The 122807-nt window shown below is 57.5% G+C and overlaps 6 protein-coding genes and 1 non-coding gene across 11 annotated transcripts; 3 read left to right on the top strand and 4 right to left on the bottom strand.

The window, feature by feature from the left end:
* The first annotated feature begins 1820 nt into the window (after window positions 1–1820).
* Window positions 1821–13370, top strand: ERCC2 (ERCC excision repair 2, TFIIH core complex helicase subunit). The gene is made up of 23 exons (XM_004607736.2): window positions 1821–1866; window positions 2181–2280; window positions 4022–4099; window positions 4177–4239; window positions 4373–4486; window positions 5200–5316; window positions 5401–5517; window positions 5924–6047; window positions 6128–6224; window positions 6326–6459; window positions 6564–6732; window positions 7123–7241; window positions 9156–9225; window positions 9302–9371; window positions 9469–9570; window positions 10411–10474; window positions 10854–10975; window positions 11677–11769; window positions 11858–11930; window positions 12013–12083; window positions 12181–12324; window positions 12429–12572; window positions 12662–13370. The coding sequence occupies exons 1-23, from the start codon at window positions 1862–1864 to the stop codon at window positions 12752–12754; spliced, it is 2283 nt and encodes a 760-aa protein (XP_004607793.1). The 5' UTR covers window positions 1821–1861; the 3' UTR covers window positions 12755–13370.
* KLC3 (kinesin light chain 3) lies at window positions 12890–22412 on the bottom strand. 4 transcript variants are annotated; one of them, XM_004607738.3, is made up of 13 exons: window positions 22285–22412; window positions 16499–16734; window positions 15986–16216; window positions 15158–15227; window positions 14743–14962; window positions 14522–14609; window positions 14331–14432; window positions 13969–14142; window positions 13574–13664; window positions 13455–13495; window positions 13261–13367; window positions 13107–13170; window positions 12890–13016 (listed from the first exon to the last, which is right to left on the bottom strand). In XM_004607738.3, the coding sequence occupies exons 2-13, from the start codon at window positions 16724–16726 to the stop codon at window positions 12945–12947; spliced, it is 1488 nt and encodes a 495-aa protein (XP_004607795.1). In that variant the 5' UTR covers window positions 16727–16734; window positions 22285–22412; the 3' UTR covers window positions 12890–12944. The 4 variants fall into 4 exon arrangements, with proteins under 4 accessions (XP_004607795.1, XP_055002133.1, XP_055002131.1 ...); XM_055146158.1 differs by having other exon boundaries at window positions 15158–15224; XM_055146156.1 differs by having other exon boundaries at window positions 13455–13664.
* A 7867-nt stretch (window positions 22413–30279) lies between these two features.
* CKM (creatine kinase, M-type) lies at window positions 30280–41132 on the top strand. Its single transcript, XM_004607739.2, has 8 exons — window positions 30280–30332; window positions 32981–33181; window positions 34390–34544; window positions 35255–35387; window positions 36894–37065; window positions 38882–39005; window positions 39826–40015; window positions 40637–41132. The coding sequence occupies exons 2-8, from the start codon at window positions 32989–32991 to the stop codon at window positions 40813–40815; spliced, it is 1146 nt and encodes a 381-aa protein (XP_004607796.1). The 5' UTR covers window positions 30280–30332; window positions 32981–32988; the 3' UTR covers window positions 40816–41132.
* A 1637-nt stretch (window positions 41133–42769) lies between these two features.
* On the bottom strand, window positions 42770–72083 carry MARK4 (microtubule affinity regulating kinase 4). Of its 2 annotated transcripts, XM_055145708.1 has the most exons (18): window positions 71802–72083; window positions 67673–67873; window positions 64317–64370; window positions 64178–64226; window positions 63481–63546; window positions 63176–63246; window positions 62698–62754; window positions 60804–61040; window positions 57535–57654; window positions 57070–57169; window positions 54956–55065; window positions 54683–54842; window positions 52213–52430; window positions 49234–49337; window positions 47777–48055; window positions 47499–47578; window positions 46104–46148; window positions 43879–44085 (listed from the first exon to the last, which is right to left on the bottom strand). In XM_055145708.1, exons 1-18 carry the CDS (start codon window positions 71850–71852, stop codon window positions 44021–44023), a joined length of 2067 nt encoding a protein of 688 aa, XP_055001683.1. In that variant the 5' UTR covers window positions 71853–72083; the 3' UTR covers window positions 43879–44020. The 2 variants fall into 2 exon arrangements, with proteins under 2 accessions (XP_055001682.1, XP_055001683.1); XM_055145707.1 differs by lacking the exon at window positions 47499–47578 and having other exon boundaries at window positions 42770–44085.
* Window positions 64853–65016, bottom strand: LOC129406876 (U1 spliceosomal RNA). The gene has a single exon (XR_008631303.1). It is a non-coding gene; the product is annotated as a U1 spliceosomal RNA (small nuclear RNA).
* A 7278-nt stretch (window positions 72084–79361) lies between the features above and the next one.
* EXOC3L2 (exocyst complex component 3 like 2) lies at window positions 79362–104894 on the top strand. The gene is made up of 12 exons (XM_055146093.1): window positions 79362–79411; window positions 85464–86002; window positions 88628–89261; window positions 91925–92036; window positions 93961–94062; window positions 94161–94261; window positions 94375–94485; window positions 96653–96788; window positions 99443–99565; window positions 100107–100262; window positions 101063–101184; window positions 104280–104894. Exons 2-12 carry the CDS (start codon window positions 85480–85482, stop codon window positions 104566–104568), a joined length of 2409 nt encoding a protein of 802 aa, XP_055002068.1. The 5' UTR covers window positions 79362–79411; window positions 85464–85479; the 3' UTR covers window positions 104569–104894.
* Window positions 104895–114292: 9398 nt separating this feature from the next.
* On the bottom strand, window positions 114293–114693 carry LOC101541168 (NADH dehydrogenase [ubiquinone] iron-sulfur protein 6, mitochondrial-like). Its single transcript, XM_055146453.1, has 2 exons — window positions 114672–114693; window positions 114293–114627 (listed from the first exon to the last, which is right to left on the bottom strand). The coding sequence occupies exons 1-2, from the start codon at window positions 114691–114693 to the stop codon at window positions 114326–114328; spliced, it is 324 nt and encodes a 107-aa protein (XP_055002428.1). The 3' UTR covers window positions 114293–114325.
* Window positions 114694–122807: the final 8114 nt, after the last annotated feature.

The following is a 122807-nucleotide window of genomic DNA, read 5'->3' as shown; positions in this document are numbered from 1 at the left end:
TTTCCCACCTTTCCCAGAGACCATGCAACCTTGCAGGAACCACCAGAGGACGCTTTCCCATCTTCGAAGTAGGGTCCAACTAATTCAAGTGTGTTTTGAACTTGAACAAGGGAGATGGTTTCAGTTCTGCATGTGGGAGCCCTAGGTTAGATCCCTGGTACCACATGGTCACCTGAGCACAGGCAGGAATGACCACTGAGCACAGAGTCAGGAGTAGTTCCTGGCTACTAAGCATGACTTAAATAGACAAGGGGCTGGAGCGATAGTATAGTGGATAGGGCATTTACCTTGCACACGTAACTTCTGAGCATCACTGGGTATGACCCACAAACAAAAAATCAATAAAACAGAGACAAAGCAAAAAAAAATCACCAAAAGTTTTGCTTTGTTCTGTTTTTGAGCCACAGCCAGCAGTGCTCGGGTCTCTTAGTCTTTGCTCTGTGCTTAGGGATCGCTCCTGGAGGTACTAGGGGAACAATATGGGGTGCTGGGGAATCAAACCAGGTTGACCAAATGCAAGGCAAGGACCTTACCCACTGTACTATCTATTTGGCCCTTCAACTTGGAAACTAGCAAAAGCAACACTTCAGTCCTTTGCGCTATCCCCTTAGCTCAATACATAAAAATTTTAACTCAGGGGGCTGGAGTGATAGCACAGCGGGTAGGGCGTTTGCCTTGCACGCGGCCGACCCGGGTTCGAATCCCAGCATCCCATATGGTCCCCCGAGCACCGCCAGGAGTATTTCCTGAGTGCATGAGCCAGGAGTGACCCCTGTGCATCGCCGGGTGTGACCCAAAAAGCAAAAAAAAAAAAAAAAAAATTTATCTCAGGAATTTTATTTTATTTTATTTTTGGGAGGCTTTTTGGACCACATCCAGGGGTTGCTAAAGATTACTCCTGGCTCTACTCAGAAATCACTCCAGCAGGAATGAGTTCAAGGTACTAAATGGAGTGGGCTCCGAGGGGCAGGGTCAATGGAGGTTGCTGAGTAGGGTTAAACCTAGATGAGCCACATGCAGTAAAGTGTACACTGTATTATCTCTCTGCCCCTATTTCATTTCTTGCATTATTATTTTTATTATTTTGTTGTTGTTCGGTTGAGGGATCGAACCGGGGTCAAAGAAAGCATTTTCCTTCCTTCCTTCCTTCCTTCCTTCCTTCCTTCCTTCCTTCCTTCCTTCCTTCCTTCCTTCCTTCCTTCCTTCCTTCCTTCCTTCCTTCCTTCCTTCCTTCCTTCCTTCCTTCCTTCCTTCCTTCCTTCCTTCCTTCCTTCCTTCCTTCCTTCCTTCCTTCCATGTTTTTGTTTTTTTTTTTTTGGTCACACCCGGCGATGCACAGGGCTTACTCTGGCTCTGCACTCAGGAATTACCCCTGGCGGTGCTCAGGGGACCATATGGGATGCTGGGAATCGAACCCGGGTCGGTCACGTGCAAGGCAAACGCCCTACCCTCTGTGCTATCACTCCAGCCCCTAACTGCATGCATTTTCCTAAGTGCGTATTCTCTGTTGTAGTGAAACTATTCCTAACTGGCCCTCAATTCCCGGACATTTTCCCCTTAACTTTATGAAGGAGGAAGACGGACTCCTAATGAATGAGATCGATTCTCTCGGTTCTCCTCCAAAGTTTTGTTCCTGGTACTCGGCCATCTTCAGCGTCTTGGTCACCGCCTCTCTCCGGGGAGCCCGCCCTCGCATTCTTGTGCGCACGCGCGCTACCCCGCCTGACCCCGCCCTTCCGAGTGACGTCCGTGAGCAACCAATGGCTTCGCGTCCATGCTACGCAGGCTCCCACCTCGCGCCAGCTCTCCTACTGAATATTCATGAGGAGGCGTGCCGCCGCCGCACGCAGAGGCCGTCGCCATGAAGTGAGCGGGCTACCCGGGGCCGCTGCTGGCCAGCGGGCGGACGGGGCTATCAAAGATGGGGTGGGAGGCCAAGGCCGTGCTTGGGACCCGAGCCAGGCTGCGGGGGCCCGAAGAGGTCGGGAGGAAGCGTAGCGGCAGGGAAGTTTGGGCTGGACAGCGGGGAGATGCCGTGAGGACCTGGAGGCTCCGGGGAAGGCTGGGGGCGACGCGGGCGGACTTGCGGGCCGAAACCGGCCCCGGCCCGATGACCCCGGCGTGGGGGCGGAGGGGGGCGGCTGAGGACACGGGGACTGACCCTGAGCCCCCGCCGCCAGGCTCAACGTGGACGGGCTGCTGGTTTACTTCCCGTACGACTACATCTACCCCGAGCAGTTCTCCTACATGCTGGAGCTGAAGCGCACGCTGGACGCCAAGGTGGGCGCCCCCTCGACCCGCATCCCGCTGCCCCCACCTGCCTGGGGCTGCCCCGCCCAGTTCAGAAACGCTCAGGTTTCCTCCCTGCCGCCGCTAAGTTTGAGCTGAGCTGCCCTGGGTTTTGGGAACAGGGGGGTTGGTTGTGGAGTTGGGACCCCGGATGCACAGCGGAGCGCCTCTGGGATACAACACTTAGACCCCCGTTCCCGTTCCCGCAGAGCGGTGAAGAGGGGGGCTGCTGGCTGCCAGACTCAGTGAGGGCCAGGGGGCGAGGTTACCCCCCCATTCCCCCACACAGCGAACTTTGCGCAATTTTTTTTTCTTTTTTGGTCACACCTGGCGTTGCACAGGGGTGACTCCTGGCTCTGCACTCAGGAATTACTCCTACCGTGCTCAGGAGACCATATGGGATGCTGGGAATCGAACCCGGGTCTGCCGCGTGCAAGGCAAACGCCCTACCCGCTGTGCTATCGCTCCAGCCCCTTGAGCAATTTTTAGAAACATTGCCGGTTGGCATACGAGTTGAATGGGGGTGCTGTTGGCATCTAGTTGGCATTTCTGCTGCTGCAACACTTAGACCCCCGTTCCCGTTCCTGCAGAGCAGTGAGGAAGGGGCTGCTGGCTGCCAGACTCAGTGAGGGCCAGGGGTGAGGTTACCCCCATCCCCCACACAGCAAACTTTGAGCAATTTTTAGAAACATTCCCGGTTGGCATAGGAGCTGAGTAAGGGTGCTGTTGGCATCTAGTTGGCAGTTATGCTGCTGAACATTTTATTTATTTTATTTATTTATTTTTTTTTTGCTTTTTGGGTCACACCTGGCGATGCACAGGGGTTAGTCCTGGCTCTGCACTCAGGAATTACCCCTGGCCGTGCTCAGGGGACCATGTGGGATGCTGGGATTTGAACCCGGGTCGGTCGCGTGCAAGGCAAACGCCCTACCCACTGTGCTATCTCTCCAGCCCCTGCTGCTGAACATTTTATAATGCACAGGGTGCTTCACCCCACTGTCAAATATTTCTGGCCCGAAGTGTCAGAAAGAGTTTGATCCAGGCAGGATAAATGTTGTGAACTTGACTACATTTTCCTGTGTGTGGTGTGTGTATGTGTATGTGTGTGTGTGAGAAACCTTGTGTACAGATGCTAGAACCAGGGTCCCTCCCCCCTCCCAGTATGTAGAACATGCATACCAGCTCTCCTAATCATCCCTCAAACTCTTTTGCTAGTTTCTTTTGCGAAGTTAAAAGGATAAGGGCTTGGGCAGTTGAGGATAGTGGATCGGTAGGGCACTTGCCTTGCCAACGGTTGATCCTGGTTTGATCCCCAGTACCCGAGATAGTCCCCAGAGTACAGAGCCAGGAGTCAGTTCTGAGCACCACCGGGTATGGCCCACAGCAAACAACCAAGGGCTTGCTAGGTATCAGGTTCTGTGCTCACTATAATTGCTTTGTTAAGCGCCTTGACCTTTGCTGGGAAGAGGGATTAGGCCCATTTCAGACTTGAGGACGCCAGGAGGGATGGAGCCTTGGCTAAGGCCACAGCAGTTACTGAAGCACTTACTGGAAACCATTCAACAAAGAAGGGGTTTGGGTGGAAGGGGGATTCAAACACAAGACCCCTGGAGCCCAGAATAAACGACTGTGTTGTCCCGCTATTCCATCTTGGGGGTGCGGGGGTGCACCACCAAGATCTGTGCCCCTGGGGGTCTGAGAGTCTGTGTCTCATCTTGCCTGTACCACATAGGGCCATGGAGTCCTGGAGATGCCCTCGGGCACAGGGAAGACTGTGTCTCTGCTGGCCCTGATCATGGCTTACCAGAGGGTGAGTGGCGGGCCTGGCCAGGCCGGGAGGAGGCCGGGCTGGGGGAGGAAGAATACCGAGCCCATTGTTGGCTGCAGGCATATCCGCTGGAGGTGACGAAGCTCATCTACTGCTCAAGAACTGTGCCCGAGATCGAGAAGGTGAGCCGGGCCCCATCCGCGAGCTGCTCTCTTTTCCCCGGAATTCGTCCCTCCTGTGCTTGCCATTATTGCGTGGGGGATCTTGGGGACCTTGGCCGGGCTCTGGGCCCAACTCGACTCCTCCTGGGAACAGGTGATTGAAGAACTGCGCAAGTTGATCAACTTTTATGAGAAGCAGGAGGGCGAGAAGCTGCCATTTTTAGGGCTGGCGCTGAGCTCCCGCAAGAACCTGTGTATCCATCCTGAGGTGAGCTCCGTCCCCCTGGGGCCCCAGCCCCAAGCGTGGAGGAGCTCCTTCCTCCAGCCCGAGTCCAGGGGTCCTGAGGGTCTGGTCTGCAGGGGCCATGCAGAGTTCCCGTCTTCTCTCTCACATGCTGGCTCTATTCTTCACCCAGGCAGGGACACATCTTCCAGGGAGTCTGGGGAAGGTTCAAAAGACCATTCCTCCAGAGAGGCCAGGGATGTAGTCCCTGACAGCGCCTGGGAGTGTCTCAGGGACCAAATGGTGCTGGGGATCAAACCTGATCCTCATTTACTTATTTATTTTGGTTTTGGGGTCACATCCAGTGGTTCTCAGGACTTACTCTTGGCTCTGTGCTCAGGGATCACTCCTAAGGCTCGGGAGACCCTCTGGGATGCTGGAGGTGGCACCTGGGCTGGCCACCTGCAAGGCAAGCGCCCTGCCTGCCGTACTCTCACTCAGGCCCTGATCCCACATTTAAAGCATTTGCTTAGTCTGATGAGCTCTCTGGCCAGTCCAGGGCCCACTCTTGGCTCTTGCAGTTAATCCCTGTTCCAGAATGAAGCCGACTGAGGTTCCCACGATCCAGATGTCCCAGTCTCCCCCAGGTGGGGCAGGAAGGTTCGCCTTCACCAAGTGTGGCTCAGGGCTCGGGGCGCCTGGTTCAGCCTGTCTGGGTGCTGAGATGTCCCTGAGATGTCCCGCGCCTTTTTCTGTAGGTGACCCCCCTCCGCTTCGGGAAGGATGTGGACGGGAAGTGCCACAGCCTCACAGCGTCCTACGTGCGTGCGCAGTACCAGCAGGACTCCAGCCTGCCCCACTGCCGCTTCTTCGAGGTGCCCGCGGAGCAAGTGGGTGGAGAGAGGGCAGATGCACTCGCGCCCACCCCCTCTGACCCTGTGCTCCCCCTTCCCACCCAGGAGTTTGATGCCCATGGGCGTCAGGTGCCCCTTCCCGCTGGCATCTACAACCTAGATGACTTGAAGGCCCTGGGGCAGCGCAACGGCTGGTGCCCGTATTTCCTTGCCCGCTACTCGGTGAGGAACTGGTGGTGGGTGGCAGGCACTACGTGGTTACTGTCTGTCCAGCTCCCCTGTTCACTCGCCTCTTCTGTTGGGTCGCACTTATATCCGTTCATCTTATTGGTCCCCACTTTTATCTGTTTGTCTTTCCTATTGGTCCATATTTGTATCCATCTCTTATTGGTCCACACTTGTATCCATATGCATCTCAAGTGGTCCGTGTTTGTATCCAACCGTCTTTCCTATTGGCTGCGCCTGGTGTGTCTTCGCTGATTGACGTCTGTGCCTTATCCCAGGCCGAGGTGCCTTGCCCCTAGTCTGTCCACCCACCTGTGTCCGTCTCGCCTCACCTTTGTGGACACACAAGAAGTGAGGTGGGCCCGGACAGACCAGCGTGGGTCACACTGCCCTGTCCGCCCAGATCCTGCATGCCAACGTGGTGGTGTACAGTTACCATTACCTCCTGGACCCCAAGATTGCAGACCTAGTGTCCAAGGAGCTGGCCCGCAAGGCTGTGGTGGTCTTCGATGAGGCTCACAACATCGGTGAGGAGGGGGCCAAGATGGGGGGGAAGGTGGTGCCAGCCCCATTGGCAGCCCGACCGAGTCTTCCCCCTTTCCCGCAGATAACGTCTGCATCGACTCCATGAGCGTCAACATCACCCGCCGGACCCTCGACCGCTGCCAGGGCAACCTGGAGACGCTGCAGAAGACGGTGCTCAGGTGCGGACGAGGGCGGCGGTGCCCCCTGGCCAGACTGGCCCCCGGGAAACCCTGCATGCGGCCGGAGTCCCTGCGCTCTTCCCAACCCCGCGTCCCCGCAGGATCAAGGAGACGGATGAGAAGCGGCTGCGGGAGGAGTACCGGCGTCTGGTGGAGGGGCTGCGGGAGGCCAGCGTGGCCCGCGAGACCGACGCCCACCTGGCCAACCCCGTGCTGCCCGACGAGGTGCTGCAGGGTGAGCCCCGCCGCCTTGCCCTGCCCCTGGCGCCCAGCGGCTCGCCTGCCGCCGCCCCCCTGATGCTCATGGCCCACTCCCTCGCCCCCGTGCTCTCTCGGCAGAAGCCGTGCCCGGCTCCATCCGCACGGCCGAGCACTTCCTGGGCTTCCTGCGGCGCCTGCTGGAGTTTGTCAAGTGGCGGCTGCGCGTGCAGCACGTGGTGCAGGAGAGCCCGCCCGCCTTCCTGAGCAGCCTGGCGCAGCGCGTGTGCATCCAGCGCAAGCCCCTCAGGTGCGCCCGCCGGGGAGGCGCCGGCATTCCGGGCGTGAGCGAGCGATGGACAGGGCATTGGCGCCGAGCCTGGGGCATGCACCTCCAGATCAGAGATTTGGGGGGCGGGGGCTCTCCTTTCCGGCAGTGCTTACGGCCCGTGGGATGCTGGGGACGTCTCGCCCAGAGTTTCTGCCTGCAGAGTACATGCTGGGGTCCTTCGGTCTGTCTCCTGGGTCCTGGTCAGAACTGCAGCGAGGGCCAGGGGCGGCCGAGAGAGACCGGCCCAGGGCGCTTCGGTACCCCAGCTGACAAGACAGAGGCGACTGCTGCAGTCAGGTGGAGCTCGGGTGCTAACGGGCCATCCCCAGACTCCTTCCCCTCAACCCCCCCATCTCTCCGACCCTCCAGATTCTGTGCCGAGCGCCTCCGCTCCCTGCTGCACACGCTGGAGATCGCCGACCTGGCCGACTTCTCCCCACTCACTCTCCTCGCCAACTTCGCCACCCTGGTCAGCACTTACGCCAAGGGTGAGCTGGCCCGGGCCGGGCCGCGGGAGACTCCATGCAGGTGTCCAGGGGTGGTGTGCGGGCCAGGGAACCCCCAGGCCCTGTGGGCGGCCCTGGAGTTTGGGTGGTGGGGAGCCCTTGATGGGTCCACGTGAGCGCAGGAGGCTCAGGTTCGCCTTTTGGGGGGCCCATCTGTTGCTTCCACTTGTTCTGGGGGTGTGATCAGGAGTCTAGGGCCCAGGAGACCCAAGAGGTGTGGGGTTAGGAGGTTGGCCTGGGGTTCGAGGGGTGAAGAATGAGGCTCAGATTTCCAACTTGCCCAGAAGAGGGGAGATGTCCTGGAGGGTTTAATTTTTGTTGTTCTAAGTGGGCGGTGCCCCCCTCCACAGTGCTCAGGGGTTCTGGGGGCCCTGAGTCCCAGCTCTGTGGGCCTGGCAATGCAGAGCTGTGCAGGGCCAGCAGGGCTCCACCCAGGGTGCTCCTGGGACCATGGAGCTGGGGTGGAACCCCGCCTCCCGCCTGTGAGCCAGTCCCCTGCAACCTATCAGCATTTCCTTCTTCCCTCCTTCCTCAGCTCGAAGCTGGCCCAGGGCCTAGGCCGGTCCCTGGGGATCGCTTTTCTATCCAGGAAACCAGGTCAGGCTGGGCCCAAGCTGCAGGACAACAAAATCCTGCCCTCTGTCTCCTCCCATCTCCCCCCCACCCCCTCCCCACCCCCTGGCCTAGGCCTTGGCGCTGCAAGGGCGGCTAGAAACACCTTTCTTCCTCCATCGCTCTGGTCCACCTTGTCCTCCCTCTGCTGTCCTGGGGTGTCCCTCGCACCCCCTCCGCCACCCCAGTCGCTCTCAGAACACCCTTCACAACTTCCTCCTCCTGGTCCTTCAGTTCTTGGAGCCCTGCCACCTCCTCCAGGCAGCCCCTTCTGACTCCCCGGCTGGGCTCCCCTATCCTATCCCAGTGTTCCCATCACTGAATTGTGATGGCCAAGTGAGAGCTGTCTTAGTGCCCACCATGCCTACTGCATGGGACCCGCCCCTGAGGATGTATGACTTTTTTTTTTTTTCCACTAAGTGGAACTGAGCGGGGTCGTGGGTTTGCACATATTCCCGGCTCTGGTCTCTGGGACTGTCTGTTTTCAGCGGAAGAGAAGTAGCGAACTCCGGGGCTGCAGGGGCAGCACAGTGCGAAGGCGCTTGCCCTGTATCAGCTCACCTGGGTTTGGGTTCGATCCCTGGCACCCCATATATGGTCCTCTGAGCCCCATCAGGAGCAGGGGTAGAAAGGATCAATTTGGAGAGGGGGGGAAGGAGAGGGGCAGGAGGATGGGGCGTGGGGAGAAGAGGCTTTCCTGAGACATATCTGCCCACGCAGAAACTTACGGGCCCAGTGGGGGCCAAGTGTTGGTTCTGGGGGCTCCAGGAGGGTCTCTGAGGAGCCCTGATGACCAAATGGAGCTGCCTAAAGAATGGTCCAGGCAGTGGGGCCAGCCAGCGGGGCGGGAGGCAGACAATAGGCCCTCAAGCAGGGAGATGGGCTGGGGGTGGTGAGATCTCCCAGAACCCCTGAACTCTCTGAGGAGTTATGGGGAGCTTCAGAGCAAAAGAGGGATGTAGTCTGGCTTGGGGGTCTCACATTGGGGTGGAGGGTGAATAAGGGAGGGGTCTTTGAGGGGAGCTGGCCTCTGGCGTGGATTCAGGCTCAGAAAGGGGGTGGCAAGAGGCTTGAGGCATGGGCGTGGGGATCCCCATAGTAGGATGAGGAGAGTGGGGGGACTCTGGGCTTGAGGGTCCAGCCCTGGGGAGCCCCAGGCAGCGTGCGTGCTGTGGTGGTGGGGGCGTATCAGGTGGCCACTGCTCTGGTTTCAGGCTGGGGAGCCAGTGATCAATGAATTGTGTTAAAGGGGAGGGTTCTGGGGTGTTCCTGCCCCCCCTGCAGGTTTCACCATCATTATCGAGCCCTTTGACGACAGGACCCCCACCATCGCCAACCCGGTCCTGCACTTCAGGTGAGGCCAGGTGTCCACACACACGCCCAGGGTCCCGCGCCCTGCCTGGCGCCCACCCTCCCCTCTGCTCCCACAGCTGCATGGACGCCTCACTGGCCATCAAGCCCGTGTTTGAACGTTTCCAGTCTGTCATCATCACTTCCGGGGTGAGTCTCCCACCGTCCCCTCGGGGCTCCCCTCCCCCGCAGGGCGCCTGGTGCCCGCCGGCCCCTGCTGAGGCCTTGTCCGCTGTCCCTGCTACAGACGCTGTCCCCCCTGGACATTTACCCCAAGATCCTGGACTTCCATCCCGTCACCATGGCGACCTTCACCATGACTCTGGCCCGGGTCTGCCTCTGCCCAATGGTGCGTGTGCAGGGCCGTTGGGTGGGGCTGGGGGTGTCCCCACCCCATCTCGGGTGCTTGTGGGCTGCGAGCCCCACAAACTTGGCTCAAGGCTTCATCCTCCTCCTGGTCTCTCCTCTGTAAACTGGGTTAGTTTTCTGTCTCTTGAGGGCAGCTGAGGGGCTTTCGGGAGGTGGTCGTCCCCCCACCTTGCTGTACCCTGACCCAGCCTCAGGCCTGTCATTCTGGTTGGGGTTGCTCCGCCTTCTCTGGAGTGGACCCCGCGCACGTGCCATCCCAGCCCCTCTGCAGCCGGACAGGCCATGTGCTTTAGAAGAGAAGCTTTGGGAGCTGGAGTAAAGGCTTTGCATGTGGGAGCCCCGGACCCCCTTCCCGAGCCACATGGCTGTGCCCCACCCATTTCCACCCCCCCCCCCAATATTTTGAATATTTTCAGACTTCAGGGACACTGTGGCCACGAAAGAGTCGATTTGTGACAAACTCGGGCCACTGAGGCAGGTCTGAGCAGGGCAGGTGGGCTGCCATAGTGGTTTTGGCCAAACTGGAACATCTGGGTCTCGTGTGGCCTCAGGAACGGCCAGGACTCCTGGGCCATCCCACACCCCGGTGTGAGGAGGTCACAGGTGGCGAGACGCAGTTTTCTGGGACTCTGGTGAGGCCCTGGTCAGTTTCTGCTCCTGTGGCAGTGTGGCCCAGGCCACTCACTGGCCCTGAGCCACGGGTCACAGGGTGGCGAGGGGCCCTTCCCAGATGCCATCTGTAAAAGCCGGGGGGAGGGGGCCCCAGGCCTCAGGGATGGCTTCGGCCTTTCCGGTGGGTGATCTCTTGGGCTTTCTACAGATCATTGGCCGAGGCAACGACCAGGTGGCCATCAGCTCCAAGTTTGAGACCCGCGAGGACATAGGTATGCTGTCCAGGGCGTGGGGGCAGGTGGTTCCTGGAGGGAGGTGGTTAGCCCGTCCCAAGTAACAACAGGGCATGGGCCCCAAAGTAACAGGGAGGGTGCCAGGGGCTGCCATGGCCCTAACCTGGGGCACAGTGTTGCCGGGATTGGGGGTCTCCCTGCTAATTATGCATGGGCGTCTGACTACAGCCTTGGCTGGTCATGGGACTGGCCTGCCACAGGGGCCGGGGAGGCCCATGGTCCCCCCACCAGGACCAGAAGTCAAATGGAGGCTGTGCGGGAGCAACCTTAGGGATGCCCTTAGTGGGGAATTTAGGAAGTACCTGAGGATGGAGACAAGTGAGACAGGAAGTCCTGACCCCACCCCCACCCCGCCCAGCCGTGATCCGGAACTACGGGAACCTTCTGCTGGAGATGTCGGCCGTGGTCCCCGACGGCATCGTGGCCTTCTTCACCAGCTACCAGTACATGGAGAGCACTGTGGCCTCCTGGTACGAGCAGGTAGGCTGCGCACCGGGCCCCTCCCCTCCCCTCCGCATACATTCAAGGCTTCCACACCTCTGGGAGTGGGGGACCCCACCTTCTGGGTTTCTGGTTCCCTTGCTGTTCTTTTGGGGGCCCCCCTTGTGCACATGGGCTTGGTGTGGGGACTCGGGGCAGCAGGGCTGATGAGCTAATAGAACGTTCTGGAAAGCTGCTGAATACTTTGTTGGAGGTGTGTGTGAGGTCATGGGGCTTTCTGGAAGGGGCTCCAGCTGGTGACTGGGTGGGCGGCTACGGCCCAGTTTCCTGAGTGCCCTCAACCCATGCAGGGAAGTTGTGCGGTGCGGGGGGGGGGGGGAGTGTATCAGAGCAGTCACCGGAGAGGGGTGAGCCAGGCTAACCCCAGGGCCGAAGATGGGGGCGAGCTGAGGTCTGCATGTTGCCATAGGAAGACCAGCCACCATGGGCGTGTTCTGAGGAGAGCGCCCCCTGCCGGTGCTCCCCTGCTCCCGCACCTGGGCGTGGTCAGCGCCCGCGGCTTTTCCACCAATCACTTCCCTTCTGGGCTCTGGTTCGTGTTGCCCGAGAGGGCGGGACTGATCAGCTCCACGCCCCTCCCTCTTGTCTTTGCTGGGCTGGGGAGATCTAAGGCCAAGTTGGGGTGACACGGGTGGCCGTGTCACTAACACTGCTTCTTGTCCCCCACCCCCACTCCCCAGGGCATTCTTGAAAACATCCAGAGGAACAAGCTGCTTTTCATCGAGACCCAGGATGGGGCAGAGACCAGCGTGGCGCTGGAGAAGTACCAGGAGGTAAGCGCATGTGGGGGTGCAGGGGCAGCGGGGTTGGGGGAGGGCGCGGCCCCGCGGCTGATGATGCGATGTCTTGGGCCCCCTCCAGGCCTGCGAGAATGGCCGTGGGGCCATCCTGCTCTCCGTGGCCCGTGGCAAAGTATCTGAGGGCATAGACTTTGGTGAGCTGCCAGCTGCCCCCTTCCCCACCAGCATCGCGGCCTGCCCCCCCTCCCCTCCCTCACCCGCCTTCTCTGCCCACAGTGCACCACTACGGGCGGGCTGTCATCATGTTTGGCGTCCCCTACGTCTACACCCAAAGCCGCATTCTCAAGGTGGGCGGTGGGGGACGGGGTCACTGGGCGCAGAGAGGTGGGGAAAAGTGGGGGGGCGTGGCTGGGCTCCCCCCAACACACACACGGGCCTCTCCAGGCACGGCTGGAGTACTTGCGGGACCAGTTTCAGATCCGTGAGAATGACTTCCTAACCTTCGACGCCATGCGCCACGCAGCCCAGTGTGTGGGCCGGGCCATCCGGGGCAAGACCGACTACGGCCTCATGGTCTTTGCCGATAAAGTGAGGGGCTTGGCAGGGGTGGGGGGGAGACCCTGCCCGTTCCCCACTCCCGAGCCTGGGCAGGGGGGCCCTGACACCCTCCCCCCATGCTCTCCTGCTCCCAGCGGTTTGCCCGGGCGGACAAGCGAGGGAAGCTGCCCCGCTGGATCCAGGAGCACCTCACCGATGCCAACCTCAACCTGACGGTGGACGAGGGCGTGCAGGTGGCCAAGTACTTCCTGCGGCAGATGGCGCAGCCCTTCCACCGGGTACGCACCCCCTCCGTTTTGTGGCTGCGGGAGGGTCTCCGCCACCCCCTGGCCAGGCGTCCCCCCAAACATGGCCATGTCCTCGGCAGGAGGACCAGCTGGGCCTGTCCCTGCTCAGCCTGGAGCAGCTGCAGTCGGAGGAGACACTCCGCAGGGTGGAGCAGATCGCCCAGCAGTTGTAGCTCCCCCCAGCGGCGGGACCTCGAAGACCACCCAGCACACGCTCCCGGCTGCCCACTGACACCTTTAATTGGTCTTTTGTGGCGGGAAGGGGCAGGGTGGGAGGGCTTCCCCAGGAAGTGGGGAGGGAGGCAGAAGGCCCGGGGCGTCCCTCCCCCTCTTCCCACGGCCCAGCGTGTGGTCCTGCGCACTTCAGCGGGGGCCCAGGTCCTGGGTGCTGGCGCTGAGGGCCCGAGAGGCTTCGCTCAGGTGGCCACTGGAGAACTGGGGACCGCGAGAGGGTCAGCTGCCGGCTCGGCCCGCCCCCCTCCCCCCTCCCACCCCAGCGGCCAAACCTGCCCAGGGGCACCTCACCTGGGCGCCAGCAGCCTGCGGGGCATCCGTGTTCAGCACGCCCAGTGACATGGCGCGCTTCATCCTGCAATGCAGGGGGAGACCTGGGTGTGTGACTCCTGCAAGTCCCAGGGGTCCCTGGCACCGCCCCCCCCACCCGAAACGGGGCACTTACCCGCCGGCCCCTGCGGCCACCTCGCCACGCAGCCGCGACACCAGCTTCTCGCTCCCGCGCCGGATGGACTCTCGGAACTTTGAGAAGGAGCTGCTCCGCCGCAGGGGCTGGGGGGACATCAGTCAGCCCCCCACCCGCGTACCCCGGCCTTCGGCTCCCCCCCCCCCGGACCCCCCAATCCCGCCCTGCCTCACCTGCTGCTCTGTGACACCAGCTGTGCCTGTTGCGGGGGCCCCTGGGGAACAACAGAAAGGGTGGTGGTGGGGGGGACACATACAGAAGCTTGTGGGGGCGGGGCGGGGGCGGGGCTCACCCAGGGGGGCGGGCAGGTCCTCCCGGCGCAGGATTTCCTTGTACAGCGCCTCAGCCTCCTGGTACTTGTTCTGTTTCAGGTAGGCGGACGCCTGCAGAAGTGGGGGGTGGGGAATGGTGACCTCGCGCCCGACCCCCGCCTGGGCCCCCATCCCCAACACCACCTCTGTGCCTCTCCCATCTCCTCGTCTGCAGGAATGGGGACGCTGGCCCCTCTCAAATCACGCTGTAGGGAGAGGCCCGGATGGGGGAGACTGAGGGCCCCCCAATAAATATCTAAGTGTGTCTCTGGTGTCACCGGCTCAGCTTCTGCTCTTCTCCAGCTCCTGTACTTCACGCCCTTGGGCGGGGCCTGGTGGGGGCCCCCGCGCTCGGGGTGGGGGGCTGCGCCCTCACCAGGTTGTTCTTGGTCTTGGCCACGTTGGGGTCGTGGGGCCCGCCCAGGGCCTCGTAGATGCTCAGCGCGCGTGCGTAGTGCTGTTCCACCGCCTCGAACTTGCCCTGGTTCTGGCACAGCAGCGCCAGGTTGTTCAGCTGCTTGGCCACGTCCGGGTGCTCGGCGCCCAAGACCTGGGGGGGGGCACGAAACGCCAGTGTGCTCGGGGCGGGGGGCTCTGCGGGCCGGGCGGCCAGAACTGTGGGAGGGGAGGGCCACGACCAAAGCGGGGACGGCGATCCAAGACCCACCCTGACCTGGTCAGGCGGAGGGGTTGGGGGAGGGGCGTGGGGCACCCACAAAACGGGACGCGGAGGTGCACCTTTTCCCGGATCTCCAGGGCACGCTGGCACAGGGGCTCAGCCTCGCGGTAGCGCCCCCGCTTCCCATAGAGCACGGCCAGGTTGTTGAGGGTGGCGGCCACCTGCGGGGGATGGGTGGGGGGGTTCGTGTCAGATGGTGGCTGACCGCCCTCAGCACCCCTTGCCTGTCCCAGGGCCCACCGCAACTCACGGCGGGGTGCTCGGGGCCCAGTGTCTGCTCCCGGATCTGCAGGGCATCGTGGAGCAGGTCTGTGGCTTCTTTGTATTTGTTCTGGTCCCTGCAGGAAGGCCGGACGGGGGCAGGGACCTGGTTGGCTGGGCCTGGCCTGGGGGGCTCCACCCCCTTGGCACACCTCCCGAAGCCAGAGCCCCCAGACCGCTGCGCCCCTGCCGCCGCCCGCGGGCCCTCACCGGTACACCAGCGCCAGGATGTTGAGCATGGTGGCCACGTCCGGGTGGTTGTGGCCCGAGCTCCGTTCCAGGTCCTCGAGGGCCTGGCGGCAGAGTGGCACGGCCACCTCGTAGCGGCCCTGGCCTGCGTACTGGATGACCAGGTTGTGCAGTGTGCGCAGGCGCGCAGGGATCTCGTAGCCTCCCTGCTGGGCCGCCGCTGCCCCTGCCGCCTCGGGACCTGCAGGGTCACCGGTCACTGCAACCCCGTCCGTGAAGGCGCACACACTGGGAGGGGGGCTCGGCTCCACCACCCCCGCCCTCTCCTCCCCACACCCCTATTTCTCCTTCCCCACCCCACGCCCTACGTTTTCTCTCCTCTCTCCCCACCCCCCTCAGCACCCCTACGTCTCCTCCCCACTCCTTGAACCCCTACCTCTCCTCTCCTCCTCCTCATTGGGGAACAGGGAGGCCAGGCTGTCTCGGCGAGGCGGGGACTCAGGCTGCTGCGGAGCACGGGAGAGGCCGGGGGTCACTTGTTTGAGGGGTGGTGGGGGTCTTGAAGAGGGCCTAGGGGCTCACAGGACTTGGGTGGGAGGGGGGTCTACACAAGATCAGGGCCTCCGAAGGGTCTCTGGTCTTGGACCTCACTTCTTAAACTGTAAGTGACCCAGAGGGGCTCCCACGATTGGGTGTGAGAGGCACAGAAACTGGCCGGGGTCAACGGTTCCTGAGCACTGGCTGGAATGACAGCACAGCGGGGAGAGCACTTGCCTTAAATGCATTCGACCCGGGTTCGACCTGGGTTCAACCCCCCAGCACCCTCTATGGGTCCCTGAGTCCTGCCAGGAGTGATCCCTGAGTGCAGAGCCAGGAGTAAGCCCTGAGCACAGCTGGGTGTGACTCCCCCCACCCCGCTCCGCCCCGCCCCTCCAAAAAAAAGGTTCCTGAGCGTGTAATGACCAGAAAGTCATTCAGAATCAGTCACGCGCAAATCCACAGTTTCCGCCAGTGCCAGCCTGTCTTGCACTTCTCAGGTGAAAAAGGGTTTCAGGGAACCTTTTCCAGGGAAAGATGTTTTCTACTGGGAGTGGGAGGGGGGGGTGTTGGGGCCACACCCGGTAGTGCTCAGGGGTCACCTCTGGCAGTACTGGGGACTCTGGCCTGGCGCCAGGGAAAGATCTGGGATCAGCTGTGTGCACAGAGCCTGAATCCTTGCTGAAGCAGCCCTGGCCGGGGAGTGGGCACCCCCCAGCCCGCACACCTGGCTCTCGGCGGGCGGGTCATACTGCCGCAGCTGGCCCAGGAACTCCAGGTGGTTCTTCTCCTCCTCCAGCTGCGCCACAGCCTCCTCGCTGGCCTGCAGCCGCCGCTGCGTTTCCTCCAGCTCCTCCCTCAGCCACGCGTTCTCCTGGGCCAGCCGCCGGGCCTGCGCCCGCAGCCGCTGCTTCTCAGCCTCCAGCGCGCCCATGTGGGCCGAGAGGGCCAGCAGCACCTGTGGCGCCGGGCGGACAGGTCACTGCCACCCCCAGGGCCGCACAGCAAGCTAGAGCACCCACCCCACCCCCGTTCTCTCTAGGGCCGCCCCCATTCTTGAGGCGCCCGAGGTTGGCCCTGGGGATGCTGAGGCGCCCAGGGACTGCTCTGTTCCCACACAGGCAGCCGGGGAGTCCCCAAGTCCCCCCAAGCATGGCCGGGGCTGCCCGGACACCCCGTCTCTGCCCGACGGGCTCCCTCCCGGGGTCCCCGCTCCCCGAGGCGGGCGGCTCCCTCCTACCTGGGCTTCACCCAGCCCCAGCTCGATGGCCTCCAGCGAGTGGCTCAGCACCTGCTGCTTCTCCTCCAGCAGCTCGGCGCCCGCCAGCGCGCCCGCCAGGTGCCCGGCCAGGCCGTGGTGCTCGGCCCGCAGTGCCTCCAGGCCCTGGACCACCTGCCGGGTCTGGCGCACCAGCTCCTCGGGGCTCAGGCGCTCGGGGCCCCCAGGGGCCGCCACCTGCACAGACATGGCTGCTCCTGGTGGGGGGGAGGGTGGCGGCAGGGTGTCAGGATCATGACAGGAAATGCCCAGGCCCATGCCGAGCGGCAGGAGCCCCTCCTCCTCCCAGCTGTGCCCGCCACCGCCGCAGCTGGAGAGGAGACGGGGGAAGCCAGCACCCCCACCCTGCCCATCCCCTGCGTGGCTGGCTGCTCCGGTCCCGTTGGCTCAACGGACCCCACAGGAGGCAACAGCGGCCCCAAGCAGCTCACCTGGCCCGTCCGCAGCAGCCCAGGACCCCTGGTTCCCTGACCTAGAACCTGGGTGAGCTGAGGCTGGAGGGCGGGGCGTGTGGGGGTGGCAGCTCTGAGCTCACTCCAGTGCTGGGTGTTTTCCTGGGAACCAGTCGGACCACTGAGGGGCGGGGCCGGAGCAGGGGGCAAGGGGCTGTGGGCCTGGAGGCAGACGCATCCTCCCTGGGTTGGGGGGAGCTCTGGTGGGTGCAGGGGGGCTGCCATAGATCCGTCCCAGGGCTGACAGATGACAGACAAGAGCCCCCAGGGAAATGGGGCCCCGCCCTCTGCTGCAACCAGGCCGGCCAGCGCAGGGCGAGTGGGGACACGTGAGGCAGGTGTGGTCCGTGGGTGCCACACAGGCTACAAGACAACAGAGGGTCTCAGGCCCGGATGGGAAGTGGGTGGGGAGGGCCTCGGAGCCGTGGCTTCAGGTGACAGGGCGATGATACTGAAGACACAATGTCTTTTTTTTTTTTCTTTTTGGGTCACACCTGGCAATGCACAGGGGTTACTCCTGGCTCTGCACTCAGGAATTACTCCTGACAGTGCTTGGGGGACAATGTGGGATGCTGGGAATTGAACCTGGGTCGGCCACATGCAAGGCAAATGCCCTACCCGCCGTGCTATTGCTCCAGCCCCCAACTGTCACTTGTCACTGTCATCCCGTTGCTCATCAATTTGTTCAAACGGGCACCAGTAATGTCTCCATTGTGAAACTTGTTACTGTTTTTGGCATATTGAATACGCCACAGGTAGCTTGCCAGGCTCTGCCGTGCAGGCGAGATACTCTCGGTAGCTTGCTGGACTCTCCGAGAGGGGCAGAGGAACCGAACCCAGGTCGGCCGCGTGCAAGGCAAATGCCCTACCTGCTGTGCTATCGCTCCAGTCCATAGATTACATACTCAGGAATAATACAGACAGACTGTTACAGTCTGTGTGTATTAAAAATACAAACACACACACAATGCAACTCGGGCTAGAGTGATAGTACAATATATAGGGCATTTGCCTTGCACGTGGCAGACCCAGGTTTGATCCCCAGCATCCCATATGGTCCCCTAAGCCCTGCCAGGAATAATTTCTGAGTACAGAGCCAAGAGTTACCTCTGAGCATCACTGGGTGTGGCCAAAAAAAAACTGAAAACAAAAAATCCTGAGCACAGAGCCAGGAGTTACCTGAGCATTGCCAGGTGTGGTCCCCAAACAAAATAAAAACAAACCAACTCTAGGGCTGGAGAGAGAGTCGAGGGGTAAAGGCACTGATCTTGCATGCAGCCAACCCTAGATGGAATGACCCTCACCACAGAGGATCCCCCCAGAACCACTAGGGAGTGACCCCTGAGCACTGCCAGATGTGGCCCCAACCCTGGCCCCTCACATACAACTCAAGGGTCAGGTGGGATGACTTAAGTGGCCGGGCACATGTCTAGCCTGTGTGTGTCCAGGTTCCATCTCTGGCACCACATTTCTCCTAGCGCCACCAGGTGTGACCATGATAGTCCCCCTGCACTGATGGAGGGGACCCCTATTTTCAAAAGTAGAGAACCCAGGGGCTGGAGCGATAGCACAGCGGGTAGGGCATTTGCCTTGCACGCGGCCAACCTGGGTTTGAATCCCAGCATCCCATATGGTCCCCTAAGCACTGCCAGGAGTAATTCCTGAGTGTAGAACCAGGAGTAACCCCTGTGCATCACTGGTGTGACCCAAAAAGAAAAAAAAAAAAGTAGAGAACCCAGGGACCAGAATGACAGTACAGCAGGAGGGCATTTACCTTGCCCAAGGCTGACCCAGGTTTGATCCCTGGTATCTCCGGTGTCCCTGCATCACACACAGGCACTCACCTCTCGGGCTGCACCCCACCTCCCGGGACCTTTGGCTCTGGAAGGGCAAAGCCTGGCACGGCGATGATGCCAGGCCCCTGGGCTGCCTGCAGAAATGAGTCCTGTCCACATATATTCAAGCAGGCCAATAGTCATGTGTGCCCAGGTCTCCTGCAAACTCCCAGCCCCCAGGATTCTCACGGACCCCCCTCAAAATCAGCCAACCCCCAGCTGGACCAGCTGGATCATCCCCGACATTCGCAGCAGCTTAGACACGGACACACAGTGTCCAGCACAGACAGGCAAATAGCTCTGAACTCAGGTGTATCTGCTGGGGTGTGGGGAGGTGGGTGGGAGGGGGCTGAGAGGGGAAGGGTCCAAGGCCCACACAGCTTGGCATTCCCTGGTGCCCACACCCATCCCTCAGACCCGTGTACAGCAGAATCGGTTCATGGACAGAGATTGTTCGAGGGTTAAGGCGCTTGCCTTGCCTGTGGCTGACACCAGTTTGACCCCCAGCACCACACATGGTCCCCTGAGCACCAGCGGGGGTGATTCCTGTGCAAAGAGCCAGAAATAGCCCCTGAGCGCTGCCAGGGATGACCTAAACCTGCCTCCCCGCTTAGAAATGCCTCATGCAGGGATAGAGTGACAGGACAGTGGCTAGGGCGTTTGCCTTGCACATGGCCGACCCGATTTGATTCCCAGCATTCCATATGGTCCCCTGAGCACCGCCAGGAGTAGTTCCTGAGTGCAAAGCCAGGAGTAACCCCTGTGCATCGCCAGGTGTGACCCCCCCCAAATAAAAGAGAGAAATGCCTCATGCTCAGAGACGCCCACGTGTTGTTATAAATCACTGAATTTGAGAGAGCATGGCTCATGTCTGGTCCCTCCATATACATGCTATTGTTTAGGGCCAGGAAAGTGGTGGCTCAGTGGCAGAGCACACGTGGGCATGTCTGAGGGCCTGGACTCGCTCCATGACATCACAAAAGAGACAAGTTCAAATGAGCCGGTAGCCTCTTGTGACCCCTCATGTGGTTGAGTCACTGAATGAGGGCGTGTGGGCTCGAACAATCTGTACCCCCCATAAAGCTTCTGAATGGGACAATGACCAAATATCAACACTGCATTCTGAGGTGTCTGTGGCAGCATGCACCCCGATCCACAGTTTTTGGGCGAAAAGGGGTGACAAGAGGAAATAGTTTCAGAATCCCCACTCGGGTTACGAAGGGTGTGAGCACATTATGTCGAAAACACAAGGTGTGTGTGCCTTCATCAAAACAAGACCCCAAGGGCCGGAGCGATAGTACAGCGGGGAGGGCGTTTGCCTTGCATGTAGCCCACCAGGTTTGATACTCGGCATCCCTTATGGTCCCCTGAACACGGCCAGTAATTCCTGAGTGCAGAGCCAGGAGTAATCCCTAAACATTGCTGGGGGATGGCCAAAAAAAACTTAAAAAACAAAAACTACTGACAGCATGGGTGGGGGCGGGTAAGGTGCTTGCCTTACTCCAATACATCCTGCCCAGATTCCAACCCCAGCACTGCATGGTCCCCTGAGCACCACCAGAGGTCGCTCCTGAGTACAGAGCCAGAAACAGCCCCTGAGCACTGCCAGTTATGGCCCAGACATCCCCAAGACCAAAAGAAAAAAACTTTATAGCCAAAGGATGCCAACCCATCTCCAAGCCTTCCTCAGGGCTGTCCTGGTGGGGACCGGGAATTACCCAACAATGTTCATCTGCCAAGCGCCGTGCACCCCCAGCCCAGTGCAGGCAGGAGTGAGCGTGAGAGGCCCCCAGCTCCACCGCTCATGAATCAGTCTCTCCCGCTGTGTCACTCTCAACATCTCCCGCCTCACAGTCAAGCTGTACCATCCCCCAGGCCCCTCAGCCTCCCCATCAGGCACGCACCTGACGTGGCCTCGCGCCCCTCCCCCACAGGAGCAGTGACTCCTTCAGTGCTCAGGCCATTTCCCCAACACACACAAGCGGCCCTCGGCGATGCACAGGGATTACTCCTGGCGGTGCTTGGGGGACCATATGAGATGCTGGGAACTAAACTCAGGTCAGCCGTGTGCAAAGCAAACGCCCTACAAGCTGTGCTATCGCTGTAGCCCCAAGCCTCGAACATTCATATATTCATATATTCTCTCTCCCTCCCTCCCTCCCTCTCTCTCTCTCTCTCTCTCTCTCTCTCTGTCTCTCTCTGTCTGTCTGTCCGTCTGTCTGTCTGTCTCTCTCTCTCATCCCATATGGTCTCCTGAGCCCTACCAGGACTGATCCCTCAGTGCAGAGCCAGGAGTAAGCCCTGAGCATCTCTGTGTGGCCCCCAAACAGTATCAATGAATCACTGTATCACTGTCATCCCCTTGTTCATTGATTTGCTCAAGTGGGCACCAGTAACGTCTCCATTGTGAGACTTGTTGTTACTGGTTTTGGCATATCGAACACGCCACGGGTAGCTTGCCAGGTTCTGCCGTGTGGGTGGGATATTCTCGGTAACTTGCCGGGCTCTCTGAAAGAGCCCCCAAACAGATAAACAAAAAAATTAGACTGCGGCTAGAGTGATAGTACAGTGGGTAAGGTATTTGCCAGCACGTGGTCAGCCCAGGTTCAATCCCTGGCACCCGATATGGTCCCCCAGCATGCCAGGAGTAATTCCTGAGTGCAGAGCCAGCGCACACACACCTATCAGGCTAACACACCCTGAGCATCGCTGGGTGTGGCCCCCAAACAAAAAATATTCTCTGTCTCTCTCTTTCTCTCTGTCTGTCTGTCTGTCTGTCTCTCTCTCTCCACACACACACACCTGAAATGTCTCCATCATACACACCTGAGCTGCATCATACACGCCTGAGCTGCATCCACGGCTTCACAGACACCTGCGGCCCAGAAGTACGCACACACCTACCAGGCTACATACATATGCACACGCGCCGGCCTGACCGTCCCTGCATGCTCCCACAGCGGCTCGATTGCAATCACACGCACCCCTGGGCTTCGTGCATCAGCACACACGCACCTGAGCTGTCATGCTCCATCTTACGCACCCCCGAGCTCCCGGGCATCACCCCTCTGAATGCCCCCAGCACCCCATCTCACACACATACATACACAGGCCGGCAGAAGGTCGCCCTGGTGGCCAGTCGACCCCACAACACAAACTACCCCGAGCCCGCGGGCGCGCTCCTGGCGTCCCAGCTGGGCCGTCACAAGGGCCCCGGCCTGAGGCCCCGCCCTGTCCCCGCTCCTGTTTACCTGCGCACGGGGAGGGGGCGCGGTCCCTGCGGGGCCTCCAGACTCTGGGGAGCCCCAGAGTGGAGAGGGGGGCTGCCCAGGGACCTCCCGGCCCGTCTCCATCCTCCCGGTCGGCGGGTCCAGGGGTGGTCAGGGCCCAGCCCTCATCCCCTGCCCCCTCCCCACCGTCGCGGTCCCCAGGGTTCCCGCGCCGCGCTTCCGGTGCCCACCTGGTCTCCGCCGGCTCCCGGGACCGCTCGGCTGCGCCGCGCCCCGCCGAGTCCGCTCGCAGCTCGCGTGCCCCGAAGTTCCCGGCTGCGCCCAGCGGGCGGCTCCTCCGAGGGCGGCGCGGCCGGGACCCCGCCCCGCAGGTGCGACCCCGCCCCGCAGGTGAGGCCCCGCCCACGCGCAGGTGAAGCCCCGCCCCACAGCCGGACGCCCTGGAAAGTCCAGCCCCGCGGCTGTACCTAGCGGGGCACCTTGAAGGCACGTTGAATCCCAGGACGATTCCAGCGCCCTTGAGACGTGAAACGGGGGGCCGCGGTGCAGCCCGACGTGATTAGTCGGAATCTGGGAGACTGGATAGGTCCCTTTTTTTTGGGGGGGGGTGTCTCCCAAGCTGAGCTCCAGGAGCTCAAAGCCCCTCCTACCACCCTCTGGCCCTCCGGGCTGGACATTTTACTGCTCGGGTGCAGCGGTGCTGAGTGCCTGCTCCAGGGTCACACCTGGCGGGGCGGTGTCACGCCTCAGGTCCTTGTGCATGCGCACTTGAGTGCCACACCATCTCCCCACTGAAAGGCCTCCTCCTGATTCCACCCTCCCACCAACGCACGGCTCATTTCCCTGCTTGATTTTGTTCACGAGTGCTCAGGGAGCCAGGAAGATCACCCCAAAGGCTAAGTGCATGTTTTGCTGGTGGGAGAACCAGGTTCGATCCCTGACTCCGAATGGTGGCGCCCCCAGCCCCCTCGGGCACCAGCGACAGGGACCCTGAACACTGAGCAGGCTGGGTGCCGCCCTCAAATAGAAGATTTTCAGGGGCCTGAGTGATAGTACAGAGGGGAGGGCGCTTGCCTTGCACTCGGCTGATCCAGGTTCTATCCCCAGCACCCCATGTGATCCTCCCCAGCCTGCCAGGAATCGTACCTGAGCACAGAACCAGGAGTAACCCCTGAGCACAGCTGGATGTAGCCCCCAAACAAAATCAAATAACAAAAAGAACTTTTAAAATAGGGAAACCTTTTAGGTCCTAATAAACATTAGGTCACATAGTTATGCTGTAATCACTTTTTTAACAAAACATTTTCTAACTTTGTGGGGCTACACTCAAAGGTGCTTGGGGCTTGCTCTTGGTTCTGTACTCAGGGATCACTCCTGATGGGGTTCAGGGGATACATATGGTGTAGAGATTGAACCCCCCATTGTCCACGTGCAAGGGAAGCGCCATCCCTGCCTCCTGCTCCCGCCTTTTATCTCATTGAAGAGCAGAACATAGGGCTCTGGGTTCAACTTTAATTCCAAATGTGACAATGAAAACGGTTAGGGTTGCAGTTTAATATACTATTAAAAACTTTGGAATTTGCGCGTTCATATTATACACAAACATCAACTCTTGTTCATACAGGAATCATTTGGCAAATTTTTGTTCCTGGGTGAATAGTGCCCCCTGCAGGACCTAGAAAGGTGGTTCAGCCGCAGAGCTTTGGCCACGTCTGTAACAAGACCTGAGTTTGGTTTCCAGACACCACAAGAAGAAAAACGTAGAGCCACTCCCCCCTTTGCAGGGCCGTAATTCCAGGACCCCCAGTGAATGCCTGCCATCACACAGTATTGAACCTCTAAGTGTTATTTTCCCTATATCCACATTTATGAGAAAGTTCAGTTGACACATTTGTCACAGTGATGAATAATAAATACTAATCAAATAATACAATGATAATACCTGCTTTAATAAAAGTTATGTGGATGTGGTTTCTTTCAAAAGTATTGAACGGCTGGAACAATAGTACAGTGGGTCAGGCATTTGCCTTATATGCAGCTGGCCCGGGTTCGATCCCTGGCATTCCATATGGTCCCTCGAGCACCGCCAGGAGTAATTCCTGAGTGCATGAGCCAGGAATAACCCCTGTGCATCGTCGGGTGTGACCCAAAAAGAAAAAAAAATCTGGAGTAAGCCCTAAACACCTCTGGGTGTGGCCCAAAAACAAAACGCAAGAATTTGCATGTCTATATTATACACGGATAGTGAATGTGATATTTTCAGACAGTGGTTGAATGTGGGAAACAAACCTCAGAAAGAGAAGCCCTGCTCCAGGACTATTCATTAGATGAGATGATGTTGGCCTCCTTTTGTGTTTGTGGGGGAAACACACCCAGCGGGGGGTTATATACAATGCTCAGGATTGAACCCAGGTTGGCCCTGGTGCTGGGAATGTGCCTTAACCCCCATGCTATCTCTATCTCTCCTGCCCACTGGTGTCTTTTTCTCTTTTTTTTGGGGGGGGAGGCGGGGTGAGGGTGGTCATACCTGGCAGTGATGAGGGCCGACTCCTGGCTCTGTGCTCAGGAATAATTCCTGACAAGACTCAGGAGAACATATGAGGGTCCCAAGGACCGAATCTGGGTCAGCCACAAGCAAGGCAAATGTCAAAACTGCTCTGACCCCATCAGCACTGTAACTTAATTATTTCCATTTTTAAATTTTTTTCTGCAGCTGTAACTTTAAGCACGAGAAAAATATGCTTCCCAATAAAGATCAGTTGAGTGGTGGAAGGAATGGACCAAGACCTAGAAAACGGTTGTTTCCTAGCTACTAGCATCTGAGAACTTGGTTCAACCTTCAGCTTTTCCAGTTTTTCTCTACGTGTCTACGCGACGTTTCCCAGCAGAGGGCGCTGCTGATCCGTGGAGCTGGGCCCAGGCTCCCGTTAGCTAAGCCCTTTCTCGGGGCGGCGCCCCCTGTTAGCACTCGGTTTCCCTCTCTGAGGCCCCGTATGATGCTGGCTCCTCCTAGACAAACAAGGGTGGCCCCTCGGGCTGGATCAGATGCCATTTTTTTTTTTGGTTTTTGGGTCACACCCGGTGATGCACAGGAGTTACTCCTGGCTCATGCACTCAGGAATTACCCCTGACGGTGCGTGGGGCACCATATGGGATGCTGGGAATCGAACCCCGGTCGGCTGCGTGCAAGGCAAATGCCCTACCCACTGTGCTACCGCTCCAACCCCAGGATCAGATGCCTTTTCCAGGGTCCTGGACTGCCACATCCCAGCCCTTCTCCCTCCAGTTAGCACAGCCTGGAGGACAAGTCTGTCTCCCACCCTGGACTGTCCAGCCCAGGAGGACCAGAAGAGTCCACCAGGGCTGTCTCAGTCACTGCTGTGTCCCCCAGGGGCCCCCTGTGCCCATCAGACATGGAGGAGGAGGCACTATGGAAAATTGGATGTCGATGGAAAACACAACTCAAACTGACACTATTGTTTTGTTTTGCTTTGGGGTCACATCTGGCGATTCTCAGGGGTTACTCCTGCCTTTGAACTCAGGAATCACTCCTGGCAGTGCTCAGAAGATCATATGGGATGTCAGGGATTGAATCCCCACCCGGTGGGTCACATGCAAAGCAATCTCCCAGCCCATTGTATCATGGCTCCAGCCCCCTAACCCCATTGTTTTGGCCTCTGGAGACTGAAGAAGGTCATACAGGGACCAGTGTCTTGTGGCCCAGGTGCAAATGTCAGCTCTGTGCTTTGCTGTGTGACATCCAAGCCAGGTACTAACCTCTCTGAACCTCAAGGTTCTGTTCTGTAGATCAGGACTCACAGGGTAATTTACTCTGCAAGGCTGTAGTGTTGTGGGATTGAATGAATTCTATAAAGGTTTAGAATCAGGCCAGGGTGACAGTATCGTGGGGAGGGTGTTTACTTTACAATTGGCTGACCGGGATTTGAGCCAGCATCCCATAGCATTCTCCAAACACTGCTAGGAAGGAGTAATTCCTGAGTACAAAGCCAGAAGCATAGCCAGGTTTGACCAAAACAGACCACAAAAAAAAAAAAAGGCTTAAAACCTGGAGCACAGGGAGCACAGGGTGAACCCACTGTGTGTTTGGGGAGGGTTGGGAGGGGTTGAGAGCCAGGTAGGGCCAGGTGGGTAGTAACTCAAGTTCCAATTTATTTATTTATTTTTTGCTTTTTGGGTCACACCCGGCGATGCACAGGGGTTACTCCTGGCTCTGCACTCAGGAATTACCCCTGGCCGTGCTCAGGGGACCATATGGGATGCTGGGATTCGAACCTGGGTCGGCCGCATGCAAGGCAAACGCCCTACCCGCTGTGCTATCTCTCCAGCCCCTCCAATTTATTTTTTTGTGTGTGTGTTTTTTTTTTTTTTTTTTTTGCTTTTTGGGTCACACCCGGTGATGCACAGGGGTTACTCCTGGCTTTGCACTCAGGAATTACTCCTGGTGGTGCTCAGGGGACCATATGGGATGCTGGGGATCGAACCCGGGTCGGCCGCGTGCAAGGCAAATGCCCTACCCACTGTGCTATCGCTCCAGCCCCTCAAATCCCAGTTTTGGACGAGGGATGACGGTCAGTGGTCAGATGCCAGCCTCGCATGTCTGAACCTTGGGTTCTATTCCTAAGCATGAAAAATATTAAGGCGGTGGGGTGGGATGCTTTTTTTTTTTAACTTAGTTTTTGTGTTGGGGGCCACACCTGCCTATGCTCAGGGCTTCTGGCTCTGCAGTCAGGAATCACTCCTGGCTGTGCTTGGGGGACCATATCCGGTGTAGGGGATTGAACCCGGATTGACCACGTGCAAGACAAACACCCTCCCAGCTGTACTATCTCTCCGGCCTGGGTTTGCTTTTAATTCTGTTTGGCCACCAAGGATGAGAGAGGCTCCCAACAACAAGACCCAAAACGCTGGACTGTGTCATGGGCCACTCACTAGGTGAGTGATGTGGTCCCGTTTTGCTGCCACCCTTGTGGGCTCCCATGTCTCAGGGAGTTATTAAACTGGGAATGCCCCTTCCTTGCCCCAGTCCCCAGGCCCTCTGAGTCTTCCTCTCTTGCTTCCACAATCCATCTCAGAATGACCCCAGGGCTTTTGCACATGCTGCTATCTGGTCAAATCCTCACTGAGCTGGTCCTCCACATCCTCAGGTGTCTCTGCACAATGGTCAGCTCCCCAGAGAAGACTGACCAATGCTTGTTCCCTGCTATGTGATTTCTCATGATCATACTGATTTCTCTCTCTCTCTCTCTCTCTCTCTCATTTTTGGGCCACATCTGGCTGTTCTCAGGGCTCACTCCTGGCTCCTCTATGCTCGGCTGGGCTCAAGGGACCATATGGGGTGCTGGGGATCAAACCGAGGTTGCTGTGTTATGGCTCCAGTCCCCATCCTACTCTTTTAAAGAAACTGCATTCAGGGACCAGAGCGATATACAGTGAGTAGGGGGCTTTTGCTTTGCATGCAGCAGACCCAGGTTTGATTCCTGGCATCCTATATGGTCCCCAGGCACCTCCAGGAGTAATTCCTGAGTGGAAAGCCAGGAGTAACTCCTGAGCATCACCAGGCATAGCCCCAAACCCAAAAATTTAAATTAAAAATAAAATAGATAAGTAAAGCAGCCACACTCAGTAGAGCCTGCAGGGCACCTCAGGGCACTCCCAGCGATACTCAGCCTGGCAGCATTGTGGGACAGCAGGTTTGGTGTTGGTGGCCTTCGGGTGCCAGGGATCAGTGCAGGGCTCTGCGTATGCCCAGCCTGTGTTCTGCCAATTTCAGGGACATCCCCAGCACTCCTTTTCCTTCAACGTTTCAATTGACCTCCCCACCCCCACCCCTCCAGCTGACATTCCGGAATAATTTGCCTGTTTCTGCTCTGGAAAATGTGCCCTCTGCAGGAAGCAGGATGGCTTTTTCTGTGTCCCCAGCAGCACTCAATAAATAATAGTTGCCCCGACAGCTGCCTGACACTGGAGAATTTCATGATATTCTCAGGAACTGTGTCTCGGGACAAAGATTTTTTGAGGTTTGGGGTTTGTTTTTGCTTGGGGACCACACCTGGCATGCTCAGGGCTTTGTCCCGGCTCTATGCTCAGGGATCACTCCTGGCAATGCTCAGGGATTGAACCTGGGTCTGTGGAGGGTAACGCAAACACCCTCCCTGCTTTCCGATTGCTCCGAATCCCCCAAGACAGGGTTTTTATTTTATTTTAATTATTATTTTTTATTTTTTTGCTTTTTGGGTCACGCCCGGCGATGCACAGGGGTTATTCCTGGCTTTGCACTCAGAAATTTTGCCTGGTGGTGCTCAGGAAGCCATATGGGATGCTGGGAATCGAACCCGGGTTGGCCGCGTGCAAGGCGAACACCCTACCTGCTGTGTTATCGCTCCAGCCACCAAGACAGGATTTTTAATATTTTTTTCCTTTTGGGGTCACACCCGGTGATGCACAAGGGTTATTCTTGGCTCTGCAGTCAGGAATTACTCCTGGCGGTGCTCAGGTGACCATATGGGATGCTGGGAATCGAATCCGGGTTGGCCGCATGCAAGGTAAACGCCCTACCCGCTGTGCTATCACTCCAGCCCCCCAAGACAGAATTTTTTTTTTTTGCTTTTTGGGTCACACCCAGCGATGCTCAGGGGTTACTCCTGGCTCTGCACTCAGGAATTACTTCTGGCAGTGCTTGGGGGACCATATGGGATGCCGGGGATCGAACCCGGGTCGGCCGAGTGCAAGGCAAACACCCTACCCGCTGTGCTATCGCTCCAGCCCCCCAAGACAGAATTTTTAAAGCGCCTTCTTCACTGCCACAAACAAGGGGAGAGGCAGAGAGGCTCCATTTCTCTAAGTCAATTTCTACCCGCCTAGGGGAGCTGTAGGGAGACTCGGGAAAGCCCAGCAAAAGTAGAAAGTGGTCCCAGAGGGAAGGAAACACTGTTTTTCTTTGTTGCAATCCTAGGTGCTCCCTGGAGGCGGTGTCCCGCTAGTCCTATAATCTTGGTGCCTTCCAGCCCGAGGACACAGTTTCCTCTGTGCTGTCCAGCTCTCCCCCTCCAGAGAATCCCCGAGTCAGCGCTGGAGGTCCGGGTTCACCCCACTGAGGTGACCAGCAAGAGTCTGTGTTGGTTGGAGTGCGCCAAGCCCTGTGGCACCCAGCCCCGTCCCCTGCGGGTGGGCGTGTCCTGCAGGGGCCTTGGCTGCCCTTGTAAGGTGCTGAGGCCTGGGGACACCCGAGATGCCTGGTTTATAATTAACCATGACACGTGGGGACCCCACCCCCTTACACCCGCCTTCTCTAGCCCCCCCAGCTCCAACGCCAAGGGGCTCACACTGCAAACTGCACGGCAGGCTCTAAAAATAAATCCTCCCTGGACCCGGCCTGCGCTGTCCCTCCCTGTCCCTCCCTGTCCCTTCCACTGCAGAAATCTGCCTGTGCCGCCCGGGTGGCAGCTCCACCCCCATGCTGGCCCTGAGCTCAGCATTCACCCACCCGATCCCCGCATCTCTGCAGCAAACCTGGGGCCCCGAGAGGGTCCAGGCAGGGTAGGTCAGGGGCTTCCCAAGCACAGGGGCTCAAGTATCTGGATTTGGGGCTGGAGCGGTAAGCACAGCGGGTCGGGCGTTTGCCTTGCACACGGCCAACCTGGGTTCGACCCCCAGCATCCCATAGGGTCTCCCAAGCACCACCAGGAGTAATTCCTGAGTGCAGAGCCAGGAGGAGCCCCTGAGCATCACTGGGTGTGACCCCCAAAGCAAAAATAAATAAATAAATAATGAAAATAAAATTAAAGAAAAATATAAAGTATCTGGATTCCGTCCCGTCCTTTGGGAAAGTGGAGCCCCCCAGCCCCACCCCTCACACCCACATACACGGACTTTCCCCAGTGGCAGGGGTCAAGGCCAGAGCGCAGGTGGTTTCTGTGCGTGTGGGACACGCCTGGCTACGGCTGTGTGTCCCCGGCGGGGGGCCAGCTGTGCCCGCCAGCCCGACTCAGCACTTACGGGGGATCAGCTTGGTCAGGGGCGCCCAGGCTCAGTCCTGAGGGCCGCCCCATACAAGGTCATGGGCTGGACACAGGGCACGCCTGGGTTCAGGGCAGCGAGGTGAGAGGCTCAGCTGCCCTCCGCCCCCCCCAACCTGCGGGGAGCCCTCTCAGCCAATGGCAGGGCTGGGCCCCCTATAAAAGGCAGGGGGTCCCCGCCCTTCCTCCGGGTCCCTGTGGTCTCCAGGATTCGAACTCCCCTTTCAACTCAGCCCAGCCAGGTACCACCCGCGAAGGGGGCTCAGGGTGGGGTTCAGCCTGGGGGGGACCTGGGGGTCCCAGCCGCCGGCCTGGGCCTGGGAGGGGCCTGACATGCCTCCGTCTTGTACGCTGAAGCCTAGTGAGAAAAGGCTGAGCTGGTGGCGACGGCCCTGGGCCCCGCTGCGACCGGTGATCTCTGGGACCCTGGGGAGGGGACCCTGAGACAAAAGGAGATTTGGCGGCTGCCAGCTGTCCCGGGGGCCTGGGGGGCTCTGGGCCGGGGTCTCTGCGGCTGTCACCAGTCCGGGCACCACGGCTGGGGGTGGGGGGTGGTTCTGTGTCACCTGTTGGGGTTCCTGCCTGTGTGACATCCTGGCCTCTCCTGGGTCCTGTGCCTGCCCTTTGGGGTTCCAGCATAGGTGCCAGAGTCCCAGGCATGTACCTGAGCTGCCCAGGGGTCCACCCCTGTCCAGCGGGGTCTGGGAGCTGTGCACAGTGGGGCGACATGTTCTGGGGCTCAACCGTGTTTCAGGGTCCCCCTCTGTATGTCCTTAAGAGGAAGAGGAGGTGGTACACTCTGCAGGGGGCGTTTCTGGGCTGAAAATCCCTGAGCCCCCCCAGACCTAGATGCATGTCCTTCCTCCCCCCTCCGCCCCCCCACCAGGCCCACCTGTCTCCAGCCTGCTGACTCGAGGCAAGCTGAGCCCCTGGAATGTGGGGGTGGGGGCGGCAGCTGTTTGAGAAGAGGCATCCAGCCAGAGTCTATAAATAATTCCCAGCCGGGACCACAGCTCCTAAGATCTTGGGTGGGGGGGGCTCCCCATGACCTGCCCCTTTGGCCTGATGCCTCGTCCTGCCGTTCACCCTGCCACCCTCCCCTCCCGCCCGCCTCTTGGCTAAAGGAGCTGCAGCAAGCGGCGAGGGCACTGGCCTTGCACGGAGCTGACCTGTTGAGCCCCAGCACCCCTTATGGTCCCCCGAGCCCCTCCAGGAGTGAGCCCTGAGCACAGAGCCAGGAGTAAGCCCTGAGCACCACTGGGTGTGATTCCCCAAATCCCCTCAAAATAAATAGACAAAATCAATAAAGGAATCACTCGCTCCTTCCTGAGATGGCCACGCATGAAGCGGGAAAAGCATGAAGCAGAGAATCACTCTCCTTGGTTGCAGTCTCGACCCCACACCAGGGTCTACAGTCAGAGAGGGCCTGCTCTTAGGCCACAGCTCAGAGAGGTTGAGCAATTGGCTGAGGACACAGAGCACAAAAATGACCCACCAGGGTAGGGCACTCGCCTGGCACGTGGCCAACTGGGCTTCGATCTCTCGCACCCCACATGGTCCTTCAATCACTGCCAGAGTGATTCCTGAGCACAGAGCCAGGAGTCAGCCTGAGCATTTCCAAAGGTGGCCACCACCCCTAAAGAAGTAAAAGAGAGAGGGGCTGGAGCGATAGCACAGCGGGTAGGGCGTTTGCCTTGCACGCGGCCGACCTGGGTTTGAATCCCAGCATCCCATATGGTCCCCTGAGCACCGCCAGGAGTAATTCCTGAGTGCAGAGCCAGGAGTAACCCCTGTGCATTGCCAGGTGTGACCCAAAAAGCAAAAAAAAAAAAAAGAGAAAAGAATATTGCCCACTGTGGGGGCCAGAGCAATAGTACAGGGGAGGGCGTTTGCCTTGCACTCAGCTGACCCAGGTTCTATCCCCAGCATCCCATAAGGTTCCCTGAGCACCACTAGGAGAGATTTAATTTTTTTGGCTTTTTGGGTCACATCCGGCAATACACAGGGGTTACTCTTGGCTTTGTACTCAGGAACTAGTCCTGGTGGTGCTCAGGGGGCCCTATGGGATGCTGGGAATCGAACCTGGTCAGCTGCGTGCAAGGCAAATGCCCTACCTGCTGTGCTATCGCTCCAGCCCCAAGGAGAGATTCTTGAGTGCAGGGCCAGGAATAGCCCCTGAGCATCGCTGGGAATGACCCAAAACCAAAAAAGAAAAGAAAAGAAAAATGGCCCACTGGGCTCTCAGCCTGTACTAGTGGGGGGAATGGGGTGAGGGCCTCCTCCTCAGCACCCCTATCCCCCCTGCAGCCCCTGACTTCATGGAGGAAATCCTAACCCCGCCCCGCTCATGCCTATTCTCAGCATCACTTTCCACTCTCCCGGGGTCCAGCAGGCCCGGCTGTCCATTCTGAACAAACAACAAGCAAAGAAACTCCCCTTGCAGCCTGGACCCTTTCCCTAATACTCCCCTATGGTGGCCTTCCCACGGCCCCAGAGGGTAGTGTGAGGAGACCCCCAGATTACATGCTGCACAGAGAGATGCAGCAACTTGCCCAAGGTCACACAGCTTGTTCTCAGTGGCAGAGTTGGGGGTTCTGTCCGGATCTCAGAATCTCTGCCTTACTCCATGCCACAAGGCTGCCCAGATTCAGGGGTGCCCCCCACCCCGCGGCACTTTCCAGAGGCTAGCCAGGGTCACCTTCCAGGGGGAGAGGGATGAATGCTGGGTCCGGGGGCCTGAGGAGGGCTCCCCTCCTGCTCCTGCTCCTCCAGCCCAGAGCTGGATCTGGCCTCAGGGCCATGTCCCCTCCAGCCTGCCGCCCCCCCACCCGGCTATGGCCCGTGGCTGGTGCCTGAGGAGCAGATCCGAGTGTCTCCCCTGCACCCCCAGCCGCCGCCATGCCTTTCGGCAACACTCACAACAAGTTCAAGCTGAACTACAAGCCGGAGGAGGAGTACCCCGACCTCACCAAGCACAACAACCACATGGCCAAGGTGCTCACCCCCGACCTCTATAAGAAACTGCGCGACAAGGAGACGCCCTCGGGCTTCACCCTGGACGATGTGATCCAGACGGGCGTGGACAACCCAGGTGGGCCCTGGCAGGAGGCGAGGCACGGCGGGGGGATGGGCCTGACCTGGAGGGGACATGGGGGCCGGCACGGGTTGGGGTGTGCCTGGAACAGTCTGACGGGGCAGGCAGAGGGCAGCGGGCTGAGTCCTTCTCCAAGGAGACCCCAAGGGCAAGTGGAATGGGGGACCCAGGGACAATGCCTCTCCCTCCTCTTCCCTCCTGGGCACCAGGAAGGTTTCTTGGGCCTCTGGCTCTGTAGGGGTGACCGTCGAAGGCTCCGGGAGGGCTCAGGGAGAACTCAAGAACTGGCGTGTCTGAGGGAATTGTTTTTAGCTCCTGGGAGCTGACCCCCAGACTCGGAGCCTATCAACCAGCAAAGGGCTCAGCTGTGGACACATGCTTACAGACATGCGAGCACCCACAGACACACATGTATACACAGACATGTGGTTACAGACACAGATGCACATTCAGACACATGGGAATACACAGACAAGACACACAGAAATACATATGCATGTATAAGATGATACAATGCAGGTGGGGAGGGGGGGAGGTATACCGTGATTCTTGGTGGTGGAATATGTGCACTGGTGAAGGGATGGGTGTTTGAGCATTGTATAACTGAGATTTAAACCTGAAAGCTTTGTAACTTTCCACATGGTGATTCAATAAAAGAATAATAAAAAAAGATGATAAAATGCTCATATACATACAGACATGTGTGCTCACACAGACACTACACACAAACATACACTGTATGCATGCACAGATGTGTCCATGCACAGATGTGTGCATACACATACTGATATATGCATACACATACATACACAGACACTGCATGCAGACACAGGCACTGCATGGAGACACACATACATACACAGACACTGCACATATACATGCACAGAGACATGGGTGCAAACATGTACACAAATATACAAACCATGTACAATGTGCATACACAGAACACATGCACACATACATACATAGATGCATACATACACACGTGCATATACATACACACATGTGAAGATATATACAAAGATATATACGTGCACACACGTACCAGATGGTGCACATGTGCACACGCATGGCCACAGGCCCACACTTTAAAGCATGACCATCCAGTGAGTGTGCACACACGTACAGAGACAGCTGGCACGTGCAGACCCACAGTCTGCAGAGCCCAGACCCTGCCCTCCTCGCTGACCTGTCCTGCCCCCCAGGTCACCCTTTCATCATGACCGTGGGCTGCGTGGCCGGGGACGAGGAGTCATACGAGGTGTTCAAGGACCTCTTTGACCCTATCATCCAGGACCGGCACGGGGGTTACAAGCCCACCGACAAGCACAAGACCGACCTCAACCATGAGAACCTCAAGGTGAGTGGGACTGAAGAGATGGGCCTGAGAAACAGAGACGAGACAGAGACACAGAGAGAGGGGAGAGACATGGGTGCCCGGAAAGATGGGGGGATGGAAGAAGACAGCCAACAGGGACAGAGAGAAGAGACAGAGACAAAGAGAGAGATGGAGACAGAGACAGAAGCAGACGGAGACAGGTGGAGACAGAGACAGAGATGGAGACAGAATAGAGAGATAGAGACAGAGATGGAGATAAAAACAGAGATGAAGAGAGATGAGAGACAGAGATGGAGAGAGACAGAGATAGAGAGAGACAAAGATAGAGAGAGATAGAGGTGGAGACAGAAGAGAGAGATGGAGACAGAATAGAGAGAGACAGAGATGTAGACAGAATAGAGAGATACAGAGATGGAGAGAGATGAGAGACAGAGATAGAGCGAGACAGAGAGAAACAGAGACGGAGACATATGGAGACAGAGATGGAGACAGAATAGAGAGAGAGACAGAGATGGAGACAAAATAGAGAGACAGAGACAGAGATGGAGATAGAAACAGAGATGGAGAGAGATGAGAGACAGAGAGAGACAGAGATGGAGAGAGAGATGGAGAGAGACAGAAAGAGAGAGGAGGGGACAGTGGGGCAATAGCGGGGGCAGAAGAGGGTCTGGAGGAGTGGGCAGGGAGGGAGGCAGTCGGGCGAGTTTGGGGTCTCACTGAGTGCCCCACAGGGCGGAGATGACCTGGACCCCAACTACGTGTTCAGCAGCCGCGTCCGCACCGGCCGCAGCATCAAGGGCTACACGCTGCCCCCACACTGCTCCCGGGGGGAGCGCAGGGCTGTGGAGAAGCTCTCCGTGGAAGGTGAGACGTCCCCTGCCCCCACCGGGGCCCCCAACCTTGGCTCTCCACAGGCAGGTTCCCGTAGCCTCTGAAACTCGTTTTCAAAAGCTAGAGCTTCAGAAGTAGCTCCAAGTAGAAGCCTGGGGGCCTCAAGATTTGGGGTGTTGGGGGCTTGGGAGATAGCGAAGTGCTTGCCAATCCCCAGCATCCCATACAGCCCCCTGAGCACTGCCAGGAATAATTCCTGAGTGCAGAGCCAAGAGAAACGCCTGAGGAGCTAGAGCGATAGCACAGCGGGTAGGCCGTTTGCCTTGCACATGGTCGACCTGGGTTCGACTCCCAGCATCCCATATGGTCCCCTGAGCACCGCCAGGAGTAATTCCTGAGTGCAGAGCCACGAGTAACCCCTGTGCATCACCGGGTGTGACCCAAAAAGAAAAAAAAAAGTAACCCCTGAGCATCCTCAAATGTGACCCTCAAAAAAATATATGAGCAAAAAAACACCAAGATTTGGGGAGTTTGAGAGCCAGAGAGATTATACAGGGAGTAAGCACTTCCCTTACATGGGGTCAACCTGGGTTGGATCTCTGACACCCCATATGGCCCCTCGAGCCCCATCAGAAGTGATCCCTGGGGCACAGAGCCAGGAGTCAGCCCTGAGCACCACTAGGTGTGGCACAAAAGTCAAGTGGGGAAAAAAACCCAAAACCAGTAAGTAAATACATAGTCGGGACCAGAGAGATAATACAGCGGGTAAGATGTTTGCCTTGCACCCAACTGGCTGATCCCCAGAGCCGGTCCAGGAGTGATTCCTGAGCATAGAGACAGGAGAAAGCCCTGAGCACTGCTGGGTGTGGCCCTAAGTCCCTCCCCCACAAAACTACTGTCACACACGGGCATATACACTGAGACTTGACAGCCCCGCAAATTTCTGAGACCGACTTTCGGGGGTCTACCTAATCAGCCACACCCCACATTTGTGTGTGACTGGATTGACTCAGGCTGTAGGATGGGAAGACGGATTTTTCTTTGTTTTGTTGGTTTTGAGGCCATTTTGGGCAGTGCTCAGGGCTTATTCCTGGCTTTGGGATTGAATCTGGGTGGGCTATATGCAAGACAAGTACCCTACATGTTGTCCTATCTCTCTGACACTGAGATTCTGATTTTGATTGACTGCTGGCATGGGAGTGGGGTGCAGGAGCACATTTGGGGCCAGATCAGACATGGTGGGATTTTTTGCTTTGTTTTGGCTTTTTGCATCACACCCGTCAGTGCTCAGGAGCTACCCCTGGCTCTGCACTCAGGAATTACTCCTGGCGGTGCTCAGGGAGCCATATGGGATGCCAAGGATAGAACCCATGTCGACCATGTGCAAGGCGAATGCTCTACCCACTGTACTGTCGCTCCAGCCCCTCGATGTAGTGTGTAGGTGCCTTTCAGGGGCATCTGTCTGGGTTCCCCAGACGGGCTCTGGAGGCCAGGGTGCTGGGCCAAGACTGGTAACCCTCTCTCCCCCTCCCCCCACAGCCCTCAACAGCCTGACGGGCGAGTTCAAGGGCAAGTACTACCCACTGAAGAGCATGACGGAGGCGGAGCAGCAGCAGCTCATTGATGACCACTTCCTCTTCGACAAGCCCGTGTCTCCCCTGCTGCTGGCCTCCGGCATGGCCCGGGACTGGCCTGACGCCCGGGGCATCTGGTGAGGGTCCCCCTGCCACCGTGCCCTGTGCCCTTTCCAGAAGCCCCCTACTTCCCATCAAAGTCAACACCCGAAAGAGAAATGTTTCCGAGCACCCCAGCACCCCCACTCTCCAGCTCTGTGACTGCCCTGGGAGGGGGATGAGTCTGTTAGAACTTGGACTTGAAGCAGAGACCCCCCCCCAGGTTTGTCACCCAGATACAGCATATTCCCCCTGCCTAGGGTCCCCATATGTGTAATTGGGGTCACCACTATTCCTGGTGGTTGGGATTCTTATAGAGCCCAGTAATGGAACATGTTGGAACGGTTCTGTGGTCCATGTAGGGCTTATGCCACATTCTCTATCACTGTTAGTGAATTTTCTGTGACTCCCTGATTTCCATAAAGTCTCTTTGTTTTAAGGGTTTTGGACCATACCTGGCTGGTGCTCAGAGCTATTCCTGACTCTGTGCTCTGGGATCACAGATGGTGCTTGGGGGACTTTTATGTGGTGCCAGTAGTTGACCGGGGGCTGCCTGCATGCCAAGCAGACACCTTAATTGCAGTACTATCTTTCAGGTTTACTGATAGCCTAAGATTCAGAAATGTCTCAACAATCGACATTCACAGGCTTTGGCGAGTTGAGATGCTAAGATTTACAGATGGCACGATTCTCAGATTTCAAGATTCGGAATATTTTTAGGCTTAAAGGTTGTGCCAATTTCAGATCTCGTGATTCCAAGTAACCCAACATTCCCAGATTTTAATGTTTTGTGGACCTAAGACTGTGGCTGAGAAATTGACAAGGTGATAGGATGAGTCACTGGTCAGAGACCAGAGGTAGGATTTCCACAACGGAGCATTTCCGAGGCCATACTTCTGTTTTTCTTCCCCCCACCACACTTTTTTTTTTTTTAAAGATTCTGAGACTCTAAGTCCAGAATATACTGCTATAATTGAAGTCTAGAATTTAAGGGGCTGGTACAGCAGGTAAGGCACTTGCCTTGCATACAGCCTGGGTTCAATCCCTGGCACCACATATGGTTCCCTGAGAGCACCTCTAGGAATGATCCCTGAGCTCAGGACCTTTGGCAGCACCACCAGGTTTGCCCCTCTAAAAGAAATCAAAACAAGGGGCTAAGAGAAGAGCCAGGAGTAACCCCTGTGCACCTCCAGGTGTGGCCCAAAAAGAAAAAACAAAACAAAACAAAACAAAATACAATTTAAGACTCACAATTGGGCTGGAGTCATAGCACAGCGGGTAGGGCATTTGCCTTGCATGTGGCCGACCAGTATTTGATTCCCAGCCTCCCATATGGTCCCCTGAGCACTGCCAGGAGTAATTCCTGAGTGCATGAGCCAGGAGTAACCCCTGAGCATCGCCGGGTGTGACTCAAAAAGCAAAAACAGGGGCTGGAGTGATAGCACAGCGGGCAGGGCCTTTGCCTTGCGTGTGGCCGATCCAGGTTTGATTCCCAGCATCCCATATGTTCCCCTGAGCACGGCCAGGGGTAATTCCTGAGTGCAGAGCCAGGAGTGACCCCTGAGCATTGCTGGATGTGACCCAAAAAGCAAAAAAAAAAAAAAAAAGAAAAGAAAAAACAAGTAACCAAACAAACAAAAACAATTAAAAAAAAAAAAAGACCCACAATTCCTTGACCCCAGCATTGGAGGGTTCCCAGGTTCCCCTCTCTAGGTCTCCAGGGGCAAAGTTCCTGCAATTCTGAAGAAACCCAGGGAGCCCCCGCGGTGTATATGCGCTGGCGGGAGGGCGGGAAAAGAGATTCTGCGAATGGATTCTGCGGAGCTGATTCCTTCTTGCTACACCCCATCCCAGGCACAACGACAACAAGAGTTTCCTGGTGTGGGTGAACGAGGAGGATCACCTCCGCGTCATCTCCATGCAGAAGGGGGGCAACATGAAGGAGGTTTTCCGCCGTTTCTGCGTAGGGCTGCAGAAGGTAAAAGTGTCTGGGCAGAACTGAGCGATAGCACAGTGGGGACGGCGTTTGCCTTGCTCGCAGCTGACCCGGGTTGGATCCCTGGCATCCGTTATGGTCTCCTGAGCAACTGAGTGCATAGACAGGAGTAACCCCTAAGTATAGCAAACAAACAAACAAAAAACTCAAAACAAAAAAACAGAGTGCCTGGGTAGGAGAGATGGCACAGCGGGGAGGGCATTTGCCTTGCACCCTATATTCCTATATTCCCGGCACCCTATATTCCTATATTCCCGGCACCCTCTCCCGAGGGTTCTCCAAGAATGATCCTGAGCATAAGTCTTGATCCCTGGGCGTAGTGCTCAGACATAAGTCTTGAGCACTACTGGGTCTGGCTGCAAACCCAAAAGAAAAAAAGAAAAAATAATATTACGAGTGTTTGCATTTGGCCACCACTCCAGATTCCACGAACCCACTGCCTACCAGCGGGTCAGACCACGCCCACTATTAACCATGCCCACCATAAGGGGCGGGTCCCCGTTACAAAACCACACCCCGGCAGCGGAACAGCTATGCCCGGCACCTAGTCCATCTTTTGTTCTTTTCTTTCAAACTTTTATAAAAGTCCGTCCTTTTAAGAGTGGGTCTCCAAAGCGCAGCCTCTACACAGTCCCTCGTACTGCCCACAGTGGGTCTTCGGACCCCTCCCTCTAAATCGCATTCCTCCCCACTGTCTCCTCCTCCCTCACTCATCTGCGCTCCAAATGGGCGTCTGGGTTGTGGGTGTTGTTGGGACGTCCGTGGGCTCTGACTCCCACCTGGTCGTCTCTTATCATCTTAGATTGAGGAGATCTTCAAGAAAGCCGGTCACCCCTTCATGTGGAATGAGCACCTGGGCTACGTGCTTACCTGCCCGTCCAACCTCGGCACCGGGCTGCGTGGGGGCGTGCACGTGAAGCTGGAGCACCTGAGCAAGCATCCCAAGTTCGAGGAGATTCTCACCCGTCTGCGCCTGCAAAAGCGAGGCACAGGTGCGGGCCCTGCTCTGCACACTGTGTAGGGGGGCTCATGGTAGCGGTAGGAGGTCTGGCAAGGGCTCTACCATTTCATGGACATTACTATGTTTCTCCCAGGGGCCGGAGAGATAGTACAGTAGGGAGGGCATGTGCTTTGCACGCGGCCTGCCCGGGTTCGATCTCTAACATCCTATAGGGTTCTTCCAAGCACCGCTAGGAGTGCTTCCTGAGTGCAGGGCCAGGAGTAAACCCTGAGCACCACTGGGTGTGGCCTCCAAATCAAAACAACACATATACACTTTGTTTCTCCTTAAATGACCCTATCTCAGCCTGATATCAAGGTTGTACCATATACATCGTGTATGTCCCCTAAGACCTGTTTCCCATTTGTGAAAGGGAAGGGTCTGTAGATTGGACCCCAGGCAACCCTGCTCCTGAATTCACCCTCATGCTCTATTTTCTTGTGCCACGATTGAGGGCTGAGATAACTGAAGTTGAAGACGTGGGCTCATGAGTAGGCATGTGGGAGGCGCTACTTGCATTTGTCACCATACATGGAGCTGTCGCAGCTGGCACAGGGATCATGGTTCCTGCTCCGCGGCTCCCTCCTTACGCCCTCGCCTCTGGCTCCTGCAGGTGGCGTAGACACGGCTGCCGTGGGCTCAGTGTTCGACGTGTCCAACGCTGATCGTCTCGGCTCGTCTGAGGTCGAGCAGGTACAGCTGGTCGTGGACGGTGTGAAGCTCATGGTGGAGATGGAGAAGAAACTGGAAAAGGGCGGGTCCATCGACGACATGATCCCCGCCCAGAAGTAGGCACCCTGCCCACCTGCAGCCGACTGCTTGAGCCCCAGCCAATGGGAGGACCCTGTCTGCTGGAGGCCCGCCCCTTCATTTTTGCCCCGCCCCTCATGGGATTCCCGCCTCTAAAGGGCGGGAGTTGTAGGAGTTCCAGTGAATGGGGTTCAGCCTCCGGGTTCTGGCCAATGAAAAGCCTCCCTTACACCTGCCTCTCCTTTTTCCGAGCTCCGCCCACCAACCGGAGCTCCACCTAGTTGAGAGCTCTTCAGCACATCTGGAGCTTGAGCTTTTTCTCCACTCAAAGCAACAAGTAAAAGCAAAGGTTGCCTTAACTTTGTGCGCAAGTTTTTGAGGGAGGACTCTTGTCCTTGGTCGCTGTGACTTCCATGTGGTTTGCCCTCTTACTAATGTGCCAGATAAGCTTTATCACATCTCTCCAATGAGCAGTTAGGGTAGAGGCCAATCCCCTCAATCGCATAGCCCTAGGGGAATCTGAGATCCACAGTGGCCTGACCCAGGGTCACATCGCTGTACTTGGGCCCTTTCCAACCCCGACTTCAGATCAGTCATGTTCATATCACACACAGCGGAGAAGAGGTCAAACCGATGGCAGAGCCTTGAATTTGGCCCATGGGATTCATTAGCTGCCTCCTGCATCTCACCAAACATCCCTAAGAATGCTTTTCCTTGACTCCAGTCTGCCTTCATTTCTCTATTGTTGCTCTTTCCAACTTTCCTTATTTCACCCTGCAACTCCCTCCCCCAGCCCCTGCCATCTCCGAGCAAACATAATTATCTGCAATTCTTCAAGAGCAAATGAAATTATATCACTGGGTGAAGGCTCATCTTTCCAATTCTTTTCACACTCTTCCTATGACTATATACTCTTTCCTTCCACTCCTTGCAGCCAGCATTTCCCACCTCATGCCTGCCTGAACTGTGTCCTCCTCCAGATGGGGCTGGCTCAAATCAGTCCTTTCCGACCCCCTCCCTTGAAGTTTTTAGGTATCTGCTTTTTACAGCGCGGAACAGGAAGAAGCAGAAACTGTAGGAGTGGTAGGGCCAATGAAAGGCAAGACACACTTCAACGTCTATTGGGTGCTGCTCATGTCAATCGTCTTTACTCAGTCCAATAGGTGAGATCTCCTTCACCCCTTTCTCCCCAGCAAAGCATGGAGACCAGGTGGGCCTCAGGAGAGGTTTCAAAAGGAAATAATGGGAACACTCAATAGAATCCTCAGAACCTGCAGGAAAAAAAAATTTCTCGTGTGCCACACCCAGCGGTGCTCAGGATCAAACTTGAGTGCTGTGTGCAAGGCAATCTCCCTACCTGCCCCACTATCACTCCACTTCACGAGACGCACTTTTCAAACCTTAAGTCATACACCTCTTTTCTACTGAGGGAAACTGTGACCCAGGGATGGCTTGAAAAGGGGGAAAAAAAGGGAGGGACTGGAACAATAGCACAGCGGGTAGGGCGCTTGCCTTGCACGCGGCCGACCCAGGTTTGATTCCCAGCATCCCATATGGTCCCCTGAGTACTGCCAGGGGTAATTCCTGAGTGCAGAGCTAGGAGTAACCCCTGTGCAATCCCGGATGTGACCCAAAAAGAAAAAAAAAAAAAAGGAAAAAAAGATGAGAACTAGGAAAAAGACCCTAAAAGCCAAGGCATCCAAGGCATGTCTCGTAGGGCAGAGCTATACTCCACCAAATGCAGATCATCCAAACAAACAAGTCCTTGTTGGCTTCAGCGTGGATGGGTCACTAAGCCAATACTGCTGCCACCTATGGTTCTTCAAAGAGATATCAGGCACCCCCGCTCCCAGCTGTGGTCCAGGGCCTACCCATTCAACTCCAGCGCAACCCTCAAAGTCCAAACTCAACACACCAACATGTTCTTTCCCTAATGCTCCTGCCGAAAGCTGGGCTCCCCGCCCCCCTGCCCCCCAGTCGAGCACGGGGGCCTGGCTCGGGTCAATGACTGTTTATTGAGTAAATGTACTACTGGAGTGTGGAGTGGCTTAGAGTCCAGTCTAACGAGTGCTCAGGGTGCTGAGTGGAGTGACTGGGGGGAGAGGGGCGACGAACAGTGACTGGGGGCCTCTTGGCAGCTTTACCTCTTCTGCAGTTGCCCTCAAGCCTCATCTCCCACCCCACAATTGCCATTCTGCAGATGAGGAAACTGAGTCTTGGCCAGGAAATCCCCCCTGCCCCCCGAGGAGCCACATCCCCTTCTCTTCATCTTGATGGTGAGAGGGGACGGAAACCCCGGAAAACCCAGGGTCAGTGTGGGGGGCAGGGGATGCTCCTAATTTTATTGGGCAACAGGCTGCAGGTGAGGGGGCTGATGGGGGACGAGGGGAATAATAACTTAAAAACCGGAGGTGACTGTGGTAGCTCCCCCGGATATTTTTGCAGAGTGAGGGAGTGGGGGTATTTACAAGGGTTTGTACAAATTGCCCTGCGCCACCTAGGGCAGGAAGGAGGGGGGCTCGAGCATGGGGGAGACAGAGGGGAAGGAATCTGCCTCTGGGACCTCCCACTCCAAGGACCCCCCACACCCCCCAATCCCCCAGTCTTTAGGCTCAGCAACTTTCTGCCCCGCCCAAGGCCTAATTCTTGAGCTGTGGGGTAGGAACGGAAGTTTCCTCAGTTTCCCTTTCTGCCCCCAAAGTCTCCTCGAGTGCCCCATGGCAGGGCGAGGGAGGACAGGTCAGCTGGAGGCTCTGCTGGCCGGAAGGCGCCAATTCCTCTTGCGAAGTCCCCCTCTCTCTTCCCTCTTGCCCGGCGGCTGGACAGTCGCGGGACCTTGGTCTGTCCCTGTCCTGAGCGCAGGGCCAGGCTGCAGGACACGGGAATCTGAATCCGCTCCCTGGCCCCTTTCCCTCCAGGGGAAGCAAAGGGGTCAAGAATGAGGCCGAGCAAGGCCCGGGGGGAACCGTGGCGGCTCAGAGCTCGAGGTCGTTGGAGATGCGGGTGACGAGGGTGCGGAAGGCCAGGGCGGTGCCGGCCACGCGGCGGAAGAGGACCCCCCGCAGGCCGGGCCGGGGCAGCTGGCAGACCTCCACTTCGAAGTGGGACAGGGGCTCGGGCCCGCCCGCACCCCCGTGCAGGCAGGCCAGCAGGAACGGCTGGGGCTGGCGGCAGCGGCAGCGGGCGGCCGCCGTGGCCTGGCGCAGCGCGGCCATCAGGGCCTCGGGAGGGCGCGAGCTGGTCAGCTTCACACTCCAGGGGAATCGGAGCAGCCGGGGGGCGGTTTCCGCTTGATCCCAAGGTAGATGGCAACTGGAGGGGCGAGAGGCCAGGGGTCAAGGATGGGAGGAGAGAGGTCGGCCCCCCACGCGCTCCACTTGGGGACCCCCTCCTGGAGAGCCCTTCAGATGTGGCCTCCTCCAACCCCAGAAAGAGGGGTCCCGGGGCTGGAAACTACATGTCCCAGCATTCCCCGCAGCTGGGCGTGGCCGAGGACGGAAGCCGCCCTACAGCTCCCAGGTCCTGCTCTGAGGCGGGAACAGATGCTGGAGCCTCTTGCCTTCAGGATGAGGGCTGAGCCAGCCTGGATTCCAGGAGATAAGGCTGCAAGGATGCCCCTGTGGCCAGAATGCCCCGACGAAAACCAGGGCCCTGCCAGACCAGCTGGGCCTCATGCTTTGTCTAAAGAGTCAAAAATTCTGGTTTCTGGTACTAAACATATCTTTCTTTTGGCGGTAACAATCATTGTCCTTTGAGGATCCATTTTTTTCCCCACCCAAGACCAGGGTCTTTGCCCCAACAATATCAGGGTGTTTTTATTGTTCGGGGTTGGAGGTGGTTGTGGGCCTGGGAACACACCTACCCTAGCTCAGGGACCATTCGGTGCTGGGGATCTAATGAGTTTGAGTCCTATCCCCTGGCCATATATATTATATATACATATGTATGTATATGTGTATAACTATTATACATGTGTATATATTATACATATGTATTGTATTATATATTTCCCCCATCCCCCATAGTTAGTGTCTTAAGACAGGTGCACATGGAGCTGGAGTAATAGCAAGCGGGTACGGTGTTTGCCTTGCACGCCTTGAACCCAGGTTCAATTCCCAACATCCCATATGGTCCCCTGAGCACTGCCAGGAGTAATTCCTAAAGACTAGAGATAATTTTAAAAAATTGGGGTGTGTGATACTTTGTTTCTTGTTTTTGTTTTTTGGGCACACCTGGTGGTGCTCAGGGCTCACTCTTAGCAGTGTCCAGGGTACTGTGTCCAACCAGGTTGGCGTGTGCAAGGCAAGTACCCTACCCGCTGTACTACTGCTCCGGTTCTGAAGAAACGTTTTATTTTGGTTCTGGGTTTGGGTTCTTTTGGGCCACACCTGGCTCTGTGCTCAGAGCTGCCTCCTGGCAGTGATCAGAGAACAATAAACGGTTCCAGGATGCAAACTGGGTTGGCTTCATGCAAGCATAATGGCTTAACCCGTGTACTGGCTTTCCAGGTCTGGATGTTATTTTGTGATGAGCAAGGGGGCCCTGCACAACAAAGAAATGTTCTACCTAAACTCTCAAAGGTTCCTCCTAAAATTTAACGGTGCACATGCAGGCTTTCCAGCTTAGGTGAGGCAGACTCAACCTTAAGAGAATACATGATTCTGGTTTGACCAATGAGAGCACTTCACCAGAGCCACCACGACTGGTTTAAGGAAGAGCATTTAACTAACAATGGCCAATCAGAGTAGGCCACGCCAAACATGTGACTGACCCCAGCCAATGAGAGCCTGCCATGGGACTTGGCTGGGAATTGCTATTGTTTCCTTGTCTCTAAACTAGTACTGTGTCCATCCAAAACAGGGCTTGGCCAAATGAACACGGCTTGCTTCTACAAGTAAACTTATTGTAATACCCATGTGCTTTAGTTTTCAATATGGTTGCCCTGATGCTATGTCAGGGCCAAAAAGCCAGATGGAGATTATTATCCACAAGGCCCAAGTTCCTCCAGGAGAATTCAGATAACGTTTGTCACCTGCTGACACACAGCTGCCAAGACCTGTGTTTGTCATCGGGGAAAGGGGATGGAAGTGGGAGGGATATCAATGAGGGTGCAGTTGGCTACAGATGGAAGTGGCTGATGTCAACGATGCTCAAGGTAGGGTGCTCAGGGATGGGGGGAAAGAGGGAGGCAGATGGAAGGAGGACTGAGGGGCATTACAGGAAACTGGCCAACAGAGGGTGAGACTCAGGCACTAATGAAAGGGGAGGTGGGATGAGCTAGGAAAACGGAAGGGGCTGCTGTGGCAGTCAGGGCAAGCACGCTCACTCACCTTGTGACCTCAGGTCCCCCGATTCTCTCAGGTTCGTCTGTGACCCTAGGGGAGGGAAAGGGGGCAGAATGTCTCACCTAAGCAGAGGGGGCCCCCTCCCCTAACCCACAACCGCCGGGCCCCTCCATGCTGACTAGAACAGGGAAATGCCTGAGTTGGGATCTGATTTTCTGTTCTGCCCCCAGCGGGGCACCCCTTTGGAGAAGGTTAGTGCAGGTTGTAGGAAAGATTTGGAAGACAAAGAGAGGTGTGGTGGACAGACACACACCTGCAAATAGGACACACAGCCACGCACAGACACACATACACACCCCCTCCTTTGGTCAGAAGATACCCCGTTAGCAAGCTGTTTCCTCCTTGAAACTGCACCTCTCCCTCTCCTACACCCCTGATCAACCATTGGAACTATTTGATAGTTGGTCTCTTTTGCCTATTGTTTTTTGGTATGTTTTGGGGCCACACTTGGTGGTGCTCAGGGATTACACCTGACTGCACTCAGGGATCACTCTTGCTGGTCTCTGAGAGACCATATCTGGGGTACCGAGGATTGAACCCAGGTCGGCCGCGTGCAATTCAAGCGCCTTACCTGCTGTACTATGACTCCAGCCCATGTTTTGCTTATTTGCTGCCCGCGCAGGGGTTTATCTCAGTTCTTTATGCCAGTCTAGACTTAGGTTGGTGCCATGTGCACAATTCATAATTATCACAGTCACAATCTGACATTAGAGTATGTCCAAGGCCACGTGCTATGCTATCATGACACAAAAGCCTAAGCAGGGGCTGGAGTGATAGCACAGCGGGTAGGGCGTTTGCCTTGCACGCGGCCGACCCGGGTTCAAATCCCAGCATCCCATATGGTCCCCTGAGCACCGCCAGGGGTGATTCCTGAGTGCATGAGCCAGGAGTGACCCCTGAGCATCGCCGGGTGTGACCCAAAAAAAAAAAAAAAAAGCCTAAGCAAAAAGGCACTATTTTTACTGTCCTATTTTACAGACAAGCAAAGTGAGGCCCAGGCCCACGTGGTTCCCACATCTCCCCTCTTGAGGTGTGCACTTTCATATCTAATGCTAGGAGGTGTACGGGGGCTCCCTGGCCGTGGGAGCAGCCCACATTCTCTCTTAACTTTCTCGTGAGTGAGTGCCTTTCTCTCTCACCTCGCTTCCTCAGAACTTCCAAATAAAATCTGTTATGCTTAAGAAAAAAAAAAGTGGGGGGAGCCAAGTGAGGACCAGAGAGGGCCAGTGACTTGCTCATGGTTGCTGTGGCTCACTGAGTCAAGGGTCCAACAGAGCCACATATGGATGTCCCCATCCCCAAGCCCCACCCCCACCCCTGCAGCAGCCCCTTCCCCACACTGGCTCAGACATGCAGCTGGAGGAAAGCACAGAGACTTACTGATCTTGGATCCCTGGGGCAGAGAAGCGCCCGAAACACAGCGGTTAGAGTTTTGCCTTTTCGAGGGATCGAGGGTAACCCTGTAGTATGAGGTGAGGGGGGGAGTAGAGGAGGAGGAGGTGGATGTGGTGGAGGAAGTGGAGGAGCAGAATGAAGAGGAGGAGGAGGAAGAGAAGTCAGGCACAGGAGGCGGAGCAGAGTAGAAGACAGGTTAGGCCCCTTGAGTCCACCCTCTTCCCCATCTCCCCCTCGCCCCCCCCCAGTTTTGTGGGGCTCACCTTCGGGTCAGTTTGGAGGTCAGCTTGGTGAAGAGGTTGGTGGTGGGACGGGGTCGCCCGGTGGGCAGGGGTGTGGCCTCATGGGCCAGCGTGGGAGAGGCGGGGGGCCCGTTCTGCACGCCCCCGCTGCCCCCACTCCCGGTGCGTCGGTCCCGGACCTGGCCGCCGTGGAAGGTGCTGCGGATGGTGGAGCCGCGAGCCAGGCGGCTCCGCTCCCCCGAGGCGGGAGCCAGGCTATGACTGGAGGGGGAGGCGGGCGGCACCCGGGGGGTCCCCGAGCTGGGGGTGGAGAGAAAGGGGTCAGGGCGGGGCTCCAGCCACCTTCTGGCTGAGTCCTGCGACCAGGAGCCCAGCCCTGGAGCCCAGAGTCGCGGCCGCCTGGACGGCCCGAACGGTTGTGCAGATCTGACCTACTCTTCCCTGAGCCGCTCCGCTGCGGGCCCCACGGCCCAACCCTCCCCTCTCCAAAGCCAGCAACGGGCAGATACAGAGAGATCTCTGGGTGAACGCTTTTGCCTTCGGTCATCTAAATCCCGGACGCATATCAGTGCAATCTGTGTTTTGCTGGTGGTCTGGAGGCGGTGAGAGATTGGATCACACCTCATTGTGCCCCAGCTTAGACCCCACACTGCACTACGGGTGCCCCGGCTCGAACCCATGCCAAGGGAAGCGCCCTACCTTCTGTATTTTCTCTCCAGCCAGTTCTCCCTGTGCTCATGGGGAAACCTCTGCTGGCGAGAACATGGAGCCTCGTGGATGGAACCCAGGGCCTCACACGTGCCAGGCACCTGATTGACCATTTGGGGGTAGAGTCCCCGGGCCCAGAGACTCTCGTCTCATCTCTCTCAAGATGCTCCATGAGCGGCTTATTGGCCCAGGATCCTCATCTTGTTGATCCGGCTGAGTCCCGAGACCCAGGAGCAGACCTCCGCTCCCACAGCCTCGCTCCCCCAGCCTCGCCCCCACACCACCAGGCCCCACCCCTCAGAGCCCCGCCCCCGCAGAGCCTGACCAGCGGAGCCAGGGTGTGTGTGTGTTGTGGGGGGGTTGCACAGCCTGACCGGATTCAGCCAGGCTCAGTCTATGCCAGCTTCCCATGCCTGGCAGCTGAAAGAGGATTCAGATTCGGGCCAAGCAGCCAGAGAAGCAGCCAACCAGAGGCGGCTGAAGCCGTGACATTCTGGGGCGCCACTCGGGTTCTAAAAATGGATCATTCAAAAATAAAAAACAAAACTCCGTACAGGTTCCCAGCACTCGTGGGCGGAGCACAGCACCCACTGCTCTGCCGGCGCTGATGACTGATTCCTGGGGCGGGAGGGCTTGTGGGGAGCCACAGGCGGGGTGGGGGCGGGGGACACGGCAGACAGCCTCCCCACAAAACCTATGACATGAAGCTGGGGGCGGGGGGGTTCCTGCCTACCCCCACCCAGGAGTCACCGCTGCCCAGATCCTCATACCTGTTTTCTTTGCCATTGGGCAACAGTGACGGGCGCTCGGACCCTGGGCGTTCTGTGCAAACGTAAGTGTTTCTGCGGGTCATCATGCTGGGGGGAAGATTGTTCTGTGGGAGACAAGGCCCGGAGCGGGGTGAAGGGGCGAAGGGGCACGCCTTACCCACCTGGGACCCTCTAGCCTCCGGGGGCAGCGGGAGATGGTTCCTTCTCGAGCTCCAGCTTAAAGACAGGAAAGGTTAAAGGACAAAAATCTATAGAGGTGGGGCTGGAGCGATAGCACAGCGGGTAGGGCGTTTGCCTTGCACGCGGCCGACCCGGGTTCGATCCCCGGCATCCCATATGGTCCCCCAAGCACTGCCAGGGGTAATTCCTGAGTGCAGAACCAGGAGTAACCCCTGAGCATCGCTGGGTGTGACCCAAAAAGCAAAAAAAAAAAAAAATCTATAGAGGCTTTGGGGCACGCAGCTGCTGGGACCGGAAGGCCAGCGGTCCTGTGGAGCTGTAGGTCAGGAACGGTTCCCGAGGGGGTGGTCCTAACCCACTACCCAAGCCCCGCAACAGTCAGCTGCTCTCAAGTTTTGGCCTGGCTATCTCCTCTGCCAGCCTTCCCCAGTTCCCTCCTGGGACCCTGTCAAGCTTCTGTTTATAACCACACCTGAGCCGGTGGCTTCCGTGGGGCCCCCACCTACAGCTTCGGGGGAGGGTTTACAAGGAATCGAACTGAAGGCCTCCAATATGCAAGGCCAGAGATGCTTGCTGGTAAGATGCTTGCCTTGCACGTGGCTGCCTATGGCTCGATCCCCAGCACCCATGATGGTCTCCCAAGCTCATCAGGAGTGACTCCTGAGTGCAGAGCCAGGAGGAAGCTGTGAGCACCACAGTGTGGCCCCCAAAACAAAAGCAACCCCCAAAATCCACAAGGTATGTCGCTGGCACCCTGCCCCCACTTAGGTGGGTCACTTTGTATTGTCCACATCTGTGCTCACAAACTGCGCTGGGGTTCGGAAGACAGCGATGGCAGCTGCAGAAGCTGGACCAGGCTGCGATTTCTCTGAGCCTCGGGAAGTCTGTCCAAGACGGGCAGAAAAAAATTTCTTCTTTCAATGTCTGGATGGATACCATGAATCTGAACCATCTGGATCTGGAATTTTTGTCATGGGCAAATTTTTGTTTTGATTTTTTGGGTCACACCTGGCAATGCTCAGGGGCTTACTCCTGGTTCTGGACTCAAGAATCACTCCTGGCAGTGCTCAGGCACCATATGGCATGCTGGGATCGAATCCGGGTCAAGTGCATGCAAGGCAAATGCCCTCATCACTGACTATTGCTTCAGCCCTCTTCATGAGCAATTTTTGTGTAGTCCAATCCATTTCTTTAACACGAGCAGGAATATCCGGGTTTTCTATTTCTTCTGTGTAAGTTTTGGTTGTCTCTAGAGAGGTGTCCTTTACATCAAAGTGGTTAAATAATATTGTTCCTGATACCAATTTCCTATCTCTTAGGAAGACATTCTCATTTTTATTTTTTTATATTTTTTGGCTTTTTGGGTCACACCCAGCGATGCTCAGGAGTTACTCCTGGCTCTGCACTCAGGAATTACTCCTGGTGGTGCTTAGGGAACCATATGGGATGCCGGGAATCAAACCTGGGTCAGCTGTGTGCAGGGCAGACACCAAACCTGCTGTACTATTGCTCTGGCCCCTCATTTTTATTTCTGATGAAAGTGATTTATGTTCACTTTCTTCCTTTCCTATTTTTTTTCGGGGGGCGAGGGGGTGGGAGTTTGACCATACCCAACGGAGCTGGAGGGGTACCTCTAGGCTCACTCTTGGCAGAGTGCAATGCCAGAACTGGAACCTAGGCCCCCCTCTCACAGCATGTGCTCCAGCCCTTTCAGCTGTCTCCCAGCCTCTGCCATCTTCGCCCCCTTGGTAGGCCTCGCTCAGGAGTCCAGCTTGGATTGCTTTTCTCTAGTATACATCTGTTTTCTTCTTCACCAATGAACTTTGTCTCTTCTCTTTATTATTTCCTTCCTTCTACTTTCTTGGGGGAAGCTAATTTCCTTTTCCGTTTCTAGGGTCACATGGCGTAGGTTACTTTAATAAAAAACCACCCTCCTTCCCCGTGTACACGGAGCCAGACACTGTGTTGGTCTGTACGAACACGGTCCTCCAGTGCCCTCACAGGTCCCTGTCACTGGCTGGAAAACCAAAGCTCAAAGAAGCACAGTCACTTGCTCAAGGTCACACAGCTTCGCCCATGGAATTCAAACTGGTCTTTGCAGCCCCAGATTTCTGACTTTTTCCTCCACCCCTGATGCCCAAGGCTGAGTCTCTCTGGCTCCTCCACCTGTACTATACCATTCCCGGAACGTCAGATGCAGGAAAGAAACTCCATCTTGCCCTGATTCCTCTGATGCCTTGGTCTTTCCCGACAACGGATCCGGCCCATCACTGCAGGATCTTGAGCCCTCTAGACATCAAGAATGTGGCAGGTGGGGCATCTGGGCCATCGTCCTGCAGCCTGGGCAGCCCCTTGGTGGGCCCGTTCCGCTGTGTCTGTGCATCTTTGCTCCCCCATGGCTGGTCCGTGGCCCGCTGCTCCAAGCCTTCCCACCACTCTGGTAAGGACCAGCCTCACTCCCTGCCTTTTCTCCCTGCCTCACTCCATGCTGCAGGCCTAATAAAGTCTTTTCTGAACCCGTCACCCTATTTTACTGCCTAACATCAAGTGCAAGCTCAGACAGAGTCCAGCACCTGTCTGCAGGGGGACAGAGGGGAGAGAGAGAAGCCTGTAGGGCCTGGCACATCAGCGGGCAGAACTGATGGCACCTACCAAGTGGCTCTTGAGGGTGAGAGGTCAGGGAGTCCCAACTCCGGCCACCACCCAACAGAAAGTCCCACCCCTGTCCTGCACCAACAGGAAGTCCCACCCCATCCCACCCACCAGCCACGCCCCAGCACCCCTTCCCCGCCCACTCACTGGGGTGCTCGCACTGTCCTTCCTCCGCTCTGGGATCTCAGCCTTGTTGGGGTTGTGGGCGCTGCTGACCATGGGGCTGGAGGGGGGCAGCCCTCGGCTCCCACTTCCTGCGGCGCTGCAGCTGGCCTTCCGGCCTGGCAGGCGCTCCTCCTTCAGCTCCGTGTCGCCCGTGCTGGTTGGGCTGCGCTTGGGATGTAAGGGCGTCGGGGAGGGGCCGCCTGGCAAAGGGAGGACACAGTTAGGGCTGGGGTTCCAGGGAACGCAAGGCCCACCTGGGGTCTGGGTGATCGGGGGCCACTGGCCATCCTGGCACGGGCTAGTTTTTGCAAAGCACATTCTGCGACAACATGGGTGAAAGCCGCCGACCCCCTAAACCACGTGATGAGGGTGCGGCCCTCCTCTATTTCCAAGACCCCAAGAGTGGGAAGCACCCCCAAGCACCTCCTTACAGGGCAGTTAGTCCCTAAAAGAGTCTCGGGCTGCTTCGGCTGTTCTGGCCACCGATAACCCAAACAGAGCTAGGTGTGTCCACGGGCGGGGCCATCCCGGGAAACGCGCCAGGGAGCTGGATCGAAGCGTTCCAAGCACCTGTTCACGGAGAGAACTGAGCCTGGGAACACAAGGGCCCTCGGAAAACAAGGTTGCTGACTGGGCAAATGCAGCGTGTGAATAACAGAAGGCAGGCCGGAGAGCCAGCGCGCAGGAGGTGCTCTTCTTGCACACAGCTCGATCCTGGGCATGGCCAGGAGTGACTCCAGAGCACAGAGCCAGAAGTAAACCCTGAGCACCGCAGGGTGTGGCTCCAGAACCAACCAAACAAACAAATAAAACGTGCAGAGGAGCAACACCTGGGTAATGCGTAGGTAGGAAGTTTCAGAAAGTCTCTTGGAAATTCTGGACCTGATTTCTGGTGGAGGTGGTGGTGAGGGAAACTATTTCCATTCTGCAGGGGATGAACTGCCTTTCAGGTGCAAAAGGTTCACCTGAGCGTGGGAGAGAGGTCAGAGGGCAGTGTTTGGCAGACACTTTACACAACGGCGCCACTGATGTCCCAATTACAGTGGATTAGTCCCAGTGGGACCCTGATTCTATCACTCCATCCCTGACACGAACCAAAGAGATTCCAGCTACTCTTTGGGCAGCTATAAGGAGCTGAGCTGCTGCCTGGGAAGAAAGCGAGAGAAGTGGCACAGGCGGAAACTGAGGGGCAAAGAGGAGAGTGGCTGATGTGGCAGTTTTTATTGTTGCTGTTTTTTTTGAGGGGGGGAAGGGCACACTGGGCAATGCTCAGGGCTTAGCCCTGGCTCTGGGCTCAGAGATCACTCCTGGAAGTGTTTGGGGGATGCTATGGTGTGCCGGGGATTGACTACAAGGAGGCTGCATGAAGGCAAGAGCCTTACCTCCTGGGAGCCGAGTGATAGTACAGCAGATAGGGCAGTTGCCCTGCACGCAATCGTCCTGTGTTCAATCCCGGGCACCCCATATGGTCCCCAAGCCTGCCAGGAGTGACCCCTGAGTGCAGAGCCAGGAGTAAGCCCTGGGTGTGGCCCCCAAATAAAATAAAACAAATGGGGGGCTGGAGCAATAGCACAGCGGGTAGGGCATTTGCCTTGCACGTGGCCAACCCAGATTCAACTCCCAGCATCCCATATGGTTCCCTGAGCACCACCAGGAGTAATTCCTGAGTGCAGAGCCAGGAGTAATCCCTGTGCATTGCCAGGTGTGACCCAAAAAGCAAAATAATAATAATAATAATAATAATAATAAAATTTAAAAAATATAAAACAGGGGCTGGAGCAATAGCACAGCAGGTAGGGTGTTTGCCTTGCACGTGGCTGACCCAGGTTCGATTCCCAGCATCCCATATGGTCCCCTGAGCACTGCCAGGAGTAATTCCTGAGTGCAGAGCCAGGAGTAACCCCTGTGCATTGCCAGGTGTGACCCAAAACGCAAATATATATATATATATATATGTATATATATATATATATATATATAAAACATAAAAGGTCTTACTTCCTGTATTATCTCGCCAGTCCCTTGGTTTATTTTGTTTTAGGTCACCCCTGAGGTGCTCAGGGCACCCTGGGGTTGACAGAGGCATGAACCTGGAGCTTCCACATGCCAAGCCTGCCCTCTGAACCTTTGAGCCATCTCCCTGCCTCTGGTTTTGCCACTCTGAACAATGCTGGAGGAACCCACATCGGGCCAGACACTGAACCAAGGCCCGTGATCAGCTCTCCCGCCCTGGCTCCGGCTGCCCGCGCCCCTGGCAGTCCATTCCTGCCTCCACATTCCCTGCAGTGGCTCAGTTTTTCCCTTTGCTTCTGGGCCTCCCATGCCTGTGCAGCATCTGAGAAAACCCAGGCCTTCCTCACGCACAGAGGCCTGGGCCAGGCCTGGTGGGCGTTTGATCAAATCCTGCCCTGGTTTGCTGTGGGGGTTCGGTGAGGGCATGGTGGATACTTACAGAAATCACTATGTCTGCGCTGGCGGTGGTAGGTGGACGAGGAACTCCGCTGCCCTTTGCTGTGGCTGGTGCCTTTGCTAGAACTCGTCCCGTTGGTGGTGTCGCTGGGCGCCCGCACCCGTGCCAGGGCCAGCCCCGGGGCGCCCCGGTCCCCACCCTCCTGCAGGAGGACAGACCGGGAGCTTCAGTCTCAGGGTGCCAGTGCCGGCTGCAGCACACCCTTGCCCTCCACACTGTGCCCCCCAAAATGCCCCGCCCCCGACACCTTCTGACCTCAGTCTTCCTGCCCAGCAGGAGGTAGGTGGCAGTCACTTCATTGTATTTCTGGCTGGTCAAGGCTTCTTTGATTTCTTCCCGGGTATATCCCATACCCACCATCACCTCTGGGGGGAGGGGGGAGAGAAGGGTCAGTCTCCTCAGACCCCTCCCTTCACTCTTTTTTTTTTTTTTTTTGCGGGATGGAGGGGCCCACCCCTGGCGATGCTCAGGGGTTATTCCTGGCTCTGCACTCAGGGATCACTTCTGGCAGTGCTATGGGCTGTCGAGTATCTAACGGGGTTGGCCACCATGCAAGGCAAGCGCATCATCCTGCTGTACTATCTCTCTGGCTTCCCTTCGTATGTCAGCACCACAAAGTGATATTTTCATTGCCCAGCTCAGGAGCCCCTCCTGATTCTGCCAGCAGCACCCTGATTTTCCTTGGAAGAATATTCATGGCGCACTCGCACCACCGGGCCATAAAGCCTGCCTGCTCTGAGCCCCAAGGCGGGAATATCCTAGGGCCGGTCCCTCTATGCCCAATACAGAAGTGATTGGTTCAGAGAGGTACACACAATCCACATCTGGCCAATCAGAATGAATTCCTTACAGCCACTGATTGGCTTAGGACAAGCACATGACCTACATCTGACCAATCAGAATTTCCCATAGTCAAACGCCCCTTGATTGGTTCAGGGTTGAGTATATACCTCAGAATCCTGACCTCTCAAAATCGGAATGTTCGAAGAAGTCAGATTGGTGTAGTGGTAACCAATGGGCACAAGTTTAGGACTTCAACTGGACAGGTAAGAAAGTGGCTTCTCTTCCCGACGTGGTATTTGGACTGTTCTTGCCAGCTCATTCCTACCAGGGGAGCTCCCTGGGGAAGAAGCCACCATTGAGATCCCCAACAACAGTCTCTGAGCACTTGGATCCAGCCGTGCCTGAAGGCCTTTTGGTTCGTATGAATAACATATCACTAGCTGGTTAAACTGCTGATTAAACAATTTTTCGTTAGGTAGAATCGGGATTGAACCCAGGGCCACAAGCATGCAATGCTTCACTACTGAACTACATTCCTGGTCTCACAGTGACAGTCTTTATTTTGAGGTCACACCTGGCAATGATCGGGGGTTAATCCTTGCTGTGAGCTAATAACTCCTGATGGTGTTCTGGGGAAATACGTGAGGTGCAGAGGATTGAACCTGGGTTGGGCACATGCAGAACAAGCACCATCCCCACTGTCCTATCTCTCCGGCCCCTGTGTTGACAGTTTATGACACATAAAAATGGGAATTTCGTGTGGCTGGGCTAAATCTCTGGTTTAAGCCCCAGCGGCCGGGTGTTCTATCACTTGCTACTGTTAGAGTCTGCTCAAGGCCTTCATCAGTTCCACTGGCCTCTTTCCTTGAGTGCAGAATGGGATTCCCGGAAGGATGCCAGGGGCTCTTTTGGGGTGCTACTGCTGCCCGGCTCAAGGATTTGAAGGTTCCCGGCTTGGGGGAGAGAGACCAAAGAAGCAGTGGTGAGGTATATGCCAATGTGGGGGCTTTTTCCAAACGAGCATGTTCCTAATGACATATGCCCAAACTCTTCTTAAGTTTGTATCATTTCTTTCGGTCTCTGCTTTCAGTCAAAGCTACCGGCCATCCTGGTCAACACGGGCTTGATCAGTGCTCTACGACGCTGAGTTAATTAACTCAGTGAATTAGTCTGTTCATAAGAACCAGTAGAGATGCCATCTCAGGTTCTGTGATCATTTCATTTTGGTTTTGCTTTTGTTTTGGGGTCTCCCCCACCCCACCGGCAGTGCTCAGGGCTAACTCCTGGCTCTATGCTCAGGAGATCACTCTTGGCGGGGCTCCTGGGGCTCTACTGGGTGCTGGAGATTGAACCCGGGTCAGCGGCATGCAAAGCAAGGGCCCTACCTGCTGGATGAGGTCTTGGGTCCCTGGTCATCACACTGTACCGGGGAGGACACAGCAGCACAGAGAGAACTACCTGCCTTGAACACCACAGGCCACAAGCAGGAGGGACAGACGCTCGGTGGCCCCTGACTTAACCTCGGGCCGAGTCTTGAGGCCCCTCCTCCACCCACGCCCCCATGCCTGTGGCTCTCGGCACCTCACCGATTCTCTTGGTGTCCCCAAAGTCTTCCTCCGGCTCCGTGTATGGCTTCAGCTCCTCGCCCTCGTAGCCGATGTTGATCCACTTGTCTTTCATGATTTGCTGTAGAATTGGGAAGGGGGGTGGCCAGATGTCAGAAGGGACCGGGACCAATAAACTTCTGCGCCCCCACATACGGGCAAACTGCCCTGCCCCCCACTCTGAAGGCTTCACACCTCAGAATTGAGGGCGCCCCGAGAGAGCGCTCGCGCTCTGCTTTCTCACCCCCAAGGAAGCTGCCTGATGCCACCCTCCTCCGCCTGCCACCGGAGGCCCCTGTAATTATCCCAGGAGCTCATTAGCTAATTACTGGCATGGCAGGAGGGGTGGGGGAGCAGTCGAAGCTGTGGGGGCCGCTTCAGGATGGGCCTGGGAGCCCTTTCCAGGGGTGCCTGTGGCCCCAGGCCTTCTGGGGGTGGGGGACTGACCTCCAGTGTACAGCGTTTGGCAGGGTTCAGCACCAGGAACCTCCGCAGGATGCTCTCACAGTCCGTGGACATGTAGAAGGGGACTCGGTACTTCCCTCTGAGCACTCGTTCACGCAGCTCCTGGGATGAGAGGACAGGGGTCAGTGGGGCGGGGGCTGGGGTGCTGCCCCACCTCCTGATCGTCACACACACACACACACACACGTCCCAGCATCCTCTCAGCATCCCCTTCCCAGAAATGAGAGAGGCGAGAGAGCAGACCCCAGCCCTTTCGGTCACCCCCCCCCTCAGTCGTCTGTCTGTGAAATGGGAACATGTGTTCAGAGACCCGGGGGGCGCCCCGGACTTTGCACTCTCTCCCTCAACTGGGTTCAGCTGCCCCTGCACACATCCGGCGCCAGGGAGCTGCTACAGGTTACAGAGGCTCCGCGGCCCGTCTGAGTTCGAGTTCCGGCACCCCAGAGGGTCCCCTGAGCCCCACCAGCAGTCACTGCTGAGCACAGAGGCAGGAGTCAGCCCTGAACACTGTGGGGTGTGGCCCTGAGACAACGACAAAGGCTTCGCTCACTTCTGGCCCAAGGGAGTGAGTGAAAGGGATGAAGCCTGTATGGCCCCTGCCTGCTGTCCCCACAGGCTGGGGACCAGGAACAAGGCAGGGGAGAGAGGGGGAGGGGCCCCTGGGGGGAGATCAGACCCCTCCCCGCTGAGGAGGAGACGGTCCAGCAGGGAAGTCGCTCGCTGTGCGCTCTGCTGACCCCTTGGGTATGGCCCCCAAACCGGAAACAAATGAAAGGGCTGGAGGCAGCAGTGGCAGTGGATGCTCCCAGCCCTGGGTGATGAATATTTCATCCATCCAGGATCACTTTCCTGCAGGGCCTGCACCTTGGCTCGAAGCTTCCGCTCAGGCCAGCTGGCAGCGGGTGGCAGGCTGAACTGGAGAGCCCATTTTCCAGATGAGGAGACTGAGACCTGGAGCCATGAAGTCACGGCACCAGGGCTGCTCATGATTGGATAGGGCAGGGCCAGGGGTCCAGGTCAGGCAGCTGGGCTGGTGCTGGAGTGTCCCAAGTCGGCCTGCCATGCCGAGGAGGAGCCACTGGGTCTCCGATGCCAGCAGGACAGGTCACCAGGAGCGATGACACGCCAGCCCACTCCCCTGGGAGGGGTGTTTGCATGCCAGGAGGTGGGGCTTGGGGGGCTCCTCCATGTCCCCCTCTGCAGGTGGGGAAACTGAGTCTCAGAAAGGACCTGGGTCCTGGTTACTCAGCAAGGAAGGGACAACATCAGGACTGACACAGCTGGGTGCCCCTTCCCTGGGCAAGGAGAGGTCTGGGGGAGCTGAGGGGAAAGCCAGGATGGGCACAGGTGGGACTGGGACTTTATAAACGACCCCTGGGGGCTGGAGTGACAGGACAGCGGGCAGGACTACTGCCTTGTGGCTGATCCGGGTTCAATTCCCGGCACCCCATAAAGCCCCACCAGGAGTAAACCCTAAGCACCACCAGGTAAGGCCCAAAGCAAAAAAAACAGACAAATAAGAAAGAGAAAAGGGAAAAGGGGCTCTCGGCTCACAGTGGGGCCTGCAAGGTTCTTTCTGGGTGTGAGCCCTGGGGCCCTGGCCGCTGCAGAGAGGGGGGCAGGGCACGAGGAAGGGAAGTGAGGCTGGAGGTGGGATCACGCATCTTCCCCACCTCCTTCTGCAGGCTGGGCTCAGAGGATTCAGCGCTCAACTCTTGGCCACAGTCAAAACTGGGGAGCGGCGGCGTGTCCCTGACGGCCCGGCCTAGCCTGCTCTGTGCCCACCTGCCCAGCCATCTGGGACAAGGGCTGGCGCTGCCCGAGGAAGGGCCGAGGGATCAGGCAGGGGTGAGGGCGCTCACTTGGCGGAAACCCCCTCTGGTTGGAACCCGGCACCACTAGGGGTCGCTCTTGAGCAGAGTCCGGAGTAGCTGCTGGGCTTGGCTGGTGTCTATCAGGGAGGTAGAGAAGTGGGGAAGAGAGCCCCTCAGCCCGGGTGGCGGGGGAGGGGTACAGAGGTTGGCTCCTGCACACACAGCAGGGGTGGTGGGGCAGCTTCTCCGGGCTCCTCGCCGTACCCGGTGCTGGGCCCAGCAGCAGTGATGGTGATGGGCTGGCGAGGAGTGTCCAGGGCGGGCAGTGTGCATACCAGGCCCGGGGTTCGATTTCTGGCACTACATGGCCTCCTGAGCACAGCTGACTGTGGTCCTCAAGCATCACCCTGAGTGACTCCCCACAACCACCACAAAACATAGGCAGTGACAAGTGACACTCCCGCAACTCCACTGGTCAGGGCCTGAGAGAGAGGACAGGAGGGCGGGCACTTGACTTGCAAGCTGACGACCCGGGTTTGACCTCCAGTATCCCATAGGGTCCCAGGAGCGATCCCTGAGTGCAGAGCCAGGAGTAACCCCTGAGCATTGCCGGGGGTGGCCCGAGGTCCAAAGAAATCCATTGGTCCGCCCAGACCCCCCGCAACCCCGTGCTTTCGGCCTTTGCTCATTTTTCTTTACTGCCTGGGATGTTGATCCATGAGGGAAGGGGTGCCTCTGGGGTCCTGAGGGCTTTGGGCCACACCCAGCTGTACTGGGCACGGCGGTGAGGGGAGGGGTGGGGGTGTTCTGGACATCACGCCTGGGGCTCACCCTGGCACAGGATCACTTCCTGCAAGAGAAGCCCGCGTGCCAGCCATTGGACCATCTCCCTGGCCGCCGAGTCCGCCTTCCCTGAAACATCCTCACAGAATATCCACGCTGTGACCTTCTGCAGCGGGTGGGGACGCAGTGGGGTCCGGGCCTCCTTCAATCCCACCCTTATCTATCGAGCCTAAACAGAGCCTGCTGGGGCACCCGACATACTGGGCGCTGCTCAGGGATCGAGGCGGGGCTGGTGGGCCATCCTGTCAGTGAACCACACCTGCACGGCACAGCCTCCGTGTGGGCCTGTCAGCACAGCAGCGCCAGGAGGGCTGGCGCGGCCGGACAGCGGGGAGGGCACCATCCCCAGTCTCCCACAGGGCCCCCCCCAGCACCCCAGGAGTGATCCCTGAGCACAGAGCCAGGAGTAGCCCCTGAGCATCGCCAGGCATGACCCAAAACATACGGAAGTGCAGAGAAGGACCCTCGGGAGGGAGCTGGGAACTGGACCCCCCTCTCTCCCCTGGCACTGTCCAGCTCTCTGTGGGAGTGGGGTGCAGGAGGCTGGGGGGGTCTCCTGGTGGAGGGCAAGCCCTCCGCTGCCCCACCCAGTACCTTGAGGTTGTGGCCGTCGAAGGGCAGCGAGCCGCTGACGAGGGTGTACAGGATGACCCCCAGACTCCAGATGTCCACCTCTGGCCCATCGTACTTCTTGCCCTGGAAGAGCTCTGGGGCGGCGTACGGGGGGCTCCCACAGAACGTGTCCAACTTGGAGCCCAGCGTGAACTCATTGCTGAAGCCGAAGTCGGCGATCTTGATGTTGGCCTCAGCGTCCAGCAAGAGGTTCTCGGCCTGGGAGCAAAGAGAGGGGGCGGATGGTGGGACCCACAGCTTGGCCCCCAGGCCACACTGTGGGATTGTGGGGGTGCCATGGATCAGGTTGGCGCTACTGGCCATACGGCACCTCTGCTGCTTTTTTGGGGGGCACACCCAGCGCACGAGGCAAGCGCCCCGCCTGCTGTACTATGGCTCTGGCCCTTTCCAGCTTTTTTTGGGCGGGGCAGGAGGGTGATCATACTTGGCATTACTTCTGGATTATTCCCAGCCATGCCCTGGGGAAAATGTGGTGCCAAGGGTTGAACCCGGGACTCTTACATGCAAAACATGGAGAACAATAACCCATTAGTCGTCTCTAGCTTCGGGGGGAGGCAGGTGGGTGGGGGGCTCAGGAAGCCCTGGGCCTGGTGAACTCTCAGCAGCTGGGCTGGCAGGTCAGTGCTGGGGTTCGAGCATGCCACCTGTATGCCTAGCCAGCAGTGTTAGGGGCTGCTGGGGCTGTGCTATGCTTAGCATTCCAGGGCTTCCATGGGGCTGGCGGCATGCACGGCAAGCGCCTTGGCCCGTTCCATCCCTCTGCCTCTGCCTCTGCCTCAGGTTGTGTTGTTTTGTTTTGTTTTGTTTCGTTTTTGCTTTTTGGGTCACACCTGGTGATGCACAGGGGTTACTCCTGGCTCATGCACTCAGGAATTACCCCTGGCGGTGGTCAGGGGACCATATGGGATGCTGGGAATTGAACCCTGGTCAGCCGCATGCAAGGCAAATGCCCTCCCTGTTGTGCTATTGCTCAAGCCCCCCTCAGGTTTTTACCATTGCAAATCCTTACAAAAACCTGACCCTTGGAAATGTTGCCAGGGACACAGGACATTCCCACACACCCTCCGAGCCACGCACACACTTCAGAGAGGTGAACCCCCAAACCACGCTGTAAGGATGGCCCCCCTGCTCAGGGGGGGCGCACGGGAAACTCAGAGGTCCCACCCCAACCTCCCTGTCTGGGTTGGCGGCTGAGGTGCAGCCCCAGCCCTGCGCCTCCCTTCCCGTCACTTCCATGACTGTCCACCAGGGGGGGCGCCCCTCCCGGTCCTGCAGAGGGAGGCAGGCCGGATGCGGAGCAAACAACCTGCCAGGGGCTTCCTGCGGGGCCGCCCAGATACAGGGAAGGTCTAGAAACTTCCACAGCTGCATGACCCGGGAAGTGCAGCGCGCTTTAGAGCTGACTTGTGAAAAGCTTGGGCTAGCATTTTGCACAGCTCTTTTGTTTGCGATTCTTTGGGGCTGCATTTGGACCTCTTTCCTGGAGGTGGGCGCAGGGGCCCCCTGCTGCACCCCAGCACAAAACAGGGGGCCCTCAGGGCAGCTCCCTGGGGCCAGGCCATACCTCTGGGTCCTGCCCTGCCTGCACCGTCCCGGCAAACCAGGAAAGGCGCCCTGAGTCCATTCCTGAGGGGGCTCCAGCGTGAGCGCCAAGGCCCCACGAGCTGCCCGTGAGGGTCTGGCCCAGCCTGGCCACCCTGCTTCCTGCCCTTTCAACCCCTCCTCCTGCCCCCACCGGCTGCCCGTCTTTGCTACAAAAGCCAGTGAGGGCAGTGGGGCTGCGGTGGTCACCGGGAGCCATGGAGGACTGCGGGGGGAGGGCTGGGGGTGGGTTGGGCAGCTGCGGGGGACTCACCTTCAGGTCCCGGTGTACAATGTTCTTCTGGTGACAGTAGTGCACAGCCGAAACGATCTGCAGGGAGGGGGGGGGATCAGAGACAGCGACCCCACCCAGCCTCCTGGGGTCCAGCCCAGGCTCAGGGCACACGTGGAGGCCCCACGGCACTGTCACAGACCCCCAAGCTGGACTGGCGCCCTCACAAATGCAGACACAGCGAGCCCCTCGCTCCCGGAACGTCCACACTAGGTCCCCACAGCTACACACTCTCCCCCACACACTCGGCTCCGCCCACTAACTTCCCCCCATTCCCTGGTCTATGTGCAGGTGACCCTTCCTAACCTGGAGACAGCCCTGACCCTCACACCCTCAGAGCCTCGCCCCTGCTGTCACCCCTCACACTACTGCTGCCCCCGCCAAGATCACAGAGCAGCCCCCACCCCCCCTATAGAGCTTGTCTAGGGGGCAGCCCCTGTCCCCTGGCCAGGTCCCTGACCTGTCGGAACTTGGCCCGCGCTTCCTTCTCCTTCATGCGGCCATGGGACACGAGGTAGTCGAATACTTCTCCTGCAGAGAGGCGTGTGGGCAGGGGGTCAGGGCCAGGAGTGGGGGAGTAGAAGGGGTGCATGCAGGCAAGACTGTCAGAGCCAGGATCAGGGGTGAGGGGACTAGGGCCAGGGATGGGGGAGCAGGTCCGGGTAGTGGGGCAATCAGGGCTGGGGAGGGAGGAGGGGGGCAAGCGGGCGGGGGAGGGGTCAGGCTGGGATCGAGGAGGGGGAGGAGGTGCGGGGCGCCCCTCACCGGCACTGGCGTACTCCATCACCAGGTACAGCGTCTTCTCGGTCTCGATCACCTCGAAGAGCTTCACTGCAAAGGGGACGGGGGTGGTTACCCAGGCGCAGACCCCGCCCCACTCAGGGCCATCTTCCCGCGAGAACACCCTGTGACTCAGAGAGGGCAAGAGCTCGCCTTCCAGCTCCCTGGCCAGCCTAGCCACAGGCCCACCCACCAGCCGCCTCCCAGGATGCCCGAGTCCTGCCACCAGGGACTTGCTTCTGTGTCCCCACACTCCCCACGCCGAGCCCAGCACTCCGCACCCCTCCCCTGGAATACGAAGCAAATGAAAACTGGGGAAGGTGCTGTTCCCCCCCCCAGTCCCCGCCCCAGGACAATGAGACACCAACAAGGACAATAACAGTCCCTGGAGTGGCTCCCTGCCCGAGGCACTGAGCCTGTTCCCTGTCTCCCCCGCACTGTCGCATCCCCAGGATACTCAGGATCAGCCAGGGCTGACCCCAAGAGACGAAGGGTCAGAGATATTCCCTGACCAGCCCGAGGTCATGCAGCCAGCAAGAGCCTCAGCACTACCTGCCAAGGGGAGCTTCATAAGGAATCACGCTCGGGGCAGGTGGGGGGTGGAGGGGGAGGCTGGGGGGGCATGGGGGGGCTGGGCAGGGGGTTACACTGTAGGCTGGCAGCTGGCCCCGCCTCTCCTCACCGATGTTGGGGTGGTTCAGGCCCTTCATGATGCGGACCTCTCGGAAGAGCTGGAGAAAAGAGAAAGGGGAAAGCGACACTTTCCAGAAACTTCTCCCCAGCCCTGCCCAGCCCTGCCCGGCTGTCTCTCCTGGCCTCACCTTCTGCAGGCTGCTTGGGTTCAGCTGGGTTTTGTCGATGATCTTGATGGCAACCTGGAGGGAGAAAATGGGGAGGTGGTCAAGGAAGCCCCGGCTTGCAGCCGAGGCAGCCGCCCCGGATCCGGATGCCTAGATGCCTTGGCTCTGTCGCCACTCACAGAGACTCAATCTGAGCAGAGAAGAAATCAGCCTCAGGACCTTTGCACAGACTGTCTTGGTGACCGAGAACTTGAGGGGCCCTGCGCCATCTCTGCTCACCCCTCCGGCCCTGCTGTGTGGATGGCAGAACCTTGGCCAATATCCACAGGCGGCAGCCTGCTCGGTCCGGTCTTGGTGTTACAGAGAATTCTTGGCTTGTTTATTTCTGGACCACACCCTGCAGTGCTCAGGGGCTCCTTCCTGCTCAGAGCTCTGGGAACAGTCCAGGGGTGCTTGGGGGATCAGGCAATGCCAGGAGCGGAACTTGGGGCTCCTGCACACAAAGCCTGCACCCCTCCCACTGACCCAGCTCCTCGGCCCCCAAGCTTGACTGCTTCCAGGGGCCACGCAGCCCAGGATGGTCTCCCCCACCACAAATCGTGCAGTCGAGTCTCCCTATTGGGGAAATCGCCGGGCCCGGCACATCCAGAGTGCGACGGCGAAGCCTCGCCCTGGGAAAACCACCTTCGAGATCACGGTTTCTCCCCTGCCGGGTAAGTATCAGCAGACAATGCTTTTTTGTTCCTTGAGGGTGGGAAAACATCAGGAAGATAAGTTTCTGGACACGCCTGGCAGTGCTCACGATTCCTCCTGATTCTGTGCTCAGAGGTCACTCCGGCCCTGCTCAGGGGACCACGTGGTGGCGGGGGGCTCATACCCTGGCCTCCTGCCTGCACTCACCCCTTTCAGACTCTCTCCGGTCTCTGAGGAGAACTCAGTTCTCACCAGAACCCAGAGGTGAGTGCTATAACTATTACCACCCCATGACAAATAGGGACACCGAGGCACATGTGCCGGGGTAGAGGCCGGCCTTCCCTGCGGGAGACCCTAGATCCATCCCCAGCACAGCCGAACCACCCAGCCCCAAATCCGAGGCACAGAAGCAATTCGGCCACTCAGCCAGTTACATGGCTGGGAAGTTTCTGGGCTGTGATGTCTTGTTTCGAGGCCACACCTGCCAGTGTCCTGCTCCTGGCTCTGAGCTCAGGGATCGCTCTCAGTGGGCTCAGGAGGCCACAGGAGGTGCTGGAGATCAAACCCGGGAAAGCCACCTGCAAGGAAAGTGCCTGACTCACTGTACCAGTGCTCGGGCCCCCAGCTGCCAGCTGACCTCTGACCTCTGAAACACGACCGCTTTGAACGGCTCTGGAAGGTCCAAACGTTCCCGAATCCCTTTAGCTGGGTCTCCCTAGTTTTATTTTGAATTATAACCCCTGGGCAGACAGTACTGCGGTGTGTGTGGGGGAGGGGCAGGGGGGTTCTTTTCAGGTCTTCAACTGGCCCCAGAACTACAGTTCTCCCAATGAGGTGAGGGGCCCCCCTCCATCGACCCCCACATCAACTACATAAAGAATTCTTCCTCCCTGGGGGCCAGAGAGAGAGTGCAGGCGTTACGGCACTGGCTGAGCACGCAACCGACTCTGGGTTAATATCCAACACTGCATCGGGTCCCCCAAGCACCCCCAGAGTTACCCTGAGCACCGACAGGAGTAAACCTTGAGCACCGCCGGGTGTGGCCCAAACCTGCCCTCTCCTCCCCACCTCAAAAGAAATTCTTCCTTGCTAAAGAGCTGGCTGAAAGGGCTGGCATGTGTGTGCTGGGTGGAAGACGTCTGGGTTTGATCCCTGGCAACAAATGGCCCCCCCAATGGGGCCGGAGCGATAGCACAGCGGGTAGGGCATTTGCCTTGCACAAGGCCAACCGGGGTTCGATCCCCGGCATCCTATATGGTCCCCTGAGCACCGCCAGAAGTAGTTCCTGAGTGCAGAGCCAGGAGTAACTCCTGAGCATTGCTGGGTGTGACCCAAAAAGAATTTTTTTAAAAAGCCCCCCCCCACAAGCACTGCGGGCTCTGCCTCCTTCCCCTCCCTCAAAGCGGAGGGCTTGGGCGATGGTTCACAGGGCTAATGCACGAGCTTTGTCTGAGAGAGCCCCGGGTCCAGTCCCCAGTCCTGCATGGACCCCTGAGCACTGCCAGCGGCAGGCCCCACTGCCACAGAGTTCTCCCACGGGGTGGGGGGGAGGGGGTCCTCCCACAGGGCCCTGCAATCCGGTTCAGACCCACAGCAGGGGGATGACGCGTTCTCGGAGGGGGAGGGGCTTTTCGCTGCGCCAGCCACTGCTCACGCCAGTATGGCGCCGATCATATGGCTCGGCTCCTGGAATCTGGAAGTGCGGGGAAGCCAATGAATTAATTGTCAATCTGAAGGGAATGAAGCATTCCGGGGAGAAGCCCAACTGTCGGCAGGCGGCTCTGCGTCCCCAGGGTGCCACGGCCGTCCCAAGGCGATGGCCCTAGAGGGCGAGGACGCTGTGTGTCGCCTCGCCCTATTCCGCACAGCCGCCTGCTCTGGGCCCTGCATGGCTGGCAGGAAGCTGAAACTTCCCGGGCATTTGCCCATAAAACCACTGGGGGTGGTCGCAGGTGTAGCCCGGGCAGCCGAGAGGGCAGGACGGGGGCGTGTCCTTCCCCGCGGACCCGCATGCGGGGATGCATGTAGACTAGGTTACAGGTGTGCGCTCGGCTCTCCGCAACCCTGTAGCCAGACCCCGCGCCTGCATTGTGTGGGGACTCCTACCACCTCCCACGCTCCCCGAAAAACCGCTGGAAGGTCTGCCGACACCCCCAAGTCCGCACCGCAACAGGGGGAGGCTGCTGAGGTACGAAAGTCACAGTTGTGTTCTCTTGGTTATAGGGATCCCCGCAGCAGTGCTCAAGGGTCACTCCTGACGGGCTCGAGGCCCAGACAAGGTGAGGAGCATCAAACCCTGCCCCTGGCAAGGCTTGAGAGAATCATACATGTGGTGCCGGGGATCGGACCCGCTTTGGAGTGAGAGACGGGGGAGCTGGGTTGGGCTCGGAACGCGGGCGCGGCCTTGGCTGGAGCCCAGAGCTCAGGCCTCACCCCGCGAGCCAGGCAGGCGCCCTCCCACTGCACTATTGTGCGAGGTGCTGCCTGGGGTCCGAGGTTCCACGGCTGTTGGGACTGGCTTCAGCTGCTGAGGGTGTTCTGTAAACGCCTGGGCCCCTCGGGGGTGGGCGAGCGGGGAAGAGGGGGCCATCCCGCCCAAGCTGACCGCCAGGGGCTGCCCCAGCCCCCGCCCCACCCGCACGCGCGCACGCTCACCGCCCATCCGCACGCGCACGCGCACTCACCTCCCGGCCCGTGAGGATGTGCCGCGCCAGCTTCACTTTGGCGAAGTTGCCTTTCCCGATGGTCCTCAGCAGGCGGTAGTTGCCCACGTGGGGCTGTTCCTCGGGGCAGGAGGCGATGGAGTTGCGGCAGCGGGCGCCCAGGGAGCGGCTAGACCAGGAGGGCCCTTTGTCCGAGGAGCGGCCACTGCCCAGGGTGCCATGCTGGGGAGGGGGAGGGGGAGGTGTGAGGCCTGAGCTCTGGGCTCCGTCCGAGGCCACGCCAGTGCTCCCTGCCCAACCCAGGCCCCCACCGCTCACTCCACAGACACCTCCCGAGCGAACGCCCCGACCCCCCGGCCCCCAGCCCAACTGCCCTCTACTCCAACTACTCTTTTTTCCTTTTTCTTTCCTTTTTGGGTCACACCTGGCGATGCTCAGGGGTTACTCCTGGCTCTGCACTCAGGAATCGCTCCTGGCAGTGCTCAGGGGACCTTATGGGATGCTGGGACTCGAACCCAGGTTGGCTGCGTGCAAGGCAAACGCCCTACCTGCTGTGCTATCACTCCAGCCCCACCAACTACTCTTTTTCGATTATTATTGTTCTTATTAGTCGTAGTTTTGAGGCCACACCTGGCAGTGCTCAGGACTTACTCCTGGCTCTACACTCAGGGATCACTCTTGGTAGGCTTGGACACCATATGGGGTTCTGGGGACTGAACCTGGGGCGGCTGTGCTCTGCTCCGACCCTCCTCCGCTCACGGCTTACTCCCAGCAGGGCTCGAGGGATCATACTCGTGGTGCCGGGGATCGCACCCAATTGGTCCTGTACAAGGCAGATGCCCTCCCCACCATACTAGCTCTGCCTCCAGCCCTGTTTGGGTTCAGTACAGGGACTCGAACTCATGATTCATGCCTCAAGGTTTGAATGCCGAGCTGTAGCTCCCCACCCAGCTTTAATCTCAGCCTGAACTCCTGGCTGTTCTCAGCATTGTCCTGGCCCCATGCAGGACGCCCTCCCCCCTTTACTGCAAACCCATGACCACATTTTACTCCAAGATCCCCGATATCTCACTCCAGTCTTCACGGCCCCCACAAGTGGATGCCAACACTGTAACCACTGACCTGTCCTAGGATGCTGGTCTCTGCAAACACTGTTGCCTGACCAGAAAGAGATGCTGGGGCTCCTGACCCCTCCCATCAGTGGTCACACTCTGTCCCTGCTTGCCCTGTCCCCTCCCAGGCCTCTCCCCCGCGCACGGTTGCCTGCTCCAGGCTGCCCTGCCCTGGTTGCCAGCCCCAGGGTGACAGTGGAGCTGGAAGTCCCAGCCAAGGGGGGGGGGGGGTGTCTGCTCAGAGTCTGGGCACCCCGTGTCCTTCTCAGGAGGAGGGCAGGGGGGACCAGAGGGTACAGAGGGAGGCAGGGGGCACCGGGATGTGTCCCAGGACTGATGCTCCTTTTGGGGAGCTGCCTGGGTCCCTTCTGCATCCCAAGTAGGTCGGAAACCCTGACTCCCACCGAGCCCTCAAACACACTCGTGTGTGTTTTATGAAGCGCCCTTGACCCTGAGCCCAGCCCAGGCTAATAGGCACCTAGAGGACAGGGCACGCCCGAGGGGAGGGGGGAGGGGGAGGGGCATCTGCCACTGCCCAAGCCAAAGAGGAAACTGAGGCTGGGCGAGAGAAGGTGCCCTGTGGAGGTGACACAGCCCATGCAGGCCCGCCCTGGCCTCTGGCTGGACCTTGCCACCTGGGGTAGACGCACAGGCTCTGCCTCCCTTCCTGACGCTGTCCCCTCCAGGGACCGACAGGGAGACCCAGAGCCTGGCCGGACCCCCAAGTGCCACGGAGAGAAGCACTGCAAGGTCCCCCCCCCCAGGGCAGTGTGGTTGAGGGACCCGCTCAAAGGGGCAGCAGGTGACAGGACCCCCAGGGACTGGTGGGGGTTGTAACTGGCCAGTACCACCGACGGGCCCCCCCAGTGCTGGGCTGGCTGCTATCGGATCTGCAGAAGCTGAGTGGCAGAGGGTGGGGGAGCCTGACCCCACTTGGCCTGACATCCAGGGGGCATGGGGGGAAGAGGCAACCTCAGAGAGGGGAGGCTCGCTCCCGGCTCCCCAGGACCCAATGAGGATCTTGGAGACTGAGTTGGGCAGAAGAGGATGTGAGCCCCAGGACGCCCAAACAAGAGGAGGAGGAGGAGGTACTGGCAGGAGCGGGCAGAGGTGAGGAAACCAGTGCTCAGAGAGGTGAGGTCACTAGCCCGAGGTCACCCAGCGAGGGAGGGGCTGCAGCTGGGCCCAGGCTTATCAGGAAGATCCAGAGATGATAATAATGATAAGAGCAGCCTAGCCGAGCTCACTCACAACCTCGCATCATCACCACCCCCCTGCAGCCGCGGACCCCGCGGTGAATGAAGCCACGCGAGGTTCCCACGGAGTGCAGCTCTGCCCCGCTCAGGAAGGCGCCAGCACCAGCGGCTCCGGGCTGGGAACCCGGCGTCTGACTCACTTCCACAGCCACCGTGTGTGGAGTTTGCAGCGTCCGAGGGGCCTGGCTCGCGGGCACCCACTCTGCCCGCCAAGGCAGGCAACTAAGGCTCAGAGCGGGAAGCCAGGCCCAGCTGGTGGCCTCACCGGCCTGGAGGCTCCCTGGCATGACCTAGAGTGTCTTGGGGGAGGGGGTCCTCAATAAGACCTGCCCCTACTCTGGGGGATGGCGTCCGTGAGGGGGGCCCTGAGCGGGGAGCAGGCAGAGACAGCCCTCAGTAGTGGACATCCAAGGGTGTGAGTGTGCAGGGGTACCTGATGGCCAACCTCCAAGGAGAGCCCCCCATGAGGTGGGAGACCTTGGGAAGAGCTGAGAGTAAGCAGAATGGGGTGGAGCGAGGGTGGTACACATGGTGCGGTGGGAGTCGGGGTTCCGGGGCACACCGCTGGAGCAAATGCTAACAGGGAAGGGAGGGGGCTTCCCGGAGCAGCCCTTGTAAGGGGCCAACAAGGGCGGGCACAGAAGTCTGGGCGTCAGGCTTCCCAGGTGTAAAGGCTGAGTCTGGGGGGGTGCTCTGAGGCCTAAAAACTTGGGGAGAAGGCAGGGATGCAGCACACAGACCCCAAGAGAGCCGAGAGCCAGGCTCGGCTCCCGGATGCACCCCGAGTCTGAAGGATCTGGGCCTGGCTTTGAGGCTCTGAAACTGAGGAAAGGGCTTCCTAGGTGGGGACAGACACGGCCCCCACCCCACAGAAAGAGAGGCGGAGCCGGGGAAGAAGCAGGCCAGGAGATGGGCCACTGTGGGGTTCTACAGGGAGGGGTCTGGCCCAGGGGGATCTGGGGGTCGGGGTTGGGGGGGGCTCGCCTGAAGGTGGGGCGCTGGCAGAGGGCAGGCCTGGACCCTGGACACAGCTACAGACAGGTCCCCGTCCAGGATCGGGCTGGGGCCAGCTGTCTGAAGGCAGAGGGTTCCTGGGGGAGGAAGTCGGCAGCTGGGGTCCTGGAAGCATCCGGGGGGCCCAGGGCGCCAGGAGCCCCGGGCCAGAGCTCCCGGGGAGCCGGCCTGGGAATGGAGTCCTTGAGCTCACAACGAGCACGGTCCCCGGGCCCAGCCAAGGTGGAGCCCAGCTGCTCCGGAGGGGGGTGCCCACAGGGGCGCTGGAGGCTCCCCGAGGCCAGGAGGGCCGGGAAGGCGAGGCGGGGGGCTGCCGGGGGAGCCGGCGGCCAGGCCCACGGCGGCCCGGCCGGAGCCAGAGGCGGGCACGGGCCGGGCCTTCCTGGGCGCGGGCCAGGCCGGGCCGCGGGGTGAGGAGTGCGGCGGCCGCAGGGGGGGCGCGTTCCCGGCGGCGGGCGCCGGCCGGGGAAGGGGCTCGGCGGCCCGGCGGAGGGAGGGTCGCGGCGCCGGGGGAGGGGGCTTCCTGCGGCGCAGAGACCCGAGCGGAAGCGGGGCGCAGAGGGGCGAGCGCAGGGTGCCCGGTGGAGGGGCGCCCCCAGGGGTCGGGCTGGGCTGAGGCGTGGGGGAGGGTCAAGCGACCTGGAAGTCGGGCTCGGTGGGCAGCCGGCGGGCCGGGCCGGGCAGACCCGGGCAGGGGCCGGCGCGGCGAGGGCCGGGGCGTCCGGACCGGGTCGGGTCGGGCTCCCCGAGGGGCCGGGCCCCACTCACCGTGTCCGAGTTCCGATCGTTGCCCGGGGCCAGCGCTGTCCGCGAAGACATTTTTCTCGGGGTGCTGGGGCACGGGGCGGCCGGGTGGGGGGGGCGGGGTTCCTGGGGTCCCCTCTCGTCCCCTCCCCCCCCGCCGGCCTGGGGACGCGCGCCGAAAAGCTGGGCGCCGTGGACACCCGGGTTCGCGCCGCGGGAGACGGGGCAGGGCGGGGGGAGGGAAGAGGACGCTGAGGGTCCTAGTGGCCCGGCGCGGCGGGGGTCTGGGGCGCCATGGGGGGTGGCGGGGGGCGGCGGGCGGGGGCCGGGGAGGGGGCGCGGAGCCGGCCGGGGCGGCGGCGGAGGGAGGCGGCGGAGGGGCCGGGGAGGAAGGGACGTCAGGGGGCGGGGCTGGAGGGGCGGGGCCTGTCTGGGCCACGCCCCCTGCCGCCGGCTCTTAAAGGTGCAGGTCCGGGCCCGCCGGGGGCTCCGGGGGCTCCGGGGGCGGGGGCAGGTCTGGGCGCGTCTCTCCCGTGCAGGTTCTCACAGGCGGGTGGAGACTCCCCGGAAAAGAGAGAGAAGTGAGACGCAGAGATAGAGACACAAAGAGATGGAGACAGGCAGAGACACGCTGTCTTGAAGAGGGAACCAAAACCGAGACAAGTCGCCGCCGCGGGTGGGGGGCGGCGGGGAGGAAATTGAGGCAGATACACAGACAAACAGACAGACACTAAGGGCTGAAGACCCAGAGGCAGAAAGAATCGACCCATCCCCGAAGGAAATGAATGGAGTTTGGAGATGAAAGGACAGACGGAAGCAGTGAAGCCCCCCATAATGTGGCAGGGGGTGCGCTGTCCACCGGCAAGGCTGTTGAGGGGCAGAGGGTGTCTGGGCTGCACGCTTGAGGAGTCTGACCAACATTCCTGGCATTGCTCGGTGCTCCCAGTAGCTCCAGACCTCCCCCACCACCACCAGGTGTTGGGGGAGGGGTGCTACAGCCTTCTGTCCCGAAACCCCAGCGCTGGGTTTGAAATCTGTGCAGCTGTTAGACACCCCCCCCCCCCCCCCCGCTCACGTGCCCTTCCAGGCTTTGCTTTCCCGGTCTCCAGGGTCAGGGGGAGGGCGTGTGGGGCTCCTCTCTGGTAGGGCTGCTGCAAGGGCTAAGGCTCGGGGCGGGTTCTGTTGACCTGCAGGGTGTGGTCACTCTCCCACTCTCCTCATGGGCAAATGGAGATCACAGCTTTGAGCTCTGGGGACCACACACACCCTCTCCCCACCAGGTCGGGATGAAAGGGAAAAGGCCATGGCAGAGTCCTTGCCCCAGAATCACTGCCCTTGAGCCAGCTACAAGCCCCACCGCTCTCTGACAAAGCTTCTGCCTGAGCCTCAGCTTCCACCCTGAAGGACAGGTGTGAGGCTGACAATCGCCAACTACAGCGAGCGATTATCAGAGGCGCAGGGAACTTGGGCACTGGTGGTAAACACAGCCACCATTAACCATGAAATTGTGCAATCAGGCAATTAAATTATATTTAAAGCGAGGTCATAAATACTCCTCCTGCCCTAATTGTTTTGATCACATTTTTGTGATTGCCCGTGATCCTGAATTTCCGGCCATCACATCTGGAAATGGAAATGGCACGTCTTCCCCACAAATAAGCGCAGCGACTTCACGTGGGGCACTAGCATTTAGCCCAGGTGGGCATATTTACACCATGGAAACTGGCAAATGCTGTAGGTCAAGGCTCCCAGCTGCCTGCTCGCTGGCAGAGACTGGTGGTTAAACATTCACTGGCATATCACGGATGTAGCTATCAGCTCCAGAGACCCACAGAAGGTTTGCTTGGTGCCAGGCACAACAATGGTCATTCTGCTTCCCAACAGAGCCCTGGAGGACGAGGAGGACGAGGAGGATGAGGAGAAGAAGAAGAGGAGGAGGAGAAGGAGGAGAAGGAGAAGGAGAAGGAGGAGAAGGAGAAGGAGGAGGAGGAGGAGGAAGAGGAGGAGGAGGAGAAGGAGAAGGAGAAGGAGAAGAAGAAGAGGAGGAGGAGAAGGAGAAGGAGAAGGAGGAGAAGGAGGAGGAGGAAGAGGAGGAGGAGGAGGAGGAGGAGAAGGAGAAGGAGAAGGAGAAGAAGAAGAAGAAGAAGAAGAGGAGGAGGAGGAGGAGGAGGAGGAGGAGGAAGCAAAGCAGGGCTGGAGAGATAGTAACAGGGCGCTTGCCTTGCACACAGCCAACCGGGTTCGGTCCTCCACAGGTATCCCATTTGGCCCCCCAATCACTGCCAGGAGTGATCCCTGAGAACTGCCAGGTGTGACCCAAAAAACAAACCAAAAAAAAAAATCACACACTGGGGCCAGCAATAGTACAGCGGGTAAGGTATTTGCCTACCACGTGGCCGAATCAGGTTCGGTCCCCAGAACCTTGTATGGTCCCCCAAGCACCCTCAGGAGTGACCCCTGAGTGCAGCGAGAGTAAGCCCTGAGCACAGATGGCTGTTGCTGTTGCCCAACCCCCGCCCCCCATATATACTTATATACCATGTTCACACAGCTGGCAAGAAGCAGGGCCAATGTTTGTGCCCAGTGCTCCAAACTTCAGAGCTCGGACTCCTCCGAGTCACCTTATTTTCCGACTGGTAATAAGAGCAACGATCTTAGTAACAAAAAATGCTTTTTGGGTCATGCCCGGCGATGCACAGGGGTTACTCCTGGCTCTGCACTCAGGAATTACTCCTGGCCGTGCGCAGGGGACCATATGGGATGCTGGGAACCGAACCTGGGTCGGCAGCGTGCAAGGAAAATGCTCTACCCACTGTACTATAGCTCCAGCCTAGTCAGAACAAATGAATGAGACTCGAGCACTTCACTGGGAGCAGACTGGAACTTCCCTAGTGGGTGACATCCTACCTCGTTAGCAAATGGGGCCGCGGAAGTCTCATGGAAGGCAGAGGAGAAGTTTAAGAGACAGTTCTCCGGACTTGGCATTCCCCAGAGTTGTGCTGGCTGAGGGGTGGGTTCTTGCGGAGAAAATTGAGGGGTGGGGCAGAGTCACCTCGAATCCTTTGGAGCGGGCTGAGAGCTGCTGTTCTGCTATCTCACCACAAGGGGGCAGCAGATCACCTCCCTATTCCTTGCTTGCCCACCTCGCTTCAGGGGTGCCCCCAACCCCAGTACTCAACCCAACCTTGCATCCAGATGGGGGGCCCTGAGATTTAGAGACTGGGACGTTACAACACGGATGAACCCGGGAAACATGCTTCACGACATAAACCAGACACAAGGCGCTCTTATTGTCTGATTCCATTATCCCAAGGACTGTGTGGGGAAAGGAAGGGGGAAGGGTGACAGTTAAGTGGTTCTACAGGGTTCTTTCAGCGGTGGATGGAAAAAATTTAGAATCAGATATCAGTGATGGTTGCCAAACCTCGTGAATGCAATTAAAATAAACAAACAAAAAAAGCCACTAAACCACAAAACTTTGATTTATTTTTTTGTTTTGTTTTGTTTATTGGGCTACACCTGATGGTGCTCAGGGGTTACTTCTGGCTCTGCATGCAGGAATTACTCCTGGTGGAAGACACAAACTTTCAAAAAGTCAACAGTTAGGGTAGCACTGTAGCACTGTCGCGGGCACCAGTAACGTCCCCATTGTGACATTTGTTACTGTTTATGGCATATCGAATATGCCACGGGTAGCTTGCCAGGCTCTGCCATGCAGGTGGGATACTCTCAGTAGTTTGCCGGGCTCTCCGAGAGGGACGGAAGAATCGAACCCAGGTTGGCCACGTGCAAAGCAAATGCCCTACCCGCTGTGCTATTGCTCCAGTACAACAGTTAGGGTATCGCATTGCAAATTAACGAGGGAAAAAATAATAAGGGGCAGCTAGAGAGATAGTACAGTGGGTAAACATTTGCCCTGCACACATCGGACCCAGGTTTCATCGACAGCACCCCCTATGGTCCAGTGAGCACCAGCAGGAGTGATCCCTGAGCACAGAACCAGGAGTAAGCCCTGAGCACCATGGGTGTGGCCCAAAAAAAATTAGAAAGGGGGAGTCAGGGAATCAGAGAGATTGTACAGTGGGTGAGGTGCTTGTCCTGCCTGCAGCCGATCCTGATTCATTTCCCCAAACTACTTCATTCCCCAGCCTTGCCAGGGGTGACCATTGAATATCAATGGGTGCGGCCCCAAAAATAAAGAAATGAGTGGCTGGAGCAATAGTACAGCGGGTAGGGCGTTTGCCTTGCACGCGGCCGACCCGGGTTCGATTCCCAGCATCCCACATGGTCCTCTGAGCACCACCAGGGTGATTCCTGAGTGCAGAGCCAGGAGTAACCCCTGTGCATCACTGGATATGACCCAAAAAGCAAAAAAAAAAAAAGAAAGAAAGAAATGAACTAGGTTCAACGGACTGGAGCACATGTTTTGCATGCAGGAGCCCCCCAAGTGTGACCTCAAAACCAAAATTAAGTGCCAGGAATAAGTCTCCAAGTACCCTGAGGTGTGGCCGGCCCCAAACAGAAAAACGAACACAGAACTAGGGATTGTGGAGATGGTACAAATGGTCAAACATATATTAAGCAAAGCAGGGTCTAGGCTTGGCTTCCTGGCACTGATACCCACCCCTGGCACCAAGGGGCAGAGGGGTGGCCTTGGGGGAAAAGTGCCCCCCCACACGTGGCCCCTGAACACTGCCAGAAGTGTCTCTGGTCCCCAAGCACTGCTGGGTGTGGCCCCTCTAAACAGAAGGCTGAGCCAGGTGGTCATACAAGAGGCAGGGCACTTGCCTTGCACGCAACTGACACTGATCCCCAGGACCCCGTGCAGTCCCCCGAGCCCCGCCAGGGGTGAGCCCTGAGCTCAGAGTCAGGAATAAGCCCTGAGCACCGCCGGGTGTGGTCCCAAGAGGACAAACAAAAAAGTGTCAATCTATCACAAACATTTTTCTCCTGGTGGCCACTGATTACAGCACCAGGCTGTGTGGGGAGGCCAAGCCCCCCCTCCCGCCCCCACACCCACACCCCTCTGGCCCACCAGCCCCTCCCCCACGGCCCATTGTCTAGAAAATCCTTGAGCTGAGTCTCAGACCTTTGAATCTTAACCCCACACCCAAAGCTCCGTCCGGCCACCCTTCCAGAGTTAGGGGGGTGGAGGGAGGTGGTGAGATCCCTGAACCCAGCTCCTGTTGGTGTATACCAGCCCACCCCCACTGCAACCCCCAAACCCCAACTTTGTCTAGGCCAACCATCACCAGGGACGCTATAGCCCCAAAGAGTTTCTGAAATCTCAAATTCAGATTTCAAGGCAGCGGCTGGAGCAAGAAGTAATAGTACAGCAGGAAGGGCATTTACCTTGCACACAGCTGACCTGGGTTTGATCTCTGTCATCCCCTAGCGTCCCCCAGCACCCTCAGGAATGATCCTTGAGCGCAGAGCCAGGAGTCAGTGTGTGTGTGGCCCAAAAACTAAAACAACAACAACCACCACCCAAAAATGAAAAATAAAAAAGGCTTCAAAGCAGCCCTTGGTCCTGCAGAGACGATCAACAGGAGTCCCTGAGCACCGCCTTATGTGACCCCCCAAAACCAAAAGTCACCCTAATTTCTTTTTTTCTCTTTTTTTGCCTTTTGGGCCACACCCGGCGATGTACAGGGGTGATTCCTGGCTCCGCACTCAGGAATCACTCCTGGCGATGCTAGGGGACCCTATGGGATACTGGGATCGAACCCGGGTCGGCCGCGTGCAAGGCAAACGCCCTCCCTGCTGTGCTATCGCTCCAGCCCTGCTCACCCTCATTTCTTTTTTTTTTTAATTTTTTTTTTCTTTTTGGGTCATACCTGGCAATGCACAGGGGTTACTCCTGGCTCTGCACTCAAGAATTACTCCTGGTGGTGCTCAGGGGACCATATGGGATGCTGGGAATCGAACCCGGGTCAGCTGCGTGCAAGGCAAATGCCCTACCCACTGTGCTATTGCTCCAGCCCCATCACCCTCATTTCTTGACAACTGCCCATTCCATTCATTCCCAGCCCTCCAAGGCCCCTGTGCCCACTGCCAGCTCCAGAGTTCAGTTCTTTCCCCGTTTGGCATCATTTAGCCCTTTGTTGTTGTTGTTGTTGTAGCTGTTGCTGTTGAGGGGATGACGCTGGCAGTGCCGGAGGGCGCCCCCTGCTCCATGCTCTGGGGTTACTCCGAACCAGACTGGTGTCGGTGGGGTCAGCAGGGCCAGGGTTGAAATCCCGGCCTTCTTCAGGCAAAACCTGAGCTCCCCATGCCCCAATTCTTATATCTGAGCGCCTGTGGCGGGGTGGAAGGACCCGCGGGAGAGGCAGGGAGGCCCACTGAGGGCAGAGGCTGCGGGAGGAGGCTGGTCTGACTGGGAGGGGCTTTAAAGAAACGCAATAGCATCACCCAGAGGCCTTGGCCTTGCACGTGGTTCCATCCCGGCATCCCCTACGCTCCCCCGAGCACTACCAGGAGTGATTCCTGAGCACAGAGCCAGGAGTAAGTCCCGAACAAAGCCAGGTGTGGCCCAACCACGCCCCTCCCCCAAAATAAAAGAAAATGAAAGAAAAAGAAAATAAATGCGTAGTCAGAGTCAGATCCCCTGAGACCGAGACAGGGGAGCGGAAGGGCTGTAGCTGGCCCGGGAATGTCTCCACGGAGGAAGGGACCCGGAGTGTGAGCAGAATGATAAAGCAGGAAGAGCCTGGGACACGGAGACGACAGCAGGAGCCACCACTCCAAAGCTGTGGGGACCACACCTATAATCAGGGCTCACTCCTGGGGTGCTCAGGGCTCACTCCTGGTTCTGTGCTCAGGGCTCACTCCTATGTGCTGAGGGCTCCCCCCTGGCTCTGTGCTCAGGGATCACGCCAGGCTCTGCTCAGGAATCACTCCTGGGGTGCTCAGGGCTTACTCCAGGCTCTGTGATCAGGGATCACTCCTGTTGGTGTTCAGGGGCCCTGTGGGATGCCAGGGATCAAGCCTGGGTCAGCTGCACGCAAGGCCAGCCCATTCCCTGGGTGCCAGCCCTCCATCCTTAGCGCCTCAACATTTTTGTTTGTTTGGGGACCACACCTGGCGATGCTCAGGGGTTTCTCCTGGCTCTGCACTCAGGAATCACTCCTGGGGCGGGGGCTCGGGGGACCCTCTGGCATGCCAGGGATTGAACCTGGCTCTGTCGCATGCCAGGCAAACACCCGCCCCACCATCCGATGGCTCCGAACCGTCCTCAATAATTTTATTCCCTCATGGAGACCCGCAGAACTCTGGGCCGCCCCCCCACACCCCGTTTGGTGCGAAGTGTGTCTCTCCCAGGGTGCCAGGATGGTTGTTGTCACCTCCAGAGGCGTGAAGGGCTGGGGGTGGGTGGGAAGGGGGGTAATTCCGGAGGCCAGCGGGAGTGGGTTGAGGCCCCTCCTTCCCAGCCCAACCGCAGCCCAGCGAAAAGGGCAGACAGATAGGAACTCCTTCCCGCCCCTGGCCGCCGAGGGAGGGGTTTCCTGGCAGGAAACTGTCCTACGCTGACCCCCCCTCATCCAGGCTCCGCCGCAGTCCCGAGCCAAGTATCCTCAGGGCAGGACAGCCACGGGGACCTGCGGACGGACGGCACTGAGGCTCGGACCAGAGGGGTGAGTGTCTCGGCGAAGGGGTCAGCCAGGGGCCCTCCAGGGAAAAAGGGGTGATTCGGTGAGCCCTGGATTTCTGGAGAAACTGTGACTCAAAGCCAGGAGGGGCTGGGCGGGGGGATGCCCAGAGAGAATTAGGGGTCCCCCATCGGGATGTGACAGGGAGGTGGGAGCAGAAGGAGGGTGCAGAGGAGACTTTGGCGGTCACCGAATGTCTGGAATCGCCCCCTTCCTCAGGGAAAAGGGGGCCATGCAGCAGGAGCACTGAGTGTGTCTCCCCAGGGAGCCCCAAGACCTGGGGTCCTGCGGGGGTAGAGAGGACAGTTATGGGGTGTTGGGGTTGGTTAAGAGTGAAGGTGATGGCCAGTGTTTGGGGGGTAGGTCCGGATTGGGGTGCACACGCGGGGCTGTGCAATTCACACAGTTCCTTCTCTGCTTACTGCCTCTTGCCCAGGTGGGGCCTCTGGGGTTTGGGGGCAAAGTTGGTAGCATCGAGGAAGGGGGGGCGCTTGAGGAGGGGGGCTCTGGAGGCCAAGGCACCTTGCAGAAGTGTGGGGCTGGGGGCTTGGCAGAGGCTTGGGAAACATCAGGGGAGGATGTCGGGGGGCTCTGCAGCGTGGCGGGGGTGCTGGAGGCAATTTGGGGGGAAGGTGACCACCAAGCCTGAGGGCATGGGAGCGGGTTTGGGGGTGTCAGGTGCCGTGGAGGGCCTGGGGGCCCAGTGGGGAACAGCAGCTGGAATGGGGCCACGTCGACTTCAGCTGAAGGGACACGGGGGCCTCCTTTCGGGGTGGGGTAAAGGCAGTGACTGGAGGGAAGTGTTCGGGCCCGTGCTGGGGAGCAGGGGAGCCACGGGGGATTGAGGCTCGTGGAAGTCAGCTTGGGAGATGAGAGATCCAGGACGGCAAGTGTCAGTGCCCCCCCGGGGGGCTCTTTTGCCGCTGCCCTGGGAAGCAGAGTCCCACGGAGCCTGGATGGGGGCTGAGAGCGTGTGGAACCATAGCCAAGGCACCGGGGCTGAGGCTGGGGCGAGGAGAGTGGGTTGATCCCCCAAAGGAAGATGGTCTCGCCTCGGAGGGCCCCTTCAGCATCAGCCCCCGCCCCCCACTGCCCGTCCTGTGTCAAAACAAGTGACGTGACGCGTGCAGCGTAGACCGCGCAAGCATGCGAGGCCCAAGAGAGAGGCGTCCGGGTGTCTGAGCTGCGGGTGGCGTGCGGATGAGGGATGTGACTTCTGGGCCAGCGTCTGGGGCTGATCACACTCGGGGGGTCCCGCCCAGCCCTCAGCTGGGACAGCCACCCTGGGCCTCGCCTCGGGCTGCTGATGGAAGAGCATCCTACGGGCTGTGTGAGCGACAAGCAAAACAGAGGCTGGAGCCATAGGACACCAGGGAGGACGTTTGCCCAGCTAACCCGGGTTCAATCCCCAGCACCCTAGCGGGTCCCTTTAGCACCTTCCAGGAGTGACCCCTGCATGCAGAGTCAGGTGTCAGGCCTGAGCACCGCCAGGTGCCAGGTGTGGCCCCCAAACAAGAGAAAGATAAGGAAGAAGGAAACTGCAGGCTGAGGAGACAGAATGCCCCGGAGGGAGCTGAAGAAGCTGAGAAACTTCCTTGTTTTTTGGGGGGTGCAACTGGGTGGGGGACCCAGAATCCTCTGAGGCTGCTACCTGGTGGCCTCGGGGGCGTGGGCGCTGCTTGAGTCTTTCCTGGGGTCACTCTCAGCGATGCTCAGGGGACCATCTGGGATGCGGATGCCGGGCATCGAACCCCGGTCGGCCGTGTGCAAGGCAAACGCCTGCCCCGCTGGACTGTCGCTCCGGCCCAGTGCTCACAGCTGACGAGAGCCTGCCGGAGCCTGTGCTGCTGCTGGCAGGGGCAGGCGCGGCCGCGTTCATCTGAGCTCTGGAATGTTTGAACTCTCCCCTCCTTTCACTGACCACGCTTCTGGGCTGGGCAGGGAGATAGCAGAGCAATTAAGGTGCTTGTGTGGCGAATGGCTGACCCAGGGTTGTGTCTCAGCTCTGCCTGGTGCCCACCCCCTGCCCTCCAGCCTCTCTTGAGCACTGACCCGGGAGTCTGCCCCAGCGTATCAGTGGGTGTTACCCCAGAGCACCCACCACCACCACCACCACCATGACATCACACTGGCAGCAGTGTCTTCCTCACCTGGTTCCAGGCTCCTGGGGGCCCAGCGCACTGGTGCCCACCCCTCCCCCACCCCCAGGAATGAAGTCTGGGCCTCTTTCCTTTGTTTCCTGTCTAGCGCACCCCTCCTCCCCTGTGCCCGGGTTGAGGACCACAGAACAGTGACCACAGACCCGTTCCCCCTCTGAGATCACCCACACACAGGGGATGAGACCTGAGGTAGGGGAATCCCCAATTCTGACGCTGGAGGCAGTCTGGACATCGTGGAGGGCTTGGTGGAGGGCTTTCTGGAGGAGGAGGCATTGGAACTGGGTCCTACAGCATAAACTATAGAGGGAGCAGGGAGCACCAGCCAGCAGGTGCTGAAACTGCAGAGGAACCTGGAACAAGGAGATCAGGCTGTGGGGAGGAGGGCTCTGGACTTTGTCCCAAGGCCAGGAGGGTTAGGAGAAGGGGAGGGGTAAGGTCCTGAAAGGGAGACTGGCGGGGCCCAGGCTTTAAGGAGGAGAGCAGGGAGGAGGCTGTGGAGAAAGGAGGGCGAGGGCTGTGGCACGTAGCAGGGTGGTGGGGAGGACCCGGTCTCTCCGTGCCCCGTGTCCTTGGTGCTTTTTTTTTGGGGGGATGGGCACGTCCGGCGATGCTCAGGGGTTACTCCTGGCTCTGCAGTCAGGACATCATGGAGGGCTTCCAGGAGGAGAAGGGTCACTCCTGGCTGTGCTCAGGGGACCCTATGGGATGCCTGGGATAGAACCTGGGTTGGTGTGTGCAAGGCAAGCGCCCTCCCCACTGTGCTCTTACTCTGTCCTTCCTGCCCCCTCAAAAATGAGAACTACGTCCTTGGTGCCTGCAGGGCCTGAGGCACTGAGCATGTGACACGACAGACGCAGCTTGAACCCCAGGAGCCTCCCGGGCCGGGGGTCAGTGCAGTGGTGAGAGGGCCTGGCTGGCGCTGCCTGGCCTGGGTTTGAGGGGCAGGACACCTCACGGTCGGTCCCTCCAGCACTGACAGGTGGCTGAGAATTGCTCGTGAGACCCCCTCAAGCCTCCTGAGCGCCCCTTGGGAGCAACCCTCCCACAAAAAAGATGAAAAAAAAGCAAAACCACTGACTTCCTTTCTATTTTGTGTTTTGTTGTTGCTTGATTTTGTTTGTTTGGGCTGAATCCTTGCTCTGCACTCAGAGATCACTCCTGGCGGTAATTTGGGATGCGAGGGATCAAACCCGGGTCAGCTGCATGCAAGCAAGCATCTTACCTCCTGCGCTATCGCTCCAGCCCCCACCTTACTATACTGGTTTGGATTTGGGGGAGGGACCTCCCAAGCCATGCTCAGGGCCCCCCGGGTCGCTCCTGGTATTACTCAGGCTTGTTTTCCAAGCCAGCCCAGCAGTGTTTTGGGGACGCTGTGATGCTGGGAATCGAACTCAGGAACTAGCAAGTACCATGCATGTGCTCCAGTGCCTTAAACACTTGCCCTCAGGGGGCCACACCGGCCACACTCAGGGGTTACTGGCTCTGCATTCAGAAATTATTCCCAGTGGGATGCTTGTGGTACCCTATGGGATGCCGGGGATCTAACCCAGGCTGGCTATGTGCAAGGCAAATGCCCTCCCTGCTAAACTATCGCTCCAGCCCCCTTTTCCTTTTCTTTTTTGTTACTGGGACCCACCCAGAGTGCTGGCCCAGGGCAGGAGAGCTGTGCAGTGCCTGGGACAGAACCCTGGGCTCCTACATGCAAAGCCTGTTTTCCAGCCTGTGTTGCCACTTCCCTGGTGCCTCAACCCTTTATTTAATCTATTTATTTATTTTTGCACTTTTGAGCCACGCCCAGTGGTGCTCAGGGTTTACTCCTAATTCTGCCCTCAGGGGTCACTCCTGGAATGGTTCAGGGGACCATCATGGGTGCCGGGGATTGAATTGGATTGGTTGTGTGCAAGGCAACTGCCCTCCCCGCTGTACTACTGCCTCATTCTTTAACACTTTAAAATGCTCAGTTCATGGGGCTGGAGTGATAGCACAGCGGGTAGGGCGTTTGCCTTGCACGCGGTCGACCCGGGTTTGAATCCCAGCATCCCATATGGTCCCCTGAGCACCGCCAGGGGTGGTTCCTGAGTGCGCAGCCAGGAGTGACCTCTGTGCATTGCCAGGTGTGACCCAAAAAGCAAAAAAAAAAAGAAAATAAATAAATAAATAAATAAATAAAATGCTCAGTTCAGGGGGCCAGAGAGATAGTACAGTGGGGAGGGCACTTGCCTTATACACAGCTAACCCAGATTCCATCCCCAGTATCCCATAGGGTCCCCCAAGTACCGCCAGGAGAAATTCCTTAGTGCAGAGCAGAAGTAACCCAGAAAGTCAGTGTTCAGTTCAGTGGATTTGAACAATAGTACAGCTGGTTTGGCACTTGCTCTGCATGAGGTCAACCTAGATTGGATCCCCAACATCCCATACGGTGCCCTGAACCCACCAGGAGTGGTCTCTGAGCCCAGAGCCAGGAGTAAACCCTGAGCACCACCATCGTTGTGGCCCTAAAGCAAACACAAATCAAAAAGTGTTCAGTTCAGGGCCCAGAGAACTGCAGAAAAAGTGTTCAGTTCAGGACCCAGAGAAATACCAGAGAAACGGTATCGAGGGTCAGTCACTTGCCTTATACCCCACCAACCTTGGTTTGAATCTTTGTTCCTCTGAGCACTCAGAGCCAGGAAGAACCCCTGAGCACCACAGGGCTTAGCCTACTTCCCACCCCACCCCCCAAATAATGTTCAGTTCAGAGGCCTCCCCACTGGCTCCGCTATTGCCACTCTCCAGTTCCAGAATGTTCTGCCTGGGCTGGAGAGATAGCACAGTAGGGAGGCGTTTGCCTTGTACAAGGCTGACCCAGGTTCAACTCCCAGCACCCCATAGGGTCCCCTAAGCACCTCCAGGAGTAATTCCTGAGGGCAGAGCCAGGAGTAACCCCTGTGCTTTTTGGGTGTGACCAAAAAAGAAAACAACAACAACCCAGAATGTTCTGCCCTCTCAAAGGAAGGGGTCATGCCTCAGTGGTCCCCTTCTGCCCTTCCTGATCGTGGACTTCCATCCTCCTCTATGCATGGAAGGATTCTGCAGCGAAAGGAGAAGGGTTAGGGGGCATGGGGCTGGGGTGGCCAGGTGGCCAGGTGCAACGGGCCCATGCAGTCTCCGCCCCTCGTGGGCTATGCCCCCCCTTTTGTTTCTTTGGGTTTTGGGCCACACCTGGTGATGCTCAAGGGTTACTCCAGGCTCTGCACTCAGAAATCACTCCTGGCAGTGCTCAGAGGACCATATGGGATGCCGGGGATTGAACCTGGGTTGGCCTCGTGCAAGGCAAAGGCCTTCCCTGATGGACTGTCACTCTGGCCCTCAGACAGTGTCCTTTGGTGAGAGGCCTGACCCCGCTAAGCAGGATCAGGATTCCCCATGGGACATAGGGATCTGCGAGTAGGAATATTCCAGGCCAGCAGGGAAAGAGGCAGTGGGTTTGGATTCAAGTTTGAGTTTTGTGTCACACCTGGGATGCTCAGGGCTTACTCCTGGCTCTGCACTCAGGAATTACTGCTGGCCGTGTTTATGGGATGCTGGGGATCGAACCCAGGTCAGCTGCATCCAAGGCAAGCTCCGTCCCCGCTGGGCTATCTGGGTTCGGATGTGAACTCTACCGCTGTCCCTGAATTGATGCGCCGCCATCCAGTTGTGCCCCCATGGCCCTTCCGGGGTCTCCACTTCTCAGGCTCCAAACTGGGCGTTGTAACAGGGCCGGGGACGGGGCTGACCTTGCATGTGGCAGATTTGGGTTCGTTCCCGGCACCGCTCAGAGTTCCCCACTAGGGGTCACTCCCGAGCACAGAGCCAAGTACAGACCCTGAGCCCCGCCCTCCTCTGTCGCCCCCCAGGTCCCCAGCTGCTGACATGCCCATCCTGAAGAGCCTAGGGGTGACCGACTCGAAAGTGTCCCGGGGGGGCACCCTGCCCCTGAGGTCTTCTCGGAACCCTTTTGAGGAAGGCCCAGGGCTGGATGAAGAAGAGCCGGGGCCGCTGGGGACCCTCCCCAATGGGACCCCGTGTCGCCGCCGTGCCACCCTGGAGAAGCTGGTAGGGCTGGCACCGTTCCGGCTGGGCTGGAGCGCTAGCCGCTGGGCGGGCAGCCCTGGGGACGGGCAGTCCCGCTCGTTCCTGGGCCGCGTACTGACCCCCGGGATCCGGAGGAGCTCGGCCGATTTTGGCCTCCTGGCCAGGCTCCAGGGAGCCCGCGGCTCGAGCGAGGAGGACGCAGCGGGGGACGCGGCCCGGAGACTGGCCTTTCTCCGGCTGGGCCGCGGCTCCAAGCCCCGACGCGCCTCCCTGGCTGAGAGGGTGGTGCCTGCCGGGGAGGCGGCTCCAGAGCCCCCCTCCAAGGTCCCAGAGCCCCCCAAGATGAAGGAGCCGTTGTCAGGTGAGTGGGAGCCCTGACCCAGACCTGCGGGGCACCTGTGGGGACCTTTCACACCACCTCAGCCCCTCCAGGCGCACCCCTGGTCCCACCCAGCTCCAGCCTCCACTTCTCTGCTTTAGGGATCAGTGCCTGCAGCTCACACCTCCCCCCCAAACCTCAGCCCCAGCCTCACACCCCCTCAGCTCCCAGGTCAAGCTAATCTCGCACTGGGGTCGTCACCTGCCACCCCCTCTTCGCTTCCTCTTTCTTCCTCTTTCTCTTCCTTCCTTCCTTCTTTTTTTCTTTCTCCCTCTCTTTTTCTCTCTCGTTCCCCCTCTGGTTTTTGACCACCCCAGCGATGCTCAGGGGTTACTCCTTGGCGGTGCTCGGGGACCACAATGGATGCCAGAATTGAACCTGGCTTGTCCGTGTATAAGGCCAACGCCCTCCCTGCTGTCCTAACTCTTCGACCCTCCTTTCTTTCATGTATGTGAGGTTCTCTTGGGGTTTGGGGCCACATCCAGTGATGCGGGCTTACTCCTGGCTCTGCACTCGGGAGTCACTTCTGATGGGGATTGGCGGACACTCTGGGATGCTGGGGATTGAATCCAGCTTGGTCTCATGCAAAGCCAATGTCCTCCCCACTGTGCGCTCTCAGCTTCCCTCTTCCCAAGGGCGTGTGCCAATCTCTGCCCTTCCCAGCCGCTGCCCCCCCACCCCAAAGGCCAGCCCCACCCTCATGTATCTCCCCCCCTTTCTCTTCCATCCCACTCCAAACCCCAAGTCTACACCCCCTCCCCGCTCCTTTTAGAATACAATTTTTAATTAGCACCTTAAAAATCCTGCCCTCCCCCCCTAAAATCAGAGTGCCAATGCAGCTGGATAGAATTTAAGTGGCTGTCCATGCCTTTTGCAATGCAGCAGCATTCAGCTGGGGATGGCCCCATAAACTTGTCTTTTTCTTTTCTTTTCTTTGCTTTGCTTTTTGGGCCACACCCGGCGATGCACAGGGATTACTCCTGGCTCTGCACTCAGGAATTACTCCTGGCGGTGCTCAGGGGTATGCCTATATGGGATATATGGTGCTATATGGGATGCCGGGAATTGAACCCAGGTCGGCCTCGTGCAAGGCAAACGCCCTATGCGCTGTGCTATCACTCCAGCCCCATAAACTTGTCTTTTATGTGGAGGGTCATGATTCAACCTTAACACTGCCCCCCTGTCCCCCAGGGCCTTCTTCAGTGTCCTTCCGGCTTGTAACTTATCTCCACTTTGTTTTTTTTGTTTGCTTGCTTGTTTGTTTTTGGGTCACACCCAGCATTGCACAGGGGGTTACTCCCAGCTCACACACTCAAGAATTACTCCTGGCGGTGCTGGGAGGGGGACCATAAGGGATGCTGGGGATCGAACCCAGGTTGGCTGCGTGCAAGGCAAACGCCCTACCCGCTGTGCTATCGCTCCAGGCCCTTATCTCCACTTTGAGAAACTTCCATGAGTGTGTCCCTAAGCTCCCCCCAAAGCCAACACCAGCTTCATTGCTCCACCCCCTACAATGGCATCTGCCAGCTGGCCCATCCCGGCCCCATCCCTCATCTGGGCACCCGCCACCCCCTCCCTCACCTCCCCACCGGCCCGTCTCGTTGTTCCGTGCCCCCCAGGTCCTTTCTCTCCCATACCCCTACCTCCTCCACCTTCAGCTCCGTCCTGCCCATGCAAACCTCAGATCCAAACCCAGTTCTCTCTTTTCCACTGCGCCTTCATCAGGACGTGTGTACCATGCCGAACCCCAGATTCACTCAATCTCTTCCCTGATTCCCACCTCACTGACCTCCACTGCTCACCACCCTGAGTCCCACCCCCATCTCCATCTCCATCCTGCCCCTCCTCCCCTGAACCCCATACCGGCAGCCCTGGACATTCCCCCCCCACCCCAGCCGTCCTCCGATGCCCTCCACTTCCTGCCCAGAGAGGCTATTTCAGCTCCTGCTCCCTGGGGACTGGGAGGGCAGGGAGGTGAGGAGGGGGTGACAGGCCCCCGCCTTCTGGAAACGGATGGGCAGAAATAGCGCTGGCCAGGAAACCGTTTCTCTGCCAGGGAGGAAGTGGAGGGGGGTGGAGGTGTCAGGGGTAACCCTGGGCCGCTGGGACCCTCGTTCTGCCTTCACCAGGATCCCTCCCTCCAATCTGAGTTCAGGCGGGGCAGGAGAGTACCCCCACAGCCCAAAGACCCCCTCCTCACTGTTGACATGCTCTCTCCCGGCCTCCATCCTGCCTCCCCCTCCCGATCCGTCCTTACCTGCTTCCAGACCGTCTCTCCCTCTGTGACCCCTCCCTCGGGCCTGGGGCAGCCCCCAATTCCCTGACCCTAAGGGCTCCCCTCTTCCTCACCTCCTCTCTCCTCACCCTTCTTCCCTTTTGCCTGGTTCCTACCACATCCTGTCCCCCCCACGTCCTGTGGTTCATTGCCCCCCACTGCTCCCCCTTTCCATACTTCCCCTCTTCCTCTGGCACCCCTTTCCTGACTCCCTTCTGCCTTCCCATCTCCAGAGAGCACCCCCCCTCCCGGACACCCCTTGGCATCCTTCACCGCCCCGCGTTCCCTTCCCTCTCCGCCCCCCGCTGACCACCCTCTTTCGCCCCCCGCAGTGCTAGAGATCCTGAGCTTGATCCAGCAGCGAGAGCTGGCGCGAGCCGACGAGCACATCCTGGAGCTGGAAGCCGAGGAGCTGGCGGCGTCGGGGGGCGGCGCGCCGGGGCCGCCGCCGGCCGAGGGCGCGGGCGCGGGCCGCCGGGCGCGGGACGTGGCGCTGCTCTACGAGGCGCTGCAGCGCGAGCTGTGGGCGCTGGTGCGGGAGACGCTGGCGGGGCCCGGGCCGGGCGCGGGCGCCGGGGCAGGCGCGGTGGCGCAGCTGGGCCAGGTGCTGGTGCAGGAGGAGGCGGCCGACGGGCGCCGGGGCCCCGGGGCGGCCCGCAGGCTGCGCGCCCGCTGGGCAGAGGCGGTGGCCCGCGCCGCACGCGAGCGCCTGGAGGCGGCGGCCCCGGGGGCGCCCGGGGGGCTGGCGGCGCAGCTGGAGGCGCTGCGCGCGCGGCTGCTGGAGGACATGGGTGTGGTGCGGGGCCGCCTGGCGCCCGCCTACCCCGCTGGCCTGGGCGCCTTCGGGGTCTACCTGCGAGGCTACCACGGAGCGCTGGCCGACTGGCTCGCGGCTGCTGCCCGCCGGAGGCTGCCGCTGACCGACCGCTACGCGCTGCTGCACTGGCACAACCAGGTGTACCCCAGGTGAGCTGAGCCCCACGGAGACGGACACTCACTAGCCCGGGCTGACGTTGCCGACGGATATTGACAAACCCACACCCACATTGCCAAGCCCAGACCCACACGGACCGTGGTAAATTTCAGCGCTGTCCATTCATCGGTGCTGGAATCTTGGCCATACTGATCTCGATCAATCCGTGCCTTGGAAGCAGAGAGCCCTGTCCAGTTTTCCGGCTCAATGAACGAGTCTTGCTACCCCTGGGACCTAGTTCCATTCCAGCTCCAGAAGTTTAGTCTCAGGGCTGGAGCGATAGTACAGCGAGGAGGGCGTTTGCTTTGCATGAGACTAACCCAGGTCCGATCCCCGGCATTGCAAATGGTCCTCCAAGCACTGCCAGAATGATTCCTGAGTGCAGTCAGGAGTAACCCTGAGCATCTCCAGGTGTGACCCCCCCCCAAAAAAAATCTATATAAAGAATTTTAGCAACATCCACAATGGCTCATTCAGAACTTGAGTCCTGGGCTAGAGCACAGAGCCAGGAATACCCCTTGAGCACTGCGGGGTGTGGCCCAACATCCCTCCTCCAAGAGATTTATATTTTTCCAGTCTGATTCAGAGCATCATGGCCATTAACCCATTAGATTCCAGAACCTTAGCATCGTTATCTTTCTGGTATTTAAAAAAAAAAAAAAAACCTCAGCAGGGCAGGGGCAATAGTACGGCAGGTAGGGTGTACGCCTTGAACGCAGCCAACTGGGGTTTGATCCCTGGCATCCCATATGGTCCCCCAAGCATCATAGTAACCCCAAATAACCAGGAATAATTCCTGAGTGCAGAGCCAGGAGTAACCCCTGAGCATTGCTGGGTATGATGCAAAAAGAAAGCCTCGGCCCCGGTCATGGCTCAATGAGATGCAGAACAGTGCTCTGCCTGCCAGTGCCCAGCTTTATTTACAGTCTCTTAAAAACGGGCAGGAGTTGGGGCTGGAGTGATAGCACAGAGTGATAGCACAGAGGGTTGCCTTGCATGCGGCCAACCTGGGTTTGATCCCCACATCCTATATCATCCCCTGAGCACCGCCAGGAGTAATTCCTGAGTGCAGAGCCAGGACTTAACCCCTGAGCATCGCCGGGTGTGACCCAAAAAGAAAAAAAACACCTGGCAGGAGTGACCCTCACATACTGAACTGGGAATATCCCTTAAGCAGCACAAGATGTGATCCCAAAACCAAATGAGCAAAACAAAACTAAAAATGGTTCGTCCCTGAAACCATCCCAACACCTGCCAGGAATGATCTCCAGAGCCAGGAGTAAACCCCAAGCACAGCTGGGGATGCTCCCCCCCACCCCGCAAAAAAAAAAAAAAACAGAAAACTAAAATCTTAGTTCCCCATAGCAAGGCCCCTCCTAGAATTTCAGCCTCATGGACTTCCTAGTCTTGGAATCTCAGCCTTGGGGTCATGTGGCTAGATGTCAGCTCCCAGCATCCTCCTGGAGGGAACCGCCATTGACCTCATGTCAGCCCTCCCACTCCTGGGACCTCCACCCCAGGGTCTCACAATCAAAGTGCCTGAGCGGCCTCTGCATCCAGCCCCGGGGAATGCTGCTTCTCAGCTCTCCAGACCTGTGCCCCTGCATCCAAGGGCACCTCCGCTGTTCATGCCTCCTGTTTCAGCATTTCAGAACAGACACCTTTTATTTTTTCCTTTTGGGCCACACCCAGCGATGCTCAGGGGTTACTCCTGGCTCTGTACTCAGGAATTACTCCTGGGGGTGCTTGGGGGACCACATGGGATGCCGGGGATTGAACCTAGGTCGGCCGCATGCAAGGTGAATGCCCTTCCCGCTGTACTATGGCTCCAGCCCAGAACAGACAGCTTTGACAGTCCTAGAACCTTCCCAGCCAGACCCCCCTCGCCCCTTTGGATACGAGATAAACTTCACACCGTCGGCTCTTCCTGGTTGAGAACTGTAGCACTTTGGGGTGTGTGGGGCTGCGGGAGGCGCTGGCCTTACTCTTAGATGTGGGAGCCTGGTCACCACTGAAATCCCCCAGTCCAGGAATCTGCTAACTCTGGGAAGCTGTGAGTCTGGAGAGAGCCTCATGCGTGGGGCCAGGGCAGAAAGAGGGTGGTGGATGACCCTTGGGTCACCGACCCTCTCGAGGGGTCAGGAAGCCAGCCGCACCCAACCCGCCCGCTGGAGAGGGCCAGCACATTCCTCAGATGAGATCAGGATGCTGTCCCGGGCATGACGGGGACAGCAGCGTTTCCCCCCCTCCCCAGCTCCCACTTTGGGGGGGGAGTTTGCAGGGAGGGGTGGAGGGACCTTCCCAAACTTGTAGAGTGAAGGCTGCGCTTTCACGCGGCAGGCATGGAGACTGGGAGCGGGCGCTTCTGCCTAGAGCAGCTGCGGCGGGTGGGGACAGGCATTGCGTGCCAGACCGTCAAGCCTGGACCTGACCCCGGGCCATCTTGCCCGGACACCATCCATCAGAGGCTGACTCAGAGAGCTGGAGCCAGGAGAGCTGCTGCCTCTTCCAGAGACTTCCTCTGAGGGATGAGCAAAGCTGGAGCCCGGCCCGGGTGGGCGGGGCTTGGGTCGCAATGCAGGCGGTGGGCGGGGCAAGACAGCAGCCCCGCCCCTCGCTGACCTCCCATCTCTTACCCCCACCCCACCTCTCACAGGGAGGTCCTAGGGCTGGTGGATTTAGTGGCCCTGGAGAATGGCGAGCTGGGGCCCCTTCTGTCCCCTGGCACCTTGCACAGCTTGGAAGATGAATGTGTCACAGATGTTAAGGTACCTGGCACGGGGGTTCACCCAGGAGTGAGACGGGGGTGGGGGGGTGGGGAGGTGTCTTGCTGGGCTTAGGGTTCCTCCCTTTCCCCTTTCATTCTTTTCAATTCCCTTTTGTATTTTTTCTGAGTTTTTTTTTTTTTTAATTTGGGGTTGGGGGTGTGGATTTGAACCACACTTGGTAGTGCCCACGGTTCACTCCTGGATCTGTGCTTAGGAGGGACCCCTGGCAGTGCTCAGGGATTGAATCTGGGTTGCCTGCATGCAGGACAAGTCATGTACCTCACCCCTTGTCCTACCTCTAGCCCCTCCTTTTTATTTTGACGGGGGCACCCCTGGCGATGCTCAGAGCTGACTCCTGGCTCTGCACTCAGGAATCACTCCTGGCAGTGCTCAGAGGACCATATGGGATGCCGGGGATCAAACCCAGTCGGCCGTGTGGAAGGCAAAAGCCCTCCTCGCTGTGCTGTTGCTCCAATTCTCTGGCCCTTACTTCTGAGTTCTGTCCCAAAGACACTGAAATGTGGGAGACACAGCTCAATGGGCTGGAGCCCGTGCTCTGCATGTGGGCACCCCACATTCAGTCCCCAGCCTCTCATGATCCCCTGATGTGGTCCCAAAGCAAAAACCAACCAAAGATATGGAGAGACACTAGGTACTAGTGCAGTGCGTTCAGCCATTTCAGATCAGAGCTAGGTCAGAGAGATGAGGTCAGACACTTGCCTGGAGTACAGCTGAGCCGGTTCAGCCCCTGGCACCCTATATGATCTCCCAAGCCCCTCCAAGAGTGATCACGAGCACAGAGCCAGGAGTATTCCTGGAACACAGCACGCCCCCCCACCAACCAAAATAACAATAAGCAAACAAACAAATCAAATCAGAGAGTATAACAAGCCAGCAACCTAGCTCCAGCCCCAAATATTACACCACAGGATGCCAGGGCCAGCAGGAAGCCAATGGAGCACAGGTTCTCAGCAGGACTGCGTGCCAGCCTGCCCCAGCCTCCTAGGTCAGAACGGTTACAAGGCTGGAATACGCGTTTGCATTCAGGAGCACCAGGTTTGAGCTCCAGTACCATCTGAGCACTGCTGGGAGTGACCACTGAGTGTGGCACAAACTACAACAACAAAAGTCAGCATCAGGCCAGAGAGACAGCAGAGGGGTCAAGGCACCTGCCCTGCACCCCGCGCTCCCACCTGCCCTGCACCCCGCGCTCCCACCGCAGTCCCCCCTGTCTCACATGGTCTCTTGAGCACTGCCTGGAGTCACTCCTGAGCTCAGAGCCTGGAATAGTCCCCCCCCCGCAGTACCTCCCAGCATAGCCCCTCCAGCCCCCCCCCAAAAAGGAGGAAGCTTCAACCTACAGACTTAGAGGGTGAGGGATGTGACTCAGGGTGCCAGCCTTACCTGGGTCAGGCCCTGGGCTCCGTCCTCACAAGTGTCAGAAAGTGAAAATAGGGGCCAGGGGCTGGAATGATAGCACAGCGGGAAGGGCATTTGCCTTGCACACGGCTGACCCGAGTTCAAATCCCACCATCCCATATGGTCCCCCGATCACCCCCAGGGGTAATTCCTGAGTGCAGAGCCAGGAGTAACCCCTGAGCAACGCCGGGTCTGACCTAAAAAGAAAAAAAAATAGGGGCCAGACTGAGAGTACAGTGGGTAGGGCATGCAACCAACCTGGGTTCGATCGCCAATACCCCACATGGCCCCTGGAGCACCACCAGGAGTGATCCCTGAGCACAGAGCCCTGAACACCCCTGGGTGTCACTCCCAAACCACGCCAATATAAAGCTCCCCCTCAGAGCCTGTGGCCAGGAGGGGTTGGTGGGAGGTTTCAGACCCAGCCGAGTATGGGCGCAGGGAGCCTGGAGGGAGGAAGGGAGGTGCTCCCAGACACCCCCACCCCTACCCCCTGCCCCTGCAGGCCCAGACACGGGCAGCGTTGCTTCGGGAGCTACAGGAAGATGAGGAACACTGGGGTGCCCCGGAGGACAGGCCCAGCAGCCTGGCACAGGATGTGTGTGAGGTAGGTATGACCCCCCGGGGGAGGAAGGGGAAAGGCCAGGGCGAGGACCCCACGCCCTCACCTCTTCTCCTGTGTCCCCCCCAACCCACCCCCCGCAGCTGCTGGAAGAGCACACAGAGCGAGCACCCCGCATCAGCAAGGAGTTTGGGGAGCGGATGGCGCACTGCTGCTTGGGGGGCCTGGCCGAGTTCCTGCAGAGGTAGGAAGGGGGGCTGGAGAAGCCAGATCACAAAGAGAAGGGCCCTCCTTGCAGGGGGGAGGGTCCCCAAAAGGACCCCCTCCACCAGCGGGTGCCCCCCTTTCTTGCCTCAGCTTCCAGCAACGCGTGGAGAGGTTCCATGAGAACCCGGCAGTGCGAGAGCTGCCCCCCGACGTCTACATCAGTCGGACCATTGCCCTAGTCAACTGTGGCCCCCCCCTGAGGTGAGCATGCCCCCCCAGGTGCTGGGAAGGTCAGGCTTGAGTGACCAGCGGGACCAGGGCACTTAGATCCTGGGGCAGAGCATCCATGAGTTCCAGAAAGAATCAGGTTCTGGGGCTGGAGCAATAGCACAGCGGGTAGGGCATTTGCCTTGCACACGGCCAACCCGGGTTCTATTCCCAGCATCCCATATGGTCCCCCGAACACCACTAGGAGTAATTTCTAAGTGCAGAGCCAGGAATAACCCCTGTGTATTGCCGGGTGTGACCCAGAAAGGAAAAAAAAAAGAATCAGGTTCTTCGATGAAGAGCACAGGACAGCAGCCCGGAGGCCCAGCTTTGACTTTGTAGGGTCTTTTTTTTTAAAAAAATCTTGCTTCCCTATTTTATTAGCCTATAAAGTGGGCAGAGGGTCTACAGACCGGCAGGGCTCAGACCCTCACACAGGTGCTCACCTGGGCTGGTGCGACAGTACAGTGGGGAGGGCATTTGCCTTGCATGCTGCCAACCCCAGTTCAATCTCTGGTGCCCCATAGGGTCCCCTGGGCACCACCAGGAGTGATTTCTGCCTGCAGACTCAGGAGTAACCCCTGAGCATCACCGGGTCTGACCCAGAAACGACCACTTGAGTCTCAGCCTCGACCTGAAGAACTCTTTATCGGCAGGGTCAGCTCAGGGGCAACGCCTGGCAGTGCTCTGGGGCACTCCAGTTCTCTCAAACCAGGCCCCTGCAAGTGCAGCAGCCCTCCAGGCTGCCAAGGGCTTCCCAGCCCCTTGATTTATTTTTATTTTAGTTTTAGTTTTAATATGGGGGCCACACCCAGCAGTGTTCAGAGCTTACTCCTGGCTCTGTGCTCAGGAGCGACCCCTGGTGGTACTCAGCAGATTGCGTGGTGGCTGGGATTCAAACCAGTCTGGGTTGTGGTCAAGCCAGACCGGGGCCTTAATGCCCTTTTATCCTAGGTACCTGGAGCCCCTGTTTTTGGTGGGGGCCACACCCTGATCAGGGTTTACTTCTGGCTCTGCACTCAGGGATCACTCCTGGTGTGACTTGGGGGTCCCTATGTGGTGCTGGACATCAGGCCCTGTCAGCTGTGGCACCTACATGCTGTATTATCTCCCCAATATTGTGGCATCTGCTTGTTTTTAATTTTTTTTCTTTTTGGGTCACACCCAGCAATGCTCAGGAGTTACCCCTGGCTCTGCACTCAGGAATTACTCTTGGCATTGCTTGGGGGACCATATGGGATGCCAGGGATTGAACCCAGGTCAGCTGCGTGTAAGGCAAATGCCTTACCTGCTGTGCTATGGCTCCAGCCCCCTGTCACTGTCACTGTCACTGTTGTCCCGTTGCTCATTGATTTGCTCAAGCGGGCACCAGTAACGTCTCCATTGCGAGACCTGTTGTTACTGCTTTTGGCATATCAAATACGCCATGGGGAGCTTGCCAAGCACTGCCGTGCGGGCGGGATACTCTCGGTAGCTTGCCGGGCTCTCCGAGAGAGACGGAGGAATCGAACCCGGACGCGAATCAGACGCGTGCAAGGCAAATGCCCTACCTGCTGTGCTATGACTACACAGTTACAAAGGGTTTCAGCCATACAATGTTCCAACACCCGTCCCTCCACCAGTGTACCCACAAATTTCCCACCACCAATGTCCCCAGTTTCCTTCCCCCTGGTCCCTGTTTTTTAGTGCATGAGTTAGAAGTTTAGGGGCTGGAGCAGGTTGGGTCTTTGCCGACCAGCCCTGCCGGGAGTGATTCCTGAGTGCAGAGTCAGGACTAACCCTTGAGCATTGCCCGGTATGACTGAAAAACAAAACAACAGCAAAAGAGGTAGAAGGTTATACAGCAGTTTCCCCCTTGTCATCTTGGGGCAAACTCTGCTGGTCACAGACACCCCATATTCTGTTTTCTCCTCTGGCCCCGCCACACCCTCAGAGGTGCTCTGGCTTCAGTCTGGCCTCATACGTGGGGTGGGCACCAGCTCTGCAGGGCAAACCCTGCCCCCACTTTCCTTGTCCGTGAGCTGGGGCGTCCGGAGGGACATCACCCCGAGGGGACCTGGCTTTGGGAGACAATGTACCAAGCTATACCCCATGACCCTCGGAGGGGCGACGGGCTGAGATGTTGCAGTTCCTTGACGCTGTTCCCACGAATCTCCCGCAGAGCTCTGGCCGAGCGCCTGGCTCGGGTGGGGCCCCCTGAAAGTGAGCCAGCCCGGGAAGCCGCAGCCAGCGCTCTGGACCGCGTCACCCGACTCTGCCACCGCGTCCTGGCTGACCTGCTCTTCCAGGAGCTGCAGGTGTGTGCTGGGGGCAAGAGGGGGGAGGAGTGCAGGGCCGGGACAGCTGGGGCTGTGGGGGGGCCTGGGCTGGGCTGGGCCCCCACCCCCAGTTCCTTTGAACCTGCAACTCAGCGTTTTGGAAACCAACATGCAGGAGCAAGTAATGGCTGTGTCTGCTTGCTGGGGGTGCAGGAAAGAAGAGGTGGGAGGAAGACCCCCTTGGTCTGGAGGGGCACAGAGATGAGGGGGACAGGAGGAGGCCTGGGGGACTCCCCATAGTGAGGGTCCCTCAAGTCCATGTCCATGTCCCCCAGACTTGGAGCCTCCTACCCTTCTTTCTCTGGGATTCTGTAGGCACTGCCAAAGTTGGGGGGTCTGTGTTTGGGGGAACAGCACCCCTAGAGGAAGAGCCCCCTGGGTACCACCCCTCTTTGCCCCTCCCTTCTCTGACCCCACCCTCAAATCAACCAGCCCCATGACAGTTACCTCCCTTTTATGGGGGCCACACCCAGCAGTATTGGGGTTGCTCCCACATGACTGGAGGGGGGTAGTCCTGGGGCTACTGGGAAGACCAGGCAGTGCCCAGGATGGAAACTGGGGCTCCCTCATGCAGCTCTGCGCCCCAGCCCTTTGAGCCACATACCCAGGGCAGAGGATGGGCTTCCTCATCGGGACCACCACTTCCTCTCAACGCAGCGCTCATGTGGATCCAGGGAAACCTTCCATGCTTGCCTGCTCCACACAGAATTCCCCATGTCCTCTCCTGAACCCGACTGTCTGCCCTTCTTTGTGGTGTCTTTTTTTAATTTTTTATTTATTTTTGTTTTTGAGTCACCCCTGGTGATGCTCAGGGCTTACTCCTGGCTCTGCACTCAGGAATCACTTCCTGGCAGTGCTTGGGGGACTCTGGGATACCGGGGATTGAACCCAGGTCGGCTGTGTGCAAGGCAAATGCCCTTCCCGCTGCACTATTGCTTCAGCCCCTGTAGTATCTTTTGAGGGGCTCTCCGGCACCTGGAATTCTCAGGAGCCCAGAGACCACCCCCAGCAGGGGTGGATCTCAGAATCTGGAGCATGCAAACATGAGCGCTTCTCCTGCTTACACTCACCCCTGGGCTCTCCCCTTTTAAATTTTAGCTTTTTTTTTTTTTTTTTTTTTTTTGCTTTTTGGGTCACACTTGACAATGCACAGGGGTTACTCCTGACTTTGCACTCAGGAATTACTCCTGGCGGTGCTCAGGGGACCATATGAGATGTTGGGAATTGAACCCAGGTCGGCCGCATGCAAGGAAAACGCCCTACCTGCTGTGTTATCGCTCCAGCCCCAAGCTCTTTCTTTTTGAGGGGGTATGCAGCCATACCCAGCAACACTCAGGGGCTAATCCTGGCTCTGTGCTCAGGAGTGAGCTGTGGTGGTGCTGGGAGACCATCCATGGTTCCAGGACCAGAGTCAGTCCTGGGCAAAATTAGTGCCTGATCCTCTGTTCTATTTCTCTGAATCTCCCCTGTTTTAAAACCTGTCTGTCCCCATTTCCAATAATATACTCCTGGCGGTGCTCAGGGGATCATATGGGATGCTGGGGATCAAACCGATATCAGCCCCATCGTACTATCACTCAGGCCCCGAGATCACTCAGTTTTGAATTGGTCAGCTGGATTCTCTGCTCCCAGCTGCCCACCCCTAACGCTCCTCTCAGTAAAGCACCTCGCCCTCTCCTGCTCAGAGCTGGCCACCGTGCTCCATGGTCCTCAGGAGAAAGGGGGAAGCATGTCATAGTGCACCCCACTGTCCCATTTTCCCACTGCAATCCACCCATCTGGCTTCAGTGGCGCTCAGGGCTTCGCAGTGGACTGGGCTCAGAGGACTGGGGTGCTGCCTTACATGCAGAAACCTGGGGTTGGTTCCCAGGACTGAATGGTTCCTTCCCCCTCCAGCCCCCAGCAGCTACTGGAGCAAACCCTGAGCACAGAGCCAGGAGTAGCTCCTGAACACAGCTGGTGTGACTCTAAAAACCAAAGCAAAAAATTCTGGACAAGGGTTCCCTATGAGGATGGAGGGAGTGGGGGCACGCTCAGAGGCTCAGGGGCTATTTTACACTCTGTGCTCAGGGGTGACCCCTGGCGGCACTCCACGGAACAGACGTCGTGCTGGAAATTGAATCAGGGTCGGCTTCAAGGGGTCGGCAGCAAGACAAGCGCCTGTACTAAGTCTCCAGTCTCCTGCCCCCCCCTTTTCAAATTGGTCCCAGAAAATTCTACAGATGGCCTTGTCCCCTTGCTGACCTTCCTGGTCGTCTGGCTGAAGCTCTGAAATGGAAACCTTACTTTCTCTGGCCCCTCTGATTGGGTCAGTTCTGGGCCAGCACTTTTCCAGGAAGCTCTCTTCCAGGAAGCCCCCCCTTTTTTGGGAGGGGGGTGGTCGGGCACACCTGAGGATTATTTCTGACTCTGAATTCAGGAATTAGTGCTGGTGGTGCTCAGGGGATTGAGCCCCGGTCGACCCCGTGCAAGAGCAAGCGCCCTCCCCGCTGTACTATCTCGCTGGGCCCCAGGAAGGCTTCCTAACGCCTCTGCCCTGTCCCCTGCCCGCGCCCACTCTGGACAGCCCCTCTGGGGGACACCTGTTTCCTCCTCTCTGGAGTGTGGGTGCTATGACCCTCCCCCTCTCCCAGCCGCACTTCAGCAAGCTGATGCGCCGGAAGTGGCTGAGCAGCACCGAGGCCCTGGACGGCATCGTGGGCACGCTGGGCGCGCAGGCCCTGGCCTTGCGCCGAATGCAGGATGAACCTTACCAGGTGCGCCCCCTTGGAAAAGGGAAGGGTGGGCTGGACGGAGAAACTCCCAGTGGGAAAGCTAGGTGGCGCGCGGGACTGGGCGGTGGGGGGGGGGCGGGGTGCAGAGAGGCCCCTCCGCGGGACCTGGGGAGGAGGGGAGGCGAGACGCAGACCCAGCCCGGGGCTGAGTTCAGAGAATGGGGCTGGGGACTTCGGAGATTTGCGGGGGTGATTAAGGTGTGTGTGGGGGGCGGGGTCTGGAGCGATAGCACAGCGGGTAGGGCGTTTGCCTTGCACGCCGTGGACCCGGGTTCGATTCCCAGCATCCCATGTGGTCCCTCGAGCACTGCCAGGAGTAATTCCTGAGTGCAGAGCCAGGAGTAACCCCTGTGCATCGCCGGGTGTGACCCAAAAAGGAAAAAAAAATGATGGGGGACGGGTTAGGCATCGTCAGGGCAGGGGAGGGCGCGCGCGGAGGAGGAGCGGAGCTGGGAGGGGGACGGGGGAGTCCCTGGCGAGCGGCTCACAGTCCGACCTCGCGCCCCTTCCCCCGGTCCCCAAGGCGCTGGTGGCCGAGCTGCACCGGCGCGCGCTGGTCGAGTACGTGCGGCCGCTGCTCCGCGGGCGCCTGCGCTGCCGCTCGGCCCGCACCCGCAGCCGCGTGGCCGGGAAGCTCCGCGAGGACGCGGCGCAGCTGCAGAGGCTCTTCCGGAGGCTGGTGAGTGCGCGCGGGGCGCTCACCCCCGCAGGCCTGGGGAGCCCCTCTCCGATCCTCGCCCCGAGCGAGCGCGGATCCACTGGGGCGGGGCTCCACCCCCCCCCCCCCCCGGGCTGTCAACGGAGTGCCGATCCCTGGGGATTTAATGAGCTCGGCTCCGCGCCCGCCGTGGGATCTGGGTCCCACCTGGCATCGGGAGAGTGCTCGGGCTGTGCCCGCGCACGTGAGCACCGGGCGGAGACGCGGGTTCGAGGCGCAGACGCAGTGAGCTGTGAGCTGAGCGTGAGCTGTGCCAAGGCGGGCAACTCCTTCAGTCCTATGCCAGGAGTTTCTAGTCGGAGTTCTTGGAATGTTGTCAGGTCTCATTTTGGGGTGGGGGCGCGCACATATATAAAAAAGAACTCAGAGGGCCGGATAGAACTGGGTTTAAGGCGCTACTCACCTTGCACGTGGGGGATCTGGGTTAGACCCTCGTCCTATGGCTCCCCACATACACCCAGAGAGTGATCCCTGAGCAGAACCTGCAGTTAATCCTGAGCACCATAGCAGGTGGCCCCAAAAGAGGGAGTGAGAGAGGGAGGAGAGAGGAAACGGAGGTGGGGGAGGGGGGAGGAAGGAGCCTTGACCCTTCTAGTGAAAGGGGTTTGCAAACTGGGTTTTGAGGGGTGTCCCTGAGCCCCAAATTATCCCAGAGCTAGAAGTATTATGGGTCCCCCACCTCCCTACAAAACTGCAAAGTTTCTAGGGCTCAGCTATGGAAACAGGCCGGGAGGGTCATCCCGCAGGTCCTCTCTCGGCAGGAGTCCCAGGCTACGTGGCTGGACGCTGTGGTGCCGCACCTTGCCGAGGTCCTGCAGCTTGAAGATACGCCGAGCATCCAGGTGGAGGTGGGGGTGCTGGTGCGGGATTACCCAGACATCAGGTGAGAAGCGCCGGCCCCCGCGCCCCCGCCGCCCCGCCCGCCGCCCGCGGTCTCGGGAGGGCCCTGGCATCCGTCTCGGCGTTTCCTGCCCTCTGGGCGCGGGCGGGAGGCGGCGAGCGTGTCTGATGGCCGTTTCCTGCGGGAACCTGGGCATTATTAATACGATTTCCCTCCTTCTCCCGCCGCCGCCGCCACCACGGCTCGCAAACAAACAGAGTGTCAGTCACAGGAAGCCCAGGGCAGGGGGCCGCTGGCCGCCCGGAGGCAGGAAGGGCCGGGCCTGCAGGGGAGCCGCGGGGGCACGGACACGCACGGGCGCGCACACGCACGGGACCGCGGCGGGCGCGGGCCGCCCCCTGGGGCACCGTTTCCTTTCTGGGGGGGCGGGGGGACCCTCTCCGAACCTCAGTTTTCTTCTTTGGGCTCACCGGACTTTTCAGAGAATTGTGGTGGGATTCCCGGTCCTCACATCAAGGGCGAGAGGGAGTTACCGTATTTCAACGTGTAATCGCGGCGAAGGGGGGGGGAGTTACTCTCAAACGCCCACCGGTGCCCTTTCATTTATTTTTAAATTTCACATAATGATTGCATCCCACTTTTGGTCCCAAGTTCCCCCTCAAAATTGGTATAAAATATGTGACCATATTTGCTCTTCAAGCCTGTTTTCCCTAAACATGTATCTCATTTGCTTGCCTCTTTGCTGGCTTATTTTCATTCTGGGGAAGCAGGTGTTCTCTCAAACAAATTCTTCCCCCTTTCTCTCCTCTCACATCTTTCTTTAATTTTCAGTTCCCAGTCCTCAGCTTTCTCCGACAACTTTCTAAGCAAGTTTCGTTAAATGAAAACTATCTTCACACACATACACACACACACACACCACACACCTGTTATGCTGTGAAATACAGTAGTGTCATTTCTCTCCCCCACACCCCCCCCACCGTAAATTTTTGTTTCTGGTGGTAGAGGGGACACTTGGGGGCTGTATAAGAGCTAATAGTGCAAACTCTGGCTCACTGGAAAAACTATCTCCTAGGTTCTATCTAATCTTGGGGGTGGGCAGCTGGGGAAAAGCCACACCTGGCAGTACTCAAGAATCATCCCTGGTGGGCTCAGGGGAGCCTATGGGGTGCGGGGCTTAAACCTGGGTGGACTCTGTGCAAGGCAAACACTTTACTGGCTGCACTATCTGTCTGGCCCCAGTAAAAGCAGCTTTAGAACATCTGTGCAAGGCAAGGGTGCCCTGCCCAAAGGCTAAGTGCCTGATGCAGAAGGTCTGGGTTCAGGTCTCCCCCCCATCCTTCCAACACAGCCTGGAGAGACCCCCGAGCACAGACCAGGTAGCCCAAAACAGAAAACATGCAGCACTGTGGGCAGTGGGCAGGAATGAAGTTACAAGTGACCAGAGTGACACTTGGTTTCCCAGAGTCTGTGGGTGCACCTGACTCCTCCAAGCCACCCAGTCATCCACAGACAGGGGCAGGTGGGGCTCGGGATTCTCCACCAGAGACAAGGGTGGAAGGCTGGTTCTGGGTTTGGGTTTGGGCTCGTGTCCTTAGGTGAGTGGTGGGAGGGTGTCCCAGCATTGTGGCTGGAGACTGGGGGGGGGGTTGTATTGGGGGCCACACCCAATGATGTTCAGGGGTTACTCCTGGTTCTGCACGCAGGAATCACTCCTGGCAGAGCTCAGGGGGTCCTGTGGAGGGGCTGGGGATCAAACCTGGGTCAGCCACATGCAAGGCAAGCTTCAGTCCTGGACCAAGTGTGTGAGTGTGTGTGTGTGTGTGTGTGTGTGTGTGTGTGTGTCTAAACTTGGGGTTTAAGAAGTCTCAAGCTGGCCTCACAGGAGGTGGGCTATGCTGACTATGGGGGCCATATGTCTGAGTCTTCTTAGTCGGAAGGTTCTTGAGATATTTTAGGTGTGTTCTGGAGCTCTGGGGGCCCAAACCTGGGATGTCACCAGGTGACGTGGCTGAGCTGGGTGGGGAAAGGGGGCGGGTGGAAGTGAGGACACTGAAAGGACAGTTCTGGGGCTGGAGAGAGAGGACAGGGGTAAGGTACTTGCCTAGTACACAGTTGACCCTGGTTCAATCCCTAGTGTCATATATGGCCCCCCAGTCACCACTGGGAATGACCCCTGCGCACAGAACCAGGAGTAGCCCCTGAGTACTGTCAGGTGTGGTCCCAAAACCATCCACATAAAAAGGTGGGTGAGAGCCAGAGCAGTACAACAGGTAGGGCATTTGCCTTGCACATGACCAACTTGTGTTTAATTCCCGGCATCCCATAGGGACCCCAAGCACCCCCAGGAGTGATTCCTGAGAGCCAGGAGTAACCCCTGAGCATCGCCGGGTGTGACCCAAAAAAGCCAACAACAACAAAATACAGAGGGGAGGGCATCTGCCTTGCATGTGGTCAACCGGGTTTGATCCCTGGCATCCCACAGGGTTCCCCAAGCCCCTCAGAAATGATCCCTGAGCACAGAGCCAGGAGTCAGCTTTGAGTCCCGATGAGTGTGGCCCCCAAACAAACAAACAAAAAAGTCCGAAGGTGGGGTGAGAGTGGGTTCCCGATCATACCTGAAGTGACGTCGTGGCTCAGGCATGTGGGATTTGGAGCAGGAGCAGAAATGGGTGCAGGAGAAGGTGCTGGGTCCAGCACCCGGGGAACAGAGTCGATTCTGTACCCCGTGCTTGTGGATGGAGGGTCCCCAGGTGACAGCTAACCAAGGACCAGGTGGTTCTGGGAATGGGGGGAGAGACACGGGACACGTGGGGAAAGACTGTCGAGGGTGCGGGTGCCGAAAGGAGGCCCAGCTTTGGAACCGCATTGGCGGGGGCGGGGGATCACAGGATCTGGCCAGATGAGGGGAGCCCTGGGAATGGGGGCACATGTGGGGTCTCGGGATGTGAGGCTGCTGTGTCTGCAGAGAAGCTGGTGGGAAGGGAGAGATCTGGGGAGCAGGTGAGAGCATTGCGGGGTGCAGGTGCGGGGTGGGGTCAGCAGGAAGCTGCGGGGCTCCAGAGGCACGGCAGGTTCCAGGACCCCTGGGAGGGCTGGCAGGGGGCCCCCATGTCCTTCTTTTCCTCTCCCCCCAGGCGGAAGCACGTGGCTGCCCTCCTGGACATCCGGGGCCTGCGGAACACGGCGGCTCGGCACGAGATCCTGGCAGTGGCTCGGGACCTGGAGCTGTCCGAAGGGGGCGCTCCGTGTCCCCCCCGAGACCGGGCCTTCTTTGCGGACATCCCAGTGCCCCGCCCCCCCTTCTGCCTCAGTCTCCCCCTTTTCCTGGGCCGCATCCCCCTCTCCCGGCTGCCTCGACCTGACCTGGCCTGTCTGCCCCGGCGCCGGCCGCCCTCTCCCACCCGGCCGCGGGCCCAGCGCTGAGACGCCCCCCGGCTCTCTGCCTTCGTGCCCACCCCCGTCTTTGCTGCTGACACCCTGTCCTCTGTGTGGCCCCCCCACCCCACACTCCCAACTCCCCCGTCTGGATCCTCAGAGTCTGGGGTGGCAAAGATCCAACTCCAGGACCGAACCACACAGGATCCAGAGAAAGCTGGGCCCTTCCCAAGGCCGCGTTCCCAGCAGCCTCCCCAGCCCGGCGTGCGGCGGTGACCTTCTGGAAGGTTCTACAGAAATATCCCAGGCCCCCCTTTCCCCTCACCTCAAGGTCTGGCCCCCATCCAACGTGTTAAGGACTGTCGATTCTTAGAATAAAGAGGTTCCTATTTAACTCAAGGAAGGGCTGAGTCCCCAGTGTGTGGGGGGAGGAAGAACGGGGGGCAGGGCCCAGGGCCAAGGGCTTCTCACACGCCCAAGGCTGGGCCAGGCTCCAACTCGTGGCCATTCGGTAGAACCTCAGCACCCCAGCTGAGGAGCCCTCTCCCTGTATCCCCCCCCTGCATGTCCCAAAGTTGCATGACCCGCCACCAGCTGTCCCTCAGCTGCTCCAAGCCACAGACCCCCGCCCCCGCCTTTTGTCACTCTCCCGGGGCCAGTTGTGGCTGTGGGGTCCACCCTCCCATCATCCATCCTTGGCCGGGAATCCGTGTCAAGAGAGGAAGGAGGTGGGGGGCAGGGCAGGCGGATTCCAGGGTGCCCTCCTGGGTTGCAGCAGGAAGATCTCAGGGTGGGAAAAATTCCAGCCTCTCACCCGCAGCCCCACAGGCTCCAGGTCCTCAGGGAGCCCTGGAGGTCGCCTTGCAGCTGACCCCTGTCCCTCCGGCCTGCTGGACAGTCTGTGATGAATGCTTCCTGGCCTGGGGGTGGGGGTGGGGGTGCCTTATTTTTTATTTATTTTTTCTGAGAAATCGGAAGGAGGAGGTAGGTCGGGTGGGGCTGGGGTTGGGACTTCACACATCTGAGCTCCTGGGGGTGTTGGGGAACCCCGGACACTGGGGGCAGTGAGTGGCCTTGTCCAGGAGATACCCCCGGAGAGGGACCCTCCTCACTTCTTTATTTTTTTTCCCCTTTAGCTTTTTTTGGGTCACACCCAGCCGTGTTCAGGGATGACTCATGGCTCTGCACTCGAATCACTCCTGGCAGTGCTCAGGGGACTGTATGGGATGCCGGGGATTAAACCTGGGTCAGCCACATGCAAGGCAAATGCCCTCCCCTCTGTACTATCCATCTGCCCCCCCCCCATTTCTGTCCCCAACACTGCCTCATGGTTGTGTTGTCCCACCAGGAGAGAGAAAGGGACAGTATTACCCTGGTGGGTCCTTTGAAAGGGTTTGTGCCCCATTAAAATGGTGCATTGAGGGCTGGAGGAAGATCAAAATAGGAAGTGTGCTTGCTTTGTACTCCGCCAACCCGGGTTTGATCTCTGGCATCCCATATAGTTCTCTGAGTCCTCCCAGGGGAGATCCGTGAGACAGGAGTAAGGCCTGAGCACCGCCAGGTGTGGCCCTCAAACCAAAAATAAAAATGTTTTGTTGGAGCCTAGAGGGAAAGAGAGAGTACAAGTTTAAAGCAATTATCTTGGATCTAGCTGACCCTGATTTGATTCCCAGCATCATCTAGGGTCCCCTGAGTCCCACTGGAGATGACCCCTGAGCACAGAGCCAGGAGCACTGGCTGAGCACCCCTGAGCACTGCTGGGGTGGGGTGTGACCCAAAACTGAAGCAGAACAAAATGAAAAATGAAAAGGCTTGGGGCTGGAGCAATAGCACAGCAGGTAGGGCTTTTTGCCTTGCACGCGGCCAACGCGGGTTTCTGAGAATTCAGAATTCCCAGCGTCCCATATGGTCCCCTGAGCACCGCCAGGAGTAATTCCTGAGTGCAGAGCCAGGAGTAACCCCTGGGCATCGCAGGTGTGACCCAAAAAGAAAAAATAAAAGGCTTTTTTGAAATAGAATTCAGGGGCCGGAACCAGTCCAGCAGTTTAAGGCACTTGCCTTGTACACAGCTGACTGGGGTTCAATTCCTGATTCCCCAGAGGATCTCCTTCCATGAGCAATCTCTGAGAACATAGCCAGGAGTGAGTCCTGAGCACCACCTAATGTGGCACACACATGTGCGCGCGCGCGCGCACACACACACACACACACACACACACACCAAATAGTAGAATTCCAATATAGGGCGATCACCCATATAAAGTGTGAGATCCTGGGCAGGAGGGGTAGTGCAGTGGTTAAGGCCCTGCATCCTGACCCTGGTTTGAATTCCTGGTACTGGCGTATGATCTCCGGAGAACCACCAGGGGTCGCTCCTGAGCACAGAGCAAGGAACAGCGCAATGGACCGAGCATTGTCTGGTGTAACCCACAAACTCCTCACCATCACCTTAAAAGGTTAAAGCTGTGACCTCTACCCCAGGGAGCTGTATTGGTTCACTCTCACACCCAAGGGCTGGGGAAGGGTCACAGTTATTCACTGGGGATGAGTTCTGTGGGGAGTACTCCGGGCATGTGCCCCTTGACCTGGTGAGGAAGCAGCTTCTCCCCAGAAGAAACCAGCTGCGGGGGTGGGGATGGGGGCCTGGAGCCATAGCACAGTGGGGAGGGCCTTTGCCTTGCACGCGGCTGACCTGGGTTTGATTCCCAGCATCCCGTATTGGTCCCGTGAGCACTGCCAGGAGTGATTCCTGAATGCAGAGCAGGAGTAACACTTGAGCATTGCTGGGTGTGACCCAAAAAGCAAAACCAAAACAAAAAAATAAAAACCAGCCCCAGGGCCGGAGCAATAGGAAGCAGGGAGGGCATTTGCTTTGCACGCGGCCGACCTGGGCTCAATCCCCGGCATCCCATGTAGTCCCCTAAGCACTGTCAGGAGTGATTCCTGAGTGCAGAGCCAGGAGTAACCTTAGCCTTGCAAGGTGTGACCCAAAAAAGAGAGTGAGAAAAAGCAAAAAACCAGCTCCTTCTGCCAGGCTCAGCAGGGAAGGCCTGCCGGGCACCCAGAGGGATGCAAAGCCCGTCAGAGCCACCATCTCCCAGGCTCCAAGAGAGGCTGACTCTATCTCCCCACCTGCCCCCAGCCTCCTGCACCCTGGAAGCAGATGGTCCCTGTCTCCACAGGACCTCTGCTCGATGGTCAGTCTGGCTCACGAGGGGCGTGGTGACCCGCATCACAGGGGGCGAGTATAAGCATATAGGAAAGCCTCTATGTCATTGTTCTTTTTTTTTTTTTTTTGGGTCACACCTGGCATTGCACAGGGGTTACTCCTGGCTCTGCACTCAGGAATTACTCCTGGCTGTGCTCAGGGGACCATATGGGATGCTGGGATTTGAACCCGGGTCGGCCGCATGCAAGGCAAACGCCCTACCCGCTGAGCTATCTCTCCAGCCCCTGTTCTTTTTTTTTTTGCCAGCTTGTTTTTGTTTTGTTTTTTGGGCCCTCACCTGTTGATGCTCAGGGCTCACTCCTGGCCATGCTCCAGGGACCATATGGGATGCTGGGAATCAAACCTGGGTCAGCCTCATGCGAAGAAAGTTACTTACCTGCTATCTCCCTGGCCCTCTCTTTTTCTTTTTTCTTTTTTTTTTTGCTTTTTGGGTCACACCTGGTGATGCACAGGGGTTACTCCTGGCTCATGCACTCAGAAATTACCCCTGGCGGTGCTCAGGGGACCATATGGGATGCTGGGAATCGAATCTGGGTCACTGCGTGCAAGGCAAACGCCCTACCTGCTGTACTAAAGCTCCAGCCCCTTGCTTTTTGGTTTTGGGGGACACAATCGGCAGTGCTCAGGGGTCACTCCTGGTGGGATGCAGGGGATTATATTGGGGATTGTACCTGGGTTAGCCACATGCAAGGCAAATGCCTTAACCCCTGCATGATCTCTTTGGCCCCGCAGCTATATCTAAGGGCATGGTAAGGGGAAGAGAAAGACGGAGGGGTGCCCCAGGTGGCTGTATTTCTCCTGGAACTAGACCAGGATTCTCTCCTTCATCAGGATAAGTAAGAGGTTGCAGCCAGAAAGATTCCCTGGGCAGAAAATGCTGGAAGAGCACTAGGAGCCCTAATCTCCACCCTCTTCCCCCACTCCCATCTCTTCTTGCCAGGGAGTGTGCTAGGCAGTTTCTACCTTCCTTCCTTCCTTCCTTCCTTCCTTCCTTCCTTCCTTCCTTCCTTCCTTCCTTCCTTCCTTCCTTCCTTCCTTCCTTCCTTCCTTCCTTCCTTCCTTCCTTCCTTCCTTCTTTCCTTCCTTTTATTTTATTTTTTTTGGGGGGGGCACACCAATGATGCTCAGAGGTGACTCCTGGTTCTGTGCTCAGGGATCACTCCTGGTGAGCTCAGGAGACACTACAGGTACCAGGGAATTGAACCCGGCTCAATCCATTGCTTCCCCCACTGAACTCTCTCTCTGGTCCCCCCATGGCCTGGGGGAGGTTGGGGTGTCAGTGTCTGGGGCCCAGCACACACCTGACCCCAGGATCCGAGCTGCTGATCGGGTTTGCGAAGACCCCACCCGAAGTGCTGACTGCAGCAGGAGGGAAGAGAAAGCTGGCCGAGTCCCTCATCTGTGGGAACCTTCGTGCCTTAGCCTTCTGCACCCCAACTTCCCGTCTGTGAGCCTCTGTAACCCTCACCCACTCCTGAGTCCCCCAGACAGATGCCACCGCCTCCTGAGTCTCTCTCTCTTCTTGAAACTCAATCCTTTTAGGGGGCTCCTTCTGTTCTCGGGTCTCCATTCCCTTTTCTGAGGCCCCTGTCGGCCCTGACTCAGAAACACCTAGGCTCTTGGGGACTCAGTCTCTTTCCTCACCTGGGTCCCCTCTGAGCCTCCACTCTATTTCTATACCTTTTATTTCTATTTATTTCATTCATCTTTGATCCATCCATCCATCCACCCATCTACCATCCACTCATTCACTGTCCATCCATTCTTCATTGATTTTTACTCACCCACCATTCATCAACCCACCGTGCATTCATCTGTCCATTATTTATCCATCAAAAGTCCACCCCATTCATTCATCCATCCACCATCCACCCACCCACCTACCCCATTCATCATTCATTTTTATCCACCCACCATCCATCCATCCACCCGCCATCTATTCTTTCATCATTATCTATCCATCCATCAACCATCCATCATTCATGCACCCATTATTCATCTATCCACCAATTATCCACCATCCAATCATTCATCCATCCACAATTCACCATCATTCATGCATCCATAATTCATCTGTCAACTATCCATCATCCATCCGTCCACCACCCACCCACTCATCCACCATGTATCCATCCATCAACCATCCAACATCCATCCGACATCTATCCTCTACCCATCCACTCATCTACCATCGTACCATCGACCCATTCACCGTCCATCCATCATTAATCCATTTCATTCCCCCATCCACTCTCCTCCATCCACCACCGAGTTCATCCTGTAGGTCAAGCTGGTGCCTGTGGTGACCTGATATCCCTGTCACTACCCCTGAAGAACTGACAGTTCAGTGGGGGAGACGCTTCATACAGGACGACCAGGATGAAAGTAGGGGAACTCGGGGGTCGGAGAGACAATATGGCACTCGGGTACTTGCCTTGCACATGGCCGTCACAGGTCTGATACTCAGCACTGGATATGGAGCTCTGGCAGGGGTGCTTAGTGAGCACAAAGCCCAGAATAAGCTCTGAGCACAGCTGGGTGTGCCCCCCAAAAAATATAGGAAAATTTAGGGGGCTGGGAGAATTTAAGGAGTACCTGACCTTACCTTACCAGGGAAATCAAGTGGGACTTCCTGAAGGAGGAGACGTCAGTACTGAGAATTAGCCTTCAGCTGGACCAGAGATAATCACCTTGCAGTTCACGATGCACCAAAGGTTGGGGGCAGGGTAAGAGTTCAAATAGCTGAAGCTCATGCTTTGCATACTGAAGGTTCAGACTTAATCCCTGGCACTGCATCATACCCCAAGCATTGTACCAGGAGTACTGAGCACCATAGGTGTGGCCCCCAAACAAAACAAAATGAAATTTTAGAGGATGGAGTGGTAGTACTGCAGGTAGGGCATTTTTTTGCATGCAGCTAAAGCTGGGTTCGATCTCTGGGATTCCATATGGTCTCCAGAGCACCACAAGGAGTAATTCCTGAGTCCAGAGCCAGGAGTAACTCCTGAGCACGGCTGGGTATGCCCCTCCCCAAAATAGGAAAAATGCAAGGGGCTGGGAGGACTCAGTGCTGGCGTGCCCTCCCCCCAAATAAAACACAATAAAAGAAAACAATAAGAGAAATTTTAATTTGGCTTTCAGTAAAAATATTGCAAACCACAATTCATAAGAAAATGAGAGAGAGGAGGCTGCAGCAATAGTACAGCGGGTAGGCGTTTGCCTTGCACGCGGCTGACCCAGGTTCGATTCCCAACATCCCATATGGTCCACTGAGCACCACCAGGGGTGATTCCTGAGTTGCAGAGCCAGGAGTAACCCCTGTGCATTTCGAGGTGTGACCCAAAAAGCAAAAAAAAAAAAAAAGAAAGAAAGAAATAAAAGAAAATGAGGGAGAGAAAGAGAGAGAGAGAGAGAGAGAGAGAGAGAGAAAGAGAGAGAGAGAGAGAGAGAAAGCATACTGCCACAGGAAAGGGGAGGGAAACTGGGGACACAGGTGTTAGAAATGTGCACTGGTGAAGGGATGGGTGTTGGAACATTGTATGACTGCAATTCAATCATGAACAGCTTTGTCACTGTATATCTCAAGGTGACTCAGTTAAATAATTTAAAATATATTAAAATAATTAAATAAGGGGCCTGAGCAATAATACAGCGAGTAGGGTGCATCTCTTGCAGGTGGCCAACACAGGTTCGATCTCCAGCATCCCACATAGTCCCCAGCACCACCAGGAGTGATTCCTAAATGCAGAGCCAGGAGTAACCCCTGAGCATCACCGGGGGTGACCCCAAAACCCAAAAATAAATAAACAAACCCAAATTTATTTAATGAAGGAAAAAACATGTCAGCTTGGAGCAAGAGAGCTAGTACAGAGGGCAAAGCACTTGACTTGTCTTGCACATGGTTGCCCAGGGTGCTGAGGTCAGAAATAATCCCTGAGCACACGGTCACGAGTAAGCCCTGAGCACCACCAGGCCACCTGTGTGGCCCCTCCCCTGCAAATCAATTTAACCTCACATGCATTGTATGATAATTTGGGGTGGGGCCTTGGTGGTGCTCAGGGTTTGCTACTGGCTCTGTGCTCAGGGTCATCCCTGGTGGGTGGTACCGAGGTTAGCTGCACACCAGGCAATGCCTTCCCTGATGTATCACCTCTCTCTCCTCCGCCTCCTTCTGATTATTTTAATTGAACAACTCAGAAACAGAAGACCAAAAAAAAAAAAAAAGTTTTTCCGCCAGCCCATCAAACTTTGAAGAATTTACCACCAGCAGCGGGCCCACAACAGGAAATGTTGCCCAGAGCCCTGGAGACAGAAGGAAAGAAACCAGATGGGGATCTTCGTGTCCCACAAAGAGATGGAGGGCCCCAGAAATGGAAACTATGTGGGGAAAGGCACAAGCTGTTTCATTTCAAAACTGCTCCTTCAAAGATTAGGCACGATTAGATACAATGTGTCCTGGCATTTGCTAGGAGTCAAAGTCAAATCTGACAACAGTAAGGACAAGAAGGGAAAGGACCAAGGGCGGGAGCCATAGTTCCCTGGTAGGACTGAACTTGCCTTGCACGCAGCCGACTCGCCGCCAGGAGTGATTCCTGAGTGCAGAGCCAGGAATAACTCCTGAGCATCACCAGACATGAACCATCCCTCCCGCTCAAAAAAAAAGAAAAAAGAAAAAACACTGTAGCACTGTTGTTCATCCATTTGCTTATCGGGCACCAGTAACGTCTCCATTGTGTGACCTTTTGTTACTGTTTTTGGCATATCAAATATGCCACGGGTAGCTTGCCAGGCTCTGCAAATGGGCGGGATACTCTCAGTAGCTTGCCGGGCTCTCCGAGAGGGGCGGAGGAATCAAACCCGGGTTGGCTGCGTGCAAACAAACGCCCTATCTGGAAAAAAAAGAAAAAAAGAAGCAAGGGGTAAAAAAAAAGGGAAAGGACGGCCAGGACCACAAGGAACTGCTGGTGATGGCTTGGGGGAGCTGCTGGTTCATTAGTAACAGTTGGCGGCTACCTCAAACAGCCCAGCAGAGGTACTCAAGGGTTGGGGCTGGGCTAGAATCGCTGGTACAGTGAGTGGGAAGGGCATTTGCTCTGCACGCAGCTGACCCACTTCCATCCCTGGCATCCCATATGGTGCCTGGAGCCTGCCTTGAGTGATCCCTGAGCAACACTGGATGTGAGGAAGGAAGGAAAGAACTTAAAGAGAACATGAGGGGGGTTGGAGCAATAGCACAGCGGGTAGGGGTTTGCCTTGCACGCGGCCAACCCAGGTTCAGATTCCCAGCATCCCATATGGTCCCCTGAGCACCGCCAGGAGTAATTCCTGAGTGTACAGCCAGGAGTAACCCCTGTGCATTGCTGGGTGTGACCAAAAAGCAAAAAAAAAAAAAAAAGATGAAATTACATCATTAAAGGAAATTCTCAAATCAGCATTGGAGTGATTAAGGTGTTCGCCTTGCACCTGACTGCGTTCAATCCCTGGCACCCCATGTGGTCTCCTGAGTCCCAACAGGGGGTGTATGACTTCACTCTTCCTTTGCTTGAACCACCAATTCAACATCAGACATCACAGGTTACTTCCTTGGTGACACAAGTGTGTGAACCCGGGACATTGTAACAATAATAAAGAGTCAGTTGTTTGCCTTGCAGGCAGCCAGCCCAGGTTCAATCCCTGGCATCCCATATGGTCCCTCCAGCCCACCAGGAGTGAGCCCTGAGCTCAGAGCCAGGAGTTAGCCTGGATACCACTGGGCATTGCCCCAAACCAAAACCGAAGAGAGGGGAGTTTGATCAACTGATAGATTGAGACTTATACCCCCTACCCTCAAAAAGTCTCCAAGCTCAAACAAATAAATATCACTTCCAGGGGCCCAAGAGATGGGTCAGTGGATGGAGCCCATACTTTGCAGGCAGGAGACAAAGATTTGATTGCCAGCCCTGCCTGGTCCTCTGAGCACTGCCAGGAGTAGCCCCCCCACCTCAAAGCACAGAGCTGGAAGTAACTCAAGCACTGCTGGCTGTGGCCCCCCAAATAAACAGAAAGGAAACCGTAAATTCCTCGGGGGTATTTACCTAAGAGAAATGAAAATGGGTGTGTACAGAAACGGACCTCAGGGTCAGGGATGTGGTTCACTGTTAAACACCTGCCTCTAACAGGTAAGGTTCTAGATATTTGGGGGAACATATGTATTGCCAGGGATTGTGTTCTCTCTCTCTCTCTCTCTCTCTCTCTCTCTCTCTCTCTCTCTCTCTCCCTCCCCCCCTCCCTCGCTCCCTCCCATGCTCTGCCCACCAAGAGAGGGATCGAAGGAGGGGGGAGGAGAGAGAGAGAGAGAGAGAGAGAGAGAGAGAGAGAGAGAGAGAGAGAGAGAGAGAGAGAGAGAGAGAGAACACAATCCCTGGCAATACATATGTTCCCCCAAACATCGATGGGGTGACCCCTGAGGACAGAGCCAAGGGTAAACCCTGAGCACCACTAGGTATGGTCCCCAGAGTGTTAAATTGATTTTTTTCTACTTTTTTTTTTTTTTTTTTTTGCCGGCCTGGAGACGCCCTTTATTCTGGCGCCCCGCCACTAGTGATGCTGCCACCGGAACTGCAGGCCGCAGGAGCCGCACGTGCCCGTCTTGGTTTCCTTGTCCAGGTTGATGTACACCCGGGGGTGGCCCAAGGCACCCCCACCGCCGTCGCAGGACACCACGCGGCTCCCCACCTCGCTCACGCGCTGCTCAGCAATGAGGTCAATGGCGAAGTTCTCATTCACCTCCTTCTGCCGGCCCACGATGCGGATCCTCCTGCAGTCCCCGACGTCATAGGCCTGGCCCGTGTGCGTGACCTTCTCCCCGCCCGGACCGGACCGGCGCGCACCCCGCGCCCCTGCGCCCCCAGAGCCGCCCCCACAGCGGCCCAGCAGCGCGCGCCGAAGGTCACGGCCACAGCCATCTTCGCCCTCTACATTTTTTTTTTTAATGTAGTAAAAGAAAAATTTCGATTAGAGGAGATAGCACAAAGTGTAGAAACAGCACGCTTCGCATGCTGGCGTCCAGGGTTCAATCCCCAGCACGTAGCAGGAAGAGCCCTGAGCACTGAGGGTGGGGCTCAGAAACAAAATGAAAAAAAAAGAAAGAAAGAAAATAGCTTAGAGCATTGAGGGTGTGACTTCAAAATAAACAGAAGAGGACTAACTTAAAAACACAGCAGAGGGGGCTGGCGTGATAGCACAGCAGGTAGGGTGTTTGCCTTGCACGCGGCAGACCGGTTCGATTCCCAGCATCCCATATGGTCCCCTGAGCACCGCCAGGAGCAATGGACGGAGCACAGGCTTAGCATGGGGGAGGGAGACCTGGGTTAGTTCCGGAAACTGGTCCACCCTGAGCACAGAGCTGGGAGGAGCCCTGAGCATCCCTGGGAGTGCCTCAAAAACAAACCCTAACAACAACATCCAAAACAGTAAGGCTAAGAGTTGTCAGAGCTAAGAGTTGAGATGAGTGAAACCAAAACACAACATAAAAATAATCAATGGGGCAATAGCACAGTGGGTAGGGCATCTGCCTTGCATGTGGTCCACCGGGTTCGATCCCCGGCAGGCATCCCATATGGTCCCCTGAGCACCACCAGGAGTAATTCCTGAGTGCAGAGCCAGGAGTAATGCCAGGTGTGACCCAAAAAGAAAAAAAACAAATGAGATCAATAAATTCATGAATGTAGCACTGTAGCATTGTTCTCCATTTGTTCAGCTATTTGCTCGAGCTGGCACCAGTAACATCTCCATTGTGAGACTTGTTGTTACTGTTTTTGGCATATCAAATACCCCATGGGTAGCTTGCCAGACTCTGCCATGGGGCAGGGGCAGGATACTCTCGGTAGTTTGCTGGGCTCTTCGAGAAGGACAAAGGAATCAAACCCGGGTCAGCCGCGTGCAAGGCAAATGCCCTACCTGCTGCGCTATCACTCCAGACCTTTTTTAAATTTAAAAAATTTTAAATTCATTAATTAAAAAAAATCAATGGGGGGGTAGTGGGGGTGGGGGGGTGGAGCCATAGTACAGTGGCAGCAGGAGTTTGCTTTGCACACGGCTGACCTGGATTCAATCCCTGGCATCCCATATGGTCCCCCAAGCACCGCCAGGAGTAATTTCTGAGTGCAGAGCCAGGAGTAACCCCTGTGCATCGCCGGGTGTGACCCAAAAACCAAAAAAAAAAAAAAAAAAAAAAAGACTTTTCATAACTGATCACCCAAGAACAAACAGAAACAGAAAATCTGAAGTGTCCTATACTATTATAATTTATATCACATGTGTGCACTCTTGGTTCCATCCCCGACACCCCAGAAAATAAATAAAATAGTATAATAATGCATTTCCCAGATCTGACCAGTGCATTATTTTTTTTTAATTTTTATTAAATCACCATGTGGAAAGTTACAAAGTTCTCAGGTTTATATGTCAGTTATACAATATTCAAACACCCATCCCTTCACCAGTGCCCATATTCCACCAGAAACCCCAGTATACCCCCCGCCCCCACCCCCTACCCCCTACTGTATAACTAATGAATTTCACTTCATTTTTTCTTTACCTTGATTACATTCCATAATTCAACACAAAACTCACTATAATTGACATAACTCTCTCTCTTTTTTTTTTCTTTTTCCTTTCCCCCTTTTTTTTTTCCTTTTTCCCCCTCATCCCCCTTCCTGCGCCTCATAGTATGGTGTACGCCACGCCGCGTTGGCCAGCGTGGGGCTTTTGCTTAGTTCACAGTCCAGAGGTGGCTGCTACATTAAAAACCTTCAATATTTCAACAAAAACTTACTGTTATTATTTGGAGTTTCCCCCCCAAGTCAGACCTGTTCAAATGGAACCGTTTCACATTGCTGACAATTATAAATGTTAAGTCGCGCGGATGCTGCTGCGTCCGCGCGGTTTTGGATTTCTGTATAAAGTCCAGGGAAAATTCTGCCAGAAATTACATAGCCCAGCTCACAGTCCCAGTGCATTGCTGTAAGAAGTCTCTGAATTCAAAGTCTTTAGGCGAGAGGGTCCGATTCGCGCTCAGCGGCTCCGGATTTATCTGGGCCGAGGGCGTGCCGGTTACGCCCCCTTCCCATGAGTTCCTGGGAGCCCCCAAAGTAAAATCCGAATACCTGTGGGTCTGGAGTCCCAGAAGATGGCGCCTGCCACATGGGTGCCGCCAGCCTGCCGCTTTCCGTGCAGGAAGACAGGGTGGGGAGGAAAAAAAAATCCACCCCCGGCAGCACAGAGTTGTAGCCCAGTTTGGTGTCCCAGTGCATCGCTCTCGGGTGCTGCGCTGGATGCCCGAATGTGTTACATCTCTGGAATCAGAGTCTTTAGCTGACCAGTGCATTATTGCATTATTGCTATTGGAATCATGTCAGAATGCCTCAACATATATATATATTTTTTTGATGCCAAGGATCAAATTATGAGCCTCCTGCTTGCAAAGCCTGAATCCAGCCTGCCCGAATTCCTGCTCCCAGCTATCTCGGGTTGCTTGTGTTTCCATTTCTCCCTGGAATTTCTGACTCATAGGTTTACACAAGCACTATGGGGTAAGGACTGAGTCCATTGTGAATATATAGCCTATGAAATTATAAAATCTTTTTATTATTGTCTTGGTTCAGGAGCTACACCCAGCTGTGAGCAGGGATCACTCCTGGTGGGGCTCAGGGTGCCAGGGATCTAACCTGTGTTAGTTGTATGCAAGGCAAATGCTTTACCTGCTCTGCTGCCACTCTGGCCCCAAGGAATCCATTTATTGAGATGCAATTCACATACCATATCATGCATGTTTTCCTCCAGGCCAGTTCAGTGGTTTTGGTATACTCAGAAAGTTGCACTGCAGTCACCAGGCTAATTTTACTAAAGATTTGCCATGCTGGGTTCCCATAGGCCTGGGTTTTCCCATGCAGCTTTTGGGGATCGAAGCCCTCAGGGATCACTCCTGGTAGTGCTCAGGGATCCACGTAGGGTGCTGGGGACCAAAACCTAGTCAGCCACATGCAAGGAAAATGTCCTACCCACTGTACTATCTTTCTGGCCCCCCAAAACTTGTTCAAGGTATTTTATAAACCGGGCTCAGGAGCTAAGCTGAATATTTGACTTCCCAGGGACTGAGAACAGACCATCTGGGCAGGAAGAAGCATAGCAGAAATTTTTGGATAAAGGTGTCAGGGATCAGGCAGAGCCCAGGGCAGGGAGCCCCTGCACTCCTTAGAGTGCCCTAAGAAGGTAGCTCTTAGGAATCACTCCTTGGACATTCAGGGAACCCTAGGGGATTCCCGGGCTGTACTATCGCTCAGACCTCTTCAGGCCTCAACTGGTTGTTTTTCCATCTTGGGCCCAGTTTTCAACTCCCAAGCCATCAAAAAAACAAAACAGAGGCTCTGATTGGAAGTCCAGAGATAACAAAGCAGGGAGGGAGCCTGCCTTGCACATGGCTGACCCGGGTTCAATCTCTAGGATCATACGGTCCCTTGAGCCCGCCAGGAGTGATTCCTGAGTGCAGAGTCAGGAGTCACCCCTGAATAGTGCCAGGTGTGTTGCCCCAAATCCAAGCAACAACCGAACAAAAATCCAAACTCGAGGGTATGGTGCCACCAACAGGTCAGCCTATACCTGTGGGGTGAGTGCATCAGCAGCCTGATGGTGCCTTCAGACTTCCTGATACCCCCAAATCGCTGCTGTGCCTTTGGCCAGACCCCAACAACTTGGGGTCAAGTTTACCAAGAAATTAAGCTGCCAAAAATTAGGTATGTGGGAGCCACACCCACATACCACCTCCAGCTCAGCTATATAAGCTCATTTAATAAATTTATGGGCCTTATCTCAGAGACCCATAAATCTCGAAAGAGATCAAAAGCTGCAGTTAATCTCGGACCCGTGCATGGCTGAACAGAACAGGGTAAATCAGAGGGGGCGGTGAGTCTGGGGCCTGTCCAAGCAGAGCCTCCGGCAGCTGCCTGCTTCCATACCCCCAGCCTGACTCCACCTTCTCAGGATGGACCTCACCAAGATATAATCTGCTGATTATAAATGAAATAATATTATACATGAATAATATATTATATATATTATAATAATATAAAAATAATGTATAAATAATATATAATGAAAATTTGAGTATGCGGGTTTTGTGACTGAAATCTCCAGACCTTCTCGGAGTTGGGATGAGCTACTTCCCCCCACTTCCCAACACTACTGGAAGCACTGGCAGTCACCCCACGAATCAACTCTAGTGACACTATGTAAGCTCTACTGCCAGCCTTGCTTCAGAGATCCATAAATCAATCTCAAAAGAGATCAAAAGCTGTAGTAAATCTCAGACCCACGCATGGCTGAACAGACTGGGGTAAATCAGAGCGGGGGAAGGTTAGTGTGGGGCCCACCCAAGCAGAGGCCCTGGCAGCCACAGGCTTCCACAATCCAAAAGTGCCACCATACCCCAGGCCTGACTCCACTGTCTCAGGACGGACCTCACCAAGATTCACTGTCACTGTCACTGTCATCCCGTTGCTCATCGATTTGCTTGAGCATGCACCAGTAACATTTCCACTGTGAGACTTGTTACTGTTTTGGGCATATAGAATACACCACGGGGAGCTTGTCAGGCTCTGCTGTGCGGGCAAGATACTCTCGGTAGCTTGCCGGGCTCTCCGAGAGGGGTGGAGGAATTGAACCTGGGTTGGCCGTGTGCCAAGATATATTCTGCTGAAATTTGGGTATGTGGGTTTTGTGACTGAAATCTCCAGGCGTTCTCAGCTACTTCCCCACACCTTCCTGTACTTCTGGAAGCCTCTTCAGTCACATCCACACCCTAAAGCAGCCATCCAATTGGTGGCCTTACCGTCCCTATAAAAATACCAAATGCTCTGAACAAACACCGTGACCTCTTAGCACCTGTATTGCAAACCATAAATCACAAAAGGAAAAGGAGAGAGAGAGAGAGCAAGAAGGAAAGTGCCTCCCAAAGAGAGAGGCTGGGGGTGGAGGGTTTGGGGATGGCAGTAGGGAAATGGGGGACATTAGTGGCAGGAGATGTACATTGGTGGAGGAATAGATGCTGGATCATTGTATGACTAAAACCCAATTATGAACAGCTTTGTAATGGTCTATCTCATGGATATTCAATTAAAATAATTTTAAAAAATTAAAGAAAAGTAATGTGGAGTTCATGCCTAATTCAATCAGCTTAATCGATGGCTGTATAAATAGCAGTACTCCCACATTAAAAAAATACTTTTTAATTAAAAAAGAAAACTAGGGGCTGGATTAATAGCACAGCGGGGAGGGTGTTTGCCTTGCACCCTGCCAACCATGTTGGGTTTGATTCCCAACATGCCATATGTACCGCCAGGAGTAATTCCTGAGTGCAAAGCCAGGCGTAACCGCTGTGCATCGCCGGGTGTGACCCAAGAAGAAAAAAAATATCCAAACTCATTTGTCCCTCTTTTCTGGCCTGCTGGGCGGAGGGGCGGCTGGGGAGAGGATACTGTCATCGAGGCCACGCCCTCTCCTGTCTGCAGGACCACGCCCCCTTCAGACCCATGCCCCTCGCCGACAGAGTATAGGAGACCAAGCCACCTGCGGAAATTCACCTGCTCTGAGCATGCGCGCGGCTCCACTAAATCCCTTCCACGTGGGCATCTGCAGGCCTCAAGCTCCGACGCCCTGTCAAAGTCCCTCCCCTTCCCAGCTGCCACTCGAGGTGCGTGCCCCCCCCTCGAGTCAGGCACCTGAATGAGGACCCCTGTCCCCGCCACCACCCAGAAATTTCCCACAAACGCCTGGGGAGGAAGAGAGGTGGGCTCCTGGACGGACAGGCTCCAGCCACGCCCGTGCCCTGGCGCAGTCCCTGCTCCCGAAGGCGTGAACCTGCGAGCTCAAGTGCTCAGAAGTCGGGGAGCCGGGCCCGTCCTCGGCCAGTCCTGCATTCCCAATCCACTTCTGTGGGCCTTCGCCTCCCTCCTGTGCGAGAGGCTTTTCCCGGTATACGTGCATCTAGGACTGTTCACGATAACCTTCAACCACCCCTACCCCACCCCACCTCCCCAAAAAGGGCCAGAGGGATAGTGCAGCAGGTAGGGCGCTTGCCTTGCATGCAGCCGACCTAGGTTCAATCTCTGGTGCCACATAGGATCCCCTCAGCCCTTTCAGGAGTGATCCCCGAGCACAGAGCCAGGAACGAGCCTTGAGCACTGTTGGCTGTGGCCCCCCCAACAAAAACAACTCCCCCCCAAAAAAGCCTCTCAACATCTATTGCGGTAACTCGCTCCCTGCAGAGGGCCCTGGCCGGGGTCTGAGCATCCTGGTACCTCGAAGCTCCATAGTAGGTCTCAAAGAACGGGAAGGGCCAGTGGTTTGCCAGGGAAAAGATGATGATGATGACAACAACGCCTTTGCCCCGGGGAGGAAGCATGAGTCACTGTTCATGGGGATGGGGGGGCAGGTGACTCCCTCCACACACACCTGCTTTGGGGCCCCACCCTGACTGGAGCCCAGAGGGAGAGAATGGGAAGAACTGGAAATGTGGGCAGGGCAGGATGGCAGAAGCGGAAACAGAGGAAACAGCCCAAGGGCGACTGGGAGCGCCGGCTCTTACCTGATGACCATGTGGGGCAGGTGGGGAGGGCTACACCCCTACACCCCAACCCTCCTTCCTGCACCCCACTCTCCTCCTCCTCTGAAGTTTTCAACCCCCCCCCCCATATCTGGGTGAACATTCCCCTGGTAACTCCTCCACTCAGGGGCTACTGCCCCCCTCCCCCCCACCCCCATCCCCTTCTCTCTCACCCCTGCCTTACCTGGGCCACAAACATGAAGTTGCATTTTGCAATATCTGAGAGCATCTGGGGAAAGATGAAGAGCGATCAGCACCCCTTCCCTTCACCCCTGCCCCTTCCAGCTCTTCTTCCTACTCTCACTTGAGCTCCTTCCTAGCTCACTAGCTCATCTCACTTTTCTTCTTTTCCTTCTTCTTCTTCTTTTTTTTTTTTTTTTGCTTTTTTGGGTCACACCTGGTGTTGCTCAGGGGTTACTCCGGGCTCATGCACTCAGGAGTTACTGCTGGCGGTGCTTGGGGGACCATATGGGATGCTGGGAATCGAACCCGGCTAGGCCGCATGCAAGGCAAATGCCCTACCCGCTGTGCTATTGCTCCAGCCCCTCTTCTTTTTCTTCCTTTGTGTTCGGACCACAGCCAGCTCTGCTCAGGACTTACACCTGGCTGCTGCTCAGGAATCACCACTGGCAGTGCTCAGGGACCCTAGGGGGTGCTGGGGACCAAGCCAGGGTTAGCCACATGCAAGGCCAGCTGTCCTACCTTCCTGACCCCTCCTTTTTTATGGGGGTGGGGAGAGGGTTTTAAGGGCTTTTCCCCTTTGTGGTGGGGGGGATGGGGTGGGGGTGGGGTGGGCCACATCTGGCAATGCTCAGGGCTTACACCTGACTGTGCTTGGGGATTAGCAATGTTCAGGGAACCCGGTGTCGGTGTCGGGGGTCTGGCCAGGGTTGGCCGCAAGCTGGTGCCTTTCTCCAGGAATACCTCTTAGCTCACTCCCCTTTTAACAGGAAACGCCCCCACTGGTGCTGGGGGACAGTGAAGGACCATGAGGTGCCGGGGGTCTAATCCAGGCCTGTGCCTCCCCGGCCTGTGTTCTGAACCTCGCGACATGCCCCCGCCCCCCCCCACCCCCACCCCCGTCTGTGTTTTGTTAAGTAGCACCTACTAGGATCGAAAATGTGCTCACCCTTTGACCCATCAACTCCGCTTCCGGAAATTTATGGCTTTCCGAGATCCGTACACAGATGGGAAATGGATCTGTCCAAAGATAGTGATTGCAAGACTCTTTGGAGTCACACATAATAGGAAACATCCTGAATGCTCATCAGTAACAAAGTGACTAAACGGTGTAGCCCTCGACGGGACTTTAGGGGAGATGTGAGTCAGCGACTTCTGCTGCTGCTGCTGCTGCTTCTAATTTTTTTGGAAACGTCCAGTGACGCTCAGGCCTTACTCCTGGCTCTGCGCTCAGGAATG

Source organism: Sorex araneus, chromosome 8 (genome assembly GCF_027595985.1).
Source record: "Sorex araneus isolate mSorAra2 chromosome 8, mSorAra2.pri, whole genome shotgun sequence".
Lineage (NCBI taxonomy): Eukaryota > Metazoa > Chordata > Mammalia > Eulipotyphla > Soricidae > Sorex > Sorex araneus.
This window is presented reverse-complemented; position numbering and strand designations above follow the sequence as displayed.

Bases quoted from the DNA above. Each gene is read 5' to 3' on its own strand.
- KLC3 (XM_055146156.1), bottom strand. From the start codon at position 16,726: ATGTCTGTGCAGGTGGCGGCCCCTGGGGGCCCCGAGCGCCTGAGCCCC. The intron at 14,433-14,521 runs GTGAGTTGCGGT...CATCCCCCGCAG, and splicing joins TGGGCCCCGAGCACCCCGCC to GTGGCCGCCACCCTCAACAA. The intron at 14,143-14,330 runs GTGCACCTCCGC...GCCCCCCCCCAG, and splicing joins CCCTGGAGATCCGGGAAAAG to GTCTTGGGCGCCGAGCACCC.
- MARK4 (XM_055145707.1), bottom strand. From the start codon at position 71,852: ATGTCTTCGCGGACAGCGCTGGCCCCGGGCAACGATCGGAACTCGGAC. The intron at 67,874-71,801 runs GTGAGTGGGGCC...CCCCCTCCCCAG, and splicing joins ACGATCGGAACTCGGACACG to CATGGCACCCTGGGCAGTGG. The intron at 61,041-62,697 runs GTGAGTCCCCCG...CTTTGCTCCCAG, and splicing joins TTGTACACCGGGACCTGAAG to GCCGAGAACCTCTTGCTGGA.
- CKM (XM_004607739.2), top strand. From the start codon at position 32,989: ATGCCTTTCGGCAACACTCACAACAAGTTCAAGCTGAACTACAAGCCG. The intron at 33,182-34,389 runs GTGGGCCCTGGC...CCTGCCCCCCAG, and splicing joins GACGGGCGTGGACAACCCAG to GTCACCCTTTCATCATGACC. The intron at 37,066-38,881 runs GTGAGGGTCCCC...ACCCCATCCCAG, and splicing joins CCTGACGCCCGGGGCATCTG to GCACAACGACAACAAGAGTT.
- ERCC2 (XM_004607736.2), top strand. The intron at 5,317-5,400 runs GTGCCCGCGGAG...CTTCCCACCCAG, and splicing joins CCCACTGCCGCTTCTTCGAG to GAGTTTGATGCCCATGGGCG. The intron at 6,048-6,127 runs GTGAGGAGGGGG...CCTTTCCCGCAG, and splicing joins CGATGAGGCTCACAACATCG to ATAACGTCTGCATCGACTCC.
- LOC101541168 (XM_055146453.1), bottom strand. From the start codon at position 114,693: ATGGCTGTGGCCGTGACCTTCG. The intron at 114,628-114,671 runs GCGCGCGCTGCT...CTGGGGGCGCAG, and splicing joins GGCTGTGGCCGTGACCTTCG to GGGCGCGGGGTGCGCGCCGG.
- EXOC3L2 (XM_055146093.1), top strand. From the start codon at position 85,480: ATGCCCATCCTGAAGAGCCTAGGGGTGACCGACTCGAAAGTGTCCCGG. The intron at 86,003-88,627 runs GTGAGTGGGAGC...CGCCCCCCGCAG, and splicing joins GATGAAGGAGCCGTTGTCAG to TGCTAGAGATCCTGAGCTTG. The intron at 96,789-99,442 runs GTGTGTGCTGGG...CCCCTCTCCCAG, and splicing joins TGCTCTTCCAGGAGCTGCAG to CCGCACTTCAGCAAGCTGAT.